The following is a 144,179-nucleotide window of genomic DNA, read 5'->3' on the forward strand; positions in this document are numbered from 1 at the left end:
AGAGAAGAACCCATGCTAAACATATAGTTATTTATAAGGGACTGGGTTGACAGTTTGGTCCTGCCTATATGCAAGGACAAATCTATGCTAACACCCGGTTAAAAACATAGTTTAGTTCAGAAAGGTTTTTCTCTGTGTGTTATAGCCTCTTCCTCTAAGGATTAGGATTTCATTTGTGTACTGTGTGACAGCACTCATCTAACCTGTGAACTGATCCCATTAAGTTTGGTTGCTTAATACCTGACTAACTGGTGGGAACCAAATTGTTGTAACTAGGTTAAAAAAATGTCCTAGACTTTTTTTTTTTAATAAACAATTTGGGTCTATATACATTGGCAAGACCAATATGTTATACATCCATGCTTAAACATGCTGTTTCGCAGGCCCAGCAATGCATTCAGGTTGGACTCTCTTCCATCAGCACATGACAGAGGGCAAATAATTCTGCAAACACATGCCTAACTTTAAGTAGGAGTAGTGTCATTGAAGTCAATTAAGTCAACAGAGCTACTCACATGCATAAAGTTAAGAAGGTGTATAAACATTTACTGGATTGGGACCTTATTCAACAAATTTTGATCCTTTTTCATGAGTTGACTGCAAAAAGATTAGCATTTTCTTGAATTTATTTGTAATCTGAAGTCAAATCATTTCTGTCAATAACTCTGACCCACAGCTTGCTCAAAAACAGTTGCAAGATTTTGATACTGTATTCAGAATTCAAGTTACGGACACACAAGTTGCATGTTGTGTTTCTGTTTCTTGTTTGGAGGAGGACAAAATTTGCTTTCTGCAATATTCCCTTAAATTATGTTTGTCAGAACTTGATTTTTTGTGTAACTGACGGATATTATCAATTTTTATTTTTAAGAATTTTTTCTTTATCAACTTAAATTTTCACAGTTGCACAAAATTGTAGGTTTTAAGCATTTCTTTTTCAATTTTTATTTATTTAAATTTTCACAGCTGTGAGCAGTTATAGGGGAATCAGAAAAATTATTTAATGACAGTAGACCTTGAGATTCAAAAAGTTAAAGCTTTATAACCATTAAAATACAAGCTGTCAACCTTATGTCAAAATATACAAAGTAAATGTCCTTAAATCAAACTCTAATAAGTTCTCAAGCAGCATTTTTTGTACTTTACCTATCTGTAAATTTTGATTATCAATGATGGAAATATTTTTAATCAGTTTGTGTGTACAGGGAAATCAACATTTACTGATAAGAGTCTAATCCTTTCAAGCCTACTTATAATGTGCTCTTTTGGTAAAGGTTCCTGATAATAAATTCACCTGCAGAAAGCATAAACACACAGTTGAAGGTTTCAGAGTGGTAGCCGTGTTAGTCTGTATCACCAAAAATAATGAGGAGTCCTTGTGGCACCTTAGAGACTAACAAATTGATTTGGGCATAAGCTTTCGTGGGCTAGAACCCACTTCATCAGATGCATGGAGTGAAAATACAGGAGCAGGTATAAAGACATGAAAGGATGGGGATTGATTTACCAAGTGTGAGGTCAGTCTAACGAGATAAATCAATTAACAACAGGATACCAAGAAAGGAAAAATAACTTTTGAAGTGGTAAGAGAGTGGCCCATTACAGACAGTTGACAAGAAGGTGTGAGTAATTTGAAAGGTTATTTGTGGAAAGTCTTTTTATCTTGACAGGTTTCAGCACAGCAGCCGTGTTAGTCTGTATTTGCAAAAAGAAAAGGAGTACTTGTGGCACCTTAGAGACTAACCAATTTATTTGAGCATAAGCTTTCGTGAGCTACAGCATCTGATGAAGTGAACTGTAGCTCACGAAAGCTTATGCTCAAATAAATTTCTTAGTCTCTAAGGTACCACAACTACTCCTTTTCTTTTTATCTTGTGTCACAGAACTATACCTTGCTTTAAAATTTATTTTTGAGACCATAACTCCCCTATGAGTGTGAGACTAGGATGACATGGAGATAAGAAAGGTAAGAAAGGCCTTGAACAACAGAGAAAACTGCAGTAAATTTAACACCCATATGTGCGGAACAACCTATAACTGCGTGGGTGAGCCTGTGGTTGACTAGGTCTGTTGGGGAACCTGTAGCTGAGAGGCAGGAGGTCTTTTCTTGCGTGTTGCTGGTTGGCAGCATCGGTGGGGCTTGGTGTCTTGGTACAGCTGTGTGTGTATGCGGGTTAGGTGCGCCTGTGTGTATGTGCGGGTGGCTGTAGTTACGTATTGCTGGGTGTTGCCGTGCGTATGTGTCTGGGATCTGAGCGCTCCCTGGCACGGGGGTCTGGGGGCTGCCGGGTGTGTGCGGCAGACAGTCAGGAGGCTGAGGGAGCGTGTGGTGGGAGCTGGGTGCTGAGGGGTGTGTATGGGGCCTGGCGCGTAAGGAGTGGGGGCTGGGGACTACAAGGGGCGTGTGAGGGGGCCTGGGGGCTTTAGGCCGGTGGGTTTGGAGGCTGCAGGGCATGGCGGGAATCCAGGAGCTGCAGGGGGTCTAGGCACTGCGGGAGAAGGGGCAGTGCTCTGTGAGGGACAGCGGCAGCTCCGCGGACCTCACAGCAGTTACGCCCCACTCACCCGGTTATGGCGGCGGTCCCGGAACCTAGACTGGCCTCTCGCTCCGCCCCGCTGCCGTGACTACATTTCCCAGAAGGCTGTAGGTAGTGCAGTGACATCAGCGGAAATAGAGCACGCGTTCCTTCCGGTTGTGCGTGAGTGCCGAGCGGAGCCGAGACCCAGCGGAGCCTGAATCCCGATAAGACAAGATGGCCGGGCTGCCCCGCAGGATCATCAAGGTAACTACCACCCCCCACCCCCACTCAGCCCGTCTTTCCCGGCCCCCTCAGGCCGCCATCCCCCTGTGCCGGGGCGCAGAGCGCGGAGTTTCCGGTGAGCGCGGCTGGGTAGAGCGCGGGGAGCCGGGTTCGGCCGCTCCGTTGACCAGGGGAGCCACGGGCAGGCCCCGCCGGGCTGGGAGCGGCGCGGGAGCGGGTGGGGCCCGTGCCTGTGGAACCATTTGTCCCCCTCCCACCTCCGGGCTGTGTGAGCGAGCACGGTGCCGCTGGAGGCCCCATGCGGCGGCCAGAGGAGCGGCTGCGGGGCTCGGGCGGAGTCTTGGCGCTGCCGCCGCCGACGCGGCGCGGGGAATGAATGAACAGATGAGGCCGCGGCCTGTGCGCCGCCTCTGGGCCCCCTGTCTCTTGGCCCCGGGAGCGGCGTGAGCCGCGAGCACCGCATCCGTCCGCCGCGGCGTGGCTCCCCTTGCCCGCCCCACCCCGGACTCGGTGCCTCTGAGCCCCCTCGTGGGAGGAGACGCTCAGCTACTGCGCAGAGCGCCCCGGGCTTCTCAGCGGGGCAGGGCCCGGGAGTGGATTTCACAGGGGGCTGCGCCTTCTGTGACAGCGGCAACGAGGAAAACGCGGTATCAGGCTGAATGAAACTGAATGTGCTTCCGAGCGTCGGGCACCAACATCCTGCTCCCACCCGGGTTTTCCAAGGAAGGATTGTGACACCCACGCGCCACTGAAACCCATCTTCAGCCTTGCAATTAGGGCTTCCTAGTTTGCGCTAGTGACGATTTGTTAATCTCTTGATGACTCAGGACTGACTGTCTGAGGAAGTAAGGTTACACCAATTAGGAATTGTTAACGTGTTGTGACTGTTTACAGTATCTGTGAAGTATGTGTTTTGCTTGAATTTTAACTTTAAAATGTTTTATTAAATAACTCCAGCAAATTAGCTGTTTCTGCATCTTTAACACTTAGAGTAGGTCTGAAATTATTTTCATTGTAGATGCTTCTTCCTAAGTGGATGGTAATTTGTAGGTAGTGAGCAAGATAATTCTAAAAAGACTTTTTCTATGCATCTAATGTAGTAAACAAGAATTCAGACTAATCTTTAAACTGTATATTACATTGAAATGTCAGAACAATGAAGACCTCTTGAATTCCGGATATTTGGTGGTGTGTACATAAAATTGTATATGGAATAAGGGCTTAAATATTTTTGGATATTGTAAGGAGAGTTGTTTCAGTAGCGTTTGTATAAACCAAGCAGTGTGTTAATGATATCTGTCTTGTAACAATGCATTCATGCAGTGCAATGTGAATCCAACAAATTTCTTGGCTCACACTAATATGATGTTGGCTAAAATAATGTAGTAATATGATTAGTTAGTTCAAACCCCTGAGTGCTCTAACTGAATCTGGTAACCTTCTTTGGTATCAACTTATATAAATGTTACACCAGATGGAAGTGAAATCACACAACACAAATTCACGAATGCAGCATAATGTTGACCTGATATGGATCTGTCTCCTCTTGTTAGTACAACATAAATATCCTTCTTACTACCTGCATCTACAACTCCAACTTTTAAGAAGCGATGTGATGACTAGTTCTATAAAAGTAACTTATCTTATTCAAGTAAGGTCCATTAGGTTTGATGGGCAATAACACTCTTGTTTCCTGTTAAATTGAATGAATGTTATACAAATAATGCTGTGAAGCTGTTCTTGGCTGAACACACTGAAAGTTTGCAACTAATGCAAACAGCAAAGAACAGGAAAATGTGCAAGTTAGTTTGTCTTAAAATGAAAAGTTGCATAATAAATGGCTGGGATAATGAAATTAGAATAGAAAAACAAATCACAGTAAAACTATGCAAGGGTATTATTAAGACTAAAGTTTATTATCAATTTCTTAATGTTTACAAGCCATGTTAAGAATTTAAGGACAAAACTGTATTAATTGATTTGTCACTCCATTCAGCTATCTCAATGAACAGCAAACACTGGAAATGTTACTGAAATATGTAAGGGCAGAATACTTAGTATTACAACATGTAGTGGAAACAAGATTATTGGGGCTGAAAAAAATCAATGATTTTAATCTAAATTGGATTTTAATTTAAATATGTAAATCTGTTTAAAATTAAATTTGAAATTGACAACCTGTTAAGGCCTAAATTTATAATCTAGTACAATCATATAAATAAAAAAAAAAGTACATATTTGCTACCATGTTTTAAAGAAAGTTTAATCAATGAACTGGTGGAAGTTACTGGCAGAGCATCTAGAATTGGAATTTGTTGAATGCTAAATCAGCTTTTGACAGCAATAGCCTCTTCTGCAGGTGTAGAGAAAATTTTCTTCACTTCTGTTTGTTCAATTTAGTTAAATGACTAGTTCATTCAAAGTTAAACAACTAATTGAGAGTTGAGAAAGCATGGAAGCTACTTTTTTTCTCTTCCAATATGTGAATAAATACTAGGTGTGAGGGGATGAAATATATACTAGATCTAAAATCTTGAAGGAGATGGAAACCAGAAATAATTGGTTCAACTCACTAACTACAGTTAAACTGATTTAAGAGTATTATATGCAAAACATGTTTTTAAAAAGTTGGTTTCCAGCACATTTAAGATAATTTTATTTAATCCAGAAAAGTTCTCACCTAAATATATAAAATATTTTTGTTCATTTTTAATTGTATTTGGATGAAAATTCAAAGCTAGACTCATCACAAATGAAATAATAATCCTCTAGTAAATAAGAAATGCAATATGTACCATTCTCAAACAATAAAACATAGAAAAAATAAGAATCTGAATAAATGTAAATTAAGCTATATAAATTGCTTAAATAGACATGTGTAGTATGGTGTATCCTCCTGGTTAACAAAAAGAAGAATAAAAATTAGTGTAAAGGATTTATTTAATTGTAAATCAACATGTTTTAATTCTTACCAACCAGTGAGAATCAACCTTTTCTTTAGGAAAAAAACTAAAGTACAAATACAAAATACAATTAAAATTGAAGATTTAAATAAGTGTCCTGCTTGCTGATTAAAATCCATGATTTAAATTGCTTTGGTTTAAATAAGCCCACACTGTTTGTTATGGAGATGCAGCAAATGCTCTATAGTTAAAACATAATGGGAGATTCATCTTAGGTGGCTTTAGATTCTCCTCCTTATCTTCACCAAAAATTAATGAAACTACCTCTGAGTTGGTAACAGGTTCCTCTCCCTGAGTTTTTTGCTTTCTTTTCGTGAGAACTTTGAAGCAAATAATAATTTATTTCCAAGGTATGGATGGAAGTGTGACATCTAGAAAAGTATCCCAATCCTTTTTTGCCCCTTGCAGCTTAAAACTAGACACTCAATATTTGTCTTGTTTTTGGGGGTGCTGTTTGATCTTTTGGAGAGTGCTGATTATTAAGAGGATAATGTGTGCTTTAGGTTAAATATATAGATGAATGTATTATGATGCCTCCATAGACTCCAGAGCTTTTGAATTTTGGATTGGTCATTGTGGATTGTAGTGGTCCATTTTGTAATGTCCATACTGTGCCTTGAAATAGGGGTGTCAGACATACAGCCTTTGGGTCACATTTGGCCTACGTGGCAAAGATTGTCCAGAGTCTAAGTTTATTTGTCTAAATGAAAGTTTCTAGCCACCATGGCTGCAGAGAGAGATCCTTCCCAGTCTAAACTGGTTATGTCTGAAACAAATAGCTATGGTGAATTCCAAAAGCCAGTGATACTTGAATGTCAACATCAGATATTTGATTGCTGATTGTTTTGATGGCATAGGAAAGGGAGTGGGAGTGAAGTCCTTGGTGGCTGGATTTGGAGCTGTGGGGAAGCAAATGCAGAGAAAAATAGAGGGAAGACAGGTCAAAGGGATAGAAACAGAGAAGGTTGGAAAGAGTGGTGGCCTAAAGGAGAGCATTTTTTTTTTTTTTTTTACTGAATCTGAGTGTATGAATAAATAAAAGTTTAGTTACTAAATAAAGACTCTGTTCTCCCCTTGATATCTTTGCAAGCCTTCCACTGATAGCTGTGGATTTGAGGAGAGTATGAAGTTCTAAATGTATGTTCTGGCCGATGGGCCATATGGAATCCAGCCCTCTCTCTTCTGCAGGGAATTGACATTCCTCCTCTTGTTGGTCTGCTGTTGGCAAAGGGCTTGCTGTTCCTGGTCTTCAGGTTGGCCAGGGCACGGTCTCAGTACTCTTCAGTTTGCTGCTTCGTGTTTTTGTACAGGCTGGGTCTCCTCCAGGAGGAGGGAAACCTGCCCCATCCCTCCTCAGCAGAGGACTCTGCATGTATGTGGGACTTCTTGCTATTCCAGTAAAGGATTTTGGAGGGTAGCATAAAGTTATTTAATGGCACTACTGTCAAGTATTAATGTATTATAGAGCGTAAAATTTAGTTGATTTGGTGTGTGTGTGTGTGTGTGTGTGTGTGTTCATCAGCATTAATTGGGAGCACTGAGTTCAGGCAGCAGGAGAGACTAGGCTGTTTGGGCCTACACAATGGGGGTGGGAGACAAGGCTGGATGGGGTGTAGCTTGAGGCTAGTGGCTGGTGTATTTCAGCTGGGTTGGTAATTTTTTCAAGTCCTGAGCCTAAGACATTGTTTGTTAGAGAAACTTGCACCAGAATAGCTACATTGATGCAGTGTTTTCTGCATTAGGGACTTCATTAATGTAAATGGCACATCAGTGTGATTTGATTTTTTTTTTTTTTTTTAATTCAGTGAATTTCATTGGAGTAGTGCATCTGCATTAGAGAAATTTGCACCAGTGTAGCTACATCAGTGTAATTACACCAGTGCAACCCATCCCCAGTGTAGACAGGAACTCAGCTTCATTGTATAATACTTCTGGGGAATGGTTGTGTGTGGTCACTTCTGGTGAAGAGATATAAGACTGTTTCCAGTTACACTGATCTTAAAGAACTGTTTTGCTACAATGAGGTAAAAGCAAGTATACTTTGCGAAGTTGCTTAACTGCACTACTAATCTTCAGAATCAACAGTATGGTGATGATGAGCCTAAGGATAGAACTATCTTTTGGTTTTTGATGGTTCTCCAGGTGATGGTAGGTGCCTAATTATGGATAGTTGACCTTCACTGTGCACATTCATATGAACATTTCTGTGCTGACATTTTCTTTTGAGAAAAGTGTAGCATTCTGTCCAGTGATTTTCTTAAAAGTAACTAATGGAAGTTTACAATCAACTCAGATGTTTTATACCTAAATGTTTTAAAACTTGAGAATATGCCGTATTGTATTAAGATATTAGCAAGTAAAATAAAACCAGTTTGGTTCATATCATATGGTGCTGGCTATGGCTACTTTGTTTTCTTCATCATTACCTATGCATCTGCTAAACTCCTTTTCTAGACTTTGTGTGTGGAAAATACAGAAGATGATGTATTGATATATGAAGTCAGTGAAATAGGTCTACAGTTGCATCTCCTCAGACAGCTCTGTCCCAAAACAGGAAAACTATTTTCCCATCAATATTCAATATATTGACAGGTTTCAGAGTAGCAGCCGTGTTAGTCTGTATTCGCAAAAAGAAAAGGAGTACTTGTGGCACCTTAGAGACTAAAATTTATTTGAGCATAAGCTTTCGTGAGCTACAGCTCACTTCATCAGATGCATGCAGTGGAAAATACAACAGGGAGACTTTATATACACAGAGAACAGGAAACAATGGGTGTTACCATACACACTGTAACGAGAGTGATCAGATAAGGTGAGGTATTACCAGCAGGAAGGGGCAGCGGGGGAGTTTTTTTTTCTTTTTTTCTCTCCTGCTGGTAATAGCTCACCTTATCTGATCACTCTCGTTACAGTGTGTATGGTAACACCCATTGTTTCGTGTTCTCTGTGTATATAAAATCTCCCTGTTGTATTTTGCACTGCATGCATCCGATTGAAGTGAGCTGTAGCTCACGAAAGCTTATGCTCAAATAAATTTTAGTCTCTAAGGTGCCACAAGTCCTCCTTTTTCTTTATTCAATATACTGTTACACTCATAATGAGATGAGTGCTCTCTCTCTCTTCTCCCCCCCCCCCCCCCCCCCCAACACACACACATTTTACCTTCTTACATGGAGCCAGTCTGCCCTGGAGAGGGAGAAAATCATATTTCCCCACTCTGACAGAGTGAAAAAAATGAATGTTCACTCATGTCATGCAGCTGGCTGCAATCTGTTTTTTGGTCCTCATGCCAGTATGCTGCTTAATAATATTAACCCCAGCTGCTCTCTAACCAGCTGTAGTTTTCATTCCATATACTTCAGTTTAACTCTCCTATTGTGTGATGGAGTTAGATAGTGGTAGAACATCTTAATTTACTTTACTCCAGATTCTTACTAACCGCAGGTAAATTTATGATAATACATTTATGTTAAAGTCTTAATTCAAACAAGTCCTGGCAAAATAAATGGTTTAATATTAATATCAACATTGTAATAAGATAGTTAGATGCGTAGTGATTACATTGGTTTACCAGTATATTGACTAAGTTGGGGCAGGGGGAAATCCCCAGACAGTTATGCTCAGGTCAGTCATGTGCACATGGTAAGGAAATGGTGGGAAGCCAAAACTGGGAAACAGGTCCATGACTTGCATGAGCATGGCCGGGATGAAATGTGTCTATGACTCAAACTGAAATCGCAGGGAGGAGAAAAATGGGTCTGACTCAATGGGGGAGTCAGTAGTTGAAGGCAGGGTAGAATAAAAGAAATGACCTGTCCTGTATGGTTGGCAGGTGAGTGATAATTTCAGGTTCTTTAAATGATCACTTGACTGATCTCTGATTACTGGCTAAGACTTGCTGTTTCTGTCTCCTTTAGACATTTTTGTGGAGAGAAGGGATCACACCTAAATCTCAGCTAGACAGCAGATATTAAAGAATCAAACTAGTAGGCATTTTAAACTAAAAGCCATTTCTCTTCATTCTCATCGTTCCTGCATTCTTACCCCAACTATTTGCATGGCATCCTCCAAGTACTAAATGTCATCCTTATGACTGTTGCTGAAAGTGAAGAGACCCAGTCTTGAAAAATGGGTCAGTAATATTTTCCATTTCAATTCAGTAAATAAAGGTACAATAAACCTTTTTTAAAAATCATAATTTTCAACAGCAGTTGTCTCCAGAACCTGACGCTGACAAGTGCAGCTTTAATAACAGGCTTTTATGTACACCAGTTAATTATCATATTTGAAACTTATTTTGGTGATTTACACAGATCTAGTTACTGCTAGCTTAGACCTGGTCTAAACACAGCTTGCACCATTTTAACTAAATCATTGTCTAAACTGACTGACTTAATATGGTGCAACCCCCTTTTGTGGGCACTCTGGTTTGAGTGCTTGATATTGACTGTAACTTGTCTGTCCTTTATGCCATTTTAAGAGTGCTGTTTGAGGTTACACTGATGTAACTAAATCAGTTCTTAAATTAATTTGATCATATCGGAATTTTTGTGGGTAAACAAAGTCTTTTATTATAGATATCTTTTACTGGATGTTTCAAATGTGTGCTAGGGAGTGATGCATGCTGATGAATCTTGATCTGGAGTTTGTTTTAAACTTCGACTAAAAGGTAGCACATCTATGTAGCATTTAAAGTGTTTTAATTATGAACACTGATATAAACTGGAAACAAATCTTAAGATTAAAACATTCACTTATTTTTGAAAATTGGACTTGTATTGGATGGGTTGTGACAGTTATTTTTGTGGAAGTTGTTGGAGCTATTTTTTTTTTTTTTTTGGCCAAAAGATCTCCCTTTGAACGACTGTAAAACGAAAAATATAACAAATCCCTTTCAAATTTGGGTGCGCCTTCTTGGCATAACTGACAATATGTAATGAGAGGAGGAAAAATGTAAAATGGTTCTCTAACCAACTGCTGTGTAGATGTTTTCGCTAACTACATAGTGGCTAAGTGACTATTCACCCATCAAAGTTAAACATAGTGAAAACCTTTTAAAATAGGTGTGAGGCTGAATAGAAGAGGTGAGATCAGGGGTAGAGGTAGTGGCTTAAACTCTACTGGGGGTGGGGGGGAAGATATGTTCAGAGTGAGGAGAAAGGATCCAAGAAAAGAACCACGAGGAGAACCAGTAGATGAGGGTGAGGAGCCATTAAAGAATGCGCCAAAAAATAGAACCAGTAAAACATAGGCAAAAAGTCAAGAGGGGAGTGTATAGAAGATGAGCACAGTCAGCAGCTACAGAAACAGGCAGATTAAGGAATTCTTGTATTGTAACACTAAATTATTCCAGGTTTTCCTGAAGATGGAGAACTTTGCAGATAACTAGAGGTGTAGAATTTACAGCCACCAACCAATTCTTGCCTTTACTTCTGCTGTTTTGCTAGTCATGCACAATAAGATCAAGCTGTTTGCATGTACAGTAGGTGGAGTTGATTTAACTTTCACCTTGATAAGCTTTAACAGAGTGCATATATACTTTTTATAGCATTTATCCTGTAAAGACTAGGAAACTCAAATGGGAAGGCATAGTGTGTTTAAAAGGACTTCATATTGGCTCTGCAGATCAGCGAAACAATTATAATCAATATAAAAGGCACTTCTGAAATTCATGTAATTATTGTGGCTCAGTTTCCCCTCTAAAATAAAAAGAATACTTTCCCATTTTTGTCAAATGCTTTGGGATCCTTTGATGTAAGGTGCTACGGCACTCTGCAATAATCTGTATATACCCTTGTGTATATTTTAGTAGCTTCAGCATGCTGTTGCTCGGTGGCATGGTATAAATAGGAAATACTGATCTTCTCTGATCTCAACTGTCATTCTCTAAACAATGAGAACAATGTTGTGGAGCTTAACCACACTGAATAAAATCTGTCCCATAGGTGAGATTTCTCACTTTGCTGGGGTTCACTTTCTGTATGTTGGGAGGAGAATCTTTTCCTTCTGCTATCCTCCCTTTCTCCCAACCCAAATCAAAAAAGCCAGACACCTGCAAGAGGTGGAGTATTTAAGTTCCTTTTGGCTATAGTAGTTAACTGGATTCATTAAAAAACAAATTGTGTACTCTTTGTTCTTAAAATAAAATAGTTGACCCTTTCTCCTTCGAACACCCCCCCCCCCCTTTTTTTTGTATGTCTTCCGTCCTCATTCCCCTCCTGTTCCCTATACATCTCTTCCCCATTAGTCCCCCAGACTCAATCTGTCCCTCTTCCTTTTGGGGAGTTTTCTGGGATCACTTCACTATCAGTAAAAAGAAAGAGTACTTGTGGCACCTTAGAGACTAACAAATTTTTTTGAGCATAAGCTTTCATGAGCTACAGCGAAAGCTTATGCTCAAATAAATTTGTTAGTCTCTAAGGTGCCACAAGTTCTTTCTTTTTGCGGATACAGACTAACACGGCTGCTACTCTGAAACCTCTCACTATCAGCGGGACTCTCGTGAAAAAGGAGAGATGGAATCTTTTTTTGCAGAGTCCATCGTTGTGTTCAGCCAGCCTGGAGGATGAGAGGCAAGATAAGGTGCCCTTTCCACAAGGGAGAATACTGCTCCTTTTGGCTTGACGAGAAAAGGATCAGGCTGAAGTTTGAACTGTTGTTTAATCACTGACCCCAAACCTACATTCCTTTAGGAAGTTTCCTGTTTTTCTCCCTCTTTCTTCTCAGTGAATCTCTGTTTTGTCTTAATCAGCCCTGCAGCAGGGAATTGTGAATCTTCTCCTGTTGGTGAAACACTAGATGCATGAACATATATCTGGTTCTCTCCTGGTTTCAGGAATTCTTTGTGGGTGGAGAAGAGTGGGATATTCTGTCACCCATACCATGTAAATACTTAGGATTGAGTGAACATTCACAATTACGAAAGCTCTGGCTCAGTCACACGCAACTGGTTTCAGGTCTTGACTTTTACAGTCTTACGATTATAACTTATTTCTGCTAGTGTATATATTTCCCTTTCTGGCTTCACAATGACAGGTTTCAGAGTAGCAGCCGTGTTAGTCTGTATTGGCAAGAAGAAAAGGAGTACTTGTGGCACCTTAGAGACTAACCAATTTATTTGAGCATAAGCTTTCGTGAGCTACAGCTCACTTCATTGGATGCATTCAGTGGAAAATACAGTGAGGAGATTTATATACACACAGAACATGAAAAAATGGGTGTTACCATACACACTGTAACTAGAGTGATCACTTATGATGAGCTATTACCAGCAGGTGGAATGGGGGGGAGAAAACCTTTTGTAGTGATAATCAAGGGGGGCCATTTCCAGCAGTTAACAGGAACATCCGAGGAGCAGTGGGGGGACGGAAATAAACATGGGGAAATAGTTTTACCCTGTGTAATGACACAGCCACTCCCAGTCTCTATTCAAGCCTAAGTTAATTGTATCCAGTTTGCAAATTAATTCCAATTCAGCAGTCTCTCGTTGGAGTCTGTTTTTGAAGTCTTTTTGTTGTAATATTGCAACCTTTAGGTCTGAAATTGAGTGACCAGAGAGATTGAAGTGTTCTCCGACTGGTTTATGAATGCTATAATTCTTGACATCTGATTTGTGTCCATTTATTCTTTTACGTAGAGACTGTCCAGTTTGACCAATGTACATGGCAGAGGGGCATTGTTGGCACATGATGGCATATATCACATTGGTAGATGTGCAGGTGAACGAGCCTCTGATAGTGTGGTTGATGTGATTAGGCCCTATGATGGTGTCCCCTGAATAGATATGTGGACACAGTTGGCAACGGGCTTTGTTGCAAGGATAGGTTCCTGGGTTAGTGGTTCTGTTGTGTGGTGTGTGGTTGCTGGTGAGTATTTGCGTCAGGTTGGGGGGCTGTCTGTAGGCAAGGACTGGCCTGTCTCCCAAGATTTGTGAGAGTGATGGGTCGTTCTTCAGGATAGGTTGTAGATCTTTGATGATGCGTTGGAGAGGTTTTAGTTGGGGGCTGAAGGTGATGGCTAGTGGCGTTCTGTTGTTTTCTTTGTTGGGCCTGTCCTGTAGTAGGTGACTTCTGGGTACTCCTCTGGCTCTGTCAATTTGTTTCTTCACTTCCGCAGGTGGGTATTGTAGTTGTAAGAATGCTTGATAGAGATCTTTTAGGTGTTTGTCTCTGTCTGAGGGGTTGGAGCAAATGCGGTGGTATCGTAGAGCTTGGCTGTAGACGATGGATCATATGGTGTGGTCTGGGTGAAAGCTGGAGGCATGTAGGTAGGAATAGCGGTCAGTAGGTTTCCGGTATAGGGTGGTGGTTATGTGACCATCGCTTATTAGCACCGTAGTGTCCAGGAAGTGGATCTCTTGTGTGGACTGGTCCAGACTGAGGTTGATGTTGGGATGGAAATTGTTGAAATCATGGTGGAATTCCTCAAGGGCTTCTTTTCCATGGGTCCAGATGATGAAGATGTCATCAATGTAGCGCAAGTAGAATAGGGGCATTAGGGGACGAGAGCTGAGGAAGCGTTGTTCTAAGTCAGCCATAAAAATGTTGGCATACTGTGGGGCCATGCGGGTACCCATAGCAGTGCCGCTGCTTTTCAGTCATTGATCACTGTCTATCTCTTCCTCTTTCCTCCTTGCTCCTTCTATCCCTTTACCTTCCTCTTGCTTTTATTACTTGGGTCTCTATCATCTCCTAGATTTTCTCTCCTTCTCCCAAACCTTTCAGTCTCCTACTTTGTTGCATTTTTGAGCATCCACAAGTGTGCATCTCCTCATTCTTTCCCTCCGTCTCAAGCATACATCCACTCCCCCTTCTGCCCTTCAATCTCTGCTTCTCTCCCAAGAAAAGACCAGTGGCTTTTGGGCCACCAAGGTATGTTTACACTGCAGTTAGACACACTGGGCTTGGGCCAGTGGTATGTTTAATTGTGATGTAAACATTCAGGCCCAGTCTGGAGCTCGGGTGCTAGGACCCTGTGAGGTGGGAGGGTCCCAGAGCTCAGGCTGAAGGCCAACCTTGAACATCTACACCACAATTAAACAGCCCCTTATCCCAAGTCATCTGGCATGAGCCAGCCACATGTATCTAATTGTAGAGTAGACACACACCCCAAATTTCTTCTCTATAAAGAAATAGCTGCCTGGCAGTGCACTGAGGGCAGGTCTACACAACAAACTTGCATTGGTGCAGCTGCATCACTGTAGCGCTTCTGTGAAGACACTCTAAGCAGACAGGGGAGAGAGCTGTCCCATCAGCTTAACTCCACCTCCCTGAGATGTGGTAGCTATGTCAGTAGGAGAAGCTTTCCTGCCAACACTGCTGTCTACACGGTGGGGTGGGGAGTTATGGTCAGTATAAAGATGTTGCTCAGGAATGTGGATTTTTCACACCCCTGAGTAGTATAATTATACCGAAGTAAGTGTGTAGTGTAGACATGGTCTGAGTGGAGTTTCAAGTCCCAGACTGAAAGTTGGGGCTTGTCTACCCTGGCAATTTACAGCTCTGCAACTTTCTGGCTCAGGGGTGTGAAATAATAGCCTCCTGAGCGCAGCAAGTTCAGCATTGTAAAGTGCCAGTGTAGACAGTGCATCAGTGCTGGGAGCCGCACCCCTTGTGACGGTGTTTGGTGTGGTGGGTTTTTATGTTTTTTTTTATTTTTTGTTTTTGGAGACAAGTACTAAATTTGCTTTTTCACAACTATTCAAAAATAACTTGTTACAAGTAATATCACCTTCTAATTCCCTTAGTACGCTATCATGCATGTTGTCAAGACTGGTTGAATTGTACATGTTTAAATCTTCTGAGCATTCCTTTTAAAACTTTTTCCTCATTTCTTGTCTTTCTCATCTTCAGCTGGTACCAAAGTTGCTGTGATTAGTTAATCCAGTTCCTAAAACATATTTAGAAAGGTGTTTTTATATGATACACTTTGGTTATAAAGTGCTCTTGTGAATTGTTTGGATGATAGCAAACTCTAAGCTGCAAGCAAGTGGATCTTGGAATTGCTTAAGTGAGCAAGAGCATGTAATATGTGAAAAATCAGGCACTCTAAGTCTTGCAAAGTATTGGTGAATTTGGGAGGGGGGCGGGGAATGGTTCCCATGCTTTTGTCTTTGCAAAGGTACTAAGCTAGAGTGTGTGTGTGAGGGTTTTTTTGCTGGATGGGAGGAGCTGTGCTCTTGGGGTCCACTTATGAATGTGGTGAGGTGTTTTAACTGGCTTCTTGGCACAGAGGTTTCTTTTTATTTTTTTAATCCCAGTAGCACAGTGGAGCAGTCTCGTTTGTATGAACTGACATGTCTCTTGACTCTTGGCAAAAGGTGTCAGAATTTTAAGCCAGTAGAGCAGTCTGTCTAGTAGAATGCTCCATAGTGCATCTGGGAAGAGTCAGTCAAATTGCTTGATTGGCTGAAATTTCCATATAGCAAGGCTTTCTCTACTCGCAGTTATGTATTTTGGTGAGGAAGAGTCATTGTCCTGTGACTCTGGATTTAAAAAAAAAAAAAGTGTGTGTGTGTGGGGGGGAAGTAACAGGGGTTTAAAAAAAATACTCCTCGGTGTTTCTGAAGTTTTTAACTGACCTGTAACTTTTTTTCTTTCGAGTTAGGGGGTGTTACATTAATGTTCAAATTAACAGGCTATGGAAATGTGAAAACTAATCATTTGTGTTGAGAGATTTCAGACTGCTCAGATGATACTTCCATTTGGTACTGAGCTGATTCTGTACTTAAAACAAGGCAGACAGTAACAGTAAGGCAGTGTTGTAAAGTTACTTCTCATAAGGTTGCTGTACCCATACTCTTACTAGTATAAAAAGTTGCTGAATTGGCCATTTATAACACACAACTGGCCGGGATAGTTTTTGAACCTGATCACAGAAGAAAGCGAATGCAGTGTTCTGATATGCTACATCAACTGCTAGTTATAGGAGGGAAATAAATTCCTCTTGTTTTTTATCTTAATGAATTCCATGTCCCACGTACTGGTGCCAATTCATTCAATAGGAAGATATGTCAAGCAGGATAGCATGTTAAGGACTAAAATGAAAGAAGAAGAGGTACAAGACAGCCCCCCCACCCCCCAAAAAAACCACCCCACCCTTACAAGATGATGTCTTAGAGGCTAGTATAAATAGAACTCTGTTTATAGATTTCTTGAATTGACATTTCCTTTGTGAAGGCCATGGAATTGGCCATCTCTTTTTTTTTTTTTAAAGTTTAATGAAGATTAACAGAAGCTAAAATGTGACCTAACTGGTCAGGTAAAAATCCAACTTTACGGATACCCTACAGCAGGAAATCCTCTTAATTCCTTTCATTCAGGGAAGTATGTCAATTTACATGAATAACATAGCTGAAGTTGACATACTTAGACCTACCCCCTGCAGTGTCTTCTCTAGGGTGAGTCAACTGCTGCTGCTCCCCCCGTGGACTCTGCCTGCGCCTCTCGCGGCGCTGGAGTACAGGAATTGACGGGAGAGTGCTTGAGGGTCGATTTATCGCTTCTAGACTAGACGCGATAAATAGACACCTCCCCCACCCCCCCGCTGGATCAGTCGCCGCCCGCTGATGCGGCAGGTAGTATAGACATACCCTTAAATATTTTTGCAATAACAATAGAGAATACTGCATGTTTTTTCTATCTTGTATAAAATAGGAAGTTCAGACATAATTTTATTTATTTAGGCTGAGATTTGTAAAGATACTTGATGGGATTTAGACTCCTGACTACCTACATCCCTTTTGAAAATGAGACTTAGGCTCCTAAATCAGTTAAGCATTGTGACACTGAGCACAGCAATGCCTAAATACCTGTAAAAATTTTGGGTCTGTCTCTTATTTTTCTGTGAATAAGTCTGCTGTCTGATTAAAATCTCCTGTTAATTCTAAACATAGGACTTTCTTAGGTCCTGAGCCAGTAAAGTACACAAGCACATGCTCCAAGTTTTTGAGTACACCTCTACCCTGATATAACGCGACCCGCTGTAACACGGGTTCGCATGGGTTCACTCTTCACATGCCTTCCCCCCCCACGTGTGGGAGGCAGGAGCTGTGGGGGGGGCACTTTTGGGGGCCCTGCAGGCCCAGAGTGGCCCAGGTGATAAGTGGGGGGCCGGGAGCAGCCCTCTCCGCTGCCCCAGCCATGTCGCCTGGGGGAAAGGATCCCCCCCCCCCCCTCACCAGCAGCGGCGGAAGCAGAGCAGCCCGGCCCCAGCCTGCTCCACTCCATCAGCTCCTAGCTGCGGCGCTCTGGTTCCCGCCGCCGGTGAGCGTCCTGTCCCCAACCTCCCCACACTCACCGGCAGCGGGAAGCGGAGTGACGCGGCTGGGAGCTGGGGGAGTGGAGCGGACTGGGGCTGCGTTGCTCCACTTCCCGCCGTAGGAGAGCGCAGGGGGCGTCCTTTCCCCCAACCTCCCCGCACTCACCGGCAGCGGCGGAAGTGGAGCAGCCCGGCCCCAGCCTGCTCCACTCCGCCAGCTTCCAGCCGCGGCGCTCCGCTTCCCGTCGCCGGTGAGCACCGGAGGCGTCCTTTCCCCAAGCTCCCCGCACTTACCGGTGGCAGAAAGTGGAGCACCACGGCTGGGGCCAGGCTACTCTGCTTCCGCTGCTGCTGGTGAATGCCTGTCGGGGCGGGGGTGTGGATAGGGGTCAGGGCAGACAGGGAGCAGGGGGGTTGGGTGGGATCCTGGGGTGATTAGGGACAGGGGGTCTCTGGAGGGGGCGGTCAGGGGACAAGGAGCAGGGGGGCCAAGGCAAGGTCGATACAACGCTGTTTCACATATAACATGGTAAGAGTTTTTGGCTCCTGCGGACCGCCTTATAGCGGGGTAGAGCTGTAGTTACGTTGATGATATTGGCATTCTTCACATGCTGAAGTGCTCTGTAGGATCAGGGCCTTAGTGAGTTGAATTTATGGGATACTGGCAAATACTTAATGTGGGGGCATATGAAATATCCTTTATTTTCAAAATGGCAGGTATAAGAAGAGCATTCAGCATTTGTCTGACAACTTTATTTTCCAGTCACTTTCCAGTTCCCACTGTAAGAATTTAGCACATGGTGTAAAAGGGTATTAAAATGCAAGCATTACCTTGCCTTTTATAATTAATCTATGCAGCATTCTCTAAAAGGTAATGATTAATAATCTTTGGGGTTTTTTAATGCCTGGCTTCATATTCCAACAAGTTTGTGTGTTCTAGTGCCTTGCTTGGGTGTTTGGGTGTTTTGTTCAAGTATGAGAATCTAGAAATCAGGGCAACCAGAGACAAAATTTACTGTACTTAGATGCTGCATAACCTACCGATGTGGTGTCACCACTTCTGTTTCTATACCCGACATTTTGCTTCCCTTCAAGGAATTAAAAAGCTCCACAAGGCAGAAAGCACTTTAATGGGAGCTTTGCTGCTGGGACAGCAAACATTGGGTTAAAAAGCAGAAGAGTCTGCAAGAAATATACGAAGTGCATAAAAGTTGTACTGATGTAGATAAAACAGTTATAACCCCCCCTGGTGTGGGCAAAGTTTTATTGTGTTTATACCAGTATGGTTTATTCCCTCATGGGAAAGGGAATAAGCTATTCTGGTGTAAGACATCTCTTTACTGGAATAATTGTATCCACATTAGGGATTGTATAACTATATTGATCTAAAAATAATCCACACACCCTTAACCAAAGTAGCTATAGTGGTACAACTCTCAAGTTGAGACCTGGCCAAAGACTACAGCCTGGTCTGCATCACACGGTTAGGTCAATGTAGGTTGCCTTGCATCAACCTAGCTGTGAAAGTGTCTTCACTTAAATTTGGCTCCTGCCGACATAAGTTCCTCTCTGCTCCAGTAGTACCGCCTCCCTGAGCGGCAGCGTCACGGTCAGTGCCATATCAGTGTAGACATTGTGTTGCTTACGTCAGCTGTTGGTTTTCAGGCGTTATCCTACACTGACAATACAACCTCCCAGTGAGGATGTGCACTACTGACACAAGGAGACAGGTGTGTGCACGCAGAAGCGATTTAATAACTATGGTGGCTGTATGTCAGAGTAAGTTAAGTCAACATAATATTGTAGTATAGACATGGCCTAAGGCTATGTCTTCACTGCTCTCCCTCCCTCCTTTTTTTTTTTTTTTTTTTTTTTTAACATAGCTAACTTGCATTAGTTATCTATCTTGCTTTAAAATCCTAGCAGAGACCAGGCTGCTTGATGTAGCTAGGTGGGGGTATAGTACTGACCGTGCCTCGCTACCTCATGGTTTGTAAAACTAGCTGTCCCTTGTAAATCCTGGTAGAGATAGCATGATAACTAACATGAATTAGTTTTATTTCTGTTTAAAACAAAACAACAAACACCCTTTTTGGCAGGGAATACTGTGACAAATTTCCTCCTCTACCTTGGTGGGTCTTGTGCTTATTGGCGGATTTTCTCGCTTCAGAGGTTCACAGCGGCCCTCAGTTTGGCCACTTTCATGGCTCAAATCTGCCGTTCACTCAGTTAGCCTCATCACTGGCCAGCATGGGGAAAGGAAGAAGAACAATCCCCACAGTCTCTGCTGATCCACCTAGCGGATCGGGGAACAGGCCAGAGACCTTCCCCTCTGGTGGAAACCCAAAGTCCAGTTCAGCTCCTCCGGTATCAAGTAGGGAGTTGGGGGGAACCTGGGCCCGCCCTCTACTCCGGGTTCCAGCCCAGGGCCCTGTGAATTGCAGCTGTCTACAGTGGCTGTAACAGCTGCGTGACAGCTTCAACTCCCTGGGCTACTTCCCCATGGCCTCTTCCCAACACCTTCTTTCTTCTCACCACAGGACCTTCCTCCTGATGTCTGATGGTGCTTGTACTTCTCAGTCTTCCAGTAGTACGCCTTCGCCTTCTCACTCTCAGCCTCTTGCTCCCAGCTCCTTGCATGCATACCAAAAAACTGAAGTGAGCTCCTTTTTAAACCCAGGTGCCCTGATTAGCCTGCCTTAATTGATTCTAGCAGCTTCTTGATTGGCTGCAGGTGTTCTAATCAGCCTGTCTGCCTTAATTGTTTCCAGAAAGTTCGTGATTGTTCTGGAACCTTCCCTGTTACCTTACCCAGGGAAAAGGGACCTACTTAACCTGGGGCTAATATATCTGCCTTCTGTCACTCTCCTGTAGCCATCTGGCCCGACCCTGTCACAATACATAGATAGCCTTACACCAAATTTATGACGCAGCCTTAGGCAGTCAGTGCTTTCAGTCGGTGAGGTCTAAGCCTAGCTTTTCTCCCCTACACCCGATTGGCAAAATTTTGTTGATGAAAGTTGAAGAAAATCGAAATTTAATGAACACTTCTGTGAAAAGCTTCCCACCATTTATACCTAGTTACTATCACTCAGAGCTTTAAACTGGTGGATATACCAAAAAATGTGTTAACTGTCGCTTCTAGAAAAAGATGAATACTACCTTTGTTGATACAAAATAAGTAGTAGTCAAATAGAACATATTTAGCCAGAGATTAAGGTCATGAGTGTTATATAACCTAGCAGGCGTTTTTATAGACTTTCCTTTTTATATATATTTAATTAAGTAACTTGGTGGTGTGGACTGTCTGTTGTGATTTGGGTACTTTTTTTCCTTTCTCGATTCTATTTTAATTAAGACTCTTAATTTAGTTTTTTCTCATTTTGTGGGTATTATCTGCTTAATCATAGCTGATCAAGAATGGTTTTAACAGTGACCTTTGAATAAAACATTTGTATTATCTTTGTCTTTTTATAATATAGCTTGTAGCAGATTTTTATTTGGCAAGTGCTTTACAGCTAATTACTGTATGAGATGAGTAAACTGATATTACTTGCCATTAATGATTGTGGTGCTTTACTTTCTTTATGATCTGATGCTTTTCTATAAATTGAGGTTTTTCTGCTCAAAGTAACGGATGCCCTTTTGGCTCTGAGAAAGACACCTGTGTCGAAATGGTAAACATAGCCTTTTAAATATTATTAGTTTCTTTGTTAATTTAATAAGTGTATTTTATCAAAACATTACTTTGCACTCCAGTACAAAGAGGCACATCCATCTTGTTTTGTAATCTTGCTGATTTGCAGCTGTAGTAGTGCTTCGGTATTTGGGGTTATGTTTTGTGGGCACCCAACATAAAATATTTTTATAAACGTCATGTAGTGTGCACTGCATAAGCTTTAATTCTTGTAGTTGTACAACTTGTTTTACTTTTATAATTTTCTCTCCCTTATTGCTTTGTGAAGGATTCAGATGGGAAATAGTGAAACTGACTAGATAGAAGTAGTGAAACACACAAAGGAGAGAGAAAACAGCTGTTTTTCTTTATTTCAGTTACAGTAATTTTAAATATGGTAATAGTTACAGTTTCAGGGTTAACTACACCTTTGACCCTCTCTCCTTCAGATCAAGGACTTAGGCTTGCAGTCCCTCTGTACCTCACTGTGATTTTTCCCCCAGTGGATCTGAGCATGGTCCAGCATTTGTGGTTAATCTTTCTCTACCACTTATCAAGCAGTCTTCACAAAGTAAAATACACTTAGTTTTACGGTAAAAGCATTACATAAAAAAAAAAAAAAATTCCTATGTACAAGCTAAAAGCTTACCAGAGGTCATGTTGCGCCCCCTGTCCAACATATGGCTCTGGTAGATCTCAGTCTGTCAAACCCCTCAACTTGGTCTGCTCTCCTGGTTACCAGTTTGTCAGGTTTCAGATCCAGACTCCTTTGGACAGTATAACTGTTTCTTTATCAGTTTGATCTTTTGATCTCTGATCTCCTGTAACAGGTAATACAAGTCAGTGGCCCTTTCCTCCCCCAGGGAGCTTCAAAAGGCTTTTTTTGTTTGGTTGGTTTTTTTTCTGTCCCCCCACCCCCCGCATTAATCGCCCCTTAGGGATTCCAGATTCCACAGGTTTTCATGTTCTAAACATAAAATAAAGATGCTGCATGTGTTTGCAATATTGGTCACAGTAACAGAAATATACTTCAACACCAGGATGGGTTTCTCTTTAAAGTGATATACCCCATAAAGCTTTTTTCAGTAATGCAGAAGAATTGAATTGTGCAAGTTTAGTCTGATACCTTAAATTTGGTTTATGGCTGTGAATACATTGCACAGACGTTTGTTTTATTGAATCATTCTCAAGTCCTCGCACTACTACATAGAAAACTTGAACATTGCATATGAAATAGCTCTTCCTTCTGATTCTTTGTCTGCTAGGCATTTTTGTGTAGTGCAGAGTGGGAAGCACTTTCCTCAGCATCATGGTGGTGTGGTTTTCCTTGGAGAGTTCTCTGTAGCAATCCATCCTGTTCATAGGTTCATCAGTTTTTAAGGTCAGATAGGACCATTGTAATGATCAGGGTGGATTTGATTTAAATCACTAGTCAGGAAGACTAGATTTAACCATGGTTTTCTACATAAAAGTGCATTTTTGTTGGTTGTTATAACCTTAATACATATTCTTCACAACTCAGAGCTGTAGGTTTCGTTTTTAGAAGGTACACACTATATATTTTTTAAACAGTGATTTATCTTGAAAACTTTTCAGATTAGTTTTACAGCTGTATTAGAAAATGAATGATTGTTTGGTTATGTCATTTACCAAAGGTAATTGAAGCAGCTAGTTCACCTCCCAATGACTTCATAAATATCTCCAATTCAACAGGTTAATCATTAATATTTGGAGGATTTTCTTGCCATGTTGTATTAGGAGGAGAACATCACGAGACAGACAGACACTTTGTTGTTTTAGTTAAATAAAACAATTTACATTAAATATTCTGGATTTTTTTCTTCAACAGCAAACATACGCTTGTTTTGTTAAAATATTGCATGTCCTTCACTTCTCACATTTATCTCCAGACTTCTTCTCCTTGTCCAGATCTATTCCGCCCCCAACAATCTTCTATTCATTGAACTTTTCGAAACTTTGCACTTTTAGAGAGAGGTAAGGGATTGACTCTGTGTACACAAATTTGCAAAGGGACAGTAGAGTTGAGGTCTTATTTCTCACCTGTATATATTTATTTTAAAACATTTTTTGCTGTTAACAAGCATGTTACCTCTGGAGATACACATCCACAGTTTTGAGAACTGCAAAACTAAGCCTCTCTGATGGTATCTTCTAGACCAGAGGTGGGGAAACTACTGCCTGTAGGCCATGTCTGGCCCATGGGACCATCCTGCCCAGCCCCTGAGCTCCTGGCCCAGGAAGCTAGCCCCCAGCCCTTCCCCTGCTGACTCCCTGCAGCCACGCCGCTGCGTGGACAGTGCTCTGGGGAGCGTGTCTGCGCGCTCATGCGGGGCAGCGCGGCTGCTCCGGTGCAGCTCCCACACATGCTGCTCTGAGCAGCATGGTAAGGGGGCCGGGGGGGTTGGATAAGGGGCAGGGGATCCTGGGGGGCAGTCAGGGAGAAGTGGATGTTGGATGGGGGCGGGGCCCTGGGGGGGGGAGGGGGTGGGACGGTCAGGGGCGGTCAGGGGACAGGGATCAGGGGGCGGTTGGATAGGGCAGAGGTTCGGGGGGGAGGGCAGTCAGGGGATGGGGAAGTGGGGGGGGGTTAGGGGCGGAGTCATGGGGGGCAGTTAGGGGCGGGGGTCCTGGGAGGGGGAGGTCAGGGGACAAGGAGCGGGGGGGGGTTGGATTGGGAGGGAGTTCTGAGGGGGGCGGGAAGTGGGAGAGTGGGAGGGGGAGGTCAGGGGGCAGGCTGTTTGGGAAGGCACAGCCTTCCCTACCTGGCCCTCCATACAGTTTTGCACCCCATTGTGGCCAGAAAGTTTGCCCACCCCTGTTCTAGACTGAGCACTCAGTCCCATTGGGCAGATAGAAAGATTAACCTAAATAATCTATACAGAAGCCCCTGGAACCCCATAAGATTGGGTCCCTAATCTTTGAACTATTGGAACTCATTAACAAAACTTTTCTTAAACATGAGATGAATATATTGTGTCATACTATAGAATTAGAATTTATAATCCCTGTTTCATGATGAGATACATTATAGCTCAAAGGTATCTTAATTAAACCTATCTTTAGATAGGTTTTTCCCTCAAAAGGCTTTTTATCAAAAGAATAAGATTTAAATTTTAAAAAGTGGGTTTTTAAAAAAAAAAATTTTTTTAAATCATTGATTTTTATCCACCCTGGTAATGATCTAGTCTGACCTCCTGTCTAGCAACATTCAACCTTAATTTAAAAATTGTCAGTGATGGAGAATCCACCATGATGCTTGGTAAATTGTTCAATGATTAATTACTCTCATGCCTAATTTCCATTCTGAATTTGTCTCACTCTTCCTATGTGATTTTTTTGTTGTTGTTGTTTCTTTTTATACTTCACCTAATATGAAAAGTCATTTTCTATGGTTTTGCATAAATCTACTTAAAATGAATATTTGGTATCCTGGTACAAATTTTGTCTAAATGTTTGCTGTGTTTTAAATAGCTTGCCTTTGTTACACCATGACTCCTTCCTCCTCCTCCTCCAGGAAACCCAGCGCTTGCTGGCAGAACCAGTCCCTGGGATAAAAGCAGAGCCAGATGAGAGCAACGCACGTTATTTTCATGTGGTCATTGCAGGTCCACAGGATTCCCCCTTTGAGGGTGGGACATTTAAACTTGAACTATTCCTTCCAGAAGAATATCCAATGGCAGCTCCTAAAGTACGTTTCATGACCAAAATTTATCACCCTAATGTAGACAAGTTGGGAAGAATATGTTTAGATATTTTGAAAGGTAAGTACATTTCTCTTAATTCATTCTAAGCAGGGAAAACTGACAATTCAGTTGTTTAAAAGGATTACAAAAAAATTTTGATTTTAGCTTGGTCACGAGGCTGGTTTAAATGGCTTTAATCTGAGAGGAAAACATATTAAATCTGGGGGTGGTAATAAAGAGTGTGGTATTTCATACTACTGTAAATCTTTCTCTTTAGATAAATGGTCCCCAGCTTTGCAGATCCGTACAGTTCTGCTATCAATCCAGGCTTTGCTAAGCGCTCCCAATCCAGATGATCCTTTAGCAAATGATGTAGCAGAGCAGTGGAAGACCAATGAAGCCCAAGCCATAGAAACAGGTAGTGTATCACACTTGTTACTTTTGTATTTGTGTGAAATTTTATGAAAACTAGATTACTCATGTGTTTTTATTTTGGAACTTAATTTTAAAACCTGACCTCCGGTTTAGTGCTTGTGACTCACAAGAACAGTTGTTTGCTTGTGCAGTTGATAGCCCTGAATGCAGGTGCAGAATCAGAGCCAGAGTGGAGGTCTTTCTTTTCTGAGGATCCACTTAGTTTGCACATTTCACATTGCTAAAAGTACAAGAGTATTTGACTGAACTCTTAATTGGGAAAGAGAAACCATTCAGTTTTGTACTTTATATCCATTCCTTGTACATCATGAGAGAGATTCTTTAATAAATTGCTGTTTAGTTCCACAGAGCTCTGCAGCATCTCTAAATCTGCTTCTGTTGCAGGCTCTAATAGAATATAGTTTCTGAGGTAATAGAATAAACAGGCTGCATTACGCCTTCCCATTACAGGATCCTCTGCAGCCAGGCCATCTGTTCCCAGTGGCATCTGTTTCTGTGAATCTTGTGGGCTTGGATTGTGACTAACATTCCACAACTAACATGCTTATATTTGTGAAACACTGACATAACACTTAATTTAAAATACTCAGGTGCCTCTGTTTAACAAGCTCTTCTAATCAAAAGTTTGGGAAATGGAGTATATTGAAATGAATAAAATGAGATTTATTTCACTTTAAGAGTATGCATCTTTTTTTCTTTACAGCCAGAGCATGGACTAGGCTATATGCCATGAATAATATTTAAATTCGCTCTGAACATCAAGTGTGCATCACTTCTCCTATTCTGCCAAGACCTCTTTTCTTTTTTCTTTTGTTTGCATTTAATGGACACAGTCTTAGAAACATTACAGAATAAAAGTCCAGACATCTTCAGTCCTTTGGTGATAAAATGCACATTAGCAAATCTGTGTCTTGTCCTAATTCACTGTTGTAACGCATGAGCAGAGGCTAGAAGTATCATCTGGATTGTTGTGAAATTGTTTAAAAGCAGTAGCATATCTCTGCTTTTAATCATTTTTTCCATCATGGCTTAAGTATAAGCACTGTGAATGAAGGTAGTCAAGGTTAGCTGCAGGGTTTTTTGTTTTAATTTTGTGAGCTCCTCCTCTTCCCTTTTTTATGGTGATGCTAAATGCATTGGTTAAAGCAGCTAACCAGTTACACTTTAGGATATGCCCTCTAGCTAAGTCTAACTTAGATGCTGTAGATGGACAAGCCTGATTGTTTGAACAAAAATGGGAACATTAAACATCCATCACCTTCACTAATAATATTGTGATTCTGCTGTCAAGTGTAGAAACCTCCTTTCAAGAAAAAGCTTGTGACTATTTTGTATGGCTTTTCTGGAAAATCTTCTGTAAATCTTATGTTTTAGTAAAATATTTTTTGTTATTCTACTTTGCTGTTGTACAGTTTATTTTGCTGTGGTTTTCATTTCTCTACTGTGACAATTGTATTTAAAAAAATTGAAACCAGAACAGAACAATTTGTCTTCTCCAGTCTGACAGATTAAATAGTAAGAGGAAGAATTTGCAAATTCCATTACTTTTGTTGCTGCTGATTTGTATTACTAGCTCATGCCACAGCGTGTTCCTAAATTGGCCAAGATAGTACAAAATTATATTAGTAACTGATTCTTTCAAAATGAGCCTCTGATGAGTATAATTTATCAGTCAGAAAGGTTTGACAATGCTTTAGCGTGTATATACATAAGATGTTATGTATCATTAAAGCAGGAGGCTAACAGAGCAAATGACAGCAGTAACTAGGTAAATGTGTGACTTGTCTGTTTTGTGCTGAATATTATCAGGTATTACACTATGCTCTTTAATTCTAACTCATGTCTCAAAAAAAGCATAAAACACCAGTGTACAGTACAACTGTTACAGACCAGCTGATCAGTCAGTTGATATTTGCTAAACTACTTTCAACTAGCCCCATTTAACCACTGAGTTATCTATAACCCTAATTAAGATAAATATCACAAAGGTTTATTCATTTGGAGGAAGTAAAGAATAGCTTCTTGCTTCCTCGCTCTTACATATAATTTTTTTCATGTCTCTTGGAAGCCCATTTTAATCTCCTTTTCAGTTCAACTTCATATCCCTTTAAATGCTTTTTTCCTTTTCTTTTTCCCTTTTTTTTTTTTCTAGTTGCCCCCACCCCCACCCCAGGAATGTTTTCTGATCTCTAAGCTTTGTGTGGCCAGTCTGAACTGTATAAATGACAGCCTGCAGTGGGAATGTATGTCTTGCAATTCACGGTGATGGTTATGTAGCCCGTTGGTATTCTCTGCCTCCCACACTCCTATTCTGGTGTCATCTGGAGTTTCTATAGAATGTGGTGTATTTATTGTGCTCTTATGTAAGATGAAGATTATCTATTAAAGTTACATTTTCAACATACAAATGCTTTCAGTGACTGGTAACTGGTATTGTCCCTCAAAGTGCACTGCATAGTAACATCATAAAACTTGGTTCAGAATAATCTAGTTCAGCACAAGATTAAGACATTTAAAAAGATGGATTTAAAGTTAGATTTCCTTAGTGGATGGAGTTTCTCACGTCTGTGGCTTGCAGCAGAACTTTAGTCTTCAGGTTGAGTAGCCAGGCCTCTTTACTGTTACTAACAAATCAGGTTTTTTGTTATTGAGATGAACATTTGTGCAGTTTAGTTGGTGTAGTTCTCTTGCGTGTCATTATTTGGGTGACTAGTTAACTGAGCATACATGTACCCTTAATTGTACAGTAACTGATTTTTAACATGGTAGATGGCTCTTCTGAATTCTTCTAAAATGAATCTAGCTAAAGATACACTTAAAAAAAACCCAAACCTTTAATACTATTACTGTTCACATTTACCAATTAATGCCTTTATTAGCATACTCTGAATATGTAATTGAATGGGAAGAAGTACTCCTCCAAAATGAAGCCAGGGTAAAGGAAAGGGGAGTGCAGTAAATTTCATCGTGTGCATAGAGAAGCCAATGCATCCCAGGGTTTTGAAGGATCTAATTCTGGAATGTAGCTGAGAGAGCCACTGGTTGGGTGTTGAATCGCTCCCCAGCCTGCTTTTTCTCGGTGCTGTTGGACAATGTAAATGTGTGGGGTAAATAGCTGTGAGATGTCTACAGATTTCAGCTGTTTCGAAGGACGTGCCCTTAAATGCTTATTTTTAAAACAAGTGTGGATTCTAAAAACTTCTCATGGCATAACTTCAGTGATATCCACTATGATTGTAAGAATCCTTCAGTGTGGACTTCAAGTCCAAAATAAATTAAAGCAAAGTAGGATCTATGAAAATATAATTTTATATTACAATAGTCACTTAACATCTGAATCTCGTGCTTTTAATGAAGCTTAAAATGCAATGTCAGATGTTATCTGCCTTGCATCAAGTGATGCTTGCAGATATACTTGACTTCCTGACTCCTATCTGAGAATGTTTGAAGTTCTTAGCTCATCTGTATAGTTGCCTGAATTATCTGAAATGAGATTAATGGAATTTATTTTTCAAATGGTGATTAGAGATGCCCCACTATGTTCAGTTATCTAATGACCTCTAGAATTAAAGGTTTAATTAAAATTTGCCACAAGTACAAATGTGGTTGCCTTACCATAATGAGTACTAGTTAGAATTTTTAACCTTTACAGAAGAATTAGTGTTTCCATGTATAGCTTTCCTTCAATGCTATTGGTGCTAAGAGCTAACTGGCCTGAAAGCCTAAACAAGAGTCGAAGCTGTATTTTACATATTAGTTTATGGATGATGATTGTGTAGGTAGAAGGCATACATTGTAAACCAGACCCTAAATTTTTTTTATTTTTTTTTTGCAATAACTAATTTTAATCTAGGTCAAGGAAATACACTGGAAGGTCCTTTTTTCTTGCATTTAACGTTCTGAAATCTGAACTGTCTTTTAAACATTCAGCCATGATTTTACATGGAAATGAGGTTGTGTATAAATCACTTAGAACTGATAGAATAAATGTCTTGGATATTAGGTGACTTCTGTAGCCTAAAACAGTGAAGTGTTGCTTCTATAGCTTTCTTGAAAGCTAATCTCCAACACATTATGGTTACTGTAAAACATCTTAATGGAATAGTAAAATCAAAAGTTGTGAAATTTCCCTCAATTTATGTGTGTTCCTACTTGGAATTATGTTGAGGGTTACTTTAAAATAAAATGTCTGATATGTTATAAACAGAACCTGTCATGACTGTAATGTAATAGACACTTGAAATAAAAGGAAGTGATTATTCATTGCATATACATTGAGCATCATTTTACAAAAAGTGGTCCCTTTTGTAGTATGACCATGGTATTGTTCAGTTTCACAGTGGTCTTTAAATGTCTGTGCAAAATAAAATAAACTTTGACAAATTTTTAAGCCCTCCATAACTCTTGTTTTCCATTCGCTGCTGCTGCTTTGTAGTGGGAAGAAAAGTAAACCATTCTGTCCAAAACCTCTCAGACAAAGGTTAGACTGTTTCCTTGGTCTTGAAAGGTTATTTTCTGGTTTCTTGCACAATATAGGAGTTTTGAATGCTTTGGAAGTGTAATTAAACTATCCAGCCAACATTCCTAATTGCCTAATGTAAAAATACATGCATAAAACACTGAGGTGTTAATACAACTGCATAAGTCCACCAGAGGTAATGGACTTCAGGGCATAAATCCAACTCATGCTATCAAAATGTTCAAGATTTTCCTAGTGACCACTTAATAATTCTGTAGTACTGCAGTTTTGTGTGAAGAGTGGCACACAGTAGCTAAATTGCTTTATTCCTGATGTTCGCTTGTTTGCTGCATCATCTATAGTAAGTAGCAGCCTGGACATGAGTGGAATGAGTAATGAGGGCTGCTTTACTTTTTCCAAGCACTGACCAAACATGAAGTATGTGTTGTGACTGCAAGAGGTGGACTAAAAGTCTAACTATTTTAGCAAAACACAATTACTCGGGTAACATGCACTAGTAAAGGAAAATAATATACCTGAGTTAACTAAACTGGTATACCTAGATATGTTTGTTGGCAAGAAGCTGTCAATTTAACTAGCCCCAGAACATCAGATACTAGAGGAGACATGTTCACATTAAAGAGAAAGTTGAGGGATTAATTTATGCAAATTTGTATTTATAAAGCACCCTTTGCCCAAAGAAGAGGTTTGCACATGACATGAAAACATGGTTGGTTGTGTGATAAGACATCACTGGAAGATTGGTCACATATGGGTCTTTAGTTGTGGTTGCAGCACCTGCAGAAGCATTCCTGCTACACAATGCTCCAGAACTTGCATTTTAAAACAAGTTTCTTGCCTCTAAGGTTGTGGAAAAATTGTAAAGTGATGTACCTTCCTGAGGCTGCATAGTCCAGAACAGTTAAGCTGACAGATGCAACCCAGTGCAACAAGCAGGCTGGTTTAACTATATGCAGCATATTGATACCAGTTTAGATGTTGCAGTGTAGTAGCAGGCACACCCAGCTAATTGCTTCTCTTTGATAGGTTTCAACTGCTGCATCTCCAACCAGGAGGAAGGGAGCAGGCCTTAGATCAAGGGCTTGGTCACTTAAGATGGGAGTTCTGTGCAGCTAACCTCTGGGACAAGACTTGACTAACTGAAGGTGACAAAGTTGGTATAAGTAAGGAAAAATGTTGGGAACATTAACTGGATGTAGGAGTTGAACCTAGCCCCTTAAACAAGTAGAAGCTGATTATACAACAGGTTTGTTCATTGCCCTTGAGGTGTTCATAGCTTTGAATCTACTGCCTCAGCCACTGGCAGTGCAGTTCTTGGATTCCATTTCTTTTGACAAACATTTCCCCTTATGTAAAGACCAGAGAACAGGTGGGAAAATTGTCCTAAGACAACAACTTGGCTATATAGCAAAAGTAGTTGAGATTGCAGTAACCAGGTTAATAGCCTACCTGCTGCTTTCCAAGGGTTAGACAGACTGTACCTGTCCTTTCCATTGGTGAGAGGTACTGAACACAGCTTATGTCCTTGAACAAATGTGGCAGAATGGTACATCTTACCTTCAAAAAATGCAGAAGCCCTAGCTGACAGTTTTAGAGAAGATGATAGCTGTTCTCCTCCTGCCTCCAGTAAGTACTCTGCACTTCCACTGCACTCAGTAGGGAACTACACAGTGGAAATCCAGCTTTATGCCTGTGAGGTAGATAAGTGCTATCCCTGTGTAAGGATGTTAAGACCTATTGGTGCCTCTCACCTCTAAGGTATACCTAATTTCAATTGTGTTGCTGAAGCAGCCCTCAAAAGAGTAAGGATGTAGTTTAGGGTCAGGGATGAGATGAAAACTACTGCTGGCCCACTCCTCTAGTTTATATCTATATGCTGCTTTATCAGGTGCTGAGGTTAGGTACATCAGACCAATTTGTGCCTGCAGGGTTGCTGAGCAAAGCCACCTCTGGCAATGCCACAGAGGCAAGCAGGAAAGTTGAGATACCTGTTTGTCTTTTCTACATTAGGAGGCAGAAAATCAAATACAAATGTAGGCCTCATCACTAGTACATACCAATTAAAAAAATGCTACAGCAGAGGACCAGCTGCCCAAACTGAGATAATACACCTTCATGTCTTGAGATATCTAGCCATAAATATCACATGTATGTAGGGGTTGTGCTTAAGCAGCAGCAACTGAAACAGGGTAGACTAGAATGCTCTCAGGCTTCCAATTTGCTTAGGTTACATGTAACCAAGCAGACCAAAGGGGCACAACAGCTGCTTAAGACCACTCTGACTAGCTCTTATTACAAGTCAACCAGAATCAAGGCCTTGTGTCAGAGCTTCAAACCCACACAGCAGATAGAGATGTTAAAATATACTCTTCTATAACACTTCCAACACACACCATATGCACCCACTTATGTCAAAAAGTTCTCCATCTTCAGTCTTGAGTGCAACAGGATTAACTGGTAGCGGTTTGTCAGTGAGAGCAGTAGGGAGGTGAACATTGCATGATACACAGCCAATCCTTGCCCTCTTTCATACTCCCAGCCCTGTCTATGGGAGATATGGGGGGAGAAGAGATGAGAGAGACAAGAGGAAAAGGCAGTTGTCAGGATCAGGTTTTTTTGGGAGCAGCACTTTGACAGTAAATACAGACTGCCCTTGATCACATCTTTCAGAATGGTGCTTGAACCTCAGCCTCTGCAACTGGCTATGACCCTTCTAGATGTTCTCCAACACTATTCCTTTTAGTCTAGGGCCTTCCTGCAGGAAAAAGTGAAATGTTTTGGTGCTAGCCTCCATGGCTCTCTCAGAAAGTAGCATCACTGTTTGCTGGGTGTCCTACATGAGACATTCATCATATGGGAGAATGAATGAATATGAAGCTTAGTTAAGATTCCCTCTTTAAGTAGGAACACATGCCATGATGGGGGAAGAGAACCTGCCCTCCAAAGCTGGCACTAAAAGACAGAAAGGAAGCTTCAAAACTGCTTTTCCTACAAAAGTCCTAAACAGTAGCACTAGTTTAGCTAGTCAACAAATGTCTACATGGTAGACAGGAGTAAGGAATATGACCGATCTGGCTGGAGCAGAGAGGTCTTGAACATTTACACACCCTAGCAATTAAATAGGTGGCCTGAAAAATGAAAACAGCTTAACTCAGCCAAGTTCTGTTTAAAAAAGGTTTGTGGCTAGACAACTCCTACAGCACAGATCTGTAGAAGCAGAGTTTTATTTCTCAATTGCATTTGCACACCCACACTATTACCTGGACTATTCAGAACACAACAAGAACACATGTGCATGACTGTCAGTTTTAGGCCACATTTACCATGTCTGAACTAGAGCATGGAGAGGGCTAACCAAGGTTATAAAGATTCTTGATGGAGCTATATTTAAGCAGGCCTTAAACCCTTTTCAGATGGGGTATAAGCACCGTATATCAGCACTTTGCCATCACTGGTAAAACTAGTGCCTACCAAAAGATGACACCCACAGCACTAGTTCAGGTTTTATTTTGATATTTATCTCAAATATAAAAAGTCAAAATTCTTACATCAATCTTTAAAGAAAATCCATGCAAGCAGTTCAAAATGTTTACAACTTACATTAGGGGGTTTTCCTTCAAATTTCTCTTGAGAACCAAGTTGATAAACAGACCAACTAGATTTTTCCTTTTGATTTTCTCCACAGTGACTTGTCAACAGGCCAACTTTGGGCAAAGTTAGTGTGCAATAAATCACCAAATTATGCTTTTCACTTTAACAGCCTCTGTGCAATACACTTGATACTTTTGCAGTGTTAAAACATCCATTTTCAAGTAGGTATTTATTGTAACAAAACTTCCACTTCAGGTGGAGCTGAAGCTATTTCCATTGGCAATACCTATCACATCTATTTTATCTTAGGTCATGATTATCCCAAACCATGGCTGCTACAGGAAAACCATTGGTGCAAATCAGATTCCTTTTTCTGTTCACATAGCCAGGCAAGCCTCAGAGCTGCCACCAGCTCATTTTTTTTTGGAGGGGGGATTAAAAATGTAAATTCAGTCCTATTTGCACAAATAATGCACCACAGTAAGCCATAAAACCACCACTAGTTTACTTCATAAACCAAACTGGAAGCCTTTGTAAGAATGTGAGGAAACTACTAGCAGCAACATGCTTCTATATTTAATCTTGACAGCAGGAACTGATGCAAAATTTTATGAGTCTTATCCCAAGTTTTACACCATCCATTTCTGTAGAATTTAACTTTAGTGTTCACTGACTCTTAAAAGACTCAAACATACAAAAGGAATTTGCTAGAATAGTTTCCTGTAGCATACTTAAAGCAACAGCCTGCACAGTATTGTCCGTTTACCTTTACTGTCACATACTGCAAAGTTCTGTGAATAGAAAAGCATAGGAAATCAAATTGAACAATATGGGGCTTCATTTTGAAAGCTGCATAGAGACTGAAGAGATCTGTACAATGAATGGCATTTAAGAATTCAAGTGGCACTATTAACAGTCCAAATGTGTGCAACCAAAATATTAAAATATTTATAGGCAATCAGTTTGTTAGCAACAGCAATTCTGTACATTTTTACACCATTATCAAATACAGAGAGCTACAAAGAAAGATCATGCATTACCACTAATATCTTATACAAGTATGGGTTTTCTTTTAATTCCAGGAGTCTGAAACGGTTTTGAGATAGAAGCAGTTATGAACTAGAAGCCAAGTAACTACTTTGGACTTTTGTATGTAGTTTCATGGATTTTGTACAATCAAAAGAAACTTCTCAAAAGGCTAATAGTTATGAGCTCAGTTTAATGTGTTAATGACTACTGCACAAAAATGAGTGTCAATGTACATGACTGAAACATTAAATGGTTCACTGTTTCAAATAGGCAGACTAGATCAACTTATTGACATTTCTATTATCATTAAACCATTCTCTGTCATAGTACATTAGACATTCTTTTCAAAGCACCTGACTTCAGCTCTCTAGATGTTTTAGTTAGTAAGTCTCTCCAATTTTGTAAGCCCTTCAATCAGGACAAAAGCTAGGCAATGTTGGTGGTGTTTAGATCAGAAGAATTAAAATGGGTTTAAAATCTCATGAATTGTTGAGATTTTGGCCCTCAAATACCTGAAGTCTCATGAGATCAACTGTTCATGATGATTCCACCATTTTGTGGTGCATCTGAACTATAAATAAAAGACATGCCTGCTCTTCCTGTTTTAGAAGTGACCTGGAACTAGAACCATAGGGCTACTGCTAATCTAGGGATTTAAAAAACACCCCACCTCAAAGTTCAGGTGGCTTCTGTTTTGTGGCTCATGTTCAGGGCCATCTCTAATCAGTAGTACTTATGGCCTCTTCAAAGAGCAGTTTACATGAGGTGAAACCTCTAAAACATTACTATCCATGGTTTAAATGCATTTATATATGGCACAAAGATCTCATTTTTCAAAAAGGATCACTTGTGGCACCAATATTTTCCTAAAAAAGTGTAACAGCACGCAAAAGTTTAATTTATAGCAGCATTGTACACAATTTGTGCTAAAAAAGTAGAAGTTGTGTATTGAGTAACAAAATGTTTAAATTACATTTACTTTTCATTTTACACTCACTATTTACCAGTTGGACTATTTACAAAGGGTTCAAATGCTATGTAAAAGAATGAGTTTACCCAAAACAGCCTTCACAAGACACGTTTACCACAACCTCAGTTTTGGCTTGCTGCCCAGAAAGAAGAGGCGATGGAATTAATATTTAGATCCTACAAATTCCAAAAGTTAAGTATCTGCATGAGCTAGGTGGCATTCTTTGTAGAAAACTGTCTTAATGGCACAGTGGCAAGAACATGTTTGGGACCCATGTTCAGTTTCCATCCTTTTTTGGTTGACAGGTACAGGGGGGAAAATGGTAATTATGACAGGATGCTGTCCCAAGTTTATTCCAGCTAAGTTGTAGCATTAGCTCTACTTTCACTTCAGAGAGCAAAAACAGTTATTTTGAATGATCAAAAATATTTCTGAAGTATTACAACTTTAATTGGGATATCCAGCACAGTCATTAAGGTAACGAAAATTTTGGTACATCTGAAACGTTAATACCAGCCCTTTCTGCTCCTAGTCCAAAGTGCCATTTCCTCTTGATCACTAGTTTGCTAACAGACTTAGACCTAGCCATGTTGTTCCCTTATAGGTATAATTTTCTTCCAAACCCTGTACTTTATTCTTATATGCCACAGAAGCTACAAGAGACACAAAACTGGAAGAAACTGATGCTATTTCTTTACTAATTGAACAATCCTAGAAAACTATGGGATCGCATCATCAGCAAAATGAATACTAGGATATTGGAGGAAGGCAACACTTAATCATTGGAAGGGGGGGGAAGAGATCAGCAGCATGTTTTCAGTTTTCATGTACCTCTTTCTACAATTATGAATTTCTTGTGTATTTGGCCAAGTACTACAAAAAAGTCTTAGAACAGCTTTCGGAATTGTAACAGAACATCAATAGTTGAGCCTCTTTTCTGAATCTTTGCTCAAGCTGACTACATTTTGTATGTTAAGTTTCCATAGGTCCAGGTAACAGGGGGGAAAACATTGCTTGATGACTGAATCCTTTGCTGTGATTGGCTGGATATATTTAGTGCTTTATTGTAGTCATGCTTATGTAATCTAAGCTGAATAGCATGCTCAGTTTCCCAGATAGTGGTAGTATTTTAGAGGTCGTCTAGCACTTTAATTGTACACTTTGAGTGGAAGTTTAAGAGAAACGTCACTGCCATTTGTTCAAGAATTTTCCCGCTAAACTTTTTTTTTTTAATTTTTTTTTTAAGACTACCTGACTAAAAACATTTAAACCAAAATCTGGAATAAGTTCCACTTAACCCAGATGTTCGTTATTTTAGCAGATGTGTAAATTTATATATTGATAGTTTTTAAAAAATGGCCAGTTAAGGCATCTTAAAAAATTCCATATATGGCTTTAGTTTGCTGAAATACTATTTTACATTGCTAAAAGGGAAAAAGTCGGTGTCTGAATGTTATGATGTATTCACACATTTTGCTGAGGACTGATAGTCAAAGGTGTCTGCATGTGAACACAGAGACATTCCCCCACCCCCCACCTTGTGATGGCGCATGAGTAAAAAGGTAATCCAAATTTTTATCTCACAGTAGAGGGCAACCCAGAAGTCTGTGCAGAAGTGACATATAAGGAGTTGTTATCAGGAAGATTGGGGACCACAGAATTCCCATTGGTTGGGGAGCAGCCCAGTTTCAGTTTTTCCAGGTATTCCGCATGAACAGGCTTATGACACTGGAGAACCTTGATAGCATCTTCTACTTTAAACCATTCTCTTTTCCTTCCTGAAGGAGTAATTTACAATCAAAGAAAAATATGTTACAAACAAGTTTCAATAGCAGTTCAGCTACAACAGCCAGTTCCAAAAACTCCAGGTCCAAAAACTTAAAAGTGCAAAGCAAAAATACGAACTGAATTAAGATCATGCATCCTCCCCACAAGTGTAAGTGGGGGTAGCATGTAACACAGGAGTAACAGCTGAGCAGCAGAGGAAAGGTGGTCTTTGTGCCTCCCACTCTTTAGGGTATAGAGTTCTAAAAGGTTTGTTTTCCCTTGTTTCTTTACATTGGAAATCCAGGTTGTCTGTGCTCTGGTAGACTGACAACTGGAGAATGGGAAAGTGACATCAAGAGAAAGTTGGACAACAAAGATTTAGTCAAATTTATCTTGTTCATTGAAACTAAACAGATGCTAACAAAACGTTTTAGACACAGGGTCTCTTTTGTAGAGATCCTATACCTACTCTATCCAGTCCATCAGTTTATGCAGAATCCATGCTCTTTAAAACAAACACATCTAGTCCTAATGGCTGGGAACAGGAACAGACAGATTTATGGTTGGCTTCTTTATGGCATAGGGCATGTATACACAAACTCCTCCTGAATAACTCTGTGTGTGAACACTTATGAAAGCAGTGCCTTTTTCCAAAGTAGCATAATCCACTTTAAGTGTTCATGCCTGAAGTTATTCTGGAATAGCTATTTCACTTTAAACATACCAGAGGGAACATTATTCATTATTATTATTATTATGCATTATTAATCTGCCTTCAAGATGACAGAGGGGTAGTAAGTTTAACATCGGACATTTGTCAGATGATCGATTAGTAGCAGAACTCCAGGCACTGGTGATAGAGAAGGAAAAACAGGCAACTCCTGAGGAATATCTCCAGGAATACCTCCAGCCAATGAGAACAGAGCAACCTGGAAGTTTGCTGAAGCAACCCCTTTAAGTTGCTAAAATGCTCTTAAAGCTCATGTCTCAGCTGATCAGACTAATTGAAGCCATCTAAAGCACAGCTGTTAAGAAGTGTGTCCTTTAAGGAATATTTTAAAAATATCTGAATTAGTTAAGTATAAGTTATTCCATTTTGTTTTTCAAATATATTGACAAAAGTTGTCAGTATTTCTTTACCATTTGTATTTGAAGATATGTTTGTATACCAGACTCAAACCACAAGCCCAATCCTCTTCCACTAAAACTGCAAAAATGTTGCTACTGTATTCTGAAATCAATGTGTTCCTTCCTGGTTCATGAAGGGTATCCCAAAATGAAACAAACTCGTATTCATTTTAACCCATACAATCTTATTTGATACCACAAAATACATGATTGTGACACCTTTAATGATCCAGAAAGTACCGTAACGCACTAAAGCAGAGGTTCCCAAACTTTTGTGTACCCCATTCCAGATCTACTAGCTGCCTGCATACCCCTACCCCACTGTCTTAAGCCATCTGTCCATATTTCACTGTTACATACTGATATAGTTATAGTGTGATGTATAGAACTGAAAAAACCCTTTAATTCTGAGCTCAGTACACTGGACAGTTGTTGGGCAACTGAACCCGCACTGTATAGTGATTGGAGGTGAGGTCTCTGTACGTCAGCATCTGTGTTTTCATTGGTATATCTTGAAGTAAATTAAACTACCATATTTTATATAACAAACGTTCAGCGTTTTAAAGCTTCATTTGAGTAGCCTACTATGAAAATGCAATAAATAAAATCCACCATTGCACAATTTCTCCCACATACCCCCCAGAGATGACTTCCATATCCCTGGGGGTACAGTTATCACAGTTTGGGAACCCTTGCACTAAGGTGTTTTTTGTTTGTTTGTTTATTTTTTAAAGGAGTTATTTCTGCACTGAAAACATGAAATATCTGTTAATTCCATTTTCATTTTCTGTACAACTTGCATTACATATATTGCGCTGCTATTGTAATTTTTAAAACATTCTTTTAAAGGGACACAGTCATGACTGACATACCACTTGATGGCAAAAAAACCCCACTCTATTCTATAATTTATAGTATTCTGTTAAAGTATTAAAATTCCAGTTCCTGAAATGGGAAAGCCATCAACTAACCAAGGATACTGTTTTGGTGTGATCCATCAGATAACTGACCAACATACTGCTCAATGAGTGCAACATGTTAATACTTAGGTAAAGCCATATGGAAGGCAGACTAAATAGTTAGGGATCTCTGTAACTGATTAACTTTAGCAAAAGGGTAGAGTCGTGATACTTTTCAAAAAATTGCTGTTTAACTAGACTGACTACATCAGTGGTTCTCAATCTGCGGCCCATGGGCCGCTTACTGTCCAATCAGCACATAGCTGCAGCCCATATGATGGCCTCAGGGCCATACAGGTAGTACACATTGTGTGAATTCAGCCCACATAATACAGGGAACTGCATATGCAGCCCACAATGGTAAATGGTTTGAGAACCACTGGACTAGATACTCTATGCATCTAAACTTAGCAGGCTTTAGCCAGTAAACAACTTGTGTCTAAGGTTAAAATTTTCTCACGGTTATTTTTTTTAGTAAAAGTCACGGACAGGTTGTAGGCAAACAAAAATTCACAGAAGCCTGCGACCTGTCCGTGACTTTTACTAAAAATAATTGGGGGGAGAGGTGTGTGAGACCAGAGCCCAAGCAGGGGGAAGAGAGCCCAGGCCCCACTGCGGGAGGGGGAACCAGTGACTCCAAGTACCCCACTGCTGGCTGAGAGCTCTGGCCCTGCCGCCCTGAGCCTGAAGTGGAAAATGTCAGAGGTCTCAAAGTTACGGAACCTGTGACTTCCATGATTTAATCTTATCCTTACTTATGACTAATACTGGCATTGCTCAAGAGCTAGGGAAGTGATGAAGTATAAGTTTGACTAAAAGCTAGTCAAAGTTTTTCATTAAAGTTTGCTAATGGCCTTTTCATTGTTTTCTTATGGAAATCAATACATCTTTCTTTCTGTTTTCTGGAAAGAAATTGAAAATTTCAACAAAAAGCAACTATCTGCTACAAATAGTTTTCCATAAAACACACCCATTTTCTGAACACTTGCAATTACGACTAGACTAATTATGACTAGACAACTAGCAGTTCCAATTATGTCTAAAAAAGTTGCCGTTTTCCCCATCTTATTGCTTTACAAGGCCTACTTCCTAGATTGTGTTACTTCTACATTGTATTTGAAGGTTAAGTTTTGTACAGTTGAGGAAAAAACCATTTACAATCATTTCAGTTTTGCCACAGATAATGGATTCTTTTCTAAATCTGGAGAGAATCCTAGTTGTAGGTTCTAGAAAATAAAATACACTTAAAGTTAGCACATAGCAAGGATAAAAACAAACTTGCCTATATTAACTGAATCCTCCCAGTCTTCCAATATTTCAGTCACCGTAAGAACATAAACGTAAGTTCTATGCTTCCGGTCTTGGTTCTGCTTGAATGTTAGAAATACACATTTCAATTCACAGTAATTTAGAAGTTATTTTTAAAGACATACACTTTTTAAAATTCATGTTCTTAAATTTACCTTAGATTAAAGTGTGCAATATATCTGCTAGACAACAAAACCAACTCTTATTTACTATATTTGATATGGTTATAAAATCCATCATAAGTCTTACTATTGCAGTAAGAAACACAAGAGTATTTAAAAACTTTCATTCTCCCATCAAACAGGAAAGCCACCCCTAGTATTGAATAGAATCAAAATTGAAAGCATAGTGGATGCTATGGTGTGAAAACTGGATGATATTCATTTAGTTAACTCTCAAACATCTACACCTAGGAGAGAGTCCACGAAGGACCATCATGATCATCTAGTCTGACCACACGTATAATGGAGACTATACAATTTCACTCAGCATAGGTGAAATTGACAAGGGTAAGTATCCTAGATTCATGAGCAAGATTGAGTACTCTAATAATTAATACTGTATCTAGATCTGCCAATAGTAGGGTATGACTTAATGCTCCCTCTAATTTTTTCCATCCGTGTGAAATAATTTTTATGTACACCAAGATAATGTGCAGATGTGTGCTACCAGTAGAAACAAAAAACCTAGATTAATTTTTTTTTTTAAGTTATCATAGGGATAATTACTCCAGCCAGCACAGGTTCAGCATTTTAGAACTCACTAAAAATTAAATTTTAGTGTAAGAAATAACAGTTATGAAAATGCATAGACCAGTCAAAACACTAAAATAACACACTTTGAAAGAATAAAATTACAGAGAATATATGTGCACTGCAGGAAGTACCAAGAAGTAACAACAACAATACCACAAGTATGTACTGGGAGGTGAGTGTGACACAGACTGAGTGTGCCAGAGTGACAGACCGAGTGTGCTGGCTGCTGGGGAAGTTTGAGACACTGTGTGCTGTCTTCTTAAGGCACTCACTGAAGGCTCTCCTGCTCCTATCCTGAGCCATGTCCCCCCTCCCCTGCTCTGCAGAGATGGGGTATGGGGTGGGGACAGGGGGAATACCCTGCCATCAGCACCCTCTTTCCCCACTCCACCCCTCCCTGCACAGCCAGCAGGAGGGTCCCAGGAGCAGCTGCAAGAGCAATGTGGCTGCAAAGCAGCTGGGGGGAGGAGCACCTGAACACACAGCTACCAGATGTGCACAGCTCTGCTAATCAAGTGCACAGCACTTAATCACTCCTGGGCAGCTGCCCAACTGCACAGCTTAGAGGGAACACAGGTGACTGTACTATATAACAGAATGCTGCGTTCACCCTGGAGGTCTGACTGGTTAGCAGACCCCCCACTAACCTATTAGAAAGGGCCTCTTTCCTTCTTCCCTAGTCACCCAACATCTTACAGTTATGGGTAACTCATGGACAATATCAAAGTAAGTACTGTTAACGGCTGCTCTTTGGGGAGCTCCAAAGCCAGTTTTGACAAGGTAGAACAGAGAAACAGACTGAGCATCAGAGACAGGAGGGTTTGTCGGGGAATTTTTAAGTTGGCGACTGGAACAAAACTGAACCATCTAACTTGGTATGTAGTGACATATGAGACTTCTGACTTATCTACACTGGATGTTACTGTGTGGCAAGCCGAGGTGTGCATCTACAGTGTATTAGATTGCCATGCAGTACTGTCTCGTGTAGACATGCCCTAACTGTGCACATGTAGGCTGTTTTAAATAGTTTAATGTTTTGTTCTAATTACTAAATAACATTCTAAGAAGGTTGTTGGTCAACATCACAGTCAAATTCCTAAAACCCTGTTAGAGCTGCAGGCTAATAAGCAAGTAGTGTACCCAGATCTCAGTCTAAGGGTAGAAGAATTGAGAAATTCCACACAGGGACAGGTAAGGACACGAGACCAAACACCTAAAGCGGGTAAACTCAGACTAAAAAGGGGGAAAAAAGGTGTAGTTAGCCATATAACTGCAACAGTGGTAGAGGGAACTTCTGCAATTCAGTCAACTTAGTCCTCACAGTGTAGGCATCTTTATTGCTTTACCACTGGAGTCCAGCATGTCTGCCCAAAAAACAACCTAACAAACTATTCAAATATGTAGCTTAACTCCTAGCTTTAAACCCTTCTCCTAAAAGAGGTTGTACTTAGTGGCTAGTTCCTTACCTTCTAGCTTTGCTTTAGAGATGAGGCATCACAAACTGCCTTCTATTTAAAAAGTTAACTATATTAGCTGGTAAGGAGCTCCATCCAATGTGCCCTAAAACTGAAGTCAGTTACCTAGGGGGAGTGAAGCTGTTTAAGGTGTGGCCATGCCTCCAGCTGACGAGCCAAATAAGGGATGAGTAACTGGACAGACATGGTACAGCTGTGTTACCTAGATCTGCATGCTAAATTGGTACCGCTGTGATCGATGCGGCAGCACCGATTTAGCAGGTTTCGTGAAGATGTGATAAGTTCATGGCAGAGTGCTCTCCTGTTGACTTCAGTGCTCCACCTCCTCGAGCATCTCCTGCCGACATAGCGCAGTGCAGACACCGCGCTAGGTCGATGTAAGCTACATTGCTTGGGGGGGTGATTTTTTCATATCCCTGAGCGACATAACTTACATCAACTTAAGCGGCAGTGTAGCCAGGCCTAGGAATCCTATAGTGTTAGATGCAGCCTAAAAGAAATGCAAGGGCTACACTATGAAACAATCTGAGCAATAAAGTGGAAGCAACCAAAGAATAGAGGTACCAAAAAAAAATCTTGGGTGTTCTCCATTGAGGGGGGATCCACAGGAATAGGCTGCCTGCAATTAGGCTAATCCAAATCTGACCACCTTTAGGGCATGCCACAAAATCTGAGTAAGATTTTGTACTGAAATGATAGTTTGTGTATATAACCTATACAAGTTTAGGAAGAAAACAGCACAGAAGCTTCCAAAAAGTCTACCTATTAGGGATCTCATGCATATCTAGTTTACCTCTGAAATATTTGGATACTATGGCGACACTCGCATGAACAGTGGCTGAACTTGGAGAAAATATTCACCAATGAGGCTGATCTCCAACATTTTATTGGTTTCTGGAAACCTACAGCTAAAGTAGATATGGCAGATGCAGTAATCTCACTGCCTCGCTCTACATGACTTGGGCATCAATCCGTCAGTTCCACAGTATCCTCCTCAAGGGGTAAGAGTATTATACTGTTAAAGATGTTAGAGAAACAAGGTGGGTGAGGTAATAGCTTTTACTGGACCAACTTCTGTTGGTGTCATTTGACATGGAATGTGGAAGAGGTATTTTAAGTATGGGAGACAGATTTCTGCCATTTCCAAAGATGGAAGTGTATCCCTGGGCCATTTATGTTTTAGCTGATTCAAAGTTTGTCGTTCAGCCTGTGAGTAGGATAAAATGTTTTTTTTTAGTCTGTTCACTGGCAGATTGCTGCTCTAGATAAACTCCACCTAATATTTGATTCAGAACTTTTGTAATCTGAGTGTCTATCCTTGATGTATTTCATACCACCACATAGAAAAATAGTATGTCTCTACTAGGACTGCCATTTACAATCCAAGGGAGGAAGAAAATTTCAAGCCGTCTGGTTTTCAAAGTGGAAAGAAAAAATTAGGAATGTGAGTACTCAGACATCATTTAGCCACTGAAGCCATATTTTATCTCAGATGGTATATGAAGCCATATCTTTTAACTCATGTCTTAAAACTAAACATCTGACAATCAAGTGAATTTGTTTTAATTTTATTTCTAGTTTTTAATCTGTTGATGATTCATAACAGTTCAACATAAAGTCTGACAGTCACATGACTGGAAATTTTGAAACAGGGTATCATCAGCCTATGGGACTGACTGCTGCACAATATGGAAAACAGACAAGAGCCGGATTAAAATAAAAGCACTTGTAGTTTAACTGGGCTAAGAGTTACTCTGAACATCAGTACTATACATCCAAGCTTACTATCAGCTCTCTCAAGGAATTTCTGCTCTGCATGGTATAGCATATCGAAGTATGCAGGTATATTATCTTTGTCTTCCTCTGAGGCAGCTACAGGTTTCTAAACACTTGTTAGGACTCCAGTTCAGACACTTGTGCAACAGTTGACATAACCATCTAAAATAGAGCTACATTCACTGCACTGCCTGGTGTGTTATGTCATCAGCTAAGCTACTATCTGAGAATCAGACCCTGAGAGGCATAGTTTGGGGAGGTAAATAAGGTGGAAATTGAGAACTATTTTCAGGGTCTATGTAAAATAAGATTTGTAATTTTTAATCTATTATTTAACAATCTGTAATCCTAAACATTAATTTTCTTTAAAGCAGCAATGCTATACTGAGACTATTTTCTTGTTGACGAATTTCATCTATCTTTTTAGTTACTCCAATTTAGTTTAAGATCACACCACTTATTTTTCATACTGGCAATGAGTTCAAGTGCATGTGTTAGATTTCAGCCATGAAATAATGGTAAAATTATCACTTTAGAACCTTTTGTAGTAGATGTTTAATCTTATCTTGCCTGAAGCCAAAAGTAAAACCAAGGAAATGGACTGAAAGCTCTCAGAGACCTTAAAAGAACTAGGTACTGAATCTGAGTTTTCCCCACTTTTTTTTTTTTTTTTTTTTTTGGGGGGGGGGGGGGGGAATCTTTCATATGAAGCACCAGAGATGGCCACAGCTGGAGAAGGGACACTGGATGGTATTGACCAGTGGTCTAAGGTGGTATCAGCCATTCTCTCGGGTCTTGCTCAACAACTACTGATGCCCATATTTGGATCAGGAAGGAATCCCACCCCCCCAGCAGTGACTAGTTTTTCTGGTTTAACTGCCCCCCCCCCCCCCCCCCCAAAAAACAAAACAAAACACAACCACCTTCCCTGCAGCATGGGACTAGTCACTTGCTAGAATCACCTGGATGTCTCATTCTCTGATTTCAGAGGCTTCAGGCACTGGTTCACCTCAGTCTCTCCTGTTCTATGTGGCATACAACAGAGAAGTCTTACAACGGCAGTAATACTTTGGTTTAATTCCAGTGGGCTTTAGTGTGCAGGTGCTTGGGTAGTATTCAGTGACCCGTGATATACTGGTGGTCAGACCAGATAATCTGGTGGTCTTTTCTGGGCTTAAGATCTTTGGCTATTTTAGAAAGTTGGGTGTTGAACAAAATGTTTAGTCTGAATTAAAAAGCCTCTGCCCGCTCAGTCCGGTTTCACTTTTTTGGTTTCCAAGTGTCAAACCTATATTAGTTCTTCAGGTATCCATACATTTCTTCCCAGAAAATAGGGAAAAGAACACCAGAATTTCTAACATCTTGAAGACTTTCTACTTTCCAGGCCCTACACATTAGAGAAGCAAAACAGCACAAGCCCATTTCCCCTCCTCCTTTTCCAACCATGTTTAAATCTACTTTGGAAGATTAAAACAAGTAACATTTATTTTCTTCGAGAACTTCTAATCTGGTACTACTGCATAGATGTCGGTTTCAGCAGCCTATCTACTTGCAGTCAACACATCTGTAGTTAGGTATGTGGGGGTTTTTTGTTTTGTTTTTAAATAGCTCACCTCAAATATCCCCAGCAGTCTGCCTAGTTTTCCCTTTACTCCAGCCTACGGGAAAAAAAAAAAAAAAAAAGAAGAAAGTGTTACCATATCAGTTTTTTTAGTTCAAAGCTGAAGTCTGACTTGTGCTTTTGTAATGGAGTTGTTACAAGCCATATAAAAGTGGATTACAGAGTTTTATTAGAAGATACTGTAGAATATTAGTTCATAGAGAAATTTTACCTAGACACCATTACTTCAAAATGACCCCAAACTTTCTGGCATCTGAATATGCTTGTGGTGCAACAAATTTGTGTATTCAATAATTTGTGGGCCTAATAGGAATAGGAAGGTACATATCTGATTTTATTGATGTAAGGTGGTGTGCAAGAGTATATTAGCACCAAAGTGCAGAGAACAAAATAGCTTAACTCACATATGCATCTGAACCTAAATGTTATTTTATTTGCCACATTCCTCGTAAGCTTACACATTAATAAGAAACCAAATGGACACAGTGAGCTAAGGTGAGTAGAATGAAATAAATGAAAGTATTAGAGGCATAATTTACTGAGGTTGAGTAATAAATTAAAACTAAAGAACTAACAGAAACCCCTTTAACGGTTCAATAGTCATTCCATAAGTAGAAGTCCAGCCAGTGATGTCTGAGAACATTGACCTAGCTACCACCTCTTGAGGGGTTGGATTTACTAGTGATAGAAAAACCCTGTCATTGTAGTGAGTGTCTACGCTACAGCAGCATAGCTGCAGCGCCACATCTGTCCTGCTGTAGCGGCTTGTCGTGTAGTCATACCCTCAACGAAAACAGCAGTGAGCCATCTGTTGAGCATACTTACTAAATAATCCTTTGTATACCACTGAACAATACAGCGGAGATTCAGAATATTTACCACCTTATGTAATTCACTGGAGGTCCCTGTGTCTATTGTAACTTCAGATGAAATTTCTCTGGTTGTTCTGCTGAGGTGCAGTGGCCCAGATGTTCTTATTTGACCAGTCTACTCTCCTAGTGTATAAGTAAAACTTGGCAATTTAGTAAATTGCCTGAAATACAGACTTGTATTTTTAACCATACCCTTTTTAGCATGTGTCAATTCTAAACTTTGTTGTACAAGATCAGAAGTATTCATTTTTTCTTCTCTCCAGAAGTTTTGTCTTGCCACTCCTAGAATCCGCAGCCTGAAAGAACCAGCTATTCTGTAGTAAAAATGACAGTTTACTGGAAGTAAAGTTAATGGAGAGTGTGGCTACAGTTAAGGCAAATAAAGGAAACCTGTTGATTCTCTTCTGTAACTGTACCAAGACAAAAATGATAGGCAGTGGGTGTCATTTGAGAAAGTCAGAAAAAAGAAAACAAGAGTCATGCAATTGGAATTCTATAGAATGGTTCAGTGAACTGAGAAAATTGTGTCATTCCAGAAGCTACCCTACTGACAACTTTTTTAGTGTATAGTTAGGTTATGTTTCATCTGACCCAGAAAAGCTTTAAGTAAATTGATTTGTTCTGCTTGCTTGTTTTTCAACTTTGTCCTGATTCTAAACCACCCTAGTCTGACAGACCATGTTAAATTGGGTTCCAGAAGTCTGGCAGAGTTAGCTTAGTGCACTTCACTACAAATACACCAGTATGAATCCTCCCTACCTCAAAAGCCACAGGGACTTTTCTACAAAACCAGTTAAAATCGGTAGGAAGTATTCAACTGCTTAGAGCAGTGATTCTCAACCTATTTATAATTGTGGGGTGCATGTTACCTGGGCCACAGGTTGAAAACCACAGACTCCTCCCCTCTACCCCCCTTCCCCTGCACCTCCCACCCAGAGATCCCTCTGCAAAGTGGGGCCAGGAGGGGAGCCCTGGTCAGGGGGCCCAACGGCAGCCCCAACACTGAACCAGATTATGTGAGCTCAGTGGTAGCCCCACTATGAGGGGGCTGGCCAGTGACCCTGACCCGCCCTGCCTGGCTGGGTGGCCTGGACCCTGTGGCACTGGACAGCTGGTAACCTGGACCTGCGCGGCCACGGCCTTTAGCAAACAAGTGGGCTGCAGCTGTGTGCTAATTAGGCTGCGGGTTGAGAACTGCTGGCTTAGAGTAGTAAGTTTTAAAATAACATTAGTTTAATCATTTAGCAGTATTAGTCAAATCTTCCAGCAACTCAGGGTTGAGTCTGCAAATGACTTAGTCTATATTATAGGAGAGCTGCATTTTATATTGGAAAGTCTGGAAAAAGGCTTTAGAGGTGATCCAGGGAATTACAGATCAGTAAGTCTTACACCTGTTCCTGGCAAATAGGATTTTTCCTATTTTTAATTAGTTCAACACCTAGGAGATCATGATGCACCTGATCTAATCAGTATGGTTTCTACAAAGGAAAATCATGTCTCACCAATCTTAGAATTCTTTGATCATGTCAGTAAAATAATGGATATGGGAGAACTGGTTAACAGATGTAGACTTCCAAAAAGGTCCTGATTTTTAGTCGCCTTTTGTGCAAGTCCTGAGGCATAGATAAAAGATTGGCTAGAAAACAAGACAGTAGAATTAAATGGTCAGTTTTCACCAATGAAGGGTTAACAACAAGCAGGGTGCCTCCAGGTTCCATACTAGGTCCAGTGTTCAATATATTTATATGAACTGGAAATTCAAGCAAGTTGTGTGGTAGCAAAGTTTGCAGATGACTCAGTTTAGATTAGTCAGGACCAGTAAGGATAGAGGAACTTCAGAGAGACCTAACAAACTGGGCAAATGGGCAACAGGATGACCATTTAAATTCACTGTTGATAAATGCAAAATAATGCACACTGGAGGGGGAAAAACTGAAGTGCTCATACTCTTTAGAAGGTTCTAAATTAACACAGGAAAGAAACCTAAGTGTCACTGTAGCCAGCTCAATGAAGACCTCGGTTCTAGGTGCAGTGTAAAAAAAAGGTTAGGATTCATAAGGAATAGGATTGAGTGTAAGAATTTATAATGCCTTATATACACACACACGGTGCAACTCCTGCAGTATTGGTCACCTCATTTCAAAAATATTGCAGAAATAGAGGGATTCCAAGAAGTAGTATGAAGTGAAGGGGAAAAACTGGCATTATTTACCTTAGGAAATGAGTAAAAAAGGATATGACAAAAGTATATAAAACAAATTATTCAGAGAAAGTAGATAGCTTCTGTTTTTCCTGTCTCAAACTGGAGCAACATCAGCTGGCAGCTCATCCCTTCCTGAGTCCAATGCCATCTTTGGTGTCTAGTTCTTGGAGCAAGTCTATTTAAAGCTCTAAGGCCAGCAGGTCCTAACTGAGGACTGACACTAAGCAGCAATCTAGAATATTCTTTCCCAGGAGTGGGGTGGTGGGTGGAGGAGAGAGAAGAAGAGAACAGAGACACACACAGTGTGTCAGACTAACAGGACTTGAAGATAAAAGGTTTGGCTCCACCATGAGACTTAGTACCTGGTTTTTGAGCCTGAGAAGAGGAAAGTTACTCACCTTGCGTAATAATGATGGTTCTTTGAGATTGTGTCCCTATGGTTGCTCCACTTTAGGTGTGTCTGAATCCCTGCACTTCTGATTGGAGATCTTTGGTAACAGTGTCTGTTTGGCCCACACATATGCTCTCCCTCCCTTGTGTTGAGGCTAAGTAGCGCTGCACAGGTAAACCACCCTTAGTTCCCTCTCTGCTGCAAAGTCTCCATTGAGAACTCTGAAGTAGAGGGGAGGAGGATGGGTTTTGGAGCACCCATAGGAACAAATCTCAAAGAGCCTTTGTTGCTGTACAAGATGAGTAACTTCCTCTTCTTGGAATAGAGTCCGTATGGGTGCTCCACTGTAGGTGACTCCCAAGCAGCATCTCTGATGGGAGGTTGCGGCTTCAGAGTCGAGTCTTTTATGGATGACACCACTGTGGAGTCAAAGATAGCATTGGAAGCAGAGTCTCCGGCAATCGCATAGTGTTCTGCAGATATATGAGCAGATGCCCAAGTTGCTGCCTTGCAAATTTATGAGATACGAATATTCCTGAGGAAGGTGATGTATGTGGAAACTGATCTCATGGAATGTGTATGGATTCCAGATGGAGATAACCATTGCTGTCATGCTTGCGATAGGTTAATACAGTTCAAGACCCATTTGGAGAATTTCTGAGCTGCTATCGCAGAGCCTTTTGACCTTTCTGCAATGGAGAAGAAGAGCTTTGGTGATTTCCTAAAGGCCCTCGCCCTGTCAAAATAAAAGGCCACGGTCCTCCTAATGTTGAGTGTATGTAGTATAGCCTCCCTGTTGTCATGGTGAGGCTTTGGGTCAAAGGTGGGGAGGTGAATGAGTTGGTTTATGTGAAAAGATGAGGACATCTTGGGGATGAACTTTGAATATGGCCAAAGAGTGACCTAGTCTTTAAAGAATACCATGAAGGAGGGGTGGGGTGTGCCATTAGTGCCGCAATCTCCCTTATTCTCCTTGCTGAGGTGATAGCCCTTAGGAATGCCATCTTCATGGACAGGTAGGTAATCAAGCAGGTGGCCACAGGTTCAAAGGGCAGTCTAGTTAGGCTTTTTAAAACTAGATTTAGATCCCATGTTGGAACGGGGTGTCTGGTTTGGAAAAATGTGGAGGAATCTATTTGTAGCTGGGTGAGTGAAAATAGAGTCTCCCTCTATCTGTTGATGGAAAGCCATTATGGCTGCAAGGTTTACTTTGAGCAAACAGAGATAGCTCTGTCCTCTTGAGATCTAGTATGCAGTCCAACATCACGGGGAGGACGGAAGATGTCAGTGATTTGTTCGGAATCACATCAACCTGAAATCTTGCCCACTTTTGCAGATAAGTGAGTTGGGTAGCTAATTTTCTACTGTTTAGTAGCATTTCCTGTACCTCCTCAGAGCAGTAGCTCTGTGTTGGAATCATGAAGGAGCCAAGCCTTGAGCCAGAGTATCTGCAGGTTGGATGGAGAGTTTGTCCTGTGAGAGGCGTTAAGGAGTGGGTTGAAGGATTGATGGACACATCACAAGCTGTGACAGGTACAGGTACCACATCTGTCTCAGCCAGGTAGAAGCAATCAGTATAATGTTTGCTTTTTCTCTTTTTATTTTTTATCAGGACCTTCTGCAGCAGAGGGAATGGGGAAAGGAGTATAGGACGCCCTTGTCCCATGGGAGACAGTCTCCTAAAAAATGTTTTCCCAGTCCAGCTATGGAGCAATAGAGTGGGCATTTCCTGTTCAGATAAGCAGTGAATAAGTACCGTTGGGGTCCTCCATTGATAGAATATGCTGTGGAGTACTGTTGGGTTCATTTCCCACTTGTGGTCATGTGAGAACTTGCAACAGATTGTCTGCTGTTGTATTCTGTACTCCCAGTAGGTAAGTCACTGACATCAAAACATTGTGGCAAATGCACCAATTCCATAGCTTTAGCACTTCTGTGCACAATGGGGATGATTTGGCATCCCCTTGGTGGTTTGAGTACATGCACGCTGTTGTCTGTCATGGTTTTTTGTGTGCGTGTCCCTGATCAGTGGGAGAAAGTGAGCACACACATTTGACCACTGAATTTGAGTAGGATAATATGGAGAGTCGCCTCCACGGGAGACCACTTGCCCTGAGTCTTGAGATTGTTCAGATGTGCTCCCCAGCCTCTTAGGAATGTGTCCTTAGTCAGAAGCAGAGTGTGTGTGTGTGTGTTGGGGGGGGGATAGTGCGTGAATAAGACTCCTATACAGACATTTGTTGGGTCTTTCCACCACTCCAGGGAGCGTGACCCTGGAGGGTGTCGACAGAGGTTTGTCTGATCTGTGTCTGGTCTGTAGAACAGATTGAGTCATGTCTGTAGGCACCTCATGTGTAGTCTGGCATGAGATATTACAAACATGCCTGCCACCACGTGCCCAAGAAGCTGAAGGCAATGTCTATCTGACATTTGTGGGCTGGCCTGAACTGTCTCAGAGTGGCCAGGCTGTGAAATCGGTTTTGGGGAGAGATTGGCCCCTATAAACTCCAAGCACTGTACTGAAGTTAAGGTTGATTTTTGGTCACTGATTTGTAAACCCAACCTTGTGAATACATCCTTAGTTGCCTAAGTATGGGTAAATCATCATTCCCAGGGTGCGTAGATGAGCTGCTACTATGGAGAGACCTTCGAAGATACTCTGAAAGCTGATGAAAGGCCAAAAGGAAGTACTCTGTACTGGTAATGGTCCTGACCTAGGGTAAACCTCAGGAATAGTCTTTTGAATGGTTAAACGGGTATGTGGAAATAGGAATCCTGGAGGTAGACAGCAAGAACCAAATCTCCTTGTTCTAGAAATTTAAAAAAAAAAACAAACAAACCACTCTCTCGCGCGGCTAGCGTGACCATCATGAATTTTTGTGCCTTCACATATTTGTTCAGTGCTATGAGGTCTAGTATTGGTCTTCAATCTCTTTTCTTGGGAAATCAGGATACATTGGGAATAAAAGCCGTTGCCTTGGAGGTGTACCGGAATGGGTTCTATGGCTCCCAGGCATAGCAGGTAACCTATTTCTCATCTTAACAGTCACTCTTGAGAGGGGTCCCTGAAGAGGGATGGGGAGAGGAGGAGGTGAAATGGACAGAGAATCCATTGGAGATAGTCTCCAAGACCCATCAGTCAGTAGTTTTTCCCAGTCTGGAGGAACAGAGCAAGGCAGCATCCAAAGGGATGCAAATGGTTTGAGAGTTGCAGCTGTTTTAGGGAGTGGTCTCTCAGGGCCTTGATCAGAGCACCAAAATTGGTATTCTGAGGTGAAAGGCTGAGATGTTGAGGATTGAGAGGCTGACTTTTTTCACCTCTCAACTGTAGACTTTTGTTGTGGCTCACAGTAGTGCTGCAGCAGGTACTGGGGCAGCCATGATTTGTCAGAAGACTGAGGACTAAATTTTCTTTTCTGTCCCAGCATGTAGATCCTCAAGTATTTCAGTATGGCCCTGGAGTCTTTGAGAGGATGGAGTGATGCGTCACTCTTATCTGCAAACAATTTGGAGCCCTCAAATGTTGTCTATACCTTCTTTGGCAGCTCTGAAAGGTGTGATGCATAGCTGGCCGCTGTATCCGCAGCATCTAGTGCAGTCTGGAGTGCTGTTCTCTCCACTAACTGCCCTTCATGAATGATGGCCTAAAACTGTTCTCATTGTGCTCCTGGCAGGTGGTCAATAAAAGCATTAAGTTTGGCATGATTCATGTGGTCACATTTTGCCACCAAGGCCTGGTAATTTGTGATTCTAAAGCAAAAGGTTATTGAGAAGTATGCCTGCCTTTCAAAGTAGTAAAGTCTTTTCCAGTCCCTATCTTATGGGGGGTATTTTGTGTGATGTTGGTGGCCATGGGAATTCACTGCATGCACAATGATGAAATTACATGAAGGGTGTGAAAAAAAAATTCTGTATCCATGGGCATGTATGTAGTTTTTAGTCAGCCCATTTTCATGTTGGTGTGACTGAGGCTGGCGTTTGCCATCTTACCTCAGCTGGACCCAAAAGCACCAAGTTAACTGGGAGGGTAATCCTTGAGGATGGTGCACTATGTCCAACAACTTATGGCAGGTGTCCTTCACCTCCGGGAGAGGGATCTGCAGTGTCTGTCACCCTCTTTGTGAAATCCTGAAAGAGTCTGAAATAGTTTGCCATGGATAGTTGAGGGGGCATCACCACGTCTGGGGATTAGGATGGAGATTTGTTTGTGGTGTGGCCTCCTCTGTTAGTCTGGTCTCCTGTTCCTCAAAAGTTTCCTCAAGGTTCTGAGGCTCTGTATTCAGAGCCTCAGAAAAGACAGTGTCTCAGACTCAGAGTTGGTGACAATAGATACATAGGAAGTATGGTGCCTGTAGACTGCCCATGGATCCCAATATGGCCCCTGGGGTGGTGGAACCCTTGGCTGGTTATACCACAGGAGTGGAGGCTCAGAGCGAGGGTATATCTGGGAAGTCCCCAACTGGTAGACAGCAGAACCATGTTGAGAATACAGAGAAAGTAACCAGGAGGACATCCTATCTGAGGATCTACTGGATATTCATGGAGCCGATCAGGAGAGTGGAAGTGAATGCCTTGGTGCTGCTGTTGATTCCGGGATTTGAGATGTACTTGGTACTGGTACCGAGTAGAGGGGACTACTGGGATCTCATACCACCAGGTCCCTGGAAAAATGAAACTCCTGCAGTGCTGTGGTGATCAGTTTGTCAGGGTTGATTTGTCTGTACTGAGGCAACTGGCAACCTTACTCAACATGGACAGTCTGACAAGGGTTGTTTAAAAGTTGTTGGTACAGAGGATTTCCGTGCTGATGGCAGTCTTCGTAGGGACAATATGGTCTGTGCTTTTGCCTCTGACAGGTGGTGCCGCTGTTTTGAAAACTGCTGCTACACAACAGCAACTTAATGTTTCCTAAGTTTTACTCCCTATGTTATTAAGTATACCTGGTTTCTTAAATTGACAGTTGTCCTAGTCTACGATTTTCTGCTTAAATATTGTAGTGTGTAAGTATATAAAAGTCTCCTAAAAATGGAAACATATCACTAAACATAGGGCAGTTTAGAGTTTCCTGCTTTTTGCCCATTTAAGCCACTTATTTGTGAAAATTTGAATTCTTTACAAAGAATTAGATTAAATTATACAGAAAGGCAATCCACATGCTTTCAGTTTTGAGATACTATTAGGTAAGAAGCCCCTGACATGCTGTCAAGCAGGCTAGCTTTCATCTTACTAGTCGTGACATTGGATTTCATGGACTAAGAGCTGTTGCCTGAATACTGTGTACACAGGATGTATTGTTGCAACATCTACATAAATTACTTGTCCTGTTCTCATATTTCAAAATCTCAGAAATAATTACTGAATCACATTTAAGAACTTAGTTTGCTTTTAGATTTAAGTTGTGAACAAGAAAGTCTCCCAACGCCCAGGCAGTCAGCATTCTGGTTTGTCTGGCTTTTTACTAGAGGTTTTCTACAAAATGGCCCTTATGAAAGAAAATCCCTTCAAAAAGTGATTCAGTTTCAATTAGAGGTGGCATTATAAAAATCTTAATTTGAAATTATGTCCAAGAATTAAATATATTGTAGAAATAAATTTCAAACTTTTGAACTGAGTTGATATCAGGAATTTGAAGTTTATCTTAGTTTAGTGATTCCCAAGTGGTTGTCTTCAGAGATGGCTAGTTTCAAAGGAGCAGATGTTTCCAGCAGCTTTTATAAGTGGCCAGAACTTTCCAAAGAACTACCTGGAGCCCTGTTAAAATTGTTAAAAAAAGTTCTCTGCAGATGCTGCTGCAAACATAGTAGTGGGGACTAGAATATCCAACCACTAGCAGAAGATCAAGGTGGCTATGCAGCACTTTTAGGGTGAAGGAAGCCCTATGCTGATCTTAAAAGGGTCAGCTGTGTCACCAGATTTGCTCATTACTGAATGCTTATCCATTAGCTAGCATAAAGCCTTGTAAATGTGTTCCGCAAGTTATATTGTTCCAGTCCCAATTCCACTGACTTTTTTTTTAGTATCAGAACCCTGTCCCTTAAAACTATTGTGGCACCCATGACAGTCAAGTTCTCACAAAAATAAGTCAGTTATGTTTCTTAAAGAGCTTGTTTTGATCAAAATGCCAGTTTAAAGACAGGAGTGAAATGATTCAATTTTATATCTGGCACTCTTCTGTAGTAGAAATAGAAGTTTTCCCCTCCTCCCCATCTCTTAACAAGGGGAGAGATTTTAAACTCATTAAAAGTTCTTACTCAAGACAATCTTAAGAGTTTTAGAATAGTTTAGTGTTTACTCCTGGAATGTTTAGTAAACAAAGGAAGTCTTTGGCAGAATGTGCCTAGATTTGAAGTTTCAGGGTATTTACAAAACTCACTTACCCAAAGGTTAGAAAAGAATGGTTGTTTACCTTACAGTTACCATGGTTCTGAGTTGTCCACACAGATTGCACTCTGGGTGCACATGCACCATGTGCACCCAAGATTGGATTCTTTTGAATAGCAATGTCTTGGAGCAGTGCTTGGGCCCTGGATACCCTCATGACCCTCAGTGCTGACGGTATAAGGGGTGGGGAAGCCTCAACACCTCAGTTCTTTTGCCAATGAAGAATCCCAAGTTAGCAGGGAAAGAGGATGGGTCATGGAATTTGTATGGTCAACACATCTTAAAGAATAAGAGTTACTGTAAGGTAAATAACTTGTTCTTTTGAGTGATTGTCCTCACAGTATCCTGTTCCTGGAGGTGGGTAAGAGACAGCAGGCACTTATGCAGTCCAAAACCCATTTCGACAGCATCTGCATGGCTAGGAGTTTGTCCTCATCTTCTGCAAATGTGACAAATAGCTTTGGCAAGATCCTAGGTAGGCAAAAGGACAATGCTCTAACCACATCGAGCACAAGAAGCTTTCAGTGAAGAACATTGTTTGGGAAGAGAAACTGGCAGAACAGGATGAATATGAAAGTCTGATACATTCATAGGCAGGAATTTCAGATACTACCTCACTGCAACCTTTACTTGTTTAAGAAGGAGCCCTCCACGTAAGAGCCCAGATCTCCTATTCTTCTGTTCAACGGTGCATTAGGAAGGTAGTCTTCATGGAGAGGTAGCCATGGGCTCAAAGGGAGAACCCATTAAGCCAGCTAGTGTGACAGAGATCCTACCGAACAGGGGAATCCAACTGGTTGAAAGACATGGGTCAGTCCTTTAAGAAACCTCATTATAGCTTTTGTTTTAAAGAAACATTATACAGAATAATCATCAGATCCTTCTATTTGACAAGGTGTTACCATATGGGAAATGACTGCCTAGGAAGGAGTACTGTGGAAAGGGATCTGGGGGTCACAGTGGATCATAAGCTAAATAGGAGTTACCAGTGTAATACTTTTGCAAAAAAAGCAAACATCATTCTGGGATGTATTAGCAGGAGTATTGTAAGCAAGACATGGGAAGTAATTCTTCCCCTCTACTCTGATTAGGCCTCAATTGGAGTATTGTGTGCAGTTCTGGGCGCCACATTTCAGGAAAGATGTGGACAAGTTGGAGAAAATCCAGAGAAGAGCAACAAAAATGATTAAAGGTCTAGAAAACATGACTTATGAGGGAAGATTGAAAAAAATTGGGTTTGTTTAGTCTGGAGCAGAGAAGACAGAGGGGACAGGATAAGTTTTCAAGTACATAAAAGGTTGTTACAAGGAGGAGGGAGAAAAATTGTTCTTCTTAACCTCTGAGGATAGGACAAGAAGCAATGGGCTTAAATTGGAGCAAGGGCAGTTTAGGTTGGACATTAGGAAAAACTTAACTGTCAGAGTGGTTAAACACTGGAATAAATTGCCTAGGGAGGTTGTGGAATCTCCATCATCGGGGATTTTTAAGAGCAGGTTGGACAAATACCTGTCAGGGATGGTCTAGATAATACCTAGTCCTGCCTTGAGTACAGGGGACTGGACTAGATGACCTCTCAAGCATAACGACATGTCAATTTAATAAAATCACTTAAGTGAAATCTCTACCTATACACATTTAATAGACCAGGCATGTCTACCAAATATTAATATTCAAAGAAATTAGATAGATATACTTTTCTTGCAGGTGAGTGTACTTAAGGGTATTAATAAAAGATACCCAAATATCAAAGTACTTATCTGTTTATTTTGGAAGCCTGCTTTATGACATATGGTTTGATATTTCAAGGGGCCCCAACAGAGCCAATGTTGATAGGAGCACTGTGGGAGTGGGGACGTGTAGACCAGCTTGATGGTGCCCTTCTGAACTCTGAAAAATGATGGGATTCCTTCCTCCATTGTGTAGCCATGTCCCACTGTGCTATCCTCAGTGGAGATGGGTCATATTTCAATGAGGATTGTCTGCTGTGCTCCCTGGGAGGCAAAGGTGGCAAAATCCTCCTCCATAAGCGGGGCATGCCATTCAGGTGTCTTGTTCTCAGTCAGATCTATGGCTGGTTCTGATCAGTCATGAGGGACCTGTCTATCTACTGATTGCCTCTAAGTCTGTCCAGGATTGGAGACTCTGGTACTGTTCCTACAGCTAAGTCTGCTGGTATGTAGAACTGTCAGTGCAGATAAGACTGTTGGTACCAAACACACTGCCAGCTCTTGAGTGGTCAATGCCAAAGTTTTCTTCAGCACTGCATTCATCAGCACAGCACCACCCAGAGCTAGTGTAGGGTCAGCCACCTGACTAGTACCAGTAGCAGTGTGGTGCTTGTTGCGGAAAGCTACCATCTTTTGTACAAATTTTGCCTTGGAGCTTAGGCAAGACTCAGCCTTGAAGCCCTGACACATGGGAGCTTTAGGAGGGGCTGTGTCTTCTGGCTGAGAAAGGAAAGCTAGGTCCTTCCCTGATCCTTGGAGGGGTGCTCTTTACCTCCCCTCTCCTGGGGAAAATCAGAGCATAGGAGCAAGGTTTCTGGATGTGCCTCATATTTGGGGTGACATCATGACTCACTGGACAAATGAGCGAGATAGGGAGGTGGCCTCTTCAGTTGCTTACTGGAATCAGATGCTTGCATGAATGTTTAAGAAATGAAGTGTCCATCTGACTTTTCTTGCCCTCAGGGTGTGCTCTGAAGTTCTGCACACTGAACAGTGCTCAGCACACGTCCCCCTCCCAAGCATGAGGCACCTCAAGTGTGTCATTGTTATGCACCTCGCAATACAGCAGTGCCTATTTTAAATCCTGTAGACTTGCTTTTGCCCATTTATACCTATATGCAGGGAGTCAAGCCCTTGCACAGAAGGTGGAGGTGGTAAGAAAACCCATCTATACCTTGAACCTCACTAACTACAATAAAAACTTTACAAATGGGTCTAAACTAACTTATTCTAATAGTTAATAGTTCATAGATAACAAAAAGGTCTAACTATACTGTCAGCTAAGGTGGCTGCAAAAGCTCCTGCATGGTCCCAATGGACACTATTCAAAATAATCTGATTTTGCACGTATGAGGGTGCATGCACAACCACAGTGTAGTCTGTGTGGACAATCACTTGAACTTTTTCATGCATAAACATTTAGTCATTAATTTGTGCCTCTTTTTTTAAATTCTAGTTCATAGCAAATATTTCATGACTAAAAGCAGTGTTTGTCATGATCTCCTTGATATTTCAGTATTAACAGTGAGCAACACCAAGTATTTAAGTGTTCCTTTAGCTAATACGTGAGCTGTTCAAATATATAATTTTACTTGCAGGATTGTGGTTTGTTCATTCAGCTATTCCCAAATCCAAGCTATACAAGAATCCTAGAGAACTATTTAATGAAAAACAGCTTAGAAGTGTATTTTAGTATGAATTTCAGGATTTCATGTAAAACAGAAAGGAGTCCAATATAGGCTACAAAGCCATATTCAAAAGGCTCTTTCCAAATACTCAGACACTTACTAAATTATAAGATGCTTCAGAAGATGAGACTTCAGGCTGGGATTTTCAAATAAGCTTAAGGCCTTGTCTACAGTAGGAAGGGTTTGCTGGTGTCACTTACACCAGTTCACCTTCCCCTAAACAAAACAGACTCTCAGCCAAATGACCTTTTTGCTGATATGCTGCTTTTATACTAGGACTTTCATTATTAGGGGTTTCCCCCTCCCTCCCCCCCAGATATAACTATGCCAGCAAACCTTGAGTAGAGAAGGCTTGAGCATCTCTGCTATGAAAGATCATAAATTCCCTCCTGACAAGGTTACCTGATCTATATGCATCAACTGCTGAAGCAACTGAGACGAGTCCACTAGTTAGTGAGCCAACAGACTGATACCCAACTCAAACTCATTAATTCATTTTGGCTTTCTTTTCTGGATCAACCAAGGTAAATCAGAGCTGGGAACAAGCATGTCAGCACAAAAGCTGTTGACATGTTACTTAGGACAATTTTATGGCAACTCTTCAACATTAAGAGAAAGGGGAAACTATTCATCTGAAGGGCCCAGTCAGTGGTACTTTGTAATATATCACTGGCATCCAGCACCAGGCTTCAGTTAAGGATGTTCTGCATAAGCAATACTACAAGTTGGACTGATCTATATTGAATACCTTTATGCTTATTGGGTAAGCTTCTATTAAATCCTAAACAGACAATATGCTCCTGAAGATAAGTGAACAGGCTTCTCTCAAGATAAACATTAGGTGGCATTCTATTTGATTTCTTGATTTCCACTGAACAATAAGTGTCAAGCTACTATGCAAATAGTGGTTTAACAGGTTGTGTTAAGTAGCTATAGGTAGCTTCTTTGAAGAACTGAATTAAAGAGCATTTCCTCGTTCTAGTTTTGAAGAAAGGCCAGGAATACACACTAGCAGGTTCTAGTAAAACCTACTCTTAAGAGAGCTTCGATTTGAGCAACTAACCAGGACTGGATTAAGTAGGATAAGCAGTCAGAAACCACCTACTGATTTTTTTTTTTGTTATAGTCCATCTCCAGGGCTCTTCTAGTTTGCCTAAAGAGAAGTGTAGTTTTTGTTGGAAGCTGTCTACTAGTTACAACAGAAAAGGTGAGAATTAAGATGAATTGTTTGTGGTTTTCCTTGTAGAATAAATAGTTCTTTGCTTGTCCAAATCACAGCATTGCTTGAAGTATGAAAATAAGAACATATTTTCATGCCCTGGAATATGAGAACATGATTTTGTTTACATGACCTTTTAATTGCCACCCCCCACACTTTAAATCTTACCTTCGTATGCTTGAAACAAATGTTAGGGAGGATCAAAGTAGTTTATGCTTTGTCCTAGGAGGCAAGGTAAGAACTACACTTCTGGAGTGTGAACTCCTACTCTAATCCATCAGTTGAATCACAACCCTTCAGCCACTTTACTGCTGCCCAATATATAGTTTTCTTTTTGTCACCATATGCATATTGGTGGCAAAGTCTTGGTTGTAAAAAAACAGTTGTGCTATAAACTACTTAAAAAGTAGTTATTCCTGCAGGTGAACAGAATTTTGTTTCTACAGTTGCAATAGCAAGTTAGAGCCTTTATTCAAGTTTTGGGAGTCAAATAGTGTTAGCTTGTTACTCCTATGCAGGATAGGACTGTCAAGTCACTGCGTTGAAATACCTGATGCAGGAAAAGTGTTTAGATTAAGACATTGCTTTATCAGATTTTATGCATTCCCAAATATTGGTAGCTTTTAACATGCATCTAAATTGGAAGATAAATTCAGTTTTAGCCTGTAATCTTTCAGGCCTAGGAGTCATAAGCCACCAGCTGATTTATACATATATTGCAGTGTCAGGCAACAATGCTGACAGTCTTACCTCCTGCTTCCTCTAGGTGGAGCAAAACACATGCTGTAGTTATCTAGTTTAGTGAAGCAAACTCCTGTATATTTTATAACACAGTTACAAGCTTTGAAGTTTGATTTTGTGAGCTGAAATTAAGATGGCATCCAAGCTTTGCCAGATTTATATTCCAAAGACACTGAATAACCAAGCAGTAAATTACTTTGACACTATTCTTGCACTTTTTTGCATGCTCATATAAAGTAAAATCCAATGAGTTTCTCCTGCAGGAAACAATTGCTGCAAATAATGAAGAATTGCAGTCAGTAGATATCATACATACTGCAGAACACTTTTTAGGGAAAGTTTTTGTAGACACTTATGTATCCCTCCACCACTTGTGTTTCATTATTTTCCATGTATTTAAAAATTGCTGGAGTGAGTTTCCTAGTCTAAATTAATCCCCCTATGAAAGTTCTCTCAGACATGGGACTACCAATATGTTAAATTTCTGCAGAAGGTCATGGGGGGGGGCGGGAGAGAAGGGGAGGAGTCAGGTGCTTACAGCTAATAGAGATCTAATATAATTATAGATCTCTATCCTTATATTCAATCTTCTACAAATGCCAAGACTCACTTTGTTTCAGGAACTCTTATTTAAGTTTGCTGAGAGACAGGGCCTGGTCCTTTCAGCTGGCCAATCTTTCACTACTTTTGGAGACCCTTCCCTTTTGCAATCACAGCCTGTTTTATTTCCATCCTCCATACTTTATTAATCAAGGGCTTCATTCTTTAAGTGAAACCCTTAATTACTGGAGTGGCTTGCCAAGGCCTCTTCCTTAACCCAGATTTTTTTTTAAATGCTGTTTAAGAGGTTTTGCATTCCTTTTTAAGTATACTCAGATGCCTCATTATACAGATATCTATCTGTACAAGGACATACAAAGTTTCTTTCCTCTAAATGCAAACTACAATAGAAAACTCAAGGTGTCAAGGGATCTTAAAGATTGTTACTTGATTTTGTCAGCGGATGAAGCCATCCTTTAAGGCTTTTTTTTACATTATAAAAAAAGCATAATTAAACCTGGAATAAGAGTGTGATTTAAAATGTAAATTAATTTAACTGAAGCCCAGATTAAACATTTGCTTACAATACCTAAATATTTTAAATCTGTGGCTTTTATGATTTTAAATAAAAGGTTGAAAGAATGCCAGTGCAGACTGCAGTCTTTCACACATAGGCAGAAAGCTTACTAAAGAAACCAGCTAGTTTCTACTTCTGTTCACGAGATACACGCAGCAAGGGTTAGGAAAATGAATATGCAGCAATACAGTTACCAGTACCTCTCAAACTTGTTCTCTAGAATCTCAGTATTGATTTAAAATAAAGCTAGCTACCATAGTCGGAAAAAAGCATAAAAACAAACTACTTTAGCCAATGGAGAGATGTTCTGGTGAGTCTACAGAGAGCTTGGAACAGTTTACAATTGTGAACTGCCCCCCTTCCTCCTCAGTAAGATATATTACCTTGTGTTTTGGATATGTTATTATTTGTTCTAGAAATCTCTCCTCCATTTCCTCCTGATTTGAGGATCTACAGAAATCCCTTACCAGGACGTCATCCCTGTATTTTTCCCTTTCATGGTCAACCAGGGACTTCACTGGTCACCTCCTTCTGGAGGTCAGAACAAATGCATTTTTTTTTTTTTTTTTATGTACAACGCAATACCTTTTTTAACCTGACTGTCCTTCCTGAAGTTATAACCCTCTATACCAATATTCCAGTCGTGAGATTTATTAGTTCATGACACTTTCACTTTAAGTTTAATTATACACATTTCACTTTACTGCAGTTGATCATTGATGTACTTTATTTTAGCTAGAAACTAGCAATGCAAATCTAGTTGTGAAGTAGCTATCAAAAATTAAGTATGATATTCTTGAAGTATTTCTGCAGACTAAAGATACAGATGAAGCCTGTAACTGTGTTTAGATAGTATTTTTAACTAGTTTGCTTAAGAACAATATTTAAAATTTGATTAGCAGTTTACTTAAAGCAAATGAGGATTTTCTTTAAGTGTCAAGCTACTGAAAGGAACTGTTTGTTCATCAAAACTTAGACCTCTAGAGCTGGCTTTAGAAGAAAAATGTGGGTTGTTCCTGTCTTGCTTTATTGATGGATAATAGCCAGAAGCACTATTTTTACCGTTGAAATATCAAGTCTCTTCTTGAAGATACCACGATTGGTGTTCACCACATGCCACTTGTAAATTGTTTAACTTACTATATATGATCTTGAAGAAATGTTGTGGTGCAACGTTTTTAGCAGCTGTGCATGTCAACAAAATATTCACTGCCAGAACCTTTTACAGAAATTTTAGGTACTAAGCTACTGCCTATATAGTGTTCTCACACAAGTATACAAACATTACATGATGCCAAAACATTAGATTTTCTTGTAGTATTCAAACAAACTCAGCCCTCAAATGAAGAGGCAGAGGTTAACTATTAAAATATTTTCTCAATACTTTGTCAGGAGTTTGAGTCAGATTTTAAAACTGAGGAATACACTAAGAATCCCTTTCCTTCCAACTACTCAGGTCTCGTTACTTGATTTAAGAGACCTACTAGTCCTCCAGTAGTCCATAACGTCTTATAGGTAAGACCAAAAAATCTGAAATTAAGGTAAAAATAATCAGAAAGGGATTTTTCCCCCACCACCATCTTGCAGGCTTCTTTATAACTCTTCAGGAAAAAAAAAGGCAAATAGGCTACCCTTTTACTCTTCGAAACCTGGATTTTGCAGATGATATAGTAAATTCTTATCTAATCTAAATATTGACTATAACCTATTTCTAGAGCAACATATTCTGATCATTTATTTTATGACTCATCTCATTTTGAATCCAAATTAAGTCTATGAAATAGGATAAGCTATAAATTCTTTGGAGTTTGTGGATCATTTGAATTTTGGCAAATTAAATTGTGAAAAGTCGCTGAAGTTCCTTTTAAAAAAAAAAAAAAGGATCCCTATCTGAATATGAGCAGGACTGTTAAATCTATGTTTACCTCTTCATAAACCTCTCGGACTGCAGCACCTCCTGGTTCCTCCTCTGGCTCCATTCCTCCACCTGGTACAATCCACTGATCTGGGTACCGACTACTACTCACTAACAGCACCTGAAAGGTCAAAATACACACATTTAAGCAGTCATTTGAAAACAATCTGATTGGAGAGTCTGAAGGCTACTGACCATTTTCCTACAGTGTACTTGTTCATGCCAGATGGATTATAGCTTTCAAAAACGTAAATCAAAAATAACCTGAAGCTAGATTTACATGTGAAGTAGCAACTCTTATTAAAAATCTTGAGATTAATGAAGGTTAAGAGTCAAGGTCCTCAGTCGTATACCCACCTCCCTGCACTTGTTTAAATAGGGCATTTTCTTACATCATATTGGTGAGAACTTTCCTGACTGTTGTACAATGAAATATATCAAGTGGATTTAGAGGGACACCTTTCTAGACGGCTGATAACGAGGCTTTTGTAAAAAGTCCAAACAAGTAGAATTGTCAAAAATATAAAGTTTAAACTAGATATTTCCCTGCAATTTTTACAATATTGACTTTGCATGACTTAATGATGCAACTTCACTGGAACTTGTTGTTCAAGTTAGAGAAATACAAAAAGCAAGAATCAAAAACAAGTTAATTATAAAAACGTTTTCAAAATGTACTAATCCGTTATCAGTAAGTTAGGAAAAACCTATTTAAAATGTGTTTTGTCTTCATGTTTAGCCATCTATTTTGCATTAAAATTGGAAAGGACATTTTGGGCAGAAATGTATAACAGACCTTTAATAAAACTAATATCATCATAGTGCCTAGGACCCCAAGTCAGAGTGGCACTCCACTGTGCTACGCAGTGTACAAAGAGGACAAAGATGGCTTCTCGCCCAAGGAGCTTTCTTGTATAACTGTTGCCACAATAGAATTTTAGCATTGTGCAGTTCTCACCATTAGCCAGCCACTGCAATTTAAAATACTTATTTTATCCAAGAATGTAGTGAAGTTAAAGGTTACATTGGATAGTTTTATATAAAAGTCAAATATGGTAAGGAAGACCATGAAAATGGAACTCTGATGGAAAGAGCATCTGGAGTTAGTAAAAGATTACCTGTATTTGCGGCCATTTCTGCTCTGACTAGTAGATTCTATCTATAGTAGTTTAGTAAGAAGCTTCTTGGAAGTTAGCACAAGATAGCTTATGTAACCACTTTTCTCCTTGGGAAATACATTTTCCTTTTTTAAGGATGGAAAGGAATACAAACATGTACTATAAGCAAGCTATTTGTAGAAATGAAGCCAATACGTGCAAAAAACCAAATTACGTTCTATTGAAAATTCAGATCCACTACATATTGCTCAGTTTAGCTATGCTAGATGTTTGGATGATCACATTTGGCCTTACTGGGAGATTGGCCCAGGGAGAGGAGGGGCACAGAGACATTTTGCAGAACAAAAACAAATCAGAGTAAGGAGTTCTTAATTATATATTATTCTAGAAAATATGCAGATTACTATCCGATTGCAATAAAGTTAAACAGAACAATGTAACAACCTAAGGCTGGGATATGGGGTGTTTTGTACTCTCGGGGGGTGGGCGCGCGGCAGCTGGGGGAGAGCTTGTTTTAATTTCACATACATACTAGTGTTACCACCAATGGATGACATTTTCCCCTACTATCACTCAAGTGATTTTTAGACAGAACTGGCTTCTATTTTAATACTTTGTCAAAGACAACAGTCCTGATTTGTGGAGACAGTTGTCACAGCACTATAATGCTCTGCAGTAACTCCTATAGTCCAGTTATTGGTGGTATAGTAGAACTAAGTTGGACTCTCTCTCACAGCAGGGAAGGGAACCCACTACTTACTGGGCCTCTGAAGTGAACTCAGTCTCTTGTATAGAAGGCCAAACACTGACCACAGGATCACCCCACATATTTTACAACCTACTTTTGTTAGCATAGCTGTTTAAAACCTAAAACTACTAGTAATAGAGATTACTATGGCTCATGAAGTTGCCTATATGGATCCATACTCTATACCCCTAATTTCTTCCTACTAAATCAATAATCTATTATAAGAGACTATGGGGAAGGAGATACAGAATAAACACAGGGAGTCTTCAAAAATCAGTTATGTTAATTAAATGTAAGAGCATTACCTGCGAGGTTCCCAGACAAGATTACAAAGTAGTCTTTAACCCAGGGAGGAGAGTGTGAGAAGACCCACTGAACAATGATTGTGGAACTGCTCTCCTACTCAAGTATCTGCTCTACAAGCTAATTACAAGGGGTAATGCTGTGTAAATGTATCAATATAAATCCAGGTAGCCTATTTGCCTCGCTGGAGAAAAGATGTGTTTTAAAAAGATGGCTAAAATGCTGTCCTAGCAAGGTCAGTATTTACTCCTGGAGGAATTCTGCACACTATTTTAAAATTCTGCATATTTTATTTGTCAGAATACTACAATATAATCATACCAGTTTCAATTATTTTGGTAATTTATTCCAAAATAAATGTCAGCAAGTATGTCTGTACCAGTACAAACAAAGAAAAAAAGATTCCCCCCAGGAGTAAATAATTAAAGAAACCCCCTACAACAACCCAGTTCCAATTCTGCTTTTTGTTGGGTGCCTCAGTCTGGGTGTGTCACAAATGCCACCTGGGCACGTGCGCATGTGTGCGTGCGTGTGCGTGCGCGTGAACTATGCCCCTGTGGTCTCAGACACACCCCTCCACCCCCAGAGCCTAAGCTGTGAGGCATCCCCTGGCCCAGACATCCACACTCCCTCCTCCCCAGAGCCCAGGGATCTCAAGAGCATGCAAAAGCGAAACAGCCTGATGCTGAGTCCTGAGCTTGTACAAAGCCACCTCCTTCCTTCAGGACATGCTGGAAACCACAGCTGCCCGAAACCCTCCAGCTCCCTCTCCCTGACAGAGTCCTGTATTTGCAAGCCAGAGAGCCAGGCTCTGCTGGGTCCAGCGGCTCCTACTGGTGGCCAGCAGCTCTGTGGCACCAATTCTGCAGGGAAAAATTAAATTCTGCACAGAACTTTAATTCTGTGAAAATTCATTGCACAGTGGCACATAATTCCCCCAGGAATAAGTCTTACTGAAACTGTTGAAGCTACCTTAGAACAGATGGGGTAGGAGCTGGAAAGGAACAGTGGCAGATTACAAGCTGCTCCTACAGCGGGGTACCTCTGTGCTTTCATTAGTTAATGCTAAAGTTAACACTGAGATGGAGTCATTCACAATATTTGTCTTAAGCCTGTAGATTCATGCAGACATCAGTGTGTTAGTTTACCATTATTCTATCAGGAATGCCTTTATTTGCATTTAAGATTTTGCAACCACAAGAGCCATAGTCACATAAGTTTTCTTTTAGCACAAGATAGAATCTTCCAGAAAGAGTACCAGCCCACACTAGACAGTTTTACCTCCTGGGCTTGTCAATGTGCTCAAGCAACCTAGTGATACCCTTGGTCTCAAGCAAGAAGTCAGTCTTCACCACTTAGTGTCTGGGAGAAAGCCAACTCACACCAAGTGCCACAAATCTAAGACTTTGGAAATTTCATGTATTACAAAATGTCCTCTATACTTTAATATTGAAGCCTAGTCTCCTCCCCTGGTCTCAAGTGGTGTGTGGGAGAAAGACAGTATGGTTAGATTAATATAAAGAGGCTTTGCTAAGAGCTTTGAGAGGTCAGAGCAGCATCTTATCTTTATAGAACACACTGATGCATCAGCATGGAGAATGGAAAAGGAGTATGCATCAGCTTGGACAGTCTAATAGGAATGAAGACTGAAAAAAAAAATTGATGTAAAAAACATGTTAGCAAGTAAGTGGTGCCACTGATTTGGTTTGCACTACATGCAAGTTCCAGGACAGGGACAACTCCTGAAAATGACAGACATATGCCCTTTGAAAGTCTCAACGCTAACAAGGAGAGATCAAAGATTCCTATACTAGTGAGACTGAAGACAGAAATTTGAAGCCAGGTGTGCACTCAAGCCTAGGAAGAGAATAGACTGCAGCAAAGCAGGCAGTCCAGAATAAAGGGAATGAATGGAAAACTGGAGCGAATCATATCCTTTATCTTGTCCAGATGAAAGGAAATTTAATAGAAGGTTTTCTGCTTTCTAACACCATTTTCTGGACTTCTATAGAAGAATCTGTCCAAGTTGCTGAACTAGTCAGCAACCAGACTGTTGTACTCTGGTACCTCTAGTTGGGATGCAGGATCTAGCTGAAGAAAGTCTCTCAAAGACTGCTTGAATTGAAGAATGATGAAAAGTCAGATCTTTGTCATTCATTATACAGATAATTCCAAAAGTTCAGCAAGTCACCTTTAAGAGTTCATGGAAACTTGAAATCAGATGGAAAGACTAAGTTTGGGGACAACCCTCCAGAAACTGAAGATGGCAACAGCCCTTCTAAATGCAACTACTAGTTGTTCAGAGAATGGACAACCTTTATAAGGACACCTGAGATGCATGAGTCCTTACAGAAGCTCAAATGAAGATCTAACTGGAAGCAATCCTTTTGGGGCACTGGGGAATCTTTTGCTTTTCTGGACCTCAAACTGCTTAGCCTGTATTGCCAATCAGGTCAAGGAGCTCACACTATCTCAATTCTGAAATCCAAGGGCTAACAAATCCTGTAAGTGGCACATCTCTTTACCCAAATACAGGTGCATAGTGTTTTTTCTAGGATCTCTCTCAACATCAGACCCCCATCATGATTAAGGGTGAGGTTGACTGATTCTCTGGGTCTTTCAGTCTGATCTTTGTGAACTCAATACAAGATGTATGTAAAGGGCAAATAAGAGTGCCCTCTCCTGAGGACAGCAGAGGAAGAAATTGCCATATGGAAAGGCAATAAAAAGGTCGTCACCACAGATGCCAAAGACATTTTGAATCACCAAATCTGATGGTGTAGAAGCATCCAGCAGTGAAAACTGCCTATCAAGATTATAACCAAAAGCAAGGCATCAGATTCCTGTCACTAAATGAGTCCCTCAACCCTGCCTCCTCCCCAACACCAAGCTTTCAGTGTGGAAGCAGTTACTATGTTGGAAAGAATCACGAGACTCGACTTTTTACCCCTTCTCCCTTGGTTCCAAAGAATAATGGTGTCAGAGAACAGCATCACTTGAAGGCACCTCAAAGTTGCTGTGAAGACTTTACATCAATGCTGACATAGTGCTCAATGGCAGCATTTACCTCTTCTAAAACCATTAACAGAAGATTTGGGGAATGGGAAAGTTGTATCTGAGAATTCTCTAGAATATTCTTATGTACTGGAACTTGCTTTACAGGACCTTGAGACCCCTGACATCAAGGCTTCTCTGGCTGTAGAGTGTTTGACTGCTGATGCTGGACTCAACATCAAGGTCTGTTCCAGATCAGTGCCTTCCATGAAGGCAATAAGACCTCCCACAAATTGTTCTTGAGAGCTATGCTCATGCTCCACATATGAATTTGGAGAAGCTCAGGCACATGAGTAGAATTTGGAGTTTTATTTTTCCAAGGCAGAGCAAACACCAGGAGTATTCATGTCATCAGCATGTGCTAATGCAGGGGGACATAGCTTGAAGACTGTCTCCACTGTCCCCCAAACAAGGAAGCAGACCCACAACAACTGGGCAACCATAAAGACTAAAGAAAACAGCCAAACAAGGCCCCCAAAGCAGAAGACCTTACTTACTTAACTGAAAGCCCAGAGTAGTTTCCTAGCAGACAAAAACAGAGTTAAGCAATGGTCATCACCAAGATTCTGCTCAATGCTTATGTATTAAGGCTGATTCCCCTTATATCCTTTGGTATGGGTGTATAGGCAGGGTGCATACATACATGGCGCTATTCAGAAAGTTTAGCGCTTGTAACCTGAGGGCATGTGTATTTTCTTGAGTAGGATCCACTTAAACAATGCTCAAAGAGCAACGTTAAAACCTTACAAGAGGATTAAATGCTAAGCACAGCTGATATTCCACATAACATGAACATGACACACAACTTCATGCTGATCAAACTAGCGTTCATTGGAGTCTCAGACTCATATTAAGGTCAGAAGGGACCATTATGATCTAGTCTGACCTCCTGCACAATGCAGGCCATGGAATCTCACCCACCCCCTCCTGCAATAAACCTCTCACCTATGTCTGAGCTATTGAAGTCCTCAAATCATGGTTTAACGACTTTGAGGTGCAGAGAATCCTCCAGCAAGTGACCCATGTCCCATGTTGCAGAGAAAGGTGAAAAACCCCCAGGGCCTCTGCCAATCTGCCCTGGAGGAAAATTCCTTCCCGACCCCAAATATGGCGATCAGCTGAACCCTGAGCATGTGGGCAAGATTCACCAGCCAGATACTACAGAAAATTCTTTCCTGGATAACTCAGATCCCACCCCATCGAACATCCCATCGGGCCTATTTACCATGAATAGTTAAAGATCAAATTGCTAAAATCCTATTATCCCATCATACCACCTCCTCCATAAAATTTATCGAGTTTAATCTTGAAGCCAGATATGTCTTTTGCCCCCACTGCTTCCCTTGGAAGGCTATTCCAGAACTTCACTCCTCTAATGGTTAGAAACCTTCGTCTAATTTCAAGTCTAAACTTCCTGATGGCCAGTTTATATCCATTTCTTCTTGTGTCCACATTGGTACTGAGCTTAAATTCCTCTCCCTCTCCGGTATTTATCCCTCTGATATATTTATAGAGAGCAATCATATCTCCCCTCAACCTTCTTTTAGTTAGGCTAAAAAAGCCAAGCTCCTTGAGTCTCCTCTCATAAGACAAGTTTTCCATTCCTCGGATCATCCTAGTAGCCATTTTTTGTACCTGTTCCAGTTTGAATTCATCTTAAACATGGGAGACTAGAACTGCACACAGTATTCCAGGTGAGGTCTCACCGGTGCCTTGTATAATGGTACTAACACCTCCTTATCTCTACTGGAAATACCTCGCTTGATGCATCCCAAGACCACGTTAGCTTTTTTCACAGCCATATCACATTGGCGGCTCATAGTCATTCTGTGGTCAACCAATACTCCAAGGTCCTTCTCTTCCTCTGTTACTTCTAATTGATGCGTCCCCAGCTTATACCTAAAATGCTTGTTATTAATCCCTAAATGCATAACCTTACACTTCTCACTATTAAATTTCATCCTATTACTATTACTCCAGTTTACAAGGTCATCCAGATCCTCCTGTATGATATCCCGGTCCTTCTCTAAATTGGCAATACCTCCCAGCTTTGTATCATCCGCAAACTTTATTAGCACACTCCCACTTTTTGTGCCGAGGTCAGTAATAAAAAGATTAAATAAGATTGGTCCCAAAACCGATCCCTGAGGGACTCCACTGGTAACCTCCCTCCAGCCTGACAGTTCACCTTTCAGTATGACCCGCTGTAGTCTCCCTTTTAACCAATTCCTTATCCACCTTTCAATTTTCATATTGATTCCCATCTTTTTCAATTTAACGAATAATTCCCCACGTGGCACTGTATCAAACGCCTTACTGAAATCTAGGTAAATTAGATCCACTGCGTTTCCTTTATCTAAAAAAAAAAAATCTGTTACTTTCTCAAAGAAGGAGATCAGGTTGGTTTGGCACGATCTACTTTTGTAAAACCATGTTGTATTTTGTCCCATTTACCATTGACCTCAATGTCCTTAACTACTTTCTCCTTCAAAATTTTTTCCAAGACCTTTCATACTATAGGTGTCCAACAGGCCTGTAGTTACCCGGATCACGTTTTTTCCCTCCTTTCTTAAAAACAGGAACTATGTTAGCAATTCTCCAGTCATACGGTACAACCCCTAAGTTTACAGATTCATTAAAAGTTCTTGCTAATGGGCTTGCAATTTCATGTGCCTGCAATTTCATGTGCCAACTCCTTTAATATTCTTGGAAGAAGATTATCTGGGCCCCCCGATTTAGTCCCATTAAGCTGTTCCAGTTTCACTTCTACCTCAGATATGGTAATATCTGCCTCCATATCCTCATTCCCATTTGTCATGCTACCATTATCCCTAAGATCCTCATTAGCCTTATTAATGACTGAGGCAAAGTATCTGTTTAGATATTGGGCCATGCCTAGATTATCCTTGACCTCCACTCCATCCTCAGTGTTTAGCGGTCCCACTTCTTCTTTCTCTGTTTTCTTCTTATTTATATGGCTATAGAACCTTTTACTATTGATTTTAATTCCCTTTGCAAGGTCCAATTCTACTTGACTTTTAGCCTGTCTCACTTTATCCCTACATGTTCTGACCTCAATAAGGTAGCTTTCCTTGCTGATCCCTCCCATCTTCCACTCCCTGTATGCTTTCTGCTTTTTCTTAATCATCTCTCGGAGATGCTTGCTCATCCAGCTTGGTCTACAACTCCTGCCTATGAATTTTTTCCCCTTTTTTGGGATGCAGACTTCTGATAGCTTCTGCAACTTTGACTTGAATTCCAGGCCTCCTCTGCCTTTAGATCCATAAATTCTTCAGTCCAATCCACTTCCCTAATTTCCTCAATTTTTGAAATCAAAAACCCTAATCGCAGGTTTATTTTTGTTTATCCTTCCATTTAGTTTGAACTGAATTAGCTCATGATCACTTGAACCAAGGTTGTCCCCTACAACCATTTCTTCTATGAGGTCCTCACTACTCACCAAAACCAAATCTAAAATGGCATCCCCTCTAGTCGGTTCAGCAACTACTTGATGAACGAATCCATCCACCCACCTTCAGCTATCGCATCTAGGAAAATCTGAGCCCTATTACTAGCACTTGTCCTCCAGTCTATATCTGGGAAGTTAAAGTCTCCCATCATCACGCAGTTTCCATTAGTATTTACTTCATTAAAAACATTGAAGAGGGTCTATCCATACCCAAATTAGATCCCAGGGGTCGATAGCACACCCCAAGCACTATCCCAGGGGAGGCTCTAGTAGTTTTCTTCCCCAAAGTGATTTTTGCCCGGACAGACTGTCTTATCCATTCCATCGCTTCTTATTTCTTTACATTCTACCTCATCATTGATATACAATGCTACTCCACCACCTTCATCTTTATTTCTGTCTTTCCTAAACAGCACATACCCTTCAATACCTGTAGTCCAGTCATGACTATTTCACCAGGTTTGTTATCCCTATAATATCAGTTTTCACTTCCTGCACCAGTAGCTCTAGTTCCTCCATTTTGTTACCTAGGCTCCTTGCATTGGTGTACAAACATCTTAATTTTTGCTGTTTGGCCTTGCTCACATTCTTTACCCGATTAGGCACAGACATTCTACAGCCAGTATGACCTATTAGACTGGTATCCACACTGCCCTTTGTCCTTATGTCCATTCTCCTACCCACAGCTGTATCCTCTCTTACTTTGTTTTCTTCCCTCTCAATGTTAAAATCCAGCATGGAGATTACCTGGACATCTCCCAACCATCTCCCCCAAATTCCTAGTTTAAAGCTCTCTTATGTGAAAGCAACTAGTAATAGTGATGACTATTACATTAAATCATTCAGAGCTTAGTGGAATGGTTTTAATCAGCATTTATTGTTTAGTTAAGGACTGAAAACAAATTCCAGTTTACTAGTAGGGGATAAATCAGGCTGCTTGCCCTGACTGGAAGCTTAGCATAAAGCCATGCATTTTTACACTATTCTATAAAATGTTTGATTTTACCATTGACCTAAACAGTTAGCACTAAATTGTGTTTGTATGATGGATTGTTTATAGAGTGAACATACCCTTTGAGAAATGGACACAAATGCATGTTAAGATGACCAAATAGACTTCACAATTATAGGTACAGTAAGGAAACCCACAAGTGTGAAGGTTACAAGTCAGCAGTACACACTTTGAAGCTTTTGTCTGGCTCACACCCCTCCTCCCACTCCCATTTGTCCTGGAAAGTTTTGTGAAGTGTGTAATGTGAGGCAATATTAACTAGATTAAATATCCAAAAATATTAACACATGCCCCCAAGAGAAAAATCTTAAGGCACAGATCTCATTCAGTTCATTCTAATTTTGCAACATAAGACCATAAGAGTATCTCCATCCAAGAATTTGGTCCATTCATGGATGAGAAAATCCTGCAAGTTCAATACTCTTCATGGCTAGTGGAACAATCAGTAAAATCTGGGACCCCTACCATAAGTAATTAGCACCTTCTTTGAAGGAGGAAGTGTAATTGAACCAGGCAAAGACATGGCCAACGCTTAAGAAATTATCACATGCTACTCAGTGACCACATTTGTGAGCAAGCCAATAGAGGTGCTAACAAAGTCACTTCTAATTTGTTAACTAAAAAGGACCCAGAATATTGACAAGTAAGTTTCAGCCAGGACACAGGACAAACAGTATTTATTGTGCCAATGAATGACTTCATCTTTCAATGGGCAGACATACTGCTGGATTTCTCATTTGATACAGTCAGTCACCAAATATATCTGTCCTGCCTCAAGAGATGTACCAGTATTGAATGAATGAGCACAAAAATCTGCAACTCTTCATGATCCTCTGGGTTCAGAGCATGAAGAAATGACTACACCACACCTAGGAACCTCACGTGTGAAGTTCCACAATGCAAAATACCCCCCCTTATCCTATTAAACATGAAGCTACTGGGACATTCATGAGACCCTATGGGAGGTGTCACCAATTCACTGGCACCTAGTTCTTACCAATATAAAAACCAGCACCATCTCCCAGCAGAGTATTATCTGCCCCAGAATAAATAACTGGCTGAAAATGAAGTGGGAGATAATAGGTTATGCTGATGGGGAGAAGGAAGTGCTTTGGAGAACTCATCACATATACAATCTCCATACAGAGCTCGCTTCCTCCAGTGAAGGCAACATGCAATTTTGGACTCAACTCCTCACTAGCTCTTGATATCAGACTAACTACAGCTACTAATACCACCGGCCACCTATAGCTGGCTAGAAGATTCATCCCACCCCATCAGACTGATTTGACCACAGTGATCCACGCATTTGTGACTTAAGAATGAAAGCACTGAAAAGCTCCAACTGTTCAGAGTACAGCAGCTCACCAACCCAGCAGCACAAGTTGCCAAGAACCCATTCACCCACTGCTCTGCTCTTTAGCGAATCATATTCCAGGTTCTGATAACCTGGGGCAACCTGCAAAATGCTAGCCGAAGGCTTTTCTCTACACAATCGTTACCAATTCTGTTTTAGTGAAACAATGGAGCTGTCAACTACAAATGATGAGATGAATGCAAGCAAGAAAGCAAACTTTAACACATGGCTTTCGACAGTTCCTGGAGTTCTACATCAAAATCTCACTAGGTTCAGAACACAATGCAACACTTATTTGACATGGTCACAGCTTGAGGAATTTTTCTTCTTGTCCATGAAGGAAGGCTCTCAAATTGTATAGCAAGGAATTCGATTTCTTGCCATACTATCACTTATTTGGGATCCCTGACCCAAATTTTGTCCCCTTTCCCAAAAGCCTGGGGAGGTTTTGCCTTTGACGATCAGTTCCCTCTGAGATTCTTTCTTATGTGAAAAGAAGGTGATTCGGATAGGTTAGCTAGCTACACCCACCTCTAAATTTAACTTCTCCCAGAAGCTGAGAGAAAGTTAATCTGTTCCACCTGCCACAGAAGATAAGTTAGCCAGTGTGGCAGCAGGGAGGCAAAAGCTGGTCTCCCAGTAGGTCTTACTGAGCAAGTTTTTACCCTGTATCTGAAGTACAGAAATAGTTATACCCTGCATTCAAGGAGGAAGAGAAGCTGCTAGCAATCTCCTGGTTATAAGAAGCAACTGGAAGCTGCCTAGTCCAGCTGTGGTTAACCGAAAGTCACAGGTATATACCAATTGACAGAACATGTAGCACCATGGGGCTTTCATTATACAGAAAGCTCTATTAGAAAAAACAGGAGGATTTAAAGAATTCTGGGAAGAAACTCAAGACGCAGCTGTAAAAGTTCCGGACTAGTCTTTAGTAACTGAAGGAAACATTATTGCATGTTTCTTTTGGGCTCTTTTGATCTCTTGGCTTGTAATAAAATGGTTAAGATATAACACCTCATGTTCTGGAATAACATGTTATGTAATAAAGCTATATATAACATTCAAAATCTACTTTAAAAATTGTAAGGTTGCAAAGTCAGCCACTCCAAGTTAGAAAATGCCAAAATCAAAGTTGCCTTGCGCATACTCTTGTACCTGAATACTGTCATATCCTAATTTTTGAGTGCTTGTCTTTGGAAGCATACCACTCAAGTTCCTTGGATACAGTTTTTAAAAGGTTAACAAAAAAATCCAGTCTTGTAGAACCATATTACCCATCCCCAAACGGTGGAATCAGCAGGGTTGGGATCTTTAGATCCAGAGCACAGTCCTCTACCACTTTAGCTAATGGAATAACTGGCAGTAGACTGCTATTTTCTATGTGGTCTAGCCACTAGAGGGGGATGGAGACACTTCACAAGTGGGTTTCACTACTATTTGCTGGACAGCAAAGGAGTGTTTATACTCAAGAATAATTTGTTCAGTTTCATCACGTTCTGTAGGGGGAATGTCCTAGTGGTTAGAGACTCATCTGTATCCTCTCCCTCACACGTCTCCTCCTGGGCAGCTCTTGCCCCACAATTTCTCCCCTACACATTTCTTCTATCCACCCTGTTCCTCAACCTGCTGCCACTGCCGCCTCCTCCTCTCTGACTGCATGTCAGGAGGATTGTTGAAAGACAGGAGCGTTTCTCTTCTCTCAATTCCAGTCTTTATTGCCATAGTGACCCACAACAGCTAGAAAGAGCAATTGCAGGGTAAGTCCTGCTCAGCCCTTGCAGCCCTAGGAATGCTCAATCACTCTATGGGGATGGCACGTGCAGTTTGGACAGCACACAGGTGTTGAGAGGGGATAACTCATGCTCAGTGCTAGGCCTGGCAAGCTGGTCAATTTGACCATAATCCGATATCAGTAAATACTCCTGCAAGAAAGTCCTAATGTAGGCAGCAGCCTGCCTTTTTGGTTGCCACCTGCTAGCAAGATGCATTAACTGAAAGTTGAGCATCTTAATTGGCTAGAATCTTCTACAACAAACACTATCCTTATTTGTATACTAGGCCATCAATGTACAGTAGAACCTCAGTTAGGAACACAAGAGTTACAAACTGACCAGTCAACCACATGCTGCATTTGGAACCAGAAGTACACAATCAGGCAGCAGCAGAGAAAAAAAAGCAAATACGGTTCAGTATGGTGCTAAACGTAAACTACTAAAAAATAAAGGGAAAGACACTTTTCTTCATAGTAAAATTACAAAGCTGTATTAAGTCAATGTTCAGTTGTAAACTTTTAAAAGAACCACCATAATGGTTTGTTCAGAGTTACGAACCTCCATTCCCAAGGTGTTTGTAACTCTGAGGTTCTACTGTACATGGCAGTTTACAAAGCCCATTAAACAGACATGGTCCCTGCCCCGAAGAGCTTACAATCTAAACTGACTCGACAAACAGAGAAATTAACTCAGAGTGGGGGGAGGGAGAAGAGAGTTCACAGTCATTAAACTTCCTCCCTCAACAAAAAGAATAGATGCATAGCCATTAAGGTCCTTGAAAATTTGGTAGGCTACCTACCTATCATAACTGCATTTAAAAATGTCTCAGTTGATATGCATTTGTTTAATTTCATACATCTTTTGTAACTGTTTAGTTTGAAAAACTTTAGCATTTAAGTGCTAACCTAACATTGCTAAAAGATAGGGTTTTTTTAGAACTTCATTTCCCTGTCCCATTTTTCTGAGTTAAAATAACTGTTAACTTGTTTTTTGGAATTAGGCCTAAGTATCTAAGGCTAAGCTTACTGGAAACCATAACTCTTACTCTTTTATTACTATTTTAATAAATTAGTGCTTTAAATTACTACACCATTTTTGACATTTGACAGTATCTGACTTGTCAAATGCCTAACCCTACTCAGTGCAGACAGAATATTTGGAGAATTGTTACTACTAAACTAGCTATTCTGAGTATCTGAAAAATCTAAGTTTGCACAATCTTGTAACTTGACCAAACTTGGTCAAATTTGCACAGGGCAACTCCTATGCCAAATTTCAAGTTTCTGCTCCAAAGCTAGAGCTCCTCAACAAAATGGTTGTAAATGTTGTTTAATATGGGCCAAACATTTTTCCCCTAATCTCAAAAACCAAGAAGCCACTTCAGATTTTTTTTTTTTTTTAAAATAAATCCAAGATGATAACCATCATAGAAATGACAGGTTTCAGAGTAGCAGCCATGTTAGTCTGTATGCGCAAAAAGAAAAGGAGTACTTGTGGCACCTTAGAGACTAACAAATTTATTTGAGCATAAGCTTATGAAGTGAGCTGTAGCTCACGAAAGCTTATGCTCAAATAAATTTGTTAGTCTCTAAGGTGCCACAAGTACTCCTTTTCATCATGGAAAATTTCAGCTTGTGTGGTTAAAGTTTATAATGGGAAGTACAGTGAAGCCTTAACTATAATAGTAACTTATAATACACCTGTAATACACATAGGCCCCATATCACAGAGCATAGAAAAGCTTGTGTTCTTGACTACATGTCACAGATGCTTTTACAGCTTCTGGTGGTATTTTGTTCAAAGGGTTTATCACATTTTCAAGAAGTGATGTATATGGGGTTTTGGACTAAAGAATTCTGTTAAGCCTGCTTCTCTAGTTAAAATACTATTAGATATTTCCTTGCTTTGTCTTTAAGCATCACTGCCTAGTTCCTGTAATTCTAAAATAGTTTCATAGTTTCTCTTCTGTAACTGAGCTTACCATGGGTCCATATTATTACCATTTCAGCTTGGACCCCAGAAAACTGAAGTCTGCAGAAGACTGCAATGAAACTTTAAAACTGAAGCTTTCCCTGAAGACTGGTGAGGACCAATGCTATCAGGCTGTGCAGCTTTAAGTAGCATTTTACATGTGGTTGATGCCTCAGGAATTGTCTATATGGGGAATTTATTGGCATAACTTAGTTATCAGTATAACTCTGGTCACCACACTTGCTCCAGAGAGCTTTTCCACTTCGCAACAAACTAAATTGGAAAAAAGCACTCTTATTCTGCAATAACTGTCCATATGGGAAGTTATACTGATAATTACAACAGTATAGTTATGCCAGTAAATGTTCCCACATAGGCAAGCCCTAAGACCGTGGTTCTCAACCAGGGGTACACATACCCCTGGGGCATGCAGCAGTCTTCCACGGGATATATCAATTCATCTAGATATTCGCCTCGTTTTACAACAGGCTACATAAAAGTCAGTACAAGCTAAAATTTCATACACAGAAAATGAGAAAGTAAGCAATTTTTCAGTAAGTGTGCTGTGATGCTTTTGTATTTTTATGTCTGATTTTGTAAGCAAGTAGTTTAAGTGAGATGAAACTTGGGGGTACACAAAACAAATCAGACTCCTGAAAGGAGTACTGTAGTCTGGAAAGGTTGAGAACCACTGCCCTAAGACATCAATATATGTGAAATGCTACTTAATAAAACCTTAGATGCACAACCTGATAGCATTGGTCCACCCCATTTTTCAGGGAAAGCTTCCTGTTTGCTAGTGGCAAAGAAGGTAAGATATTTAAGTTTTACCTAAAGTTTGGGGGCATTGTTTTCTTCAGTTCCATGTAAAGTGCCACAGAGTGGTTGCCATGCTAAATTCATAATCATGTTACTATGACAGAACAGCAAAGCAGTCTTTTTGGCTGATGTGATTAAACATGAAATGCTAAAAGGTGCCGCTCTTAACTCAGACAACACTAAGTAGCTGTATTTGTGAATGGGCTAAAAAGTCACTTTTTACAAATATTTCATTAAGTTTGTAACTTCATTAGCTACATTTACACTGTTATAGTTAAAACTTTAAATTGAAAGTTTACCTGCATTTTAGACTGTATTAGATTAAACAATGCGGAGTAATCAACATGCAGCTGCTGCACTGAAAGGTGACCTCCAAAGGAAAAAAGAGTTTGCCCTTATGTTGTATGAAGGCCAGAAAGGTCTCAAACTCTTCCGGTTGCACCACCTTCCCCCTTCATATACACCCCACACCCATCCACCCTTGGAAACAAAACATGGAAGTTTAGCCTAACTTTGTTGGAGGTCCCAAATTGGGAAGTTGTGCTCTCCTTAACTGATGATTCAGGAATGTTGACAGACACATTCCCAATTATTTGTAAAGCATTTAAGTTAAATTAGTGTTCAATAAATAAAAATATCCTTCCATTTAATCACTTTCACTATCTTTGTACCTATGATCACATGATCCTACTAGTCCTACAGTTGTACCCCAAGCTGTACTCTAGTTGCCCAATTTTGTTACAATCTTAAATCCAGCCTGAGTACAAACTGTTGTAACCAGGTTCCCCGATTTTTATTTATTTTTTTAGTTGTAGTGCTGAAAGGCCCCACACCATAACAGGGTGGTGTGGCCAACATTACTTACAGGTGACATGAACTCAAGTTCCTTTACATATGTTAATACCCAAGAGCTTGAACAGGACCGTCTTTGTATGGTTAAGCTAGACAGATCTATACTCTACTGAAAATTGGTTGAGAAAATTAAATGACAAAGACTTAGATCACCATGCAAACATCTCCCTCAGCTTAAACGCACACCACAGCCATACCAAATAGGATCTCACTTGAGCTTGAATAGTGAGCCCAAATTGCAGCAGAATATGGTTTTTACTGGTAATTCAGTATCACAATCACTTTGGGCTCTTTGCAAGAGCCATTTTTCCTCTTCGTGTTGTGCTTACCGCCACTTGTAGTTAGTGGGGAAAGAGTGTGGTTTACGGATGAGCATGCCAATATTTCCTTTGCAGAAGTAGGAAGAAGTTCCATACCTTTGAGAATCATTCAGTTGTGGGTAAAATAATTTCACTGCTTTAGGGAGGACCAATTAAATATCACTGACCTGTCTTGGCATTAAGATACCTAGAAGAGCACATTACATTTTTGCAGAGGAGAGGTTTTGCTTCTAGGTATTTGATTTTATTAGTATTTAAATTTAGAGAGTGGCTCCAAAATTCTTTAGGTCCAAAGCAATCAAAAACTTAACAGGTCAAACTGGTCAAATAACATTATAGAACACTACAAAACCAAGACCATCCTCTGTCAAGCCAGCACTAATAGAAAACTCCACTGAACAAAAACTTTGCAATATACCTGTGAACAAATTCTACTCTGACAGTTAAGGGAGCAGAATATGTTCCAGTCAAAAGCCCTGTGCCCCCAGATTTAGGTATTATATACTGCCTAAAGCACATTTCAGACACTCAATTAGGATTTTTCTTTACTGGGGGAAATGGTGGTTTTAAAAACAAGGTCACTGTTTTTTAAAATTAAGTTAAACATGACATCTTGATGAGACAAGATGGGTAAGGAAATCTCTTTTATTGAACCTTGTGTCGTTAATATCCTGAGACCAACACAGATGCAACAGCGCATATGACACCTTAATGTCAGATTAGCTAATTTTTAAAAACACTCTCCCATAATCAAGACAGGGTATGTGGCCACGTTTTCTAGGCAAAAGAACGCATTTTTAACATGTATTAGCTAAATATTAAAATCTTAGTGTACAGAAGACATTTGTGTTTTTAAACACAGCTCAGGTAAACCCTAATTCAATCAGATAAAGTTTTAAAACTACACCTTTTTTCCTAGTGCAGACATATCCTAAGTGACTGCAGTCTGCAGGGATGCAACATGAACAGAACTGGTCTTTCAAATGCACAGAAGCCAGACAGATTTTTACATCAAACCTAACCATTTGGAAAGTTCATTCAATCCAGGCCTGTACAGAAGAAAAAGTGATCCTACTAATAAGGAGACATTGTTCAAAACAGCTCAAACGAAATCAGGCAGGAGATCCTTCTATTTTATTAAGTTCCCCACAAAAAAGAATACAGAGATCAATAAGGAGCTACAATACAAAAGGAGGCAAACATTCACTACATGTACATGCTAGTTGCTTCTTTGAGCTTTTATATTATGCTATACAGTAAATGCTTTTATATATGATGCTACACAGGCAACAACATTGCTTTTAAGAAATGTATTGACATTCAACGTAAGTCAAAATAGATAACCTGTGCATCTTTCTATACACTTCTGGTTTGGGGAGTTTGCCAGCCTTGAATATGGTACATAAAAGATTTAATTTACAATCTGACTGCATCACATTTAAAAAAGCGTACACTCTCAGGGTGTCCTGGACAGTACCAAAAAGAGGTTAATGCATGCTAAATGCAGATATGGATGAACTCTAATTACAGCAGCTAATTGTTTGGAATTTACTGCTGCACTTGGCAAGCCCCATCTCAAAAGCAAACTGGGGAGGCTATACTAGAGAGTACACCCCATGTGTTCCTGAAAGCACCAGGCTAAGTAATATGAACAAGTGATGAACATACACCAGAAGCCTAACAAGAGGTTTGAGGAACACAAAGAATCTAATGAAATTAAGAATTTTAAGTTACTGCTTTTTCAGACCTTCTATTGAGGTTAGATGATATAGTTCACGTGACTTAAGAGTTAATTCAACAAATGACTAGCTGTTCAATGGAGTTGTGTGGGTGGAAAGGAGTATGCGGAATGTAAAGAAACAGTATATTTCTGAACACCTAAACTAAGGCCATGTCTAGACCAGCACTTATGTCAGCAAAACTTTTGTTGCTCTGGGGTGTGAAAAAAACAGGTTCTGTCTACACTGCAATTAAACACCTACAACTGGCTAATGTCACCTGATTCAGTGAGACAAGAAAGCTGTAACAGTGCTGAACAAAACAGGTGTTTGGGCACCAAGAAAGGCAAAAACCAGCAGTTCCTGAGTACTGAGCTAGGCACTCAAATTTGAGAAAAACAACTGCAGAAGCACTGAAGTGTGCCAGAACACCTGAAGTGCTGCTGGGATCCAAAGAAAAGGTGGTGCAATAGCTGAGGAGACATGGAGCTTGTCTACACCTACAATGCTGCTGTAGCACTTAGTGAAGATGCTACTGACCAGAGAAAGCACGAGCACTATCTACACTGGGAGTTTGGTTAGTATAACTGCATTCCCCAGGGGTGTGGATTTTTCACACCCTTGAGCAACAGTTATACTGACAAGTTTGTAGCATGGACCAGGGCATAGTCTCTTGCAGGTTGCTCCTTTGCAAACCATGGTAAAGGAGGAATTGAGTGGAATGTCCAGAAGTTAGGATAGCCTCCCCAGCTATTGCAGACCTCAAGGGTCAATACTCTGATAAGGAACTTCTGCTGTCTCAAACTAAGGTGCCATGTCCTAGGAATAAGAAACCTGCAAGATGGTATCTTTAGAAAAGACATCTTCCCATATGCAGATGAAGGGGGGGAACATCCAAGTCTTAAATTTCTGGTAGATAAGTTTCATGACCATTTTAATTATTTAAAAACAATATTAACTCAAGTTTCTAGTGTTCATGTTTCCAAGTCACAGATAATGTCCAATTACATTGTGCAATGCAACCATCAAAAAAAGTTCTTAAACGACTGCCTGTGCAATTGACCTTGATTAAGGGTACAGAACTTTGTTGTGACCTATATTTGCTTCAACATAAGACCCTGCTCACATTAAATTCACCATTTCAACTTTCCTCTAAAATTCAGTGCAATGTAGAAAATGTCTATGCAATATTTTTAAACTGTAAAGTGTTCATTCTCCACAAAACTCTGTGCTAAAGACTCAAAGTTCTCTCAATGACAAGTAAAAATCCAAGACAACTACACAAATTCACTAGAAGGGCACAATCAGGTTTATCCCAAATTCATCATAACACTATGTTGTCACATACCAAGCATGCCTCATCTTCAAATATATGCAGTACAATCTGTTAAATTACAAATCCCCTTACCAAATGTTTGGTAAAAAAGTGCAAATAATGAATATACATTTAATTAAGAGAAAGTCAGCATTTAAGAAGTTACTGTAAGCTAATCATGTTCTGGTTAACGTCAGCACGAAGACTGCTGTACAGTCAAGTCATAATTCTAAATCGCCTACAAACTAAAAAAACAATAGATTCAGAGAAACCGTTTTCGCCCACTATAACGATTCTGGTCACAAAGCAGAGCTGGTGCCGCCTATCTGTCAGCACTCCGCTTTACACGCTGGGTTTGTTGATTATAAAATGGTGACAGTCCCAAATATCTGTCCCCCGAAATAATGAAGTTGAAACACATGAAAGAAAGTAATCGAAGTGATGTTTCGCTACGTTATACTTTGAAAGAGAGACATCTCTTCGCCTGCTGGAGCCCGACGGGTGCGCAAGTGGAACGAGACGCCCGGGAGGGCGATGCGCACGGGTTATGCCGAGATGATGCCGCTTTTGCCACATGCGCGGAACCAGTGATGTGAACAGACGGCTTTTAGCCCCCATTCACCGTACAACAGCCGAGAGGTCTGAGACCTCCCCCCCCCCCCGCAACCTTTCTTCACAGCGTCACCGGGACATGTTCTGTCTGAAACCCGGAGCTGGCCGCCCGCCTCCCAGCGCCCCGGGCGAAGCGCCGCGCTAGGACCGGCGCCCTAGACCGCAAAGCGATCCGATCGGGCCTTAGGCAAGCACCGCGGAGCCTGGGAGGGACGGCGTCTCGCACCCAGCCATGCGGCTGCCGCTACCCTGCCCCGGGGCCAGGGAAGTGGAAAGAGAGCGGGACTCCCCACGGAACAGCCCCTTCCCCCGACACCCCGCGCGGGACAAAGGGACCGGCGGGGACGGGAGATGGGAGCCCCGCAGCCTGGCTCCGGCGTGGGGAACCAGCCCCGGCCCCCGCCCCACCCCAGTGCCCAGCTCACGGCCCTGCCCCGCCGCTGCCCCGGGCCGCTCACCTCGTCCTCCCGCTCGCTGCGGAAGCACAGACACGCCGCCCGCTTCTTGAAGCCCTCCCGGTCGTAGGTCCGCGTTTGGTTCGGCTTCAGCTTCATCATAGAGGCGGAGGTGCCCCGGCCGCCGCCCGCCCCAAGCCCCGGCGCGCCCGGCAGACGCGGCCCCGCTCCGCCCGGCACCGGCCGCGGCCAAGCTCCGCTCGGTCCCGGCGGGGAAGCGTCTCTCACAGGAGCGAGGCGCCGGCGCCACCGCTGCTGCTACCGCCTAGGGAGCCGCGCCATGGAGCCCGCCCGTTGCCCTGGCCAGCCTAGCGGCTCCCCACCGCCGCCTCCCTGCGCTGCCCGGCTCCGAGCGCCGCGGCGGTAGCCCCTGCGCCCACTATTTAACTGTAACGCACATTCCTGCGCCCGCGCGGCCCCCCGCGCGCCACCGCCTCCCCGCCGCACTGCGCAGGCGCCGCCAGGCCTGGGGAGGGGCGGGGGAGCGGAGCGCGCGCGCGTGAGAGAGAGAGAGAGGAGGGGGAGGGAGCTCAGAGGCGGGCGGGGCTGGCGAGGCGGGGGGAGGCGAGCAGAGCTGGAGCACAAGGGGAGGGCGGGGCGTAGTAGCGCTGGCTGGAAGCGATGAGTGGCAGCTGGAGGGAGAGGCCAGTCCGTCACTGGATGGTGTCCTGAGTGCAGAGCAGGGACCGAGGCACTGGTGGATGTGGCCCATCCTTCTCTCTGCTTAGTCAACCGGTAGGCCGGGTCTACTTAGTGGTTTAGCTATAGCATAAGTGCTGGAAGTAGGGATGCTGCCGCAACCCTTGGCTTGAAGTAGTTTCCATCATATACATGGTTTACAGTTTGGGTCAATGGCTCTCAGCACCCCTGAGCTGTAGATTCACTCCTGTGCAAGTTCCTGGCATGCAAGGAGCTGTGTTGGGGGGAGGGCTCTTTTTGCCAATATAACTTTGTGGGTGCTAGGGCTTTTGCTAGCAGGGTTGTGTTGACTGGGGTTGATCATGCTCCGACTGTCTTAGCTACGCTGGCAAAAATTTTAAGCATAGACCAGGCCTAAAAAAGATAAGTCGGGCAAACTGATGTCAGGCTGCCCATTTAAGGGTTTGCACGGGAATAACTAAGGGTTTGTCTACACAAGCTTTTTCCAGTTATACTAGTAGTTAAACTGCTATACTGGTATAACTCTCCCATGTGAGCACTCTTATTCTGGAATAAGCGTGGCTTTTTTGGCTAAGGGCTTGGCTACACTTGCGAGTTATAGCGCAATAAAGAACCCCGGGTGCACTAGCTCACTACCCATTCGCACTGGCAAGACACGTAGAGCGCTCTGGCTCTGCGGCTACAGCGCTCCTGGTACTCCACCTTGGCGAGTGGAATAACGTTTGCTGCACCCCCGCTGGAGAGCCGCAGCGCCAGTGTGAACAAGGTGTTGCTTTACTGCGCTCTGATCAGCCTCTGGAAATGTCCCATAATCCCCTTAAAACAAGGGGCCATTCTTGTCATTGTTTGGAATCAGCTGTAGGAATGCAGAAATGCCCGTTGAAAGCTCTGTTTCTGACAGCCAGCTGCTTGTCTCCTCCGAGACAAAGCAACCATTACTGTGGAATGCTGTGTGTGAGAGAGCGAGGCAGGGGAATGAGGGGGGTCTGAACTTACAAGACGGCATGCTGACATGCTCTCAGCCCCCCAAAAACCCACTCTCTCTCCCCTCACATCCACACAACACACTCCCTGTCACACTCCACCATCACCCCTATTTGAAAAGCACCTTGCAGCCACTTGGATGCTGGGATAGCTGCCCATAATGCACCACTCCCAATGCCGTTGTAAGTGCCGCAAATGTGGCCACGCCAGAGTGATTGAAGCTGTCCATGTGGACAGACTGCAGCGCCTTCCCTACTGTGCTCTACAAAGGCTGGTTTAACTCAAAGCTCTCTACATCTCCAAGTGTAGCCATGCTCTAAGGCCTGGTCTACACTAGGAAATTAAGTCAATATAACTATGTTGTTCCCAGGTGTGAAAAATCCACACCCAAGTGATGCAGTTAAACTGGTCTAAGCCCCGGTGTAGACTCAGGGCTTCTCGGCCTTTTGGCTAAGATCAAATGCAAGGACGACAGGAAAGTTCACTGAAGTGCTAAAGTGGTGGAGCTGCGGCATTTTAAGTGTAGACAAGCCCTTAGTTTAAAACACTTTCAAAGTGACATAAGCCAAACTGGAAAAAGGCACTAGACTTAAGCTATGTCTACACTAGCACTTTTGTTGGTAAAACTTTTGTCAGTCAGGGGTGTGAAAAAAACATCCCCCAATCAACAAAAGTTTCACTGACAAAAGTGCCGGTGTGGACAGCACTATGTCGGCGGGAGATGCTCTCCTGCCGACATAACTACCTCTGCTTCTTAGGTTTAATTTTGCTGGCAGGAGAGCTTTTTCCTCCTGGCATAAAGTAGCTACATAGGAGACCTTACAGCGACACAGCTGTAGCAGTACAGCTGTGCCATTGTAAAATCCGTAGTCTAGCATAGCCTGATTCCAGAATAAGAGTGTTCAGGCAGGGAGATATACCAGTATAACTATAGAACTTTAAATTCATACCCTACCTTACGCCAGTATAACTTCCCCATGTAGACAAGCCCTAAATCAATTTGAAATCTGATTTTAGTTAAACTGGGGCAAGTTCTTGCTGTAGACCAACCTCAATTATTACAATTCTGCAAACTGGCGGAAACATCATGCCATTGGTTTTATCTGAGGCCTGATCTACTCTATAAACTTTGGCCAGTAATGTCTCTTATGGTGTGTGTTTTTTATGACATATTTATACAGACAAAAGCCCTCGTGTAGATGCAGTTGTACCAGCAAAATGCTTTTGCCAGTTAAGTTTTCTTTGGGGAACTGGTGTAGCCCATGCGTCTACACAAAAGGAGGAATTACCAATATAGCTATACAGGCAAACCCTTTCTAGTAATACTATGCTGATTTAATAATTCTTCAGAGAAGTGTGAGCTGGCCAGTCATCTGGATGGGTGTTAATATAGATGCCTGTTAGTGGTAATTCAAATGTCAGCATTAACTATTTCACTTTGATCAAAGTATGTAGAAGGAAGTGGGAAGATCTGAACAATTTGCTGTGAGTGGCACAGTATTGTCAATCTCAAGTACTCAAAAATCCTGAATCAGCTGCTAAAATCATCAGGTTCACTTGATTTGAGGCAAGACCATCACTGCCTAACCCAAGGAAGTTCTTTACACAGACATCTTCAAAACAGCTTCATGCTGCTCTCTCTACACATTTACATAGCATTACTATTAGGATTTGGCCTTACAGCTGCATTCTTCTCGTCCAATGAAGATCACAAAGTCCAGGATGAAGCATATGAGAACTCAGAACAAAACATTTTTAATCAAGGCAGTCTGGCTCTGCACTGAATTTGCAGAGGAAATCAGGCAGTGCAGATTGACTGTCTTCATGAAATGTTGCAAAACCTTCATCTTTGAAAAAGTCACCGTAAGAATTTTACACTCACTATACTGACACCTTCTTCTACTCCATAATCCCTAAAAACAAGCAAACAAAAACTTACCTGAAATGGAGGTTTTTACCCCCAAAAGGGGAAAGAACTAACAACTGCATGAACTCCCATGGGGACTACTGTATTATTATTGATTTTATGTGGAAGGTGTTTGGCTACTACAGTGATGGGCAGAAGTATAAAACCCTAAAATAGATAGATTGAGTCTTGGTTCCATTTCAGCCATTTTATATCTCTTAGTGCAAAGTAGCTGGATACACAGACCCCTGGTTGAGAACCACTGCTCTAGTGGCAGGGGCATGAATAGAATAACAGCCTAGGACTACTATCAGTTACTCTGTTAGCTCCCTTGGCAGAAATCTATGCTGTGAATCTAAAGGTCCAAACCCTGCTGATGCCTTAAGTTTGGGATCCACATGATCAGATTTCTGTTTTTTCAGTTTGTTTTCTAAGAAACTTAGGAAAGTAAACCCAAAATAAACAAATAAAACATTAAAATAACATTAAGTTTGCAAAGTCAAAGACTCAAAAGTTGGAAAATACCAGCATTAAGGTTGCTTATGCAGCATGCACTATGATTCAGTATTTAATTACATGATTGTGTGCTATTTTTTGCACACTCAGTGCACAGGATGGACCTACGCTGGGTATGAATCAGGACTGTGTAGTGAATAAGGTTGTTGGCTCTAGTACCCCTTTATCATTTGTTGCAAAAGCTGCTGAATGCAAGCCTGGAGAATTGGACTCTATCCCTGCCTCTGCAACAGAGTTCCTATGAGAATACTAGTCTTAGCAAGTTGAGCCAAAATTTTCACAGTTAGCCACTAATTGTGTGTTCCTCATTTTCAGAGTGTTGAACATGAAACACCTGAGGTCAGATTTGCAGAAGTGCTGAGCACTCACAACTTCACCTGAAGTCAATTGACACTGTATTTTGAGCATATAATGTCCTATTAAAATGGTAAGTACTCTGGAAAATCAGAGCCTTAGATGTCTTAAGCTGTCTATCCAAGTTTAATGCATACTTTTGACAGTTTTGGGCCTCAATCTCTCTGTGTCTCCATTCTCCCACTGTAAAAGGGTATGGATGGGTGTTAAAACCACCTCACCTTACAGGGGCATTGTGAAGATAAATTCATCAATATTTGTGAAGTACTCAGATACTATAGTGAAAGCACCTTAGAAATTCCCATGAGGTAATTAATTTTGTATTCAGTGCAGGGTTTGAAGGTCTGTGGTAAATAAGGGCTGTGTCTGCCCTACAAAGTTTTGCCAGCATAGCTATGGCAGCTAGGAGAGAAATTTACACCCCCTAAGCAACATATCTATGCCAGTAGAACCCCTAGAGTAGATACACAACTATACTAACAGAAGAGTGCCTTTGTCTGCATAGCTAACATTAGCCATCACTGACAATTTTAAAATCAAGATTGGATGTTTTTCTGAAATATATAATCTAGGCATTATTTTGGGGAAGTTCTATGGCCTGTGTTATATAGGAAGTCAGACTAGATAATCACAATGGTCCTTCTGGCCTTGGAATCAATGAGGTGGGATAGCTACATGGGTAGAAGAACTCCTTTGCCAGCATTTGCTGCATCTCCATCAGGAGGCTTTGCTGGCATAGCTCTACCCCAAAGGCTCTGTAGTGGAGACAAGCCTGCCTGTTTCTACGTGTTGAATGAGGAGAATAGAAAGAAATATTGAGTAATTACCCATTCATTGACTTGGCAACCATAACATTCTCTTTACATAGTTTTTTAATGTAGTATAGATAAACATAGCGTGTACATAGTCTCTTTCTGTGTATATGTAAAAAGTTTTCCTGTATAGACTGTTAGCATAGCAGTTGTGCTCACATGTTCTTTTGGGACACCCCTTGAGCTCCAGGAGTTGGAATCCTCCTCAGATGGTAACTTTAGGGCCTGGCTACACTGGAAACTTCAAAGCGCTGTAACGGGAGCACTCCCATAGCAGCGCTTTGAACTGTGACTGTGGTCGCGCGCAAGTGCTGGGAGAGAGCTCCCCCAGTGCTCCTGGTAATCCACCTCCATGAGGGGATTAGCTCTGAGCGCTGGGAGCGCGGCTCCCAGTGCCGGAGCCTGTTTACACTGGCACTTTAAAGCGCTGTGACTTGCTGCGCTCAGGGGGGTGATTTTTCATAACCCTGAGCCAGCAAGTTAGAGCGCTATAAAATGTGAGTGTAGCCAAGCCCTTACTTTTGTCCCCTACCCCAATTCAATAAGGTATTTAACTTCAGATACATGAGTAGTCCCACTGTGTTCAACATAATTACTCAGGTAATTAAGGGACCTGAGTCATTCTGCTTTTCTAAAAAGATAATCTTGCAGGATTCTTAGGCCTGGTCTACACCTAAAATTTAGGTCAACCTAGTTATGTTGCTCAGGGGTGTGAAAAATTCACACCCGAGAGACGTAGTTAAGGTGACCTAGCTCTGGTATAGATTTGGCTAGGTTGACGGAAGAATTCTTCCATTGATCTAGCTACCACCTCTTGGGGAGCTGCGTTATCTATGCCAGCAAGAGAACTCCCTGCCCTTCAGGGTCAAAAAACTTTAAAAACTAGGTAGTTCCATTAATATTGTATTGATGAGATAAGAGCCAGGAATAAGAATCCTGCAAGATGATGCATTCAGAGAAGCAGGATAACAATGTGTGTAATTCCTTTTAAACTTTAGATTCATAGTAGCTAGAGATGGAAAAGACCTATTACCTCATCTAGTCCATATCCTTTCTAAAGCAGCAACAGTATATTCTTCTGTGTTTTGTCCAGTCAGTGTTGCCAATTCTTATGATTTAATCATGAGTCTCATAGTTTTTGTGTTTTCCCAGAAGCCTTAGTTTCGAGAGGCTTGTGATTAGGCTTTCATTTAAAAGTTTCTAACCCTTCTAGTTGTGGAAAAAAGCTTGAAAATGTGACCCAAGCATATACTAAAGGTTCAAAAAAACAGAAGGGAAGTAAGAACACATTTCTTTTTTAAAATTACACAGTTTTGAGGAGCCTGAGTCATGATTTTTGAACATCATGGTCTAGTTTTAAATGTCTGGAGTGATGTGGCTTCCATTACGGATGGAAATCTGAAATTATTATAGATTTTGTAATCTTTAAAGTCTATTTTTTTTAAAGTTACAAGTTTTGACCATTTTATGGTCTTGTAATTGTAAAAAGGCCATGTTATTTAGAATTACATATCATTAAACTTTAGAATTTTAAACCAGTAGCTGTAATGTGGAGCCCTTATGGCATATTTTAAAAGAAATAAAGTAAATAATGGTTATACATTGTATACTACCATGCAGTCACAGTATCTGTCACTTGTATTTCAACTTCGTAATGATTCAAAATAATATTTTATTAAAGTGTCTCTGTTTGGAGCTCTTACAATAACATAATGATTTGGTTATAAAGTAAAATTGGACACCTTGAATTCAAATTTATTTAGAACTAGTTTACACAATGTTATATGTAATGATGATGTAACAAAGGTTCAAAAAGCCTTGGTAATCAAACAAAAATAGATCTCCAACTAGTTTTAACTAAAATCTTGAGTGAAGCAAAGTTTACCTTGGTGTGACTATGAGCAAACCTTTTCTTCCTTGAGATTGAAGAAATGGTTTAAAAATTTACAGACGCAGGTTTTCTGAATTTTGACCTACATTTTATTGCCCAGATTAGAAACTGCAGGGTTGAATAACTGTGTTCTGGGAATTGATACCAGAAAAAAATATATTTTGCACTCATGTAGTTTATTATGATTAATAAAAATAAGATATTTGTGTTGGAGGTGCTTTAGTCATTTGTTTACCATTTATCCTGAAAACAGAGAAAGCCCAACTTTGTTCTCAAATCAGTGAGTCAGATTAATTAGATCTCATTGTTTTTAACTGTCTTCATGCTAAATTGCCATTTGTTCCTTCATGATTATAACTCTTTTTGGTATGTCATCAGTTAGACTGCCACAGAAATGCTATGGTCCAGAGGTGAACAACCTCTTTGGAGCACACTGAATGCCTCAGAGAATACTATATCCTAATTCAGCTGCATCACAACCCAGTAAAGAGGCTGCCCTGTAATCATATCAATAAAATTTACCAAGAATTGTAGTGATCAGGAATGGGAAGGTCAACTAGACAGTCATATTGCGGAACTTTTATCTCCTTTTCTATGCCAGGACACAGCCTTAAACTGTATTTTTTTTTATCTTAAAAAAAAGGTTCAGAGTGAGGGAAGAGCAAAGATTCATTAGCTAGGTTCTTATTTTAACACAGTTCACCTTTCCCACGTTACAAATGAAATGGGTGATGTTTCTTCTGAGATTTAATAATGCCACTTTGTGTTAGCCCTGATGAAGTGATCAAGAGAAATGCCAATCTATTTTCACTGTAAATAGAGAATCTCTATGATGCTTTCACCAGTTATGAATGTGCCAACATTAGACTTACAACCTTTGTAAATGCCACTGCCATCAGAGAAGCCTACCAAGAAACACACACGTGCTTCTTTAATTAACATGCAACATAGGAAACTAGTAAATATTTATTTCCAACTATTACTCCCCATTAAAGCAGTTTTTAATACTAGATCCTATGTTCCTTAGCCCCAGATCTACAATCTGTTTTCTTGAATCTAATATACTAGAAAAATATTTTTTTTAAATTCAAATGTACAGGTTTACCAGATATGTGGATTGAACTTCCAGTATGCATATCATCACTTTTATTCAGGCTGAACCATTGCAGTTGTTAATAATCATATCTCCAGCCAATTTGTTATTGAGAGGCAGGTCAAACGGCCTGGGTGATAGTTCTGTGATTCTGTTACTGAAAATTATAATCATTGTATTCCTGTGAAGATAGCTACTCTCTTAAAAATGTCACAAGATACTTCAGATGCTATTTATCCATAAAACAACTGGATAAATACTGAAAAATATTTTGGTGAGTAATGGGCCTCATTGTTAGTTACCTTATGGCCCCTTTGTACTCTGCTGATGACATAAATGGTTCTTGAAAGGGGAGAAACAGTCCCCAGCAATATCCCCTGTATAGGAGGCCTCCCAAGCTGGTGTAGATCTGACGTAATAGCTTTGTTCCAATCCCTAGCATAGTGGGCATGTTGGGGATGGATCAGCGGTGGGGAATAGGTGTTTTCGGTGTATTGTATTACTAATTTAGTAACATTTCCTGATATGAATCCAGTATTTTGCAGATTCATGTTCAGTCTGAAAAACCATTGGTACCATTGTAGCAGCTCAGTGGACCCATACTGTGACCCATCCCATACTGTGACCCATGATGTAGGTAGTTCACACTCAGGATTAATTTTATGCCCCTTACTCTCCTATGCAGGTGCATAGGGTAAGGGATAATCCTGCTCTAAACAGGTAATGCAGGGGGAGGGAGGGAAGAGAGTACACCTCAAAATATGGAAATGTAGAAAATGCTGGTACATACATAATCCTTTTGGGCAGGACACAATGCCAAAAACTTATATGATAAGGCTCCAGTGACCAAATGGATCAGACAGGGAAATTAGCCCTCTTTTTGTTGAAGATTGTCCCTCATGCTCCAGAGCACCAATCTCCTACACTAATTTACACCAGTAATGCACTCATAGTTTGGATTTCCAGAATTTTGTACAATATAGTATGATTTAGAACAGAAACCAATCAATGAGCTGGGCACCAAATGTGCTTCTTCTAATGACACCAGTCTTGTGTCTAGCATTAGCTATTGAGTTTTTTACATCCTCTCGAAAGACATATAATACCAAGCAGAGCCGTGAAGCATGCAGATGTGTCCCTGTGCCAGCCTGTACCCCCGTACAAGAAAACTTGTAGGAGGAAGCACCATTACAAGAAAATTCTTCTGATGGGGTGAATGAACCCTACCCCAGACCAGGGCAGGAAGAGATTAATGGTCTCTCTTTGGAGGCAGGGGCTGAAGCCAACCTTGCTCTGTAAAAGCTGCCAGCAATATCAAAATAAAGACCTGTCCCATCCAGGTTGGGCCCCCAGTTGCAGAGAACTTCCTTGTTGAGCTTCCTCCCCTGGAAGGTCATTGGTAGAAGGTCATTATGCTTAGAAAGGCAATGGTGCTATTCTTATTAATAGAGGAGCTTATAAAGGATACACAGACCCAGTGACAAAGGATTGCTTGAGCAAATTTCTTTCCTTTTCTCTAGGAAGCTTGGCGAATCTACTTGGCTAGGTTGTTTTGTTTATTTGTTATATTTATGTTGATATGTTTGTGTAGCCAGGCAATGGGCAGGGCATTTGAACTTCTCTCTGATATGAGGTTATAGAAATCTAATATGTGAGGTTTTTCCTAACAAAGAGGGGCGCTTTTTGTTTAAGCAGAGGAGTCTGGTTATTTATGGAATGGAAATGTACTGGGTGGTTGACTACAATACACTGGATAAAGATTCACACTAAACATAAGTAAAATTATATCCTGTCTCCATGAGTACTGAGGAAAAACCCACTAAGGTGGATCAAATGACACTGTGCATTGATCTAGGAATTTTTTTCTTGAATACTTTCATCCAAAGAATCTCCAGATTTTTGCAAACTTTGGACACCTTGCTGCAAAATATTGAATGCTAGAATCATTGAAATGCAACCATCTTTACAGTGGAATGCAGCAGTCCTTTAACAGTTGATGGGAACTCTATACAATAGATCAGGGAAAGCAGTGATGAACCACATTATACCCAATAGAACTTGTGAAGCAAACTTTAGTAGACAGAATATAATGATGAATTCTCCTAAATAAATGTACCTCTTGTATCACCTCATAATGTTTTGCAGGATTGTTATGTTTTAAACATCAACCAGATTATTGGAAAAAAATTATTAATGCAGGGGTGAGGTGGCAGAAAAAGCAATAAAAAATTTATTGACCTCATTTCTTTGCTGTTTTCATCAGAAAGCTTCTCTTCAAAAATGTTGACTTTTGACCCCCCCACACACACTTTGTTTAGTCAAGCACAACCTTTCTCCTACAAAACACTCTTTTGCAAGCTTACGCGTGAGTCTGGGAAGACTCATCACATCTGCCCTATCAGCTTTTTATGGAATTTTGTCATAACAAGCTATATTACAAAAGGATATGCCTTTGATAGCCTAAAACTTATTATGAGATATCTGGAAGTAGGTAGGCACGCACATCAGCTTGTTGCTGCATTTTCAAGCAGCAGAGCTGGCAGGTGATGTTTGAATATGTTCCAAACTCTGGTGCCAAATCACTGGGTGGCCTGATACTATCACTTTTATTTCATTTTGTTCATTTACTATCACTTTGTTTCATACAGTGATTTATCTTTTTGCACATACAGTCAAATTCTGCTTGGTGTGGAGGGCCAGCACAAGATACCACTAAAGCCCAGCTTAGGGGTTTTATAGGGTGAAGTTAACTGAGTGATCATAGACAGGTGCCTGTGTACCCCAGCACACCACAGAGCTGGTCTCTCTGCCAACCTACAAGGGACTGACATGAAAGAGCAGTTTGTGGGCAATCTATAGCAGTGGTTCTCAACCAGAAGTACACGTACCCCTCAGGGTACGCAGAGATCTTTCTGGGGGTACATCAACTCATCTAGATATTTGCCTGGTTTTACAAGAGGCTGTTGACAGATGTTTGGCTGTGCGTGTGCACAAGGCTCTGTTCTTACTACACAGGCTACATAAATAGCACTAGCTAAGTCAGTACAAACTAAAATTTCATACAGACAATGACCCGTTTATACTGCTTTATATATTATACACTGAAATGTAAGGACAATATTTATATTCCAATTGATGTATTTTATAATTATATGGTAAAAATGAAAAAGTAAGCACTTTTCCAGTAATAGTGTGCTGTGCCATGTTTGTATTTATGTCTGATTTTGTAAGCAAGTCATTTAAGTGATGTGAAACTTAGGGGTACGCAAGACAAAAATCAAACTCCTAAAGGTTGAGAGCCACTGATCTAGAGACTAGACCTGGAGGGAGGTTTCAAATCTATCTCTGTGCATGTGGCTGCAGTACCCCACACAGCTGCATTGGCTAGTTTAGCAGCTGTGTGGAATGGCTGCACCATTTCATGAAAATGAGGCTGTGCATCTCTGCGATGGGAATACTGTTTGCAAACAGCAGTGGTGTCACAAGATGTTGCCCCAAAGACATGAAGTTGTCACCCTAGATGGATACATATAATCAGAGAAATGTAAGGCTGGAAGGGACCTCCAGAAGTCATCTAGTTCAGCCCCCCCTGCACTGAGGCAGGATCATGCATATTTAGACCATCTCTGATGGGTGTTTGTTTTACCGGTTCTTTAAAACCTCCACTGTCAGGGATTCTACAGCCTTCCCTGAATCCTATTCCAGTGCTTAACTACTTTATAATTAGAAAGTTTTTCCTAATATTTAATGTAGATCTCGCTTGTCCTACTTTCAGTAGACACGGAGAACAATTGATCCCCATCCTCTTTATAACAGCCCTTAAGATATTTGAAGAATGTTATCCAGTCCCCACTCAGTCTTTTCCCAAGACTAAAGGTGCCCAGTTTTTTCAAACCTTTCCTGAGAGGTCAGGTTTTCTAAACCTTTTATCACTTCTGTTGCTCTCCTTTACCTCTTTCCCCCTCCTCTCCCCGCTGCCAACGCCCCCACCACATGAAAGTAGAGAAAGTGCTAACAGTGGTGTTGGCAACATGTGTATTTCCTCCTATTGCAGGTTCTTCCAAGTACCTGCAAATTAAGGGAAAAATCCCTCCCTTAGTGTCCCAGCCACCTATCTTACCAGCCACTGGGAGCCTGTGTTTTTTAAAGCCTGGACCCCACACCCAGCTGGAATGGGTAATTCAACCCTCTCAGCTGCCTCTAATCACTGAGCTATTCACTGCTCTCACTTTAAAGAGCCCTGCTAGAAATCAGGTGTTACCACACCTAACTGCATGGCAATCTAGCCCAGATGGTCAGCAATTTACCCCAGAAGGTTGGGCAGCCAAGCCTAGATTTCAAACAGCAAACCAGTAAACAAGCCTAGAGTCCTGCCAAACTTGATGACAAGTTCCCGGCACAAAGTGCACCTTCCACCCCTGCCCCCCAGGTTAATCAATAGCAATAAGACAGAAGTACTCAAGAGATATTCAACAGCTGGGTAACTCCCTTAGTCTCCCAGCTGCCATAATTTCACCAGCCTGTGGAGAAAGAGATAACATCTCAAAATCCCAGAAGAAATGGACATAAGGGACACTGAGTCTACCATTTTGCCCCGCACCTTGCCCCTGGATTTCATGTCCCTGTTTTCTATCTCTCTAGAGCCACAAAACACAACCTTCATGCAAGTGGCATGAATTTCACCTATAGAGGCACAAGACCATGGCATCTAATAGTGTTAGTATATACAGGAGGGGGTGGGGGGGGAACTGCATTATGGCCAGTTTCAGAAGCTTTTTGCACTATCTGTAGAATGACTAGACTGAATTTTGCAGTCATAGGGCAAAATTTTGCTCTTACATATCCACATGATGGATCTCAACACAAGTAGTCTGATGTACATGCATAAATCTCCTAGTGACATCCCTGTTATGTAGAGGTATACCCTATATATCAGAAAGCAAAAGTTTGTCCTTAGTTCAAACTACAGAGTAAGATCTCTTTGGTACTTTGTGTGAGTGCGTGTATAAGTTACTATCCCCATTTAAATTTTGAATGACTCACAAATATTAACTCTTTCCATCAATGGCACTGGGAGGGAATCTGAATTCACTTGCTTGTATAATGACAGGTTTCAGAGTAGCAGCTGTGTTAGTCTGTATCTGCAAAAAGAAAAGGAGTACTTGTGGCACCTTAGAGACTAACCAATTTATTTGAGCATAAGCTTTCGTGAGCTATAGCTCACTTCATCGGATGCATAAGGGATGAAGTGAGCTGTAGCTCACGAAAGATTATGCTCAAATAAATTTGTTAGTCTCTAAGGTGCCACAAGTACTCCTTTTCTTTTTTCTTTTTGTGAGTTCACTTAGAATCATAGTAGTTGGAAATGAAAATGACCTGTTGTATCAAGTTTGTCCTCTCCCCACTTTGCAAGATCAGGCTCCTGTCAGAAGATGAAACACATGTTAAGCCTGTAACTTTGTTAGTATAGTCAAACTTCAGGGACCTTTGTTACTGGTACATTTTAAGCCTGTCTCTGCAACATATTTTTTGCAAACCTCACACTACTAGGACATATAATGACCCTTCCATGAATACTGGAGAATTTCCCCTCTTGGGTTTTACAACTGTGAAATCTTATGTGTTTATTTTTTTACTATGATTTTGTTTTCCCCATTATACCACAACTGGGAACAGGCCCACTTTACATCCATATATTCTTTGAAAAGTATTAATTAGTTCCATATTTATTCTGAATTCTAATGCACATTTTAAGTAGATCTGCTAGGTCTTAGATGCCCATGGCATAAATGAAAAATACAATTACCTAGAAAAAAAATTAAGTTAGCAGCTGCTCCTCTCTCTGAAACCCAAAAATAAGCGCGCCATTGTTCCCTTATCACAAATACCACCCACTTCCCAAAAGTCTGAGTCAGTAGGCTTTGGAGTGTGCCCTGAAGGCCAACAAATAAGGGCCATTTCAGATCAAGGCTGGGGGAGTAGGGTCTGAAGTTAAGTTCCTCATGGAAATCTCTACCAGCAGTTTCCCTTCCCTTATTTTAATGGAGCTCCAGCTTTAGTACCTCTGATGACAACAACTCTGGCAATATTGTCTGTAGTCTGAGGTGGTCTCTAGCATAAGCACTGTATAAGTGAAGGCTTTATGCACAGTTACTGTTTGTAAAGCTAAACCACAAATAAACCTCTTAATGATTATTTATTTGTTTGGTGATACTGATCACCGTTTCAGGCTAACTGCACCTCTGACCCTTCCTAGACTCTGAGGACACCCCCCTAAGGCATTACACTGTCACCTTTCTTGGATGAAATCATATTCTTCCACTCTCAAACTGTGCCCAGGCTGCAATCCCCTGGTACTAACTATGATTACCTCAGGAGGTGTGACCTATGTTCCATACCTATACTCTTGGAGCAGTGGCAGTGGTAACCAGTGACCAAACAGCCTTCTTGATGCAATGTATAATCTATTTGAACAAAAAATAGAGAAAATACATCTTAAAATAGACAGTCCACATGCTGGCCTGTCTTTCCTTAAAGGCCCAACTCTTTCAGACTCCTCCGCCCAGCCTCTCTCAGTTAACCCTGTCCTGATGACAGATCCTGACAATTGACCCCTCCTTCTTCCCCAAAAGGGTTTAACAGCTTAGTGTACTGTACTTTTGATCTTTGTTTCAGCATTGGCATATTTTCAGGCTGAAGTGACACAGCTCTCTTCTGCCATTGTCCTGTAATTGCCTCCCCAGTTGTTTGGGGGTTGCTTATCAAGCACGATTATGTTGCTTCCCTGCATATTTTTCCAACAGTCCCATTTTGAGTTAGATCAATACATTAATACAGGAAATTATAATAACCCTCCATAGTTGTACAGTAACTTGCCCACTCTGGCCAAGTCAGTGTTCATAAAAATTACTACATCTCAGTATTTGTAGGTAGCAATTGCACATTCATCACAAGACTTTCTAAAACTATTGTCTTGGGTCCCAAGCCATGGCCTCCTTGAAGTCAATGGAAACAGGAGCAGGCCTTTTAAACTTCTCTAGCCTGATTTTGCAAGGTGCTAAGCATGCTCCACTGCCAGTAAAACTACTGGGACGGCAGGGCAATCAGACTTTAGAAGGTGCTCTTCATCTTGCAGAATCAAGCTCTCAATGCTAAAATATGGTTTATAAAAACCTTTGCTTTTTGGTATATGTTTGGAGTGTGATTCTGATCTTGCTTGTACTGGTGTAAATCAGGAATATTTCTAATGTAGTCAATAGACATCAGAATCAATCCCTCTATATGGATTTATAATACTTTCTTCAAAGAGTGAGGTGATTAATGTGATAGGCCTGTTTTTTTTAAACGATGACGACAGCCAATATATCTTCGTTCTCAAACTTCATTTATATTGTTTTTCATGCTGTACAGATAGCAAGACATACCTTATTTCTCATCTTTTGTTTCTGGAGTGATTTTTAAAATTTCTGGTAGTATCGTAGAGGCTATAGACAAGCTATAGAAGAATATGACTTCTGTTGATTTTTACACTCTTTCCTGAGACTGTTCTTACGAATAAAGGAGTTAATGAACAGATTTAGTGCGGTTCAAAGTCTACAGAAAACATCTTTTTACATCAGAAATATCTTGACAAGAACAATGCACTACTGCAGACATAAAGTTAGCCATTAGCAGGGTCTTTGTTTTTCAAAAAGATAGGATTGAGGAAAAATAAAGAAAAAGAAGACCGAGCTCTACCCACTGTTCATTGTTTGTTGCATTGCTTTGCTATTTGCACAATGAAGACTCCTTACAGGGAGGGACTGGTAAAGCTGGGCTGTTGCAACACAGCATATCTGTTTTGTTTTTACAAGCGTTTCCACCTGAATTTCCTGCTAAGCCCACCTTTTGCAGAGCGCTCTGCAGACGTATCTTACAAGGTTTGTTATTAGATAGAAAAAAAAAGTTGATGCTATATTAAAAATGAGCCAAAGAAATGGTATTTTAAACCAAAAATTTAGATTTAGAATAGGGGTTGACAGTTAGGACTTGTCTACACTGGCACCGTTAAAGTGCTGCCACGGCAGTGCTTTAACATGGCTTTTGTAATCGCGGCACCAGCACTGGGAGAGAGGACTCCCAGTGCTCTAAAAAAACCCACCTCCACGAGCCTGTGTCACTTCAGCTTGAGGCCTGGAAATATCCCATTGTCCTGTAATTGCACTGTCTATACTGGCACGTTACAGCGCTGGAACTTGCAGTGCTCAGGGGTGTGTTTTGTCACACCCCAAGCGAGAAAGTTGTAGTGCTGTAACTTGCCAGTGTAGACAAGCCCTTAGACCAAGGGTGGGGAAACTACAGCCCACGGGCCGGATCTGCCTCTCAGGACTTTGGATCTTGCCCATGGGATTGCCCCCCCCGTGGTGCTGCAGGCCCCGTGCCGCTCTCAGAAGCGGCAGGCACCGCGTCCCTGGGGTGGGGGCAGAGGGCTCTGTACATTGCCCTTGCCTCCAAGCACCACCCCCCGCAGCTCCCATTGGCTGGGAATGGGGAACTGCATCCAATGGGAGCTTTGGGGGAGGTACCTGGAGGCGTGGCAAGAGCAGCGCATGGAGCCCTGTGGGGGCCCCCCCCACCGCAGGGCCTCACAGGGACATGGTTCTGGCCACTTCCCGGAGCAGCACAGTGTGGGGCCAGGGCAGGCAGGGAGCCTGACCTGGCCCTGGTGCACGCCGCTGCCGCACCGGAGCCACTTTAGATAAGTGGCGCTGGGCCAGAGCCCAAACCCCTCCTGCTCCCCACCCCCTAACTCCCTGCTCTAAGCCCCTTGCACCCCAACCCCCTGCCCTGAGCCCCCTGCTGCACCCTCATGCACCCCAACCCCCTGCCCTGAGCCCCCTGTACCCCTACTCCCTGCCCTGAGCTCCCTGCCACACCACACCCCTCCTGCACCCCAACCCCCTGCCCTGAGCCCCCTCCTGCAGTCCACACCCCTCCTGCACCCCAACCCCCTTCCCTGAGCCCCCCTCATACACCCTGCACCCCTCCTCTGCCCCAATCCCTTGCCCTGAGCCTGTTCCTGCATACTGCACTCCCTCCCACACCCCAACCTCCTGCCCCAGCCCTGCATACAATTTCCCCACCCAGATGTGGTCCTCAGCCCAAAAAGTTTGCCCACCCCTGCCTTAGACTGAGCCAGAATGAAGATTAAGTGGACAGTGCAGAAATCTTATGAGCTATTACCAAATTTCATACCCTAATCATAGAAATGTAAAAAGATCCTGCAAAATTAGTACTACTTTGAATGTTGGAAGTCTTGTGAAATCAGTTATTAGGATAAGTTTTTTTGCTATCTTGGACCGTGGCTGAACTAGATCTGGAAATAGGATGTTTGCTATGTGGTTTCTGTTTCTCTTGGAACCAAAACTGGTGGATGGTATTACCAGACCAATACAACACAAATTTAGAGGAGAATTTACAGAGATTTACCATGGGATGCTCCCAGGGAAGTCTAATAAAAATCAATTATCCTGAATACCATAAATAAAATTTAACAACCTAGAAGCTGTGCATTTCTTGTAGTCTTTACGTTTCTCTTTCTCTATACCCATTTTCTTATTCCATGTCTAGTTTGTTCTGGCCATCTACATATCATTCTCTTTTCTTTTGTCTTTTTTCTTTGAAAAATAGCATCCCTTCATCATTTCTTCTCCTATACACATACACACTACTGTCTGGACCTGGCTCTCTCCCATGTTATTCTCTCTCTCACCTTTACTCACCTACTTCTTAGGTCTCACATCTCTGCTCCAGTCTCACCTCTGTTACCATTGCATCTACCTGTATTCCATTGTTTCTCTAATACTAATTAGCATTTATATAGCACTCTACAAACAAACAGTCCTGTAATTTAGATCTTGCAGGTGGATCTTTGCACTACTGAAGTCAACGGGGCTCCATGAAAGTGCAAATATTTCCCTGCTCTGATCCAGTTGCAGAATCAGGAGTATGCTTAATGTTATCAGTGAGAACAGCATTGTGAGGTGGCAAGTAGGTAAGTATTACCCCTATATAAGAGATCATAAGTTGACCTGGAGAAATAATGGATTTTTAGTTTGCTAGAAATTCCAAAAAAGGATTTAAAAAGAAGTTTTGTTTAATGTAAAATCAAAAATGAAAAATTTCAAAAAATATTGGTGAATCAAAAAGTCAAAAAAAGATCAAGTCAAGTCAAAATAAACCCAATTCAGAATGTTTCGATTTGGGGCATTTTGACAAAAGGTGGATGAGATTAACTAAATGATGGGGAGAGGGGAAGACCTGGCCTCCCTTATAACCTTTAGCCCAGTGGCTAGGGAACTCATCCAGGACATAGGAGATTTGGGTTCAATTTCCTTCTCTTCTTTTCACATGGGTCGCACAAAGTGCAGAAGAGTGCGCTACCACTAGGCTTTAGAAGTTGGTCCAGTAAAAGATATTACCCCACCCACCTTGTTGCTTTATTAGACTATAGAGTCACTCACTTTCTTTCTCTGTCCCCATGACTATTGCCATTATGAATGACAATGAATAGTGATTGAGCCCAGCAAAGAGTATAATGACTTTAGTGCCTGATGGTCAGGGCACTCACGGAGTATGTGGGAGACCCATATTCAAGTCCCTACTCCAGTGATGACTTATAAGAAGTGGAACAGCTTCAACAGGAGAGTGAGAAAAAGCCATACCAAAATAACTCATAGCCCAGTGGCTAGGGTACTCTGCTGTGATGTAGGAGACCCAAGTATAAATCCCATCTCCACCTGAAGGAGAAATCAAATCTGGATTTCCTACAACGCAGGTGAGTTTCCTAACTACTGGGCTAAAGATTACAAGGGTGGCCACCCTTCTCCCTATTTTATGAATCTAGTCCTCCTTTGCTTTTGCCCAAGTGCCTGAAACGGAAAGAAAAAAATTTGAGTTAGGTTGAAATGAAATGTTTCATTTTGACATTTCTGAAACATTTCAGTCTTCTCAGTTTTGTCAGAACTATTCAGTGACCTTAGCACAAATGCATTAATCATTTTGGGTTGACTGAAACTACATTTTTACTCATGGAAAATATTTCACCCAGGTCTAATCTTAATGTCACTTTCACTCTAAAGCATTACAGAGTGCCGTGCTAATTCTGTGGTGTCAACTTCAAATATACTTTCTCCTGATTCAGAAACAGTTGAGCATTCCTATTCTCTTTGATGTAACGGCTGCCATTAGATTGTACATCAAGTTAAATTGAGAATCAGACTTCTTATATAAAGTAACACAGAACAAGCATGATGTTGCAAAGACTTAATTATGCATGTTTATGTTTCATAATAGCACTGTGAGCTGCAGCACACTGGTATTACATCTCTCATATTAAACAATTTTAAATATTATATGCAAGCATTAAACCAAAATGTTAATTTTATTCTAAGATAATTAGAAATAATGACTGTTTTACCAACTTCTCTGTTATATAATCATTTTGGCTCAAGCTGTGAAACTATTTCACTAGCCTTAGTCTTAAAGGCATATAATTACTGTGAAATGCGTACTTCAGTGTACTTTTATGGATATGATCAAACCATGATACAGCCCTCACAGATACCTGAAGATATCTAATTTACATATAACAATAGAGCCTCTGCCATCATAGAAATTGTAACTAGTTGTACAGTATAGATTACCACATCACATTCCAGAATGAGTGAGCTATTATGAATAGTATTACTTTTTAATATTAAAACAATCTAGATAAATATTTCAAGCACTTTCTTTTTAAGAAATTCTTCATAAGGTAATGAATATTATATTCAGAATAACTAGGCCTAGATTTCAGTGGTTGGAGTAGAATTCTGCTGTCTTTTACATAAATGCAACCTCACCCAGTGGGGAAAACTGAGATCAGAATCTGTCCATGGTGTGCAAACTTTTCCTTCCTGTACTATCAATAAACTGCAAATTCTGATTTGTAGTACCTCTGCAGGCTGTTATATAGTGTTGCAGTCAGTATTGAGAAGAGAATGTGTTTTAGTTCCCTGTTACATGAATTAGGAAGTAGAGCCGAGCAAATAAAAATTTATTTATGTATTTATTTGTTCAGTGGTTGAACTGACAAATCTGGGGGGAAAAAAGGTCATTTCCTTTTGAATGCAAACTGATTCTTTTTTTTCTTGCCAAAATGAAAAACTGAAAAAAATTCATTTGGGTCAAGTTAAATGTTTCAAGTTGTCATTTCTAAATGAAATGTGATTCAAAGTGACATTTTTGAAATAATGTTTCAAAAGACAGTGGTTCATTTTGAAATGAGACATTGAAATGGTTTGTTCTGAAAACAAGTTTTGCCAGAAAATGTCCTCCTTTTTTTTCCCAGCTCAAAGTGTATACAATATAACTTTTGAAAGACGCACACCCCAATCCTACATTTGTCGTTGCAATACAGGAACATATTGCCAACAAAGATGGTCAGAGCTCAAGGGCACCCACTCCTTTTTCAGGGTAAGGGTGGAAATATGTCTGCTGTAGGTGGCGTAATGGGGGGTAGTTGAGGCTGAGAAGGGGAACTGGAAGGTGGATTATGGATGAGAAATGGGAAAGTTGCATTATTTAAGTGGTTATTTCCTTGCTTTTATGGCTTGTTTTGATGGGTTACATAGTCTAATCTTAACACAGTTGACTATGTTCTCTCTGCTCTCATACTAGACATGCCTGTAGTCCAGGGATTAAAGGAGGGAGCATGGGGGACAGCAGCTTCTTCTCCCCATTGACTCCAGACTATACATGTGTACAGAATTATTTGTTACAGATCAGTCATAACTCACACTTCATCTTTCCAAAACTCAATTTTGTGAAATCTAGTTGACCTTCCCATTGAGCCATACCTGTGGATGCTCAGGTAAACAAAGCTTCCTCTGAAAAAGCCACAAACCAAGTTTGGGAACCCCTGATCTAGAGCCCTTCATCACTAGTGAAGAGTGACATAACTGTAGACACAGAGGTCTAAATTTTCAATCTGATAGTGTGTAATTGTATTAGTGTACACTTTAATATTTTCAGTATGTAGCTCTTAAGAAATTTAAACCTTCTGGATGCCTAACTGGCCACAAATATAAGTGGGTATGGCTAGAAGCAAGGGCATCATAAGTATGCTTATTCATGTTCAACATAATTAGGCACCTAAATTTGTATTTGAAGAAAAATAAATTGATCCAGTTCTTGTATTTTCAGGCAGGTAACACTCATTGGTTTAAGTGAAAATTTTGCCTTCACCAAAATTACAGCATTAGGCCTGCTGTATTTTTTCAATGCTTTGTTTTCCATTTTATCCAAATAAAATTGCATATGAATAGGATTTTGGAAAGTGTGACAAAGCTCCAAGCCTGTATTGGTGGGTCCCATGCTTCCAGATGGATTCAGTGGCCTCAGAAGCTCACTGAGGCCCTCAATATGATCTCCCTTTCTCAGTATAATGGCAAAGGTCACAGCTTATTGAGCTACTTTCATCACAGGCCAGTATGGGAGGTGGAATACCCACAGTCTCTGTTGCTCCTTAAAGCTCAATAGGTGCAGCTTGGCCTCCTGCCTGGAGGAAAGTCTGCTTTCCTTCTCAAGGGGATCTCTGTAAAGCATGGGGGGGGGGGGGGGGAGGAAGGGCAGGAACTCAGGCCCACCCTCTACTCCAGGTTCCAGCCCAGGACTTTAATGGTAGCAGCTGTTAGCAATTTTCCCTTCACCACTGACACTGCTTCAATTCCCAGGGCCACTTCCCCATGGTCCCCTTTTCCCAGCTTCACCCTTGCCTCAAGGTTCAGCAATGCTTCCTCTCCTCCCACTCCTTTCACCTGGGCTTCCCACAAGGGAACTGGGAAGGAGAGCTTTTAAGCGTATGAGTGAGACCTCGATTGGTTCCAGCTGTCTCCATTAGCCTAACGGCCTTAACTGGTTAATTGGCATCAGGTGTCTCAATTAGCCTGGAGTAGCCTTTGTTTGGCTATCCAGGGAACAGGGACCTGCTCATTCTGAAGCTTTTACTACTCTGTTATATCCTTCTGGTCTGAGTCTGTCACAAAAGGTTTTTATGTCTTAAAAATTTGGTTTTTATAGTTTGCAAAATTAAGAACTTAAATTACTACTCTGCACTTTTCACACCTTCATTCAAGGCAATGAAAGCCTCTAACTTCAATGTAAAACAAATAACCCGTTTGAAGCAACATAGAATAATGTCAATCAAGCTTGAAAATATAGGGACAACCTCTTTTCTTTAACTGAGATGAATCTTCCCACACGGGAACATTATTCCATAACTTCCCACTTCAGGTCTTCTTGTTACACCATATAAAGTATCTTTTAGTAAAATTAGTAGCCACTATTAGAGTAGATCAGTTGCTGATCTGACAAATATGGTAAGTCCTATGACTTCAGTGATAATTTTGCTCAGTTATAGGACAGTGGCAGTTTCAGCAATCTCACTGTAGGTGGTAAAATCCTTGCTTATATTTTGCTCAGCTGACATGTCAAAACAGTATTGGAGAAGCTTCTACTAGAGACCCAATATGGATTTAGATCAGGTCATAGCACCACAGACATGCTTCATTGTGAGATAGGTTCAGGAAAAATGCATTGAACAAAACTGTATGCTGTCTTCATTGATCTAAAAACCAGTGTTCAACGACTGTGAGTAGAAATGGCCTCTGGAAAATTTTAGGAAAGTTTGGCTGGCCCACCAAATTTAACATCATATGTCAATTCTACAAAGACATGACTGGTCAAGTACTGTCAGATGGTTGTCTCTCTAATCAATTTCCCATGTTTAAGGGGGTTGAAACAAGGCTGTGTGCTGGCACCAGTCCTCTTTGGTCTCTTCTTTGCAGCTGTTCTGAATTATGCAGCTAACAGTCTTCAAAAGGGCATCTACATAAGGTTCAGAACTGATGGAAAACTCTTCAGTCTCTGAAAGTTTATTGCAAAGACAAAAGTCCTCGAGGAACTCATATGTGAAGTCCTTTTTGTGTATGATTGTGAACGTGACCTACCACTTATCCTTGACAGGTTCTCAAAAGCAACTAAACAGTTTGGACTCACCATCAGTCTGGAAAAAAACGAAGTCCTCTTCCAAACAGTCCCATCAACCACTATCACAGAGCAAACGTCACCATTGATAGTACAAAACTAATGCACATCAATCACTTTACATACCTTGGCAGTACCATCTCAAGTGACAGTTGCTTGGATCAAGAAATATCAAATAGAATCTGAAAGGCAAGCCTGGCTTTTCGAAGACTTCGCTATAGGATACTCAGCTGTATACCAACAAACTGTCAATAAAACTGAGGTACAATTCAGCTGTCAGAGCATCTCTTTTATACAGACGTGAAACATGGATAATTTACCCCAGACACATCAAACAACTTGAAAAATTTCACATGTGCTGTGTTTGCTCTGTTTTGAAGGTCCAAAAGTGTAAATCATTATCATCCTGGAAAGAACAAAACCAACCAGCATTGAGGCAATGATCAGGAAAACTCAGCTTAGATGGACAGGTCATGTTATCAGAATGGGTGGTGATTGAGTCCCACAAAAAGTCCTCTATGGTAAGCTGAAACTCAGACAGCACAGAAATAGTGGTCAACATAAACACTTGAAAGACGCCCTTACGTAGAATCTCAACTTGCGTGACATGGATATAGATAACCTTGAAGACACAGCCCAGGACAGAACTGAATGGAGAGCAACTATCAATAAAGAATATAAACACTTTGGGAAAACAGACATGAAAAAATGATTGAAAAAAGGGCTAAGCGCTATGTCAAGTCTTCAACAGGAGCCTACACATGCCTACATATGTATTATTATATGTGAGATGCTGTGATGTCATTTTTAGATATGATGGACAGGTGTACAATGTTGCTTATTATGGGTAAAATTTTCAAACGTGCCTAAGTGACGTGGGATATGTCTACGTGCGCAGGTGCCAACTCCGTGGGTGCTCTGCAGGGCAGGAGTCCTGGGGGCGGGGCCGGGCCACAACCCCCTCGTGGGGTGAGGAGGGAACTGGTTGTTAAGATTTTGGCAGCTCATCACTGGGTGTTACCATACACACTGTAACAAGAGTGATCAGGTAAGGTGAGCTATTACCAGCAGGAGAGCCGGGGCAGGGGAGGGGATTTGTAGTGATAATCAAGATGGGCCATTTCCAGCAGTTGACAAGAATGTGTGAGGAACAGTAGTGGGGGGGAATAAACATGGGGAAATAGTTTTACTTTGTGTAATGACCCATCCACTCCCAGGCTCTATTCAAGCCTAAGTTAATTGTATCCAGTTTGCAAATTAATTCCAATTCAGCAGTCTCTCATTGGAGTCTGTTTTTGAAGATTTTTTGTTGAAGAATTGCCACTTTTAGGTCTGTAATCAAGTGACCAGAGAGATTGAAGTGTTCTCCAACTGGTTTTTGAATGTTATAATTCTTGACGTCTGATTTGTGTCCATTTATTCTTTTACGTAGAGACTGTCCAGTTTGGCCAATGTACATGGCAGAGGGGCATTGCTGGCGCATGATGGCACATTGGTAGATGTGCAGGTGAACGAGCCTCTGATAGTGTGGCTGATGTGATTAGGCCCTATGATGGTGTCCCCTGAATAGATATGTGGACACAGTTGGCAACGGGCTTTGTTGCAAGGATAGGTTCCTGGGTTAGTGTTTTTGTTGTGAAGTGTGTGGTTGCTGGTGAGTATTTGCTTCAGGTTGGGGGGCTGTCTGTAAGCAAGGACTGGCCTGTCTCTCAAGTTCTGTGAGAGTGATGGGTCATTCTTCAGGATAGGTTGTAGATCCTTGATGATGCGTTGGAAAGGTTTTAGTTGGGGGCTGAAGGTGATGGCTAGTGATGTTCTGTTATTTTCTTTGTTGGGCCTGTCCTGTAGTAGGTAACTTCTGGGTACTCTTCTGGCTTTGTCACTCTCGTTACAGTGTGTACGGTAACACCCACTGTTTCATGTTCTCTGTGTATATAAAATCTCCCCACTGTATGCATCCGATGAAGTGAGCTGTAGCTCACGAAAGCTTATGCTCAAATAAAGGAGTACTTGTGGCACCTTAGAGACTAACAAATTTTTTTGAGCATAAGCTTTCATGGGCTACAGCTCAATTCATGTGACACTTCAGGTGCTCGCCTTGAAGTTTTGACCTTTGCGATAGTAAAAACAGATTCTTATACTGTGAACTTCTAATTTGGTTATAAAACCTTCTATGAGGAAATGTTTTATCACCTTGGGGACATGCCACCCTGAACAGAGGGCTGTCACTTCATCCTTGGTGATTAGGCAACAGAAAAAAATTCATCCAAAGCTTTGCTTGACTTCACAAGTTGTGGCTTCTCTCTGTGTGGTTTTTTGTTGTTGTTGTTTTGTTACACAGAAGCCAGACATTCAGATGCAACAACAAAATATAAAACTCTTCTGAAGAGAAGCATTCATTTAGCAAATTTTACAGTAGGATACTTAAGAGGAATGTAAGCAATCCAAGTCTCTGAAATAACATTTTTATCACCTGGTTGATTAAACTACATTGATTACCATTACCCTTTGGGTAGGGAAAGATTGTTTGTTTAGTAACAGGCTAGACATGCCATGTCCTATGTCTAATGATAACTAAGTTCTTTGGCATAAAATTCCTAATAAAGAATAGATGCAGAAAATGAAGCATATTTCTTGTCTTTCTGCATTGTATTATATCGTATTATAACCAGTGTTAAAACTGTGTCATGATTTGTCCTTAATGTTGTACAGGGACAGGTTATAGGAAAACCACTTGGAAAGAGACAGGGGTTGTAGTTTTGGGGTGTTTCTGCAATTTCATGAAACCAAGTTTATATTTTACAAAAAGGATTTCCAAGATTTGATTAGCAACATAGAATTTGCATGATAAACTGATGTTCCCTAGCTAAACAATATTATCACCAAACTTGTCAACTCTACCCTCCAGACTCTCTTACCTTTGGTGTTAAAGGTGAATTGCAAAGGAAACAAGTTTTGACCTTTGTTGCAGCTTCATAATGTCTAATGCATGCCAAACTTCACTAACAAATGTATACAACACCTGAATTTGTATCCTGCAAGACCCTGCTTATGGGAGAACTAGTAAAACCATGACAAGAGTAAGAACGGAAAGTGAAATGGAGAGGGGAGAGATTTTTAAGTCAGACATTGTAAAACTTTTTTGTTTATGCCTGTTTAACTCTAATTGTCTGATGAGTATTTGGAAAAAAGGATGACTTAATTTCAACATCATTGCCACTTTTGTGAGGCTCTGAGCTCACGCACTTCTCATACCTTTAAGAAAGTTCTGCAGCAAAAATAGAAATATCAGGAATGTCACATAATCTAATGCATCCGATGAAGTGAGCTGTAGCTCACGAAAGCTTATGCTCAAATAAATTTGTTAGTCTCTAAGGTGCCACAAGTAGTCCTTTTCTTTTTACCTAATCTAGGGTAAACAAACAAACAAAAACCCAAGCAGAACAAACAAAATGTATCTTTTCATAATTTTTTGCTGATCAATTCTAACTGCAAACCCTTTGTGATGAAGTGAAAATTTTTCTGTAATATTTTTATGATTCTGATGCATGCCTCAATTTTCTCTGCGCTGCACATTGGTACCCAGTGGGAGCAAAACGGTTAACAGGGCTCCTGGAACAGCGCAGAAGACAGGAGGTATGATTGTCACCTCGCTGTCTGGGTGGAATGGCTGGATCATTAAAGAACTGGCTGAAACTGATACAAATTAACAGAGGATCCAGAAAAACAAGGAGGCCCCCCCAGCCACTGAACAATCAACACCTAAAAGCAGGAAACCCCCGCAGACATGATATGCAAACTGACCGGGAAAACCAAGAAAAGAAGGTGTCAGGTCACCTGGCTAGAATAAGAGCTGCCCTTTGGAGAGACTCTCAGGTGCTCTCTCACATGGGACTAAGGACAAAGAGATGGGGAGGGAGTGCTGGAACTGGAGTCCATGACAAGTTAGCTGGCTTGTGGCACTGCCTGGCCAGAATGGACTATGGTTTAACCTCTGCCTCTCTTTACAAATCTAAAGACTTTCAGATTTTGTGTGCCAGGTGACTAATAAACTGTTACCTCGTTTTGGAAAGGCTGCCTGGTGTCACTGCAAATACTCAATGAGATCATTGCACCCTGACGGGCTACAGTACAAGTCTCTCACAGGACTCTGGCTCGGCTGGATTCACTGCAGGGAGCCAGAGAGAGAGAGACAGGAATTACTGGTGCTGAAGGCTGGGTCTCAGAGCTGGGACCCTGCACATTAAAGGGGTGACTCCCAAGAGACTGATTACAGGCTGGGACACAGACCAAACCTGTGGATCCATGACATCCTTGTTGGATTTAAATCTGAATTGAACCAAGCTCTTAGCTGGAGTAATCCTGTATTGTTTTCCAGGATGTGTCTCTGCTCACCTAATTGTCAAAATGTGACTTTCCTGCTTCACTGCTGTGACTTCAGAGACTGCAGATTCTAGTTCCTAAAATATGCTTCCTAGAAATTGTTCTGCGGAGTCTAACATGCAGCCCAAAGGATGTCAACCTGGCTCCTTAATTTTATTACTGCATAAATAGCTTGTCATGGACTGTTGTAGCTAGAAGCTTCATACCTCAACCTTGAAGACTTGGACTTTTATTAATTATAATTATTGACATTTATTTAGTAATGCCAAAACTTATAATGCTTGACTTATAATGACCGTTTTTGTGCTTGCTTTGCTTGATCCTGCTTTCACTGTAGTTAACATAAGTTTTACCAGCCATTTCAGTGGGAGTAAGATATGTCCCTGTATGTACATGGGCATTGGAATTTGAAAGATCTGCATGAAAATAAGACACTTACCTTTTCAGTACCTTATAAGGAGTCCAAGCCTTCAAACACTGAGCATGCTCAATTCTTTTTTATGTCAATGAGTGACAGGTGTTTGGCATGTCACAAGGAGGTAGTCATCAGCTTGCAAGATCCAGCCCTGCAAGTCAAAGCATTCCTAGGTTTCAGAGTAACAGCCGTGTTAGTCTGTATTCGCAAAAAGAAAAGGAGTACTTGTGGCACCTTAGAGACTAACCAATTTATTTGAGCATAAGCTTTCGTGAGCTACAGCTCACTTCATCGGATGCATACTGTGGAAAGTAAAGAAGATCTTTTTATACACACAAACCATGAAAAAATGGGTGTTTACCACTACAAAAGGTTTTCTCTCCCCCCACCCCACTCTCCTGCTGGTAATAGCTTATCTAAAGTGATCACTCTCCTTACAATGTGTATGATAATCAAGTTGGGCCATTTCCAGCACAAATCCAGGTTTTGTGTCCCCCCCCCCCCCCCCCCCCCCCCGCAAATCCACTCTCCTGTTGGTAATAGCTTATCTAAAGTGATCACTCTCCTTACAATGTGTATGATAATCAAGGTGGGCCATTTCCAGCACAAATCCAGGGTTTAACAAGAACGTCTGGGGGGGGGGAAACAAGGGGAAATAGGTTACCTTGCATAATGACTTAGCCACTCCCAGTCTCTATTCAAGCCTAGGTTAATTGTATCCAATTTGCAAACGAATTCCAATTCAACAGTCTCTCTCTGGAGTCTGGTTTTGAAGTTTTTCTGTTGTAATATCGCAACTTTCATGTCTGTAATCGCGTGACCAGAGAGATTGACATGTTCTTCGACTGGTTTATGAATGTTATAATTCTTGACATCTGATTTGTGTCCATTTATTCTTTTACGTAGAGACTGTCCAGTTTGACCAATGTACATGGCAGAGGGGCATTGCTGGAACATGATGGCATATATCACGTTGGTGGATGTGCAGGTGAACGAGCCTCTGATAGTGTGGCTGATGTTATTAGGCCCTGTGATGGTGTCCCCTGAATAGATATGTGGGCACAGTTGGCAACGGGCTTTGTTACAAGGATAGGTTCCTGGGTTAGTTATTCTGCATTCCTAGGAACATAAAAAGCTTTTATGGTTAGATTATTTATCTAGATTTCTATAAAAGCTAAAAGGTCACTTATTTACATGCTCTTCACCCAACGGTATAGTTAAAATACATTCTAAGTGCAACTGTACAATTTAAAATGATGAACTGCCAGTGAGCCAGGAAACAAACCCCATAGTCAGCTGAGCGAGAAAAAAGCGAGGCTTTGCATTGTGCCCTGAAGATCATCAGATCTGGGCTATTTCAGACTGGGGAGCAGTCAGTTTCCCCTTGATTTATATCAAAAGGGCTCCAGTTCAACCACTTCTTCTGATCGCCACTATGACAGTATGGTATAGAGAGAGGTGGTCTAATGGGTAGGCAGATCCTAACCCTTTTACAGCTTTAAAAGTTAAAACCAGAACCTGAAATTTGCAAGCTGCTGGTACGCATCGCGGAGCATTTTAAAAAAATATTCTTGTGGTATGCTAAGGCAATCAATGGGAGGGTTACTAATGGAATAAAGTAATAGCACAAGCAAGGATGATGTAATATGATCCTTAATTGAGAAATAGAATAGAAATATATAATTTCTTAATGTAGAAATATAATACAATACTAAATTACTAAACTGATTACATAAATCTAGTTGCATTTCCAAGGCTAGTATATTTCATCATCAGTATATAGCTTGTTGTCTAGCATCTTATGCACTTATCTTTACCTCCTCAGCAACAAGAATTTCTGCTTCAAATCCATGTTTTCTTAGGCTGAAGCCTGGCAGGAACACATTCCAAAGAAAATGCTACAGGGCAAGATTCAACTTGTGCTGCTAGCATTTACAGTTTTCATTGAGGTTCATGTCCTTTAGTACTGTCTTGCTTTTTTTGGTGAATATCATATCTAGGGCCCTACCAAATTCACTGCCATGAAAAAAAGTCACAGACCGTGAAATCTGGTCTTTCACAGATTTCACGGGGAGACCAGCGTTTCTCAAATTGGGGGTCCTGACCCAAAAGGGAGTTGTGGGGGGCAGGGGTGGTCGCATGGTTATTTTAGGGGGGTTGCAGTATTACTACCATTACTTCCATGGTGCCTTCAGAGCTGGGCAGCCGGAGGGTGGCGGCTGTTGGCCAGGTGCCCAACTCTGAAGGCAGCGCCCTGCCTGCAGCAGCACAGAAGTAAGGGTGGCGATACTGTACCAGGCCACCTTTACTTCTGTGCTGCTGCCTTCAGAGCTGGGCAGCCAGAGAGTGGCAGCTGCTGACTGAGGGCCCAGTCCTTACTTCTGCACTGCTGCCAGCAGCAGCGCAGAAGTAAGGGCAACAGTACGGCAACCCTACCTTCAATAACCTTGCGACCACCCACAACTCCTTTTTGGGTCAGGACCCCTACAATTACAACACTGTGAAATTTCAGATTTAAATATCTGAAATCATTAAATTTACTATTTTTAAAATTCTGTGACTGTGTGTGATGCTCTTTACCTCCGGAGAACACCCAGCACCCCCATGTTCCTCTTTGCAAAATGATTGTGTGGTATCCAATGCAAAGTTTGTCATGTCGGATGTCTTTGGAAGGCTCATGATGCACTGAGCATGGTTGTTTTAGTGATGTTACAGTAATTGTTACAGTAATGTTATAGCTTATAATTTCATGTGTATAGTTATGAGACTGAAAATGTATCCCATGACTTAAAAGCAAGCGCAGGCAAAAACACTCCAAGAACAGAGAGGCAGTTCACACCTCATCAGGGTAGGTATGGGACAAACCCAGCCCAGCCTCACAGGAACAAAGGACGCTGGCCTCGGCATCAACAAAAGAATCTGTTAGACTCTCAAGGGCGTCACCCCCCCTTCCTTTGGTCAGTTTGGAACTGCGATGAGGTAATGCTCACCTGACTCTGAAGGGGAGGGGGGCAAAGCCAAGAGGGAAGAAAGGACATGATAAAAGGGAGAGACATTTGCCATGCTCTCTGTCTCTCTTTCACCTACATCTACAGACACCACACCAAGCGCCTGAAGCTCTGATCAAAGGGGAGAGCCTGGCTGAAGAGCAACCAGCCAGCCTGTGGTGAGAAGCATCTAAGTTTGTAAGGACATTGAAAGTGTTAAGAGCAGCTTAGAATGCATTTTGCTTTATTTCATTTAACCAAATCTGACTTGTTATGTTTTGACTTATAATCACTTAAAATCAATCTTTATAGTTAATAAATTTGTTTGTTTATTCTACCTGAAGCAGTGCATTTGGTTTGAAGTGTGTCAGAGACTCCCCTTGGGATAACACACCTGGCACATATCAATTTCTTTGTTAAATTGATGAACTCATATAAGCTTTCAGCATCCAGCGGGCATAACTGGACACTGCAAGATGGAGGTTCTTAGGGTTGTGTCTGGGACCGAAGATATTGGCTAGTATCATTCTGTTGCACAATCCAAGGAGCAGCTTACAAGCCAGAGGCTGTGCATGAAAAGCCCAGAGTGGGGGTTCTCACAGCAGAGCTGGCTCCCAGAGTCAAGGGTTGGAGTGACCTAGCAGATCACCAGTCCGGATAACATCAGAGAGGAACGTCACACTGTAAAATTGACCAAAATGGACCGTGAATTTGGTAGGGCCCAAATCATAACTTTACAATGTACAGTACACCCAAAGGTATCCCGTTGCAAGCCCAATAATGAACACACACATTTTCTGACAGAAGGCAGATGAAAATGAAATATTTTCCTTCAATTCTTTTGCGCTCACAGAAGTTTGAGTGGGGAGGTGGGGGAGAGGAGTTCAGTGAAAGCTGTAACAAATCCTCTGTTTGGAAATAGCTGCCTTGTGCTCTCTCTTTTCCTCAATATACTGTTTCCCCTCATATCAGACCATGTAGGAGGCTGAACTGCTATACAAGATCATTCCAAAGGAAGGTCACCTTAAATACAGCTGTACACTACTCCAACTTCTATTTCATTGTGTTATTAATAACTGATGCAAACAGACTGGTTGACAGACATGGTAACTATACCCAAGTTTACTTTCAAATATTTTGGTTATAAAATAGCTAACAAACATAGTTCATACACAGAAGAAGCCTTTGAGCTATTTCAGAAAGGAGTTTGAAAAAAGGGGGCAAACAAAAATAAATAAGACCATCAGAGATTACATATTATAATGTTAGTGCAAAGCCACATTTTAAGAAAAAGACATAGTACTGTAGCAGTAACCAACTAATGCCAAACTTACTATTAAAAACGAATCCACCAGGATATGCCAATTGAAATGTCATTGACTTATGAGGGAAAACATAGGTAAACATGGGCTTATGATAGATCACCCAGCACATAAGGTAATTAAAAAGCTGTACTCTTGCTTGAATCATAAATGCCTCCCCAGTAAATATAGGGGCAAAGGTCCCCCCAAACCCAGATTCATCAAGATTCATGAAGTTTTCTTAATATTGTGTTTTTGCCCAGTTGCAGAGCTGTGAGGGTGTTGTAGGCCTCAATATAATTTGCCACTAAGATTCATCTCTTGAATATCTTTTTGGCTACAAATTAAATACAGAAGGTACTTTATAACTGTTACCAACTTGTGCAGCATGCCCTCATTATGCGACAGTGTACACATTAGCTTGTGAGATGTTCATTAATACTTGGCATTTTATGTGTTCAGAGTGCTTTACAGATACTCATTAACAAAATGTTACATATAAATAATACCCAAACCATTACATATTGTGTGCTTGACTATGAAATCTATTGTTCTGGATTTATAGGAATGTATCTCTACTGAAGTCAATGCAAGATATTTCAGTTTTAAACCAGTGTAATAGTTCACACTGACCAATTTAGCTATTGTATTTCTCATTAAATTATCCTGGTTCTTGTTTAAGGAAATATAAAATATTACTTCTGTGCCAGGTTTCTTTTGGGATACACATTTGCAATATTTTCACATCTTAATCAGAGATATAGTGACCTCCATGCATTAGGATTTGATTCACCCTGAGGCATGGATGTTTGCTATTTGCATGCTCTCTCAGGCTTTGGGGCAGCTGCTTGAGAGTGAGGACGTGCCCATGAAGAATGGAGGTGTCAATATCTCCTTTGTCCACTGGCTATAGGAAGTGGTTTTAAGTTCTGGCCAGGCTCCATAGCAAGCTCACAAGTAGGAATTCCACAGGAGATGTGGTGAACCCAATGTCTACACTACAAACTGACATTGGCACAAGTTACATTGGCATACAGCCGCCACAGTTAGTATGTCGCTTGTGCACGTGCACACTTGGCTCCTTGGGTTGGCAGTGCATGTACTCACCAGATACTCTTGTATCGATGCAGGGGGCGGCGATCCATGGGTAGGTATTCGACTCTACAACTCACCTCCATCCAGTGCACTGTCTTTTGGAAGTTTTGGCAATGCATGGTGGGGCTGAAATGAGTTGCGCAGGGATGACTGGGAGCATGGGGTCAAATTCCCAGTTTGCAACTGTCTCCATCTCATAATGTTATCTGTAGTCCATGATTTTCACACCTTTTTTTCAAAATCCCACAGATGCTTCTGCCCTTGTCTCTATCCACCATCTCTGACAGAAGTGTGGAGGCTGCACAGCTCTGCACTATTGTCATAAGTGTTGCAACACAGGGCGCATGATCCTGGAGTACTGCAGAGCCACAGGAAGAACCAAATGAGTGGGGAATATGACGATTCGTTGGAGGGCAGATTGCGATGGGACACAGCAAGAACCCATTCAAGATTGTTGGTGGCATTCATAGAATAGCTGCAGATGGTGGAGTGCTGCTTCTGGGCCTGAGAAACAGATACCGACTGGTGGGATCTTATCATAATGCAGGTTTGGGATGGCGAACAGTGGCTGAAGAACTTTCAGATGCCAAGGCCACATTCCTGGGTCAGTGTCCTCAGCTCACCCCAGCCCTCCAGCATAGGGACACCAAAATGAGAGCTGCACTGACAATGGAGAAGTGAGTGGTGACTGCACTGTGGAAACTTGCAATGCTAGATTGCTATTGGTCAGTCAGGAATCAATTTGGAGTTGGAAAATGCACTGTGGGGGCCACTGTGATGCAAGAGTGCAGGGCCATTAATCACCTCCTGCTATGCAGGACTGTGACTCTCGGTGATGTGCAGGACAGAGTGGATGGGTTTGCAGCAATGGGGTTCCTGAACTATGGTGGAGCAATAGGTGGCACTTATATCCCTATTTTGGCACCAGACCACCTTACCACTGAGTACATCATCAGAAAGGACTACTTTTCTATGCTAATGCAAGCATTGGTGCACTACCGGGGATGCTTCACTGACTCAGTGTAGGCTGGTCAGGGAAGATACATCATGTCTGCATCTTTAAAGAACACGGGACTGTTCAGAAAGCTACAAGCAGGGACTTTCTTTCCCAACTGGCGAATGCCAGTGTGATCCTGGGGGACCCAGCCTACCCCTTGCTCCCTGCACTCATGAAGCCTTCCCCCGTCACGTCATCAGAGGCAAGGAATGATTCAACTACTGGCTCAATAGGTGCAGAATGACAGCTGAATGTGTGTTGGTCTTTTGAAGGGTCGCTGGCATTGTTTACTCACAAGATTGGACCCCAGTGGGAAAAATATCCCAATCGTTATAGCTGCCTGCTCTGTCCTGCATAATATCCATGACGCAAAGTGGAAAAAATTGCTTCCGGGGTGGAGGGCAGAGGTGGAGTAGCTGTCTGCTGAATTTGAACAGCCAGACACAAAGGCTATTAGAAGAGTGTAGCGTGGAGCTATATGGCTCAGGGAGGCTTTGAAAGACCATTTTGACAATGAGCTGGAGTAGAGTGTGTTGCTGTAGTCGCCTTTTGTGTTCTGATAGGAATTGTGTGGTGATTGCTGTACATGTAGAAATATAACATTGTCAATACTCCTATTAATTTTGTTGGTGAATGATTCTATGAGTTGTGTGACACTGCAGTAATGGCTAATTGGTTGCTCTCAGAACTGCTGAGCACTCTGCAGCATATACTGTGAACTAAGAAAGATGAATTATGTTCCAAACCATAGAATTTTATTCTGTAACAAAATCAGCGTTAAAACAAAAAAACAAAGAAAAAAAACCCTTGCAATTTTAAAACAATTAAATTAAAAACTTAATAATTAAGAGAGCAGAACTTATGAAGGGGAAAGAACAGTCATGTCCATTTCAACTACACGTACACCAACCCTGGCTTTTGCAGGTCAATGTATGTGATGCTATGATGATCTTTAATCTCCCCCTGGGGAGAGTGGTAGGCAGGCTTGGTGTTTGTGGGTAGCAAGCAGGGCAATTGCCCAGGGGCTCATGCTATAGTGGGCCCCATGAAGCTAAGTTATGAGTGATGGGCCTTGGGCTTTGGCTTCAGCCCAGGGGTGGGGCTCGGGCTTGGGCTTCAACAGGGTAGGGACCCACTCCTGAGTTTGTGCCCTGAGCCCCAGTGAGTCTCACGCTAGCCCTGGTGATAGTGGTAGTGCAGCGACCACTGACACTGTGTAGAATGAGAAGAGGCGGTATAGGAAGGTCCCGGTATTGAGTTCTCAGTGGACTGCAGAGAGAGGTGAGCCCTGGGTTGTTGAATCTGCAGGACCATCAGAGTCTGGAGCATCTGTGTTTGATGCCTGAGAAGCCCCATTATGTCCTGGTGCATCTCCCTCTCCTTTTCCTGCTGCGACTCCTGGGCCTTTCTCCTCTCCACTCTTTTCTTCTCCAGGCTGTCCACAATGTTCAACCTCCAGGCCCTGTGCTCACAACTTGATGCAGCACTGGTTTGCAGGATCTCACTGAACATATCACTCCGAGTCCTTCTCCTTTATCCTCCTTATCTGGCTCAGGCATTTCGTGGGTGTGGAGGAGACACCCTGAAGGCCGCAATGGTAGCAGCTGAAGATTAAACACACAGAGGTATCATTGTCAGAGGTACCATTTGTCAGAAAGCAAAACTTAAGATGATGAACTCATTTCTCTTGCTCCCCTAAAGTTGTAAGCAATGCATTCTCACTTCCGTTTGGGTTTGCTTTTGCACAGCACCAGTCACAGCACCAACCATGGTGAGTGTGGCCCTCCGGGAGTTGGGGAAATGAGGAGGGAATTGCTTGGTTGTATGATTCTAGTTGTGCAGAGCAATGGCACTGAATACTGGCACCGTTTTCCACAGGCAGGGGTGATTTTACCTGGTGTCTCACTCCTCAGGGTTAACAGATGCAGAGACAGCACAGCTGCTGCTGGCATCCTGATGCCACCTGGACCTATATGCTGCTAGCCTGTGTGCTGCAATGGTGCCTGCTGAAGTAATCGCTGAGTGGTGTGGGAAAGAAATAAAGCAGCCCTCCCTAGAAACTTTGGCAGAAAATTGCAGAGTCTCTCCATGAAAGTTTCTTTGAGATCTCTCAGCAGAATTCAAGGGATATCCCTGTACATCAACTTCACGTACATTCTAGAGGGGAATGAAAAGCAGATAGCAATTCTACCTCTCTTGGTTATACCACTATCTCTTCTAGCATGGGTAAATTAATGAAAAGTCAAAAGCTGTGTCGGGCTACTTTGTGGGTGCCATCCCTGTAATTGAAAATTTATCTACACACTTATCTCAGGTTCTTTCCCTTGCATCAGGCTCACCAGTGCCTGACTGGCAGGGCTGGCTGGACTGTGATAGAGTCAAAAACCAGGCCTGGCTCACTGCACAGCTGGATCACCCAGTTTCCTGTCTCCCATACTCCTGCTCTCTGGTCACAGCAGGGACCTATAACTCAGGCGCCTTGGTGTTCATGGTGGTATGGGGGATGGTGATGGGGTCTCCACCGAGGATGGCGTGCAGCTCTTTATAAAAGCAGCAGGTCTGCGTCTTGGCACTGAGTCCATTTTTGTCCTCCCTGGCCTTCAGATATGCCTGCTGCAGCTCCTTGGATTTCACACGGCACTGCTGCTGGTCCCTGTCGTACCCCTTCTCCTGCACTCTCTGAGCAAGCTGCTCATAGATATCGACGTTTCTGCAGCTGGTATGTAGCTGTGCCTGCACAGCCTCTTCTCCCCACAGGGCCAGGAGATCCACCACCTCCTGTGTGCTCCAGGCAGGAGCGTGTCTGGAGCGTGTAGCTGGCATGGTCAGCCGGACAGGTGCACTCAACAGTGGAGAGCTGCTAGGTGCCAAGCCAGACCATCAGGAAAAGGAATTTCAAAAATTAGCAGGGCTTTAAAGAGAAGCAGGGTGGTGGTGGGGGAGCAGGTCTTCCAGTCTACGTGAACCTTGGGCAGTGAAGTTCACAATGGTGACTTGAACAGTCAGCATGGGGCATTGTGGGACAGCTGCAGGAGGACAGTTAGGGTCAACATAAGTAACACAGTGTCTACATTCACACTGCATAGATCTAAGTACATCGACTGTGGCGCTACACTGCTCAGGGAGGTGGTGCTACTATGTCAGCATAACAGGACACTTGCAACAGTGGGAGACACATTTAAGTGTAGACACATGCACGACTAAGTCGACATAAGCTGCCTTGCATCGACCTAACTTGGTAGCGTAGACCAGGCCTAACTCACCAGAGGCTGGCTCCAAGGCATTTTATCACATTCCTCCAACCACATGATAGCACAGTTGTCTTGGGACCAAACTGTGTCATAACAATGTCATGAATCATATAGTGTAGATGGGGCCCACTGTGACCTTGGCCAAATCAACTCAGCTTCATTTACACTAAACTTGCTGAACCTGTGGAATTCATTTCTTGTTTGTTATACCTTGCAAGTGTGAACTGAACTGAAGAATATTTTTTAAAAATAACCACCCCTCCTCCCCCCCGTGTCCCAGGATGTAGCTTAACTCAACATGATTCTAATGTGGCTTGATCCAGCCCATATTGGTCAGTCAAATCATAAGAAATCGACCAAGCTAGAACTGTGTTTATACTAAGTTTAAATCTCATCTTACATTAGTATTTTTACTAGGATGGTGTCAATATCTCCTTTGTCCACTGGCTATAGGAAGTGGTTTTAAGTGCTGGCCAGGCTCCATAGCCAGACCATACAGGACCCTGCTTTTGGCTTCCCTGTCTGTAAAATGGGAGAGTAATACCTGCCTACCGCAGTGACACTATGGCACTCACTTGATTGTTGGTAAATTGCTTGGAAATTCTGATATGAAAGCTCTGCAGAAAATTTTCTCCAGGCAAACCACAGAAGAATCATGTTGTGGGACAGACAAGTAACCATATAGTTGTGTCCCTGCTAGGTTTTTGCATTATGTATGAGCCCTGTCAGAATGGGTTATAACAGTATGGGTTATAACAGCTTGTGTCCCAAACTGTGCTATAGCTTAACTAGTGGTAAAGAGTCCTGTGGCACCTTATAGACTAACAGACGTATTGGAGCATAAGCTTTCGTGGGTGAATACCCTCTTCGTCGGATGCATGTAGTGGAAATTTCCAGAGGCAGGTATAAATATGCAAGCAAGAATCAGGCTAGGGATAACGAGGTTAGTTCAATCAGGGAGGATGAGGCCCTCTTCTAGCAGTTGAGGTATGAACACCAAGGGAGGAGAAACTGCTTTTGTAGTTGGCGAGCCATTCACAGTCTTTGTTTAATCCTGAGCTGATGGTGTCAAATTTGCAAATGAACTGAAGCTCAGCAGTTTCTCTTTGAAGTCTGGTCCTGAATTTTTTTTGCTGCAGGATGGCTACCTTTAAATCTGCTATTGTGTATGGGTTAACTAGTTTCATTTAGCATGTGTGCTAAAACAAAATTCCAATTCCCATTGGACAGACCCTTTTACAAACAGGAAAAAATGCTTGCCATTTTTCTGAAAATAGCCACTTTTGAGCAACAACTGTTGAAGCTATCTATCTGTAAACCTTTTCAACACTAGAAGTTGTTTGTGTGTGAAAAGCCCACCATTGCTAATGCCTTTTCAGCTGCACCCAGTGTTTCAACATTGGAACCCCAGCATAGATGGACTGCTGACACTGGAACGCTGTGGCTGAGTCAGTTCTGTGGAGACTTCACTGACATGTCAAAAACTGGTGCTGGTGCCAGAAAAACACCTACTAGGACTTTCAGTGCAGCTAAAGTTGGATTAGCAACAGTGGGAGGGCTATAGTGCAAACCATACTGTGGGCAACATCTGTCTCGAATCTTGCCTCTTCTGTAGTAAACGTAGAGGATGAGTAAGTGGCAGCTTCGTTTAACTGCTGTTGTATCTGGCAGGGACAACCCTTGAACTCAATGCACTCTACCCTTTGAGTACATACTGTTGCAATGCCTAGTATGTTAAAACTTGTGATGGTTAGAATGAAGATTAGTTGGTCCAAATTCCCTTCTCAGTTGCACTGGCCAACCTCATTGACCTCAGTGTGGTTGAACTGGTGTAGCAGAGAGGGCAATTTACCTCTTGAAGCTGTAGAATTCTGGAGATCTTGTTTGAAAACCTTTGCCAACGTTTTCTTCACACTTGGTTTTTTTTGGCCAGCAGTTTTTGGGTTGTAGTGATGGGGTGGGTGGAAGGGGTATCAGACTCTTCATGCCATACTCTCCAACCAGGCAAAGCTCCTGGTTACTTCAGTGGGAATTTTAAGAGGAATAGAGCACTGAGTGGCTCAACAGTAAGTTACAGACAAAAAAGAGGTTGGCCAAATTGGGATCCATTAAACTGATGTAATTCCACTGTAACAGTGTAACTGGGAGAAGGACCAAGTTCAGTGAGAACAATACTTCAGTTGATGGTCCAATACTCCTATAAGGTAATGCAAGAACAGGACAATTCCTAGCACTCTTTTGAAATTTCTCCTCTAATATGTCTGTGCCCTTCCCCTGGGGCATATACATTTCACATCTTCTGAAATTAAAGCTTAAAATGTGTGCAAGCAACGTTTATATCCACTACATCAGTGGTTCCCAATCTTGTTCAGCTGCTTGTGCAGTGAAAGCCCCTAGCGAGCCAGGCCTGTTTGTTTACCTGCTGCGTCCGGAGGTTCGGCCGATCGCGGCTCCCAGTGGCCGCGGTTCGCTGCTCCAGGCCAATGGGGACTGCGGGAAGCGGCGCGGGCCGAGGGACATTACCCTTTTCAGCCAGGAATCTGGCTCAACCACTAGCTGCTGTTAGAGCAGATAGCAGTTCCAGCCAGATCCAGTTTTTTCTTGTATGTACAGTCAGAAGGCTATTTGTTTCTTCTGGATGCAGACCTTGCAACTGTCATCCTCGCCTTAGTCACCTCCAGACTGAAGTACAGCAGCACACTACTTGGGCTACATCTGCACTCAATGCAGAAATTGAAGGTGGTGTAGAATACAGCAGCTTGTTTGTTAGTGGCATGATTGCCAGCTGCATGCTTTCAAACATCGTGAGCCAGGCCCCAGAAAATCATGAGATTTTGAAAAAAGTTGGGCTTTTCATTTGCTTCCTGCCACGTGAGCCATTAGAGGTTATGTTTTCAATCTTTCCTCCACAACCGTGAAGGCTAGAATCTTTTTTTAAAGGAAAGTTGAAATTCTCATATAATCATGTGACTCCAGGGAATTGAGGCTCTAAAAAATAACAAATATTATGACATGAATAAAAATAGTTGGCGACACTGCCATGCATCTTTCCAGGAACACACAACACTAATGTGTTTGGAGCTGCATTGGCTACTTAAGTACTGAGTGTAACGTAAGGTGTTGGTGTCTGACCTGTAAAGCTTTAAATGACTTTGGACCTACTTTTCTGAAAAACCATCTCTCTCTGCTATCCTGCAATAGTTGATCAGTGGGGGTGCTTAAGCTGGAGTCCCACTTCTGTGAGAAGGGTCAGTTGGCAGGGCATTCTTCTCTGCTTTGGAGCTCACATCCCTGAGTCTCCAAAATAGTCCTAGTTTATTAACCCTCAGGGCATACTGCAAAGGCCCACTTGTTTTCCCTAGCAGTAAGGGGTTGGGAGGATTCTGGTAAGAGATTGTAAAGATATCTCCAGCTGCTAGGTTATTATGTTGGGCAAAGGGAGAAGTTACTGGCCTGATCTATTTTTAAAATGTGTGAGAGTGCCTAAAGCAAAGGATAGACATTCCTTTCTATGGAATGACTTTAAAAATCTGAAAGTCAATAACTAAATATAAATGGGTAGAAGCAAATGCATTCTGCTAAAGAAAACAGCAGAAGGCTTAGCAATATATCTACCCAAATACTCAGGTTTAGATATGCATAATGCAAAAGATCAGGAGATGAGGTCTTAGTGCACTGATGTTTACCCTGTAATTCTAGCTACAGTACATCTACATACTAACATGCACTGGGGTGAGATTCTTTTTCTTCCAAACTATTAACCTCTAAAATTACTTTAGTAACAAAATACATAAGTAGTGTATATGGAGAATCCTACCTATGAAAGACAAATAGGGTTTTTTCCAGCTTATTTACATTTTAGACTTCTTCACTAATTCTGCAAAATAAAATAATTAATTGTAATTATCTAGAAACTCAGAGCTTGATTCCTTCCCTGCAAAGTGAATTGAAGGAAATGTGAGCTGCAGGTGCTCAGCACCTCTGAAATTCAGACCCTTATTCATAAATGAGTTATATGCAATACAGTTCATAGCAGATATTCAGAAAGAAGCAAGTTATTATTGGAAAAACACACTGTAGCTATAAATAGAAGTAAAGAGCAGAGATTTGCCATCAGGTAGATCTGTAATCATTTAATATGAGGGTGAGATCTCTCACTTAAGGCATGTCTATATGTTAATCAAGCTGGGGTGTAAATCTACAACACTCTAGTGTGTTGCATGCTAAGAGGCCATGTGGACCCTGCTACTGTGCACTAAAAGTGTGTTTTGACTTACTGTTTAAAGAGCATTAGATCAAAATACACTATCGGACTTTTCATGCACACTAGCAGGGTCCACACAGCTAGTTAGGGTATGTCTACACTGGCAGCGTTCTAGTGCCGGCAGTTACAGCGGCCTGCGCAGTAGCGGGTTCACACTTGTGGCACTTGCAGCAGTATCTGGAGCGGTGCACTCTGGGCAGCTATCCCACAGAGCATCTCTTCCTCTTCTGCTGCTAAGAGCTGTGGGAAGGCAGGGTCGCGGGGCATTCTGGGTCCTGTCCCAATGCCCCATGATGCATTGCTTCGCATCCCAGCAATCCCTGTGCTACCGCCCGCATTTGGCACCATCTTTCAATCGTTTGTGTGCTGCACGCTCTGCTCTCCCTCTTTGGTCTGCAGGAATGGGTCCCGTATTGTTGACCAGTATGCTGCTTGCTCTCACTAACACTTTACGAGTGGCAGTGGAGTTGTTCCTTAAACTAAAAGGCAAGAGCAGTTTGGCATTGATCTTGCCACGCGTAGTAGCTACGACACGAGATTGCTTGTGGCATTCACGGAGGTGCTGACCACAGTGGAACGCTGCTTTTGGGCTCAGGAAACAAGCACTGAATTGTGGGATCACATCATGGTGCACATCTGGGATGATGAGCAGTGTCTGCAGAACTTTCAGATGAGGAAACCACATTCATGGGACTGTGTGATGAGCTCGCCTCAGCCCTGCTACGTAAGGACATGAGAATGAGAGCTGCCCTGCCATTCGAGAAGCACGTGGCGATTGCACTGTGAAAGCTGGCTACTCCAGACTGCTACTGATTGGTTGCTAACCAGTTCAGAGTGTGAAAGTTGACAGTTGGACTCGTGTTGACAAAAGTGTGCAGGGCCCTTAATCACATCCTGCTCGGAAAGACCGTGACTCTGGGCAACATGCGTGACATTGTGGATGGCTTTGCACAAATGGGCTTCCCTCACTGCGGAGGGGTGATAGAGGGCACGCATATCCCAATTCTGGCACCAGACCACCTAGCCGAGTACATTAATCGGAAGTGGTATTTCTCAATGGTTCTCCAGGCGCTTGTGGATCACCGTGGGCATTTCACAGACATTAACGCAGGCTGGTCCAGAAAGGTGCACGACGCACTCATCTTTTGAAACACTGGCCTGTTTAGGAAACTTTCTTCCTGGACCAGAAGATCACCTTGGAGGAAGTCAAAATGCCCATTGTGATCCTGGGAGACCCTGCCTACCCCTTAATGCTGTGGCTTATGAAGCCATCCACGGGACACCTTGACAGCAGCAAGGAGTGGTTCAACAACAGGCTGAGCAAGTGCCGAATGACTGTTGAGTGTGCTTTTGGCCATTTAAAGGCCCGCTGGCGCTGCCTGTATGGGAGGCTGGACCTGGCCGATAACAATATTCCTATGCTTTTTGCCGCATGCTGTACGCTCCATAATATTTGTGAAGGGAACAGTGAAAGCTTCACTCAGGGCTGGACTGCTGTGGCTCAGCGCCTGGAGGCTGAATTTGAACATCCAGAGACCAGGGCTATTAGAGGTGTGCAGCATGGGGCCATAAGGGTCAGGGATGCTTTGAGGCAGCAATTTGAAGCTGAAAGCCACTAATATTTGCTGCTATGCTTGGGAGTGCAGTGCTTATAATGCTAGCAGGTGATTGTGATTGGTGCAGATGATGCACTATGAAGGTGTAAGAAAATTGCCTGTTGCTTTGCAGAGCTCTGTTTGCTTTCAATTAATGGAATAAAGATTGCTTTCAAACCAAAACAATTCTTTTATTAAAAAACAACAACCGGAGGAGAGAGACAAATAAAAAAACACATCAGCACTGAGGGGGATGGGAGAAGGGAGGGTTCCAGGAGGAGGTGGGGTCCCGGGACGGTTAAAGATTTGTGTATGTCCAGGTATCATATCCAACCTTCTCCTTTGGAATACAGTGCAGTAGGTACTGTACTTCAGCAGGGCTAAACTGCAGAGGGATGGGTGTTGAGTGCAGTGATTACTGGGAGTCCACAGTGCTGGACTGTGATGGGGGAGGAATGGAATGGCACGGGTACAGACTGGAGCCAGGAGGTTGACAGTGTTGTTGGTGTGTGGGGGGCGCATGGGAAAGAGTTTTGTGAGAGCCAGTCCCTCTTCTTGCTGTCCCACCACTCCTTCAATTCTTGGTTTTGGGCCATGGAGTGCATCATGACATCACGTAGAAAATCTTCTTTAATTCTTCATGGCCACTTTCTAATTCTGTGCAGCCATTCAGCTGGTGATAACAAAGAGGGAGACAGGGCTCTGCAGATCATATCTGTGAAGCCAAAATACAACATTTTACAGACACAGTATTGTTTGCAACACACAGAGCCGTGATTCAATGATTTAAAACACAGCCACTATTCACATACCTGTCACTAACTGGCTGACCCCATGCAAGCACACATGAGCCCCAAGACCCGAAGAATGGTGAGTAACTGTAGGGGCAAGGGAAATCAGTGTTACTGGATTGTACTGTACACTGGGCATGTGGCTCTTGGGGAGAGACAGCACTGGGGGGTGGGGCTTATAATCATTCCTGTCCCCACATTTTCCACAGGCTGGAAGATATCTCATTGCTGAGGGTGAGCAGGGAATCAAGGGAGGGTCTTCTCCAAACCTGTGTCCAGCAATGGTCCCCCGCCCAGTCCCCCAAGTGATGGCAGAGAGGTGCGGGAAAGTTATCCTTAATGGGGCAAGAAACAAAGCAGTTCTGCCAAAGAACCTGCGACAGTAGATTGCCCAGTATCTCCATGGCAGCTCTTTGTAGAACCAGCAGCTCGAGGGCATAGCACCGGAGAGGCAGTTTGCCTCTCGCGCCTTGTGGTAGGCGTTCCGCAGCTGCTTCACATTGACCCTGCACTGCAGTGTGTCCCAGTCATGGCCCCTTTCTGTCATGCATCGTGAAATCTGTCCGTAGGTACCATAATTCCTATGGCTGGAGTACAGCTGGGACTGGACAGTGTCCTCTCCCCAAATGCTAATGAGGTCCAGCAGCTTGGTGTTGCTCCAAGTGGGGCACGGTCTGGTACATGGAGCAGGCCTGGTCACCTGGAAAGATGCGCTGAGATCACTGCACGCATCTCTGAGCAAACAGGAAGGGAACTTTCAAAATTCCCAAGGAATTTAAGGGCCAGGGGGAAGATGATGGTTGGTCACCTGAGGTCAGGGCAGTAGAGTTCAAACCGATGACCAGAGAGGCGAGAACAGGCGTTGTGGGACATCTACGGAGGCCAATCGTAGCGCTGTAATTGACCAGGGTATCTACACTGGCACCGTGGTGCTGTAGCCCCGGTGCAGAAAGCTGTACGCCTCTCATTGGGGTGTTTTTTTTACAGTGCTACAGCTGTGCGGTTTCTGCACACTAAGCGGCTCAGCAGTAGGTACACCTTGGGAGTTACAGCGCAGAAAGCTGCTTTACCATGCACAAACTTGCCAGTGTAGACGAGGCCTTAGTGTGTGACAGGCTACGAGCGCCATAGATTCACACTGCAGCTTGCTGCGCACTAAATCACCATATAGACAACCTCTTAGTCTTTACAACCCCTCTCTCTTGCCTGACTTTCCTTCAGAATCTCTGAGAAGAGGGAGAGAAACATGTTCTTGTGACATGGCTGTACCAAGTCTGTGCTGGGGATGGCTAACTTGTGTCTCATGAAGAAAACATATCCCAAGCCTCAAGATGCCAGGGGATGGTATTTCATTTACATCATAATTTATAAGTAATTCCTGCATTAACTTCCCCCTCCTTTGGTCTTCTGCCTTCCACCATTTTTCCAAACTGATTATAACCTGTTTTAAAAGTTACACTAATTTTGCTCAGGGACATTTCTATCTAATCACATGGCCCTCTGTTGTACTTTTGAGGTTTTTATTTTAGTTTTCTACCTAATTTAGAGACATAGAGTAAAACTTTCAAAGCACCTAAGTCCCATTTTCAAAAATGACTTAGGCACCTAAGTCCTACTGACTTTCAGAGACTTAAGCTCCTAAGTCATTTGGGTGCTTTTTGAAAGTTTCATCCTAATGTTATATGTTCCTGTGTGTATAAAACTACAGGTTGACAGGGAGCAGGTTTGAAGAAACTCAGATCTCAATATCTGAAAATACAGATTTACTATCCATTTAAAAAACAAACACCTAATCTGGAATTCTGTCCACCTTGGGCCAAAGCCTCAGCCCTGCTAAGGTCCCTTTGCACTGCTCAGAACAGCTTTATAGGGCTGCTGAGGATTCCCTAGCGCTGGACATCTCTAGCGTCAGGAGCATGTAGCAAGGTGCCAAGCGTGCAAGGGTGCTGGGCCAGAATGTAGTGGTCTGGCTGATTTTTGACTGAGATTGGTTGCTATGAGCTGGCTGCAGCTGGCATGCCTCAAATCAGTTGTTAGTTTGCACTAGGGACTCTTCTTCCCTCAGGATTAGGAAAGTTGGCTTAGAGCCACCTTCCATCCCAAGTCTCCAATTGTGCTAAATGTCAGCACAGCACAGTTGAGGATCTGTCTCCTTGTTTTCTTAGTTTCCATAATTTAACTTGGTAGGAGTAAACCTGATGCCAAAACCAACTGATCTTCCGTTACGTAGCTTTTATAATGAAACAGTTAAACAGAGGAGGTCCCATTTTTAACATAGGGCTGTATTTGTGTGCACAAACATTTGCATGTTCATGAATGTTGTAAGTGTACATTCAATTATTGTGCACACAAGTGATAGTGCCAAGATTTTGGGAAGTGGATAAAAACACCGAATGGTCTCATAACATCCTCTCTAGTTACTGGAAAGGTCACTTTGCTTTTCTTGTTATCATCTAATATGAGGCAAGGCTGCCCCCTTTACCCTCCTCTTTGATTTAATAATAGAACACATGGACAGACTAATTTGGTCATTGACTACTACTAGAATTAAAGTGGATGAAGTCAGTGATGAAGTTATTGGACTTGATTCTCATTTACACTAGGGCCACTTTACACTTGTCTGGCAATGCAAGCTACCCTAAAGTGGAAGTAAGCTACACTTGCATTCACTTTAAGACTGCTGCTTGTGAGGTGTAAGGTGGCCCTAGTATAAATGAGAATCAGCTCCACTCTGATCACTGGCTTTCCCCACTAATCCTTTATTAATCTTTCAATACCTGCTTCAGTAGTGCTAAATAATCCAGTGCCCAGGAAATGCATGATTTTCTAAAATCAGAGGTGTGTGTATAACCTAATTCAGTGAAAGAGTATCTAGTATATTCCTCTTAATGCAGTGGGTAACGGATTCCAACTATTAGCAGGCGAGTATTTTTTAAGTTTTTGTCCCAGAAGATTTTTCTGCATGGTACAACAAAGGTCAGCTCAGCTGGTGTTTGGAGTTACTGTGTGCTATCAAGTTGCATAAGTGATTCCAAATATTCTGGGGCCCTGACCACAACTACACTTCCAAATGAGACTTGGCTAGCGATGTTTCCTCCTGCCCTTTAACTGATAAATACCAGTTTGGCATACATGTCAGTGATATCCTAAACTATTACAGTACAAATCATTATTGAAAAAGCTATTTGTCCATTGACATTTTAGTGACATGAATGTGAAGTAATGGAGAGCTGTGTAAAGCATAAGTTTGAACTTGATTTTGTAATAAGGGAGAGAGGGGTAAGTGAATTGGACGAAGGTTAAACACCCTGCCGGTGTATGGCTTAACTGGGAGGCAGGAATATATAATTATAGCGGAATATGGCATCAGAATTAGTGTGGTGGTAAGAGTTAAATATATATCAAGACAGAGAACCCTGGCTATTGCTCATCTGTGCAGTAGTCTTTGTTACTGATTTGTTTGAATAAGCTATTTAGCTATTTGCTTTCAATAAATCATTGTTCCTAACATTTAGCCATATAGCACGGGGGGAGGAAAAGGAAGCAGAAAGGGTGAAAGGCGAGGGGATGTGGGAGGGGTTTCTGTATTTGCATTGTGTCCATTCATGTTCAGTCCTTTTCTGTCTTGTCTAATCAGTGTTTTACCCTGGCATGTTGTCTCCCCTTTGCAATAAGAAAGGAAAGACTAATCCCTACACACATACACCAGGGTGCGCATAATATTGGTTACATTGCTAAAATTCTCCTACGGTGAAGGCAGCCACCAGGCCTGTAAGTGGGGTGTATTCCTGACTACTCCCCTGGTTGTGAAATGAGCTGAAGGTGAAAATAGGGCTCCTTATATTGGTCGAGCAAGGACTGAGTCATACACTCATACACTTGCCACCAGGAAAAAGTTATCAAAACAATCCACTTTATTGTACATAGTATCTGTCATATCCGCATTTATTACCTCAAAAGTGTCTGGTGATGAAAATTACATAGTAGAATCCAGTTATAGAATTGCTTAGTAAAGTTATAACATGGTGACTTCCAGCACATAGTGAAATTTGGACCCAGTCCCTGATATTGGGTTGCACCAAGCATTTGAATGTGTGATGAAAAAGAAAAGATCAACACCCTTTCCCCAACTATCTTTCGTTTGCTAGCAGTGCTGCCCTTCACACTGTACTAAAGGGCTAGATCTGGCTTGTGAATAAAAGGCTGACTTTTGGAAAGGACACTACTGAATCTTCAACTTATCTGAAGAAAAAACATAACATACTTCATATCAGAGGCTGATTATGGTGGTCTTGAGGTCAAAAAGAGTGAGAGAGAGAAGTGTAACTAATGAATAGTCATCTCTGACTTTGCAGACAACCTGAAACAGCTTTAATTTCTGCAACACCTGGTCGGGGGAGGAGGACAGGGGAGTAAAGAACTCCAGAAACTGCAGGAGAAGCAGAGCTGAGGTCGGGAGGGCAGAACTGCTGTTGCTTTCATTTCTGTAGAAAATGATAGACCCTGCCCCCCCACTTTCAGACCATTTTAAGCATTATATATAAGAGTCATAATCCACCATATGTTGTGAAAAGCTTTATGTATCAAAAGTAGCATATGGCCCTAATTTGGCAGACTTGGCTAAAGAATCATAATGTAATTTGACCTGCAAGGGCAAGGGTGTGCAACTGATTAGTTTCAAGTTATAATACCAGCTTAAAAGTAACATAAGAGATCTTGTTTGACTGGGAAAATACATGGAAACACAGAGCAAATACATAAACCACTTGCATACCATAGTGATGAGCATGGTATAAATGTTGTAGGTGACAAATGCTAGAAATATATAGGGCTTTGATTGTCCTACTGCTTTGAAAATGTACTTCCTCTACAGAAGATAAATGTCTGAATAAGCATCCTTCTCCAGGAATTCCAACAAATGGTTGTACATCATTAAAAAAAACAAAACAAAACAAAACCCCCACCCCCCAAAAAAAACCCTATTGGATAAATACCTTCAGTCAGGCAATTAGCATGTGCCTCTTTTTCTAAGATCTCTAACAAATACAAATATTTATAATTAGGGTGACCAGATGTCCCGATTTTATAGGGACAATACCAATTTTGGTTTGTTTTTTTCTTATACAGGCACCTATTACTCCCACCCCCGTCCTGATTTTTTACACTTGCTGTCTGGTCACCCTATTTATAATCCTATGTAATTTACAGAGTAAAAGTTTCAGCTCTGCATGTAATCAGTTGTGAGAAGGATTCATTGTTGGATTCAGAAAGTGTTGTTTAGCAAGTAAAATTATGCTGAGTAGTTTTGTCAGTCATACTTAAATTTAACACAGTGCAGCCAGTGTCAAATGCCATGCTGCAAGGTGAGAACTCTGCCCTTCTTCCTAAAGCCAATGAAAGAAGCACAGCTGTATGCCCTTTTGAAAAAGGAAAGCCTGTATGTTGCCTGGGCAAGGCTTCAGAACATCAACCCTTAAATATTAAAAAAGTGGTTTTTTTTTAATTGACATTTGATTTGAGCTTTTTTAAATGCACTGTCATGTACCTACTAAAGTTGGAGACAGATCCACTCTGAAAACTAGAAAACAAATATGCTAATTATCAGACATGCTAAATCCCCTGCAATACTAGTCAGACCCTGCAGCTGGAGCACTCAGTGTTGCAAGGGAATCCGATCTAAAATTCCTATTAATTAGAGGAAAGAATACATTTACAAATCCAACTCAAACTGTTCAAACATTTGGACTGTGTCAAATATGTTAAGTACAACCATGGATAATAAGAAAACCTTAGTGTCTCAATTTTAAGTACATGGAGGATAGGTCCATCAATGGCTATTAGCCAAGATGGTCAGGGATGGAACCCTATGCTCTGGGTACCCCTAAATCTCTGACTGCCAGAAGCTGGCATTGGACGACAGGGGATGGATCACTAGAAAATTGCCCTGTTGTGTTCATTCCCCCTGAAGCATCTGGCACCGGCCTGTGTCAGAAGACAGGATACTGGGCTAGATGGAGCATTGGTCTGACCCAGTATGGCCATACTTACGTAAGGCCCAAGCAGGCTAGCAGACTTTTGGGAGGTGGTACTGCAAAATCTATTGACAGGCATATTTCTGAAGAGGTTAAAACAGGAAAGGAAACCTGAAGATCCTGCAGAGGCTTAAATTCTGCTCTCATAGTACTGCATCTGAAATTTGCATTAGTCATGAATTGGTCCTCAATATGTCTCATGAAGCAGTTATATAAAACATAAGCTTGACTTCTATTGTCACCGCTCACACAGTGTAGGCTGTCTACCTAAGGCATAAATGCTAGTAAAACGTAACCGTTCATGAAGGTACTACTCATCAAGGAAACATCTACAGAAGTTTGCTATACCAACTATTACAGTCCCAGCCCCAGGCAAGTGACCTGTTGAAGAACCATCCCACAAACTGTAGGCAGTCCTGTCAATTCCATCCCAGCCGGCACAGGCAGAAAAGGTGGTTCTAAATAGTATTCCCACTTAAGGAGGCAGGCCCTTAAAGGCACAGTAGCCACAAATGAGCCTCCAGAAATATTATTATCCTACCCCCTCGCACTTCCTATCAAGTTAAAGATTAACAAGGTGGCATGCGGAAACTACTTCCTTTTGTGAAAAACACAGCTATGGATTTGCTCCATTCTGGGGTACTATCCATTGCTATCAATAATATTGAAGTCACAGAAAATTTGACTTTTTTTTCCCCTTACTTATGATATGCACCAATGGAAGATTCAGTTTTTCAGGTTTAACTTAATTCCTCTTTAATTATTTCTTCTATTAACTCTAATGTGGACAGCGCACCATAGCTGAGGATAGAGAAGCACAAATATCTGAACTCACCGTTCAAACCATTTGAAAGGAAACTCCATGCGTGACCCAGATCAGCAAATAGTAAATCTGCCAAGGCCACAGCCGTGTCAAGATTAGCTATCCCCTATCCAGAAACCTGAAAAGATGTTCAAAAATTGATTAGAGCAGCATTTTGAAATACTGAACGATGGGGCTATTATAAATAAATGCATGACTAAGAAGTAAATATTCCAGAGTGTTATAACACTTCCACAATTCCTTGAAAATACACTACAGACTGAGTTAAAAAACCCACAGGCCCGATGATTTTCTCTCATATATTAATGTGAATCAGAAGTTCTTCCATGGATTTTAATAGATCTGGTATAAATGAGAAGAGTATCAGGCCCTATGTATTAGAAAAGCATTAAGCCTTGTCTTTACTACAAATACTTTGCAAGTACAGCTACTTTGGTATAGCTATACTGGCAATGCGAGAGGCAGATTAGGAGTTTGTGGGGACCTGGGCCAGAGCAAGTGGGCAGGTGGAGCAGGACAAGCCTCCATGCCCCGACCCCACTTCCCAGCAGGAGGACTGGGTGGGCGGAGTGGGACAAGCCCCCACACCCCGAACCTGCTCTCTGGCAGGGCGGAGTGGGGCAGACCCCCACACCCTGACCCCACTCCCCGGCAGGAGCACTGGGCGGGCTGAGTGGGTCAGGACATGGGGGGCACCCATTTTTCAGCTCCCCCAATTGGCTGGGGCCCCTAGGCATAGAATCATAGAACTGGAAGGGACCTCGAGAGGTCATCTAGTCCAGTCCCCTGCACCCATGGCAGGACTAATTATCTAGACCATTCCTGACAGGTGTTTGTATAACCTGCTCTTAAAAATCTCCAATGATGGAGATTCCACAACCTCCCTAGGCAATTTATTTAAGTGCTTAACCACCCTGACAGTTAGGAAGTTTTTCCTAATGTCCAACCTGAACCTCCCTTGCTGCAATTTAAGACCATTGCTTCTTGTCCTTTCCTCAGAGGTTAAGAAAAACAATTTTTCTTCCTCCTCCTTGTAACAACCTTTTACATACTTGAAACTGTTATTATGTCCCCTCTCAGTCTTCTCTTCTCCAGACTAAACAAACCCAATTTTTTCAATCTTCCCTCATAGGTCATGTTTTTTAGACCTTTAATCATTTTTGTCACTCTTCTCTGGACTCTCTCCAATTTGTCTACATCCTTCCTGAAATGTGGCTCAATACCGGACACAATACTCTAGTTGAGGCCTAATCAGAGCAGAGTAGAGCAGAAGAATTACTTCTCGTCTCTTGCTTAAAACACTCCTGCTAATACATCCCAGAAGGATGTTTGCTTTTTTTGCAACAGCGTTACACTGTTGACTCATATTTAGCTTGTGGTCCACTATGATCGCTTTCCGCAGTACTCCTTCCTAAGCAGTCCTTTCCCATTTTGTATGTGTGCAACTGATTGTTCCTTCCCAAATGAAGAACTTTGCATTTGTCCTTACTGAATTTCATCCAAATTACTTCAGACCATTTCTCCAGTTTGTCCAGATCATTGTGAATTTTAATCCTATCCTCCAAAGCACTTGCAACCCCTCCCAGCTTGGTATCGTCCTCAAATTTTATAAGTGTACTCTCTATGCCATTATCTAACTCATTGATGAAGACATTGAACAGAACCGGACCCAGAACTGATCCCTGCGGGACCCCATGTGTTATGCCCTTCCAGCATGACTGTGAACCACTGATAATTACTCTATGGGAATTGTTTTCTAACCAGTTTTGCACCCACATTATAGTAGCTCCATCTAGGTTGCATTTCCCTAGTTTGTTTATGAGAAGGTCATGAGAGACAGTATCAAAAGCTTTACTAAAGTCAAGATATACCATGTCTACTGCTTCCCCCCTATCCACAAGGCTTGTTACCCTGTCAAAGAAAGCTATCAGGTTGGATTGACAAGATTTGTTTTTGACAAAACCATGCTGACTCATAGAATATCAGAGTTGGAAGGGACCTCAGGAGGTCATCTAGTCCAACCCCCTGCTCAAAGCAGGACCAATCCCCAATTAAATCATCCCAGCCAGGGCTTTGTCAAGCCTGACCTTAAAAACTTCTAAGGAAGGAGATTCTACCACCTCCCTAGGTAACGCATTCCAGTGTTTCACCACCCTCCTAGTGAAAAAGTTTTTCCTAATAGCCAACCTAAACCTCCCCCACGGCAACTTGAGACCATTACTCCTTGTCCTGTCATCTTCTACCACTGAGAATAGTCTAGAACCATCCTCTTTGGAACACCTCTCAGGTAGTTGAAAGCAGCCATCAAATCCCCCCTCATTCTTCTCTTCTGCAGACTAAACAATCCCAATTCCCTCAGCCTCTCCTCAGAAGTCATGTGTTCCAGACCCCTAATCATTTTTGTTGGCCTTCGCTGGACTCTCTCCAATTTTTCCACATCCTTCTTGTAGTGTGGGGCCCAAAACTGGACACAGTACTCCAGATGAGGCCTCACCAATGTCGAATAGAGGGGAATGATCACGTCCCTCGATCTGCTGACAATGCCCCTACTTATACAGCCCAAAATGCCATTGGCCTTCTTGGCAACAAGGGCACACTGTTGACTCATATCCAGCTTCTCGTCCACTGTCACCCCTAGATCCTTTTCCGCAGAACTGCTGCCTAGCCATTCGGTCCCTAGTCTATAGCGGTGCGTTGGATTCTTCCGTCCTAAGTGCAGGACCCTGCACTTACCCTTGTTGAACCTCATCAGATTTCTTTTGGCCCAATCCTCCAATTTGTCTAGGTCCCTCTGTATCCTATCCCTACCTGCCACCGTATCTACCACTCCTCCTAGTTTAGTATCATCCGCAAATTTGCTGAGAGTGCAATCCACACCATCCTCCAGATCATTTATGAAGATATTGAACAAAACCGGTCCCAGGACCGACCTTTGGGGCACTCCACTTGATACTGTCTGCCAACTAGACATGGAGCCATTGATCACTACCCGTTGAGCCCGACAATCTAGCCAACTTTCTACCCACCTTATAGTGCATTCATCCAGCCCATACTTCTTTAACTTGCTGACAAGAATACTGTGGGAGACCATGTCAAAAGCTTTGCTAAAGTCAAGAAACAATACATCCACTGCTTTCCCTTCATCCACAGAACCAGTAATCTCATCATAGAAGGTGATTAGATTAGTCAGGCATGACCTTCCCTTGGTGAATCCATGCTGACTGTTCCTGATCACTTTCCTCTCATGTAAGTGCTTCAGGATTGATTCCTTGAGGACCTGCTCCATGATTTTTCCGGGGACTGAGGTGAGGCTGACTGGCCTGTAGTTCCCAGGATCCTCCTTCTTCCCTTTTTAAAAGATGGGCACTACATTAGCCTTTTTCCAGTCGTCCGGGACTTCCCCCGATCGCCATGAGTTTTCAAAGATAATGGCCAATGGCTCTGCAATCACAGCCGCCAACTCCTTTAGCACTCTCGGATGCAACGCATCCGGCCCCATGGACTTGTGCACGTCCAGCTTTTCTAAATAGTCCCTAACCACTTCTTTCTCCACAGAGGGCTGGCCACCTACTCCCCATGCTGTGTTGCCCAGCGCAGCAGTCTGGGAGCTGACCTTGTTCGTGAAGACAGAAGCAAAAAAAGCATTGAGTACATTAGCTTTTTCCACATCCTCTGTCACTAGGTTGCCTCCCTCATTCAGTAAGGGGCCCACACTTTCCTTGGCTTTCTTCTTGTTGCCAACATACCTGAAGAAACCCTTCTTGTTACTCTTAACATCTCTTGCTAGCTGCAGCTCCAGGTGCGATTTGGCCCTCCTGATTTCATTCCTACATGCCTGAGCAATATTTTTATACTCTTCCCTGGTCATTTGTCCAATCTTCCACTTCTTGTAAGCTTCTTTTTTATATTTAAGATCCGCAAGGATTTCACTGTTAAGCCAAGCTGGTCGCCTGCCATATTTACTATTCTTTCGACACATCGGGATGGTTTGTCCCTGTAACTTCAATAGAGATTCTTTGAAATACAGCCAGCTCTCCTAGACTCCTTTCCCCCTCATGTTATTCCCCCAGGGGATCCTACCCATCAGTTCCCTAAGGGAGTTGAAGTCTGCTTTCCTGAAGTCCAGAGTCCGTATTCTGTTACTTATCACCTCATTATCTTCTAGATGTTTGCAAAGCGATTGCTTAATTATTTGGTCCATTATCTTTCCAGGTAGAGAAGTTAAGATGACTCATCTGTAATTCCCTGGGTTGTGCTTATTTCCCTTTTTGTAGATGGGCACTATATTTGCCCTTTTCCAGTCCTCTGGAATCTCTTCCATCTTCCACGACTTCTCAAAGATAATTGCTAATGGCTTAGATATCTGCTCAGTCAGCTCCTTGAGTATTCTAGGATACATTTCATCAGGTCCTAGTGATTTGAAGACATCTAATTTGTCCAAATAATTTTTAACTTTTTCTTTCCCTATTTTAGCTTCTTGTGATCCTACCTCATTTTCACTGGCATTCACTATGTTAGATGTCCAATCACTACCATCCTTCTTGGTGAAAACCGAAACAAAGAAGTCATTAAGCACCTCTGCCATTTCCACATTTTCTGTTATTATTCTCCCCACCCATCGCCCCTGAGTAACGAGCCTACCCTCTCCTGGGTCTTCTTCTTGCTTCTAATGTATCTGTAGAATGTTTTCTTGTTACCCTTTATGTCTCTGTCTAGTTTGATCTTTTTTTGTGCCTTGGCCTTTCTAATTTTGTCCCTACATACTTGTGTTACTTGTTTGTATTCACCCTTTGTAATTTGACCTAGTTTCCACTTTGTGTAGGACTCTCTTTTGATTTTTAGATCATTGAAGATGTTCTGGTTAAGCCAGAGTGGTCTCTTGCCATACTTCTTATCTTTCCTACGCAGTGGGATAGTTTGCTCTTGTGCCCTTAATAATGTCTCTTTGAAAAACTGCTAACTGTCTTCTATTGTTTTTCCCCTTAGACTTGCTTCCATGGGATCTTACCTGCCAACTCCCTGAGTTTGCTAAAGTCTGCCTTCTTGAAATCCATTGTCTTTATTTCACTGTTCTCCTTCCTGCCATTCCTTAGAATCATGAACTCTACCATTTCATGATCACTTTCTCCCAAGCTGCCTTCCACTTTCAAATTCTCAACCAGTTCCTCCCTATTGTCAAAATCACATCTAGAATAGCCTCTCCCCTAGTAGCTGTCTCCACCTTCTGAAATAAAAAATGGTCTCCAATACATTCCAAGAATTTATTGCATAATCTGTGCCCTGCTGTGTTATTTTCCCAACAGATGTCTGGGTAGTTGAAGTCTTGTGCTTTGGATGATTTTGTTATCCACCTCTTCTTTTTAAAAAAGCCTCATCCACCTCTTCTTCCTGGTTAGGTGGTCTGTAGTAGACCCCTACCGTGACATCACCCTTGTTTTTTACCCCTTTTATCCTTACCCAGAGACTTTCAACAAGTCTGTCTCTTATCTCCATCTCAATCTCAGTCCAAGTGTATACATTTTTAATATATAAGGCAACAGCTCCTCCCTTTTTTTCCTGCCGGTCCTTCCTGAGCAATCTGTACCCTTCTATACCAGTATTCCAGTCATGCGTATTGTCCCACCAGGTCTCTGTGATGCCAACTATGTCATAGTTGTGTTTATTTACTAGCATTTTGAGTTCTTCCTGCTTATTTCCCATACTTCTTGCATTAGTATACAGATATCTAACATACTGATTGGATTTCCCCCCCTCCCCCCAGTTCTGTCTTGTCTCTCCTTTATCCCTGCTATAACAGCCCATGCTCCCCCCAGATTTCAAACCTTTGCCCAGGTCTCCATGTTCTTGACTTACTTGTTGGCATTGGTCACCTGCCCCCTTTGAACTTAGTTTAAAGCCCTCCTCACTAGACTAGCGAGTCTGTATCCAAACATGCTCTTCCCCTTCCTCGATAGATGGACCCCTCTCTGCTTAGCAGTCCTTCTTCCTGGAACACTATCCCACGGTCAAGGAAGCTGAAGCCCTCCTGGCGACACCATCTTCGCAGCCAGGCATTCACCTTCAGGATGTATCTGTCTCTGCCTGGGCCCCTACCCTTGACCGGGAAGATCAAAGAGAACACTGCCTGCACTCCCAACTTCTTCACACTTACTCCCAGAGCCCTGTAGTCACTTCTGACCTGCTGAGGGTCATACCTCACAGTATCATTAGTGCCCACATGGATGAGTAGCATGGGGTAGTAGTCAGAGGGCCAGATGATCCTCAACAATCCCTCCACAACATCTTGGATACGGGCCCCTGGCAGGCAGCGTACCTCCTGGGATGCCATGTCAGGGTGACAAATGGGTGCCTCCATCCCTCTCAGAAGAGAGTCACCATCCACTACATTTCCTCCTGGGAATGGTGGCTGTGATCCTCCCAGCCTTGGGGGTGCATGGCTTCTTCTCCTCCTCTGGGGGTGATTCCTCATCACTCGTTGCCAGGGCAGCATATCGGTTTTCCATCACCATAGTGGGTGGGTTGGGAGTAGAGGTAGAGCACTGCCTGCTGCCAGAAGTAACCAGCTGCCAGTGTCCTCCCTGAAACAGAGTCATGTCCTCCTCCCCCGGTGGGGTGACAGCAGTCCTCTGTAGCTGGATAGCTTCCTCAGCCTTAGATGTCTCCATGTAAATACTCTGGAAGAATCCCCCGTGTGCATGGATGCTCCTCAGCCTAGCCACCTCCTCCTGTAGCTCTCCCTCCTGCTCCTGAGAGATTCCACCAGCAGGCACATTTCACACTGGATGATCCCAACAGCTTGGCTTTCTGTGAGTGGGAAATGCAGGCCACAGTGTCTGCAAATCCACACCAAGATCTGGGTAGAGGCATCCATGGTTAGGTTGTCTGTCTGGATATAGGTGCGGGTGGAGGAGACAGGAGCAGGGTTGGCACTGGTGATGTGGCCCTTCCTAACCATAGTCATTACATTATGTCTCCTTCCCTCATGCTCCCGTTCACTAGCTCCCCTTGGTCGCTTAGCCTCTGGCTTTGAAGGCCTTCTCTCCTAGTCAGCCCTACCCCCTCGTTAATCACACAGGGGGAGGGTGATCACAAGGCTGATTGAGGCTGATCAAAGAGCCCTCTAGAATTGATGCAACTGATGCTGATGGAGTTTTTCT

At 41.7% G+C, this 144,179-nt stretch overlaps 2 protein-coding genes and 3 long non-coding RNA genes across 8 annotated transcripts; 3 read left to right on the forward strand and 2 right to left on the reverse strand.

Moving 5' to 3' along the window:
- The first annotated feature begins 2,653 nt into the window (after positions 1-2,653).
- UBE2N (ubiquitin conjugating enzyme E2 N) lies at positions 2,654-27,194 on the forward strand. Its single transcript, XM_007069234.4, has 4 exons — positions 2,654-2,783; positions 25,195-25,441; positions 25,641-25,781; positions 26,502-27,194. The coding sequence occupies exons 1-4, from the start codon at positions 2,754-2,756 to the stop codon at positions 26,540-26,542; spliced, it is 459 nt and encodes a 152-aa protein (XP_007069296.1). The 5' UTR covers positions 2,654-2,753; the 3' UTR covers positions 26,543-27,194.
- LOC122465729 lies at positions 5,656-7,496 on the forward strand. The gene is made up of 2 exons (XR_006290752.1): positions 5,656-6,978; positions 7,011-7,496. It is a non-coding gene; the product is annotated as an uncharacterized LOC122465729 (long non-coding RNA).
- A 6,575-nt stretch (positions 27,195-33,769) lies between the features above and the next one.
- Positions 33,770-86,257, reverse strand: NUDT4 (nudix hydrolase 4). Of its 3 annotated transcripts, none has more exons than XM_037885154.2 (5): positions 85,810-86,256; positions 64,922-65,032; positions 46,650-46,694; positions 41,005-41,092; positions 33,770-37,646 (listed from the first exon to the last, which is right to left on the reverse strand). In XM_037885154.2, the coding sequence occupies exons 1-5, from the start codon at positions 85,906-85,908 to the stop codon at positions 37,444-37,446; spliced, it is 546 nt and encodes a 181-aa protein (XP_037741082.1). In that variant the 5' UTR covers positions 85,909-86,256; the 3' UTR covers positions 33,770-37,443. The 3 variants fall into 3 exon arrangements, with proteins under 3 accessions (XP_037741082.1, XP_037741090.1, XP_037741100.1); XM_037885162.2 differs by having other exon boundaries at positions 41,005-41,089; positions 85,810-86,255; XM_037885172.2 differs by lacking the exon at positions 46,650-46,694 and having other exon boundaries at positions 85,810-86,257.
- On the forward strand, positions 84,984-110,070 carry LOC119564427. Of its 2 annotated transcripts, none has more exons than XR_005223290.1 (3): positions 84,984-85,378; positions 90,188-90,299; positions 109,068-110,070. It is a non-coding gene; the product is annotated as an uncharacterized LOC119564427 (long non-coding RNA). The 2 variants fall into 2 exon arrangements; XR_005223289.2 differs by lacking the exon at positions 84,984-85,378 and adding an exon at positions 86,361-86,541.
- Positions 91,465-102,337, reverse strand: LOC122465732. The gene is made up of 3 exons (XR_006290756.1): positions 102,226-102,337; positions 98,284-98,288; positions 91,465-91,505 (listed from the first exon to the last, which is right to left on the reverse strand). It is a non-coding gene; the product is annotated as an uncharacterized LOC122465732 (long non-coding RNA).
- Positions 110,071-144,179: the final 34,109 nt, after the last annotated feature.

This window comes from Chelonia mydas, chromosome 1 (assembly GCF_015237465.2).
Source record: "Chelonia mydas isolate rCheMyd1 chromosome 1, rCheMyd1.pri.v2, whole genome shotgun sequence".
NCBI classification, from domain to species: Eukaryota; Metazoa; Chordata; order Testudines; family Cheloniidae; genus Chelonia; species Chelonia mydas.

Excerpts from the sequence above, each read along its gene's own strand:
- UBE2N (XM_007069234.4), top strand. The coding sequence starts at position 2,754 with ATGGCCGGGCTGCCCCGCAGGATCATCAAG. Across the intron at positions 25,442-25,640 it reads ATGTTTAGATATTTTGAAAG|ATAAATGGTCCCCAGCTTTG; the intron begins GTAAGTACATTT and ends CTTTCTCTTTAG. Across the intron at positions 25,782-26,501 it reads AGCCCAAGCCATAGAAACAG|CCAGAGCATGGACTAGGCTA; the intron begins GTAGTGTATCAC and ends TTTTCTTTACAG.
- NUDT4 (XM_037885154.2), bottom strand. The coding sequence starts at position 85,908 with ATGATGAAGCTGAAGCCGAACCAAACGCGGACCTACGACCGGGAGGGC. Across the intron at positions 46,695-64,921 it reads TCCGAGAGGTTTATGAAGAG|GCTGGAGTAAAGGGAAAACT; the intron begins GTAAACATAGAT and ends TTTTTCCCGTAG. Across the intron at positions 41,093-46,649 it reads GACTGCTGGGGATATTTGAG|CAGAACCAAGACCGGAAGCA; the intron begins GTGAGCTATTTA and ends CTAACATTCAAG.